The 121,896-nt window shown below is 38.9% G+C and overlaps 6 protein-coding genes across 6 annotated transcripts; 1 reads left to right on the top strand and 5 right to left on the bottom strand.

Moving 5' to 3' along the window:
* Positions 1-13,381: 13,381 nt before the first annotated feature.
* On the bottom strand, positions 13,382-21,343 carry LOC135471272 (coiled-coil domain-containing protein 24-like). Its single transcript, XM_064750436.1, has 10 exons — positions 21,212-21,343; positions 20,359-20,598; positions 19,511-19,671; positions 18,975-19,033; positions 18,601-18,694; positions 18,083-18,175; positions 17,267-17,321; positions 16,709-16,781; positions 15,606-15,714; positions 13,382-15,306 (listed from the first exon to the last, which is right to left on the bottom strand). The coding sequence occupies exons 2-10, from the start codon at positions 20,524-20,526 to the stop codon at positions 14,910-14,912; spliced, it is 1,209 nt and encodes a 402-aa protein (XP_064606506.1). The 5' UTR covers positions 20,527-20,598; positions 21,212-21,343; the 3' UTR covers positions 13,382-14,909.
* Positions 21,344-29,759: 8,416 nt separating this feature from the next.
* On the bottom strand, positions 29,760-47,158 carry LOC135470627 (origin recognition complex subunit 1-like). The gene is made up of 16 exons (XM_064749663.1): positions 47,025-47,158; positions 46,576-46,700; positions 45,254-45,438; positions 42,259-42,646; positions 39,951-40,893; positions 39,219-39,426; positions 38,694-38,789; positions 37,827-37,939; positions 36,887-36,988; positions 35,841-36,012; positions 34,955-35,062; positions 34,495-34,644; positions 33,731-33,850; positions 32,569-32,729; positions 31,786-31,910; positions 29,760-29,920 (listed from the first exon to the last, which is right to left on the bottom strand). Exons 1-16 carry the CDS (start codon positions 47,132-47,134, stop codon positions 29,760-29,762), a joined length of 3,267 nt encoding a protein of 1,088 aa, XP_064605733.1. The 5' UTR covers positions 47,135-47,158.
* A 357-nt stretch (positions 47,159-47,515) lies between these two features.
* Positions 47,516-54,936, top strand: LOC135470564 (pre-mRNA-splicing factor 38A-like). The gene is made up of 9 exons (XM_064749583.1): positions 47,516-47,651; positions 48,211-48,370; positions 48,787-48,908; positions 49,263-49,348; positions 50,230-50,334; positions 50,644-50,759; positions 51,174-51,235; positions 51,804-51,831; positions 53,965-54,936. The coding sequence occupies exons 1-9, from the start codon at positions 47,522-47,524 to the stop codon at positions 54,146-54,148; spliced, it is 993 nt and encodes a 330-aa protein (XP_064605653.1). The 5' UTR covers positions 47,516-47,521; the 3' UTR covers positions 54,149-54,936.
* Positions 54,937-58,863: 3,927 nt separating this feature from the next.
* LOC135470566 (baculoviral IAP repeat-containing protein 6-like) lies at positions 58,864-92,010 on the bottom strand. The gene is given in 29 exon segments (XM_064749585.1): positions 58,864-59,997; positions 60,833-60,948; positions 62,134-62,251; positions 62,960-63,047; positions 63,759-63,802; positions 64,293-64,386; positions 64,768-64,808; positions 67,634-67,714; positions 68,295-68,353; positions 68,627-68,696; positions 71,909-72,009; positions 72,530-72,561; positions 73,213-73,400; positions 74,780-74,868; positions 75,213-75,249; positions 75,966-76,013; positions 80,904-81,092; positions 81,683-81,732; positions 83,046-83,121; positions 83,597-83,683; positions 84,541-84,631; positions 85,216-85,334; positions 86,483-86,518; positions 86,520-86,549; positions 87,863-87,929; positions 88,260-88,339; positions 89,924-90,024; positions 90,828-90,918; positions 91,940-92,010. Coding segments are annotated over 28 exon segments (2,331 nt in total). The 5' UTR covers positions 90,880-90,918; positions 91,940-92,010; the 3' UTR covers positions 58,864-59,850.
* Positions 91,916-105,849, bottom strand: LOC135470628 (uncharacterized). The gene is made up of 7 exons (XM_064749664.1): positions 105,724-105,849; positions 101,512-101,593; positions 100,757-100,827; positions 100,063-100,112; positions 99,091-99,139; positions 92,393-92,500; positions 91,916-92,005 (listed from the first exon to the last, which is right to left on the bottom strand). The coding sequence occupies exons 1-7, from the start codon at positions 105,847-105,849 to the stop codon at positions 91,916-91,918; spliced, it is 576 nt and encodes a 191-aa protein (XP_064605734.1).
* Positions 105,850-117,612: 11,763 nt separating this feature from the next.
* Positions 117,613-121,033, bottom strand: LOC135471894 (uncharacterized). The gene is made up of 6 exons (XM_064751312.1): positions 120,912-121,033; positions 120,372-120,405; positions 119,691-119,948; positions 118,383-118,805; positions 117,852-117,972; positions 117,613-117,680 (listed from the first exon to the last, which is right to left on the bottom strand). Exons 1-5 carry the CDS (start codon positions 120,963-120,965, stop codon positions 117,857-117,859), a joined length of 885 nt encoding a protein of 294 aa, XP_064607382.1. The 5' UTR covers positions 120,966-121,033; the 3' UTR covers positions 117,613-117,680; positions 117,852-117,856.
* Positions 121,034-121,896: the final 863 nt, after the last annotated feature.

Raw genomic sequence — 121,896 nt, forward strand, 5'->3', positions numbered from 1 at the left:
ATCGGTCCATGGATGGTACGGAGGGTTGAAGGGGAGACGAGGAGAGGTACAACATTCGAACATTTTTATCTTGCCTGTCAACAGATTTATTTATTTTATTTATTTGATTGGTGTTTTACGCCATACCCAAGAATATTTCACTTGTACGACAGCCAGTAATAGTGAGAGGGAACCGGGCAGATCTGTCAGTAGAGGCACGCTGCCTATTGCTGATTCAAGTTCACGAACAATCCCCACTTACGGGTGAAGGCCTAAAACACTAGCATTTTAATGCTTTGAACCACTTCGAGCCCACGCTGCCTTTTTCAGATGCTGTTTTCCAAGACTACAAGGAAACTTTATCCTCTGGCAGGAAACCTACCTTAAGCTGAAAATAAGTGAAACTGCATTGTTCCATGCACAGGTACTAGCTCCACAGTTGGTCAGTATATCATTGCAATGTATCGAGTAAAAAAATAAGGTAAAGAGATTGGGAGCAGTGTTTTTTGACTGACATACCAAGTACTCACTTAATCGGACGGCAGTGGCTTTGGCGAATGGCTGTCTGATTCTATATATTTTCTAATTCGACAAATGTGAACTAATCATTTTGTAAAATACATTTAGACAACATTCAGCCCATGTCATTGAAAATGCGGAAAGTGAGAGTTAAGCAAATAATCTTTTGTCATGCAGGGAAACACAAGACCAATAAGGACAAATCAGGTTAATATTTGTGTTTGGTCATGTTTCGATGTTGTTTATTGTATATGTTATATGTACTGCCAGTAGTGTAGTTCTAAGCACAACAATTAACTACGTTGTATACATTCACCATGTCCAGTAAATACTAACTTTAAAGTGGCAATTAAAATCCCTTCCAAACAAACTATCCCTGGCCAAATAGTTAACAGAAAAGTATCTGCTTAAAACGTAAGTGCTCACATCGTAAGAGAAAGACTCCGCGAATCGGAACATGAAATGCATTTATGCAATCTTTGTCTTCAGCATGACGTTTCAGTGAGTCAGCATTATAAATATGCCGACATTGATACCTGCCTCCTACACTGTCGTCATCTGACTAAAGCGGAGTTAACCTTCAAACAAAAATAAATTGTTATGAACAAAATTTTGAAATAATTATGAAGTTACCCTATGCATTGTGAAGAATTTTGCTGCCTTGTTTGAGGTCCCCATATGGCTCATTAAAACTCTCTTGACATCTATGTCATGCCGTCTCGTTTCTCCACCATGCCAGCCAATTTTATCACATATCCTAAAAAGTCTTAATTTCATGCAAAATTATTTTATTGGCTGTAACAAGATTGCCTGGGGAAACCCGACGAGATTTATAATACTAGTAACCGTCATGCCGTAGTGTACATTTGACCCTGTGGGCAATAATGAATGGTCTTTCTGAACATCAAAAGAGCATGGCAGGTAGCATTGTTTCTCTTGTGTCCACTCCTTCTCTATAGTGTATCCATTTAGCCGCAAACATATACGAACCTTTAACGGTTTGATAAGTACAATCCCTTTCTAAAGTTAAATGTCTCAAACTCACTGTCACTACACAGGTCATTTTATCCTCTCAATAAAATAGACAAACATGTTTTTATCTCTCTGGTGCCAAGTTTGACCGCACGAATGGTTTCCCTGTATTACCATCGGTCTGCTCCAACAACTACATAATTGTTCCCTTGAGTGGTTTTCTTCTGGATTTTGGCAGCACTAAGTGGCATTGTATTGTCATGGCCATGTGAGCACTGGTGTTCTCCCACTACTTAACATGTACCTGTAGATGTGTCTTCAGTCAAGTAAATGCTCTTTGTATCTGTACTTCTGTTGTTCATGTAGACCTATTTGTATGTTCGTCTGCAAAGACACCGAGTGCTCTATTCTGTACAAAGTTGTTTTTAACGTTTCCGGTCAAAGATGGGCGATTGGCGGGGATCAATCTCACTAAAGTCAGATCTAGAGGTAGCTCCCTATTTACTGCACGGCTTGTCTCCAGTCAGATCTACCGGAGCCTTTACAATATTGTATTGTATTTCTGCATAAACCAGGATTCTACCGGTGAACTAAGCATTCCCGAGAATTAGTTAGCGAAAAATCGGTATATAGACAACGACTTCTATTGTAGATCCACCTTTTTTGTTCAGATTGGGTGGGAACGACGTAGGAAAGGATCAGGGCCCAGTTTCACAAAGCTCTCTTAACGTTACGAACTCGCATCTACCAGGACAACGTAATGCCTACAGTACTAGTTCCTGTGATAGTTCAGTGAACGTAACATTAAGAGTGCTTCGTGAAACCGATCCTCAAAGCAGCCGTAATTTCAATGCGTAATTACCAAGGACAGTCACCATGAACTATGCCAGGCCGTAATTCTATATCGGATCGCCTTAACCTCCCCATGGTTACCAAGAAGGAAAATCTGACTGACATAATTCGTAACACAGGCGTTGTAACCTAATGCTTACAACGCCTGTAAGTGTACTATGCTGGTTTATGCTGGTCGACTATTAAACCATCCATGGTCCATTTTATTGTTTTTTAAATATGAATTTTGAGTAATTCTAGACCAGTGAAGAGTACTAAATTGCAAGTAATATTCGCACATTTTTTACTTAATTCTCCTTCGGAGATATGTTTAAACATTGGTGACAAGAATAACATCAAAATGTAAATTTGATGTCTTTTGTTTCAGTATTTATATACATTGTTAACAAATTTGTTGTCTGTGGTGTTTTGTACTGAATATTTTGATAAGTTGTTTCCTGTCCATTGTTGAACTACATACACTGAATGCACTTATTGGTGTCTATGCTCGTTGAGTGTTCTTGAAATGCCTTCCATGGTGCAAAATGAAAAGGAGACGCATTAACTTTGTTTAGACGCAACAACAAATTTGTTTTTCTGCTGTAACATCGGAAATCATGCTCTTTTGAAATATTCGATGGTGTCCCAGGTTTGCAAATTTATCCAATAAATTCTTTCTCTAGATGGTACATGTAGAAGGTTTACATTATTAATGAGTTTTATTTTGAATCGCTGATACAATTATTGTAAACATGAGTCACAAGTGTTACCATTGTGATAAGAGATAAGATTATGATCCACCTTAAGGTACACTGATCATAATCATCTATATATTAATAAAGTATCATTATCTTTAACAGTAGGACATTGATCTTGAATCATTTGGTGAACTCAAAACGCAATCTTTTTATTCCGAAATGTTAAATTATATATGACGAAGTTATCATTATGTTTAACACCTGGTTACAGATTTTAAATTATTTCGCACTCTTTACACGTAATCTCTTTATTCCGAAATGTTGCGTAGTATATAGATAAGCTATCATTACCGTTAACACCAGAACACGGATCATTTCTGACACTAGATCTAATCCCCTTAATCTGACAGGTTATGTTGGGTATGAGGAACCTACCATTATTGCAAATAACTGGTGATATGTGATAGTCATTCTCTCTCTCTACAGATCCACGAGCCGCTCCGCCTTTCAACAAATTCCTTTGGGCATCCAAATCCTTGTGTAAAGCAATAGAAAATGTCACCCTATTCGCTCATGAAAGTCTGCACGACCATTTCCTGGGCCGAGTTCAAGTCCGACTAAAACAGATTCCTGCTGACTTAACAAACAACCCTGATGGCAAAACTACAGACAAAACCATAGCAGTCCCCAAAATCCTCAGTAAAAGTGCAAGCAATGTCGTAGGTGTGGATATAAATGAACGCGACACAAGTCTGGAAAATAGAGCTACCTCACATCGATGCCAAAGTGCAACAGTCAATGTGTCCGGCTGTGTGAATGGTGAAAAAGCACAAGAAGCCGTGGCGCAAGACAATCGTGAAACGGAAGTGACGCGGTTAAAGCGCCTAATCGCGATTGCAAGGCGTTATCGACAAGAAGCTTCAGAAGGAGGGTTTCAGTCGCAGAGCTGTGACGTGGACAATCCGTACACCAGCTACATTTCCATCAGTAGCGAAGTGTCAGACGCGACAGGTGATAGCGGTGTGTCGCTTAGCTCATTGAAAAGTCATTTAGCCGAGGTGGATGGCGTTTGGGCGTTAGAATACATAAACGGTGACTCGGAAAATTGCTACACGGTGTCAACAGGGGAAAGAGAGTCTGTGTTAGGAGAGGACCATTCTCTTAATCAGCCCATTCGGTTCTCGTACACCCAAGGAAACAATGGCCGTGGGTCTTTTTTCACACCCTGTGATAACAGGGTGACGATTGCATGTGATCACAGTTTTACGAAGGACCCGCCGTCAACCAAAGATTCCACCCCATTTATAACGGCATTGAGGAATTATAGAGCAAACAAAGGAGATGTTGACGGTATTAAACCTTTAGTGAGGTCTTTGAAATCCGGAATATCCAAAGATTGCCGCGTCAGCGGTGTAGACGAAAATGGAATCACAAAGACAACGTCACCCGCTCCGAATGAGAGCTTAGAAGACATTAAAAGTCATCCATATGCCAATATAACAAACACTGATTTGGACCATTCGGATATTAACATCGAAAAGGGCAATAACTCAAAAGGGGAGACAATTATTCGTCCCAGTTCAGGGGCTTCCTTTAAAATACAGAGATTTAAAATCATATTTCCAAACAGAGATCCCAATATTTTACAGTCTGAAGACAACATAGAGAGAAATCTGTCACCTTTCCATCCCGCCAACGTGATTCTGCAAAAACTTCGTGAGAATGGCATAAACGCCAAGGCTTCTGTGAAAGACGAGAGTTCTAAACTAGAAACTTCTTCTCGTGCTTCCAGCGCCGTGTTTCCTATCGGGCGGATACTACCTGTCGTTAACGCCAGCCAGCATAGAGCTAGTGGACCCACGGCGCTGGCAGGTCGGGATCGCAGGCTGGGGTTTTCTAACAGCATGAGCGACTCTTGTTTGTCAGACAGCGCTAACATCACAGCCAATGACCTGCTCTTGCATCGAGGAGACCCTCGGTATGAAGGAGACAAATACTATGTCGTACAGCATGGAGACAGGGTGGTAAGTCAATTACGCTTTGATTCTTGGCGCAAATACACAAAGGCTGCGACATGGCGTAAAGAGACGATGTAGTTCTTGTCCCTGAGGCCCTTTGGTTTGTAAGTAAATGGACCTCGTTAAAATAGAGTGTCAAAAATGGTACTGATCGACCAACAGGCAAAACAGAACAACTCACTCAAAGCTCGGCACAAACGAGAGCTGAAGACGTGAATCAACTCAACTCAGCTGATTGTACCAAGTTGGTCCCCAGGCGCTGACGGACAAACGTCTTTAACATGGGATTGTATTCACGTAACAACAGGGTACAGTTAACTGACATCAACTTTTTCATATAGATTCTTTAGGAACAGCAATCTTTTTGTCGCAGCCATTTTGGTCCGTGACCAAAATTAATAGTGACTTTATTTCTCAGTATGTCAAATCTGAGGCTACAAAAACATTTTCCTTTAATCCTACAATATTAACCCCTATTAACGATAATACTGTTACCATTAAAAGGGCAATTGGTGACTTCTTTGAGTGTTTTAACTTAGTTCATTGTTCTAATAATTAAGAAAAGCAACTAACAGCAAATACTGCAAAGGAAGAAGAAGTCTAGTCTTCCCTAGCAAAGGAGTCTTGTGAGTAAGAAAAGGGTGGTTTGCGAAGTTCGGATGCTGTCCGAGTACCCGTCGGTTAAATTGTGTTAATTACGACGTATGGTCTTTGGTATTTCAAGATGTTGAGGCGATATGAATTTAGAATTATTTAAAGGTCACGGAAAGCCAGTCTTTGTGGCTGCCGGCGTAGATTTGATGACAGTGCTGGCAACCAAGCCGAGTTTCATTGTTTGGGAGTTTAACGATTCGGAGCTGTTAATGTGGAAACTAAGCTGCGAACATGACCAACCGATCTCAGAGTTACGTACTACGTGCGTACCGAAACTCATCATGGTAGTTTTGTACGACGAAATTACCACGTTCTGCGTATCTTTAGATTGTCTCAGACCCTCTCTGACAGAACAGGCCTAGAGGGTGGAATCTTTTGGACGGCACGTACAGTTGATGTCCTTTGTATCCTTGACCATTGAAAAAATGAGTGTCAGTATACTTGTTACTGGATGAACTCAGTAAAGTGAGATTTATGGTTTTCGTGGAATTATTGAAAGATCAGCTGGTGACTGATGGTGCAGCGCTAGTTATATGAACTACAGATCCAGAGAATGATATGACTGACTGAATGACCCACTTCTCACCCCCTACCTCCCCCCCCCCAACCCCACATAATTTGCCATGCCCCCTGGTCGTCATGTATTAGAGGAAAAAAAAAATCATAATCGAACTCTTCACTAAAACGTTGCGTTATCACTTCTCTCTTCACAGTTAGGACCTCCTCCATTCCGGCCGATGACAAACAGGACGCCATTACATAGAGCACGTGACACAAGCAGGAAGCGGATGTACGGCCATAGCTTCGCCCAGGTAGGCATATATACGTAAGCTATATCCAGCATTGCATTTGTGATTTACACAAGAACACACTCAAGTCAATCCGTTACAAAGCATTTTTGCTCATCGTTTATTACACAAATGACTTTGACAACCTTAATTACATCTTTTTAAACACTTAATCCATTTGAACACTCAAACAATTGATTTGTTAATTTTAACAGAAAGTCTGTTGTCTGATGGATGCTAGAATGTATTCTGTTATTATTATATTCTGTTTAGTCTATAATATAATCTTTATGTCGAATTAACGGAATATGTGTGTTATATCACTCAGACGACAGACTTTCTGTTAAATATTCCAGATTACTTTTTCATTGATATTTATTCAACTCAGTACATACATCTCTAGGCTTCTAGATTCCAAGATGTATAAAGTTTTGTTCCGAACTCTTTAGTTTACGAAACCCGTTTTACAAAGTAGTTGTAAATTGCTCAAAATTCATTGTAGACGGGAAGTATATAATGGTTCAAATGACATTTGTTTCAGTTTCCTTCATCAGTAAATCCGTTTTATTTCCTTCTTTTATTTCGAAAAGCTATGTATAAGTCATAGTTTACGCTTGTGCTACGCGTTTACAGGAGACTCAAGATCTGTACCAGAAGTTGATACTCGCAAAGAATGGGGTAACTGACCACCGGCAAGACCTGGTGTCCGGCAGAAGATCGGGAACCATGAATTTGTGAGTGGGCGTTGCTCAAAGATATATCCTGTGGCCGACGTGCAGCTTAATATAGGCTTCGGTTTGCATAGCTGGCATCGGTCCGCTTCGATTGCTTATTAACATATGCTTCCTCACTGTACACTCCTGATAACAGGAACTGGGGAAAATCTGGTTCTAGGCGGTGACCAACAACCACAGTCTCCATACATGTCACAGCATCGTAACTCCGGGCAGTCACACACCTGGAACTTTGTATATTAAACTATTTTCTAGTCGGAAACATAGGAAAATGCCCGGAAATTCTGTACCTACGGGGCTACAAGTCATAAAGAAAGAGTAAGGTGCCAGCATAATGATTTTATTCGTTTAATTATATATTTATTCATTTATTTGATGGTTGCTTCACACTGTACTCAAGAACATTGAGGCATTGTGGCACGAAGAAACCAAACAGAGCCCAGAGAAAGACACGACCACCCGAAGAACTTTGCCGTGTTACTGACTCTCGCATGTGCGACAAAGATCACATTGGTAGAAGGCAAGTTGTCTTCGGCGAGCTTAATGTAAGACTGCACGAAAGATCAACTGGACCGGTTATCGGCAAGGCCCCGAGAACCATGGAAGCAGGCGAATCTAGAAAATCTCCTGCCAGAGATACTATACTGTCCAAGGTTGTCCTTCTTACATAGATATAGATACTGTACTGTCGAAGAAATCCTCTTGTCTGAGGTGTGCTAGAACGTATTCTGTTATTGCAGCTGGTTATTCCGTCATTACCACCGATAGTTCTACTGAATATAACACATACATATTGTATGTGTTATTAATGTATTGTATTAATTCAAATTTTTTAAATTTAATTCAAAATTTTTTAATTTAATTCAAAATTTTTTAATTTAATTCAAAAACAAGTTTGTGTTAGACTAACAGCATATTATGTTGAATTTGACACAGTAGTATGTTATATAATAACAGAATACATCCTGGCATCTTTTCAAACACTAGGCTCTCTGTTAAAAATGTCAGACTATTGTTTTCAGTGTATGTATAAGGGGATTTGTAAGGCACAGGCCTGTTGGTAAATGCTTTAGTCATATATTGTACTGTGTACCGCATAGACGTAATAAATATGGGATATATATTCCTGCTGTGTGCAAGTTATCATTTGTCTAGAGTGTGTATTGGCTGGCAGTGCTTGCTTATGTGGTGTGTCACAAGCTAACCTCATTCGTTGTATTTTACTGAAATGTGACAGATAATTAGGCAAACCTATGTCTTGTCAAACTATTTTCTTGTGAAAATGTCATGAACCTTCTTGGCAGTGCTTTAAAAATCATTTTACATCCATCTTCCCATTATATCCCAGAACACAGTTAATCGCTCATTCACACGCAGGTAAACAGCACTACAAGGCTTTGATGAAAGCTTATGCTTCTTAATCTAATCAGTACAACTGCGTGCACGACAGCCCACACTTTCCTTCATAAAGACAACCTTTATGCCAAACGTGTGAACAGGGAAATAATCTGAAGCGGTCACGTACATGTAAATAGAGTAAAACGACTCATAGCATTTCTGTATAAATCTTATCATGTTCCCCAGGAAGCCGTGGGGAAAACCCCCGAATAACAATACATGCACAATATAATAAAGCATCAAACGATTTCCAGTCTATATGAAATAGATTTTTATATTCATTATTTATTAGTGTTTTACGCCGCAAATAAGACTGTTTCATTTAGCATACAACAGCCCTACGATTTAGTGAGGGCGTCAGGATTGTACTATAGACTTAAATCGTCGCCAAGAATTTAACAAATCTGCGAGCGTATAATTCGAACTCACGACTCGCCTGAGTACTCAAAGGACAGTGATATCAACTATTGTATGGCAATATAGCTCTTTGCATATTCCTATATTAATCTACTTCTTGCTTAAAGCTCAATACTCATGAACTTTTTACTTGTACAACGGTGGTCGTTTTACCGAAGTGCCTGGGGTAAGCTTCCGACTTTTGGTGCGTTAGTAACGAACATTTTAACGTGTCACATAATTCTTTAGAATGATACGGTGATAAATAAACACACTGTTAATGTTAAACATGTGAACCATTTTCTAACCTTCCAAACATGACTGAGCTAACACAATAATTAAACACAAACCGCGACGTTACAATCTGTTAACAAAAAACAAAAAACAAAAAAAAAAAAGGGAGGAAAAAAGAAATGCCTCAATGATACTAACAAACTGAATACTTTAACCAGCGTAATGCTTTGACTTTGTGTGTAAGAGTGTGAATACATACTTTATAGGTACTGTATATTATATATATGATACTTGTTAGTGATCAGTATATTTGCTTAAAGCAGACTCTCGTTGAAATGATTGGCGTTAATTGACTATAGTACATACTCATGAATCCTTTTTTCTATTTGGAAGTTTAGGAATATTTGGTCTAATTCTACACACTGAACATAACTTATTTAACAATTGCAATTATATTTGTTTGTACCATTGCAAATTTGTTATATTAATTTGGTGTTTATACACAGCCATGGCCCATGCATCGGCTGGCAATAAATGTCAGTGTAGTTTTATTTAAAATAAAGTGTCAAAAAATCAGTAGTATCGAAAAGGGATTGGCAAATTGGGTTTGCAGCTCCATGAGTCGGAGTGCCGGAAGTAACCGAAGGTGGACGGGGAGACCTCTTGGTCACACTATGACAGATACGCAGTTTCACGAAGCTCGAGCAAGCCTCAGCGCACGTTTTCAGGACTTCGACCTCAGGTAACTGTACATGATACCAGGCCTAAGGCTCTACCCATTAATCAGTTATCCACCCAAAGTATAGAGTTTATAAATATAAAAACTTCAAATATGACCGTGAAACTTGCTTTAAACGTATTTATAAGCGACACTGGAAAAAATTCAATGCAGTTAAAAACAGCCCTACATGGTCTCGCTTAGCGTTCGGCACTCAGAGGTTAGGACAAGGAAACATGACTGATTCAAGATTAGAGGCCTTTCGGAGGAATAGACGTCCATGTTTTCACTCCGTACTGAGTTACACTGACCGATTTTATAAATTACAAAATTTCAGATAAAGCCTTTCAATAACGACATGATCGCTTTTGCCCATGCAGGTTAAAATACTTGACCATTAAAATCACAGTGCGTTAATCTGTTTGAACAAATGGAAAGAAATGTTTCAACATCCGATTCAAAATAGTAAGGAGAATCATTGAACACCCAATGTGGTGTATGTTTTATAGATAAAAGAATGTATATAAATCTATAAGTTTACTAATATTTTGTCTAAATGTATGACTTGGTTAAATAGTGTGGGGAGTGGGGGAGGGGGGGGCCTTTTTAACTACATTACTCCCCCCCCCACACACACACACACACAATGCATGGGAGCTAACCCAGAACACGAGATAGTTCGATGGAATGTAAATCCTTGAAAAACCATGGTAAATAATTAGAAAATGTTAAAAGTTTCGAATGGCACTAACAGGCCACCGTAGTTATCCGTGGGTAACTGGGTTAACTGACATCTGTGAACTCTGCGCTATGATAGTTCTTGCTAACAGCGGCAATACCTTATTTGAATACTGACAATTATTTTACATTTTCAATTCATTTTGCATTTTCGATTTACACCCTTCGTGTAAAGGCTGTCGCCGAAAGTCACCTTCTGACGTCACCTTAATCAACTTGTATTTAAGAACCATATCTATCTGTCATGTTGATCATCAGATTTTGTAAATTTCAGACGATCTGCGACAGATTTGTGATAATGGCATGACAGATGGCGGTATTCATCCCATCTCACAACTCGCACCTACGTGATTCCGCATTTTCATATACACTCCATATAAGAATTGTTGCCAAATTACTGATTAAAATTTTTAAGAAGCTGTACTATCTGTGATACGTTTGTTATTTTCTAATTGTGAATATATAAGAAAGAATTTTAAAACTACAATTCAATTTGTCCACAAACGTTTCAAGGGAGGCAAGCACATAGCTGCATTTACTGTAGGCCTATATTTATTTTAGCGGTGATTACGACGTACATGACATTGTTAGAATTCACTGACACCTCGGCTGTCAGATTTAATGTATGGATGGGGGAATGCATTTTCAATTCCATACAAAGCATGACATATGATATATTCTCCTTCATTTTCTTTCTCATTTCCTTCCTCGAGAAAAACAGTTATTTGGTTTTTTTAAATAATATACTTACAAAATGTACATGGATGTGGTCAACGGGCAAAGCCTAGAGAGAAATGGCTGCCAAACGCGAGGTACACGGGGAACACCCTGACATAATGTCACAGTTATACCAGCGAGAGCTGAACTGGAACGCACGACATACACAGATAATTATACAGTCAAGACCTATAGTGCTCTGAAATACATGTATATGGCATTCTCGACCCCTTTCGCATTTGAGGGTCAGGTTTACATGGGGAGGATTTGAACATGCGACCTCACTGGTGAAAGCCTGGTTATCTTCCAGGACAACCCCAGAGCCGTTCTCTTCCAGTGACTTCATGCGCGTAGACTTTGGTCCCTATGTCAGATGTTCAGACTTGACCTCACAATTTCGTGTGTAGATGGTGACATCTGTCCTGTGTGGAGGCTTCTGTTAGTGCCGGCAGCAATTCTTTTGCAATTCTTTCAGGAAACGGTCAAGTGCTATCAATATTCTAGAGGAGCCCAGGAACCCAAGAGGCAACTCTCACACTAATAAGGCAACTCTGAAACCCACCAGGCAGGCAGGTTTACTATGGTTTATTCCAGGAGAACCCTACATTTTTTAAAACAGATTCCTGCAACAGCAAGGGTCTGTCGCTCTTACTGAGCTGGACTATATATCAAAGGTGGATACATTCACAAAGCCAAGTGTTATCTCTGGAATCCCTGAGACAGTTGGAACCAGTAGCAATAACCGAGGACTTTACATAGACAATGGCTAGTAGTCTTTAAAGACAATCTTGGAACCCCTAAAGCTGGGGACACACAAGGCGGATTTTTTGATTCGCAGGGACGAATATAATCGACCGCGAAATTCATAGTTTTGAGAATCTGGGTTACTCACAATGACCCGGAGATGATAAATAACATGGAGCTGAATGGGCGAAATGCTGATTTTTGTCGATTTCTAACGTTTAAGTCAGTCTACTGATGATTGGCCCAGAGCAGCTATGACATCACTTCAAAACTAGTGAACCTAGTTCCTAGTAAACGATGTAACACAAACAAAATGTCACAGGTCAACACATGCAATTCCGTGTTGCTTAATTGGTCAGCTCAATCGTCTCGTTCGCGAAAATTCGCAAGAACGGAAACACTACGCAAACAGAGTGAAATCGCCGGCGTATTTCCTCGTTAATGCACGTATCTGAAATGTTTGATGCAAGCGAATTTCGGGGCTGACAAAATCGCATGTGAAATACGCCGTCGCCTGCGCGGACACACAAGGCGGATTTTTGGAAATTCACAAAATATGCCTGTGCGAGCGGAAAAAATTCGTCTAGTTCGTCCGCGGCTTATGACAGTTCGGTTTAGCGGGAGACCCGTCAAGTTTAATGTTGCGCGATATAGCAATAGCAAAGATCTTCACACGGTCAAATGCTAGTTTGACCTGTCATGTTTACTGTAGAAGCTATATAACAGTAGATTATAGTAGAGGGCATATTCCAAAATGGGTCCTCCGTAACCCAATGTTAGCTTGATAGCGAAGGGCAATGACCGGAGTTCAAGTCAAACTCATTCTGGCTTCTTCTCCGGTCACACATGGGAAGATCTGCCAGCAACATGCGGGTGACACTGGGTTTCCCCTGGGTTCTATCCGCCGTGATACAGCTGAAATATTTTTGAGTATGACACAAAACACAAACAATAGATATATATTACTGGACAGCTCTGGAACCTGTTCGACCAGCGAGGGCCTCGAGTTTCCTGAGGCAGCAGTTAGCAGTATGTGGGGCCCTCACCTAGACAAAAGCAAAACAATACACTGAAAACCTAGTATAAGCAATATTAACCCACATGCAAGGCAACTGAAGTTTTTGGAAAATCTTTGCAAGGCATACATCTCGACCCAATCTATTACCATAACGTAAACAAAACTGATTAACCATGCTATACTCATTGTTGGTGCAAATTAAGTAATTTAGCAAGTACTACAACATAATTTCCGATGTGATTTTATTGTTCAACACTTTTCAACCGTGGTGTGAAACACAACCGGGTGTAAATACATTAACTGAAAATATCCATATGTACACAGATTAACCAAAAAATATGTGTAATAAATTAATCCTATACAAAAACAATATTTACAAAAGCATTCAATCAAAATCTTAACAAACGATATGCACACAAGCCAATTCAAAGTCTATATACAATACTAGTATCTGGTGTGGTTTCTCCTTTGTAAATGTAAACATCCTTTTACAATTAAAGATTAAATATTGATCAATTAAATAAATAATGGAATATAACAAATCTACTATATTCAGGTATAAGAAACAAATGATGAATAAAGTTCGTTCTCACTTATTTACATGTATATACACAAACATTTTGGAGTTAATTTCATATACACAAAAAGAGCAATACTGAATGTGGACTATCTTATTACATGTACAAAAGAAGTTGCACAATGTAAGTGTTGTATGCATGGGAGTTCTGATGGTGGAGGTAACTCCTACCAGACCCTGTGTAGATACCCTTCATGGAATGTATTACCTTAACCAGGTGTAGATCAGGCATACTGACATATATAGGACATTCCTTTTGTCTTTCTAACCACTTCTGGTCGCAGACTTAATGGCCAGCACTGAGCTCTTTATAAATAAGTACTGTCTATTAATGTTGAAAGAGCTCCAGTACATTGGTCACTAGATCCTTCACTAGCCACCAGCGGTTAAATAGAGCAAACAAATTCTTGCACAAAATTGCAACATTAGATTGAGACAACAGTAACATCATACTTATTTGAGAAGAACAGAATGACACTTCTGTCATTAAGTTCATGAAAATACAGCACATTCAAATATCAGTACATAATAATGCACTGTTATAAAAACATGCATGAGTTGTCAAGTACCAATTTCACAAAGGGTTTTGAATTGACTGCTAAATTGTTTCATGTGCCAGGGGTTCAAACTAAATTAGGTTCAAATTAGATAATGTGTATTCACAGTTCTAAATTCCAAGATACATTAAGAAGAGTTAAAATCTGGTTTGAAATTTGAACTTAAAAGTATATGAAAAATAGCTTCATGGAATCAGTGGGGGTTGTGGAAAAGTTGCAGAGTATGAATGACAACGCAATATTTTGCAGACAACACAAGTGTATGACTGCAAAGGTCAGAGAGTTTACAGTTATGTTTACAAGTATTTCTGGCCAGTAAAATACGTACTTTTCATACAATATCACATGTGGCTATTGTCAGTTTCCAGTGTTCTCACATGGACTACCATGCTTAGCAGCAGACATATTTTATCATTAATCAATAAAACTGATCACTGATCAATAAAACTGGTGATGATGGCACGTACATGTATTCCATAGCGTTCAAACAAACACTATGCAGTTAGTGCCTTGATAAACTCTGTCATCATGGCATATCACTGACACAATTCCATAGGGCTGGAAAAGTTCCACAAAGTGTTTGAGCTGTACACAACGAAGAATAATCTCAGCAATCTGTTCAGACACCGTCACGGCTTTGTATAACCATCTTCCGGAATCTGTCAGCTGAGCTTGGTCGAGAAATCTTTGGTCGTGCAGGACCAGGCGGAGATGGGATTATTCCCCCTGTTTGATCAGAGTAATCTGCCCCTGATACCGCTGATATCTGGACAACCTGAGCTCTTGAAGAAGCATTAGCCACACGTATCCTGATCGCACTGTTAGTGTCTTGCGGTGACGGGTTTTGTGGGGAAGGTGCCTTTTTTGGACTTCGCTGCGCTGGAACCCTGACAGATTGACCCTCAGGTGGACTGACCTGATGAGTAGCTTTGACAGGTGACATTTTGTTGGTGTTACCCAACACAGCTGTGTGCTCACTTCTGCTGAGTCTGGTAGGAGTCAGTGGGCTGTATTTCCTAATGCCACAAACACAGAAGACACAATTGTAACTGACTCTCTGGCAACAGTCGTATTAATAAATGACTTTATTTATGATATTCTGACTTCAAATATTTCTTAATCACATTCCATTTCTATCTGTCGTACGTGTCAGTTAAGTTTCTGATTTCCAACAACGTACATGTATATACAGTGAGGAAAATGCCTGGAGAGCAGCATACTGTAGTGTAGTTACACCATTACTGTTCTTATCAAAGTGGAAAAAATTAAGTATACTTTAGTCAAATAACCCTAGTGTTGTGCTCTAGTTATGTACCTGAGTTGGGCAGACAAAGCCGGTTTGGACACAGCATCTGACGGGGAAGGTAAAGGAAGATCAGCTTTTAACATGTCCTTCTCTAATGATGCTCTCTCCTCTCGCAGCTCTGAAAACAACAAGGAAAAAAGAAAAAAATGATTTCTTCGCACAGTTTTCACAATAGCTGATATGTCATCATCTCACTGCCCACTTGTATAATAACACAATAGTGACTGTTTTTATTTTTCCATGAAAAAAAGTGTACTAAAACTCTTTATAGGGATACAGAATCGACGCTGATTGGCCTTATATGAGATTGATCTGGTATAAGGGTTGAGGCAACCAGAGGGCCTACAGTAAACCACTGCTCTTGCCCAACATGTATTAATACTGCTGCCTCAATTGGAATGTCACAATGAAGACACCTGACCTGATGCACCATCAATTCACATTATAATGACACAGGGCTGACCTGTGCATGGTTTGTCTCCTCATGTTAAGTGATGAAGTACACTACAAGTACAACAGGACTTCACATTTCTATAGGTATCCCATTTTCATCATCACTCCTAAAGTCACAAAAAGTTGTAGATGACCAAATATTGTCAAATTGCCAATTAAGCTTTAAACAAGTGAACATTAAAGTTTCATGTCATTTAAGTTATGAACATGAAATACACAAAATCTGTCAAATTTTTTGTGCATGAAAAGCTTTACTTGGAGATTGTGGTGGATACCCGCAAAGCAAATCTACAGGAATCCATTTATCTTCTGGTAATACAAAGACAAAAGACAGGCCTGACTGTACAAGATTGCAAACTTTGGGTTGGCAAACCCTTTGACCATTCAGTGTCCACAGTACGGTTACATACAACATGATGATAAGTTAGCAGGCAGGCAGGCCCTTATCTTGGATCTCATAAATGGGTGGTACATACAGACCTGCATACACACATGTACATAGCTTGAATAGATGCTGGTTTGACAGTTCCACTGTTCCCAAATGCTTGAAGAGAGCAGTCAGTTCTTCTCCATATCTGTCACGTATGTACCAGCAGACGCGTTTAACTTTGCAATCAGGGACAGGCACACTTTGTAAAATGGGCCCCTGGGACTCTTACCTGAGATACTTGGCTCTGCATTCGTTACCCCTGTAGCTTCATCTCTAAAATTAGCTTCATCATCCAAACAACCCTGTCAAAGGTAAGCACAAAATCAAAGAATAACACAATATGATAGGGATTTATGGTATATTTTCTTCCGCTTTTATTTTTTTTACTTAAGAGTAAAAAACATTTAAAATGATTTTTATGGAGCGTAGATTGGCTTATTCCCAATGGATATATTATTGATGATGGCCTCAGTAATCTAAGATGTCACTTTTGCTGCAGATGACAAGCTATTGACTAATGAGGTCATAGGTTCAAATCCAGCTTCTGCTGGTTCAGCTCTGACTTAACTAATGCCAAGAAGTTTGTAGATTAAGACCGGTGGTCACTGCCACAGTTTGCCTCTTGCCAACTATAAAGATAACTACTGCCATAGTGAAATATTCTAGAGAGGGACTCAATGTCCCAATCACGTACATCAATACACCAACCACACACAAGCAAGAAGGGCACTAACTCACTCTATCTATCCTTCAACGAAGAAGACTTGACACACCCTATTTAACTTACCTGAAGAAAAGCAATATCGGAAACTAACTGCGAGATTTCATCCTCTAAAGTAACCCTGAAAATATCACAACAAATGTAATCAATGTATTAGTCAACATCTCTTTAGCCATGTGCTTTAAAAACCACAGAAACTGAGCTTGCATTCCAGATCCCTTGACTGAGAGCAGTACATTTCTGTGCAATGATTCTTCAATAATTACATCACTGTGTTTATCCGAGATTTAATAGGAAAATATGTGTTTGTTAGAGATGTAATAGGAAAATATGTGTTTGTTAGAGATTTAACAGGAAAATACACAGAAACCAGACCAACATGAAATACATCATTAATGTGCATAGATACTGTTATGAAGCAAAAAATGACCATGGTTTGCTGAAGTCCACTTCATCGGTATTTCAGTCAGTTGTCAATCCTTAAAAAAACACTGCACCAGGGTCATCATAAGGGACTTTGAAAGGCTAGTGCCCAGTGAAATACAAGAAGGTTAAATGACCGTTAAATGACAAAGTTGCCCATTTTACCTAAATCTGAGCATTTTACTGGATTTAGAATGGTGTTTCAGAAAGGTTTCTTTGGAAGAGTCATATTCATTTGGTAAAACATAAGTTTCAGCATCAACGCCAATGTTATATGACATTTACTTACCTCTAAAAAAAGGCACTTTTGGTGTTGAAAGTTTCGGTCATTTACTACAAGTCCAATTCACTCCAAAAACATACATGTAGAGAATAGGAACAGTCCATTTTAAGCTAGCTTTTGCAATTACATGTATTTACGCTTCTGTTTATACAAGGCATATATTTCCGTCAACCAACCTTAAATGTTGAACAACTTCATCCACTTCTAAGATATTTAGTTTATCATTCATGGCTTCTACTTCATCACTGATGGTTGATGCGAGTGACATTCTGTTAAGAAATAAATACAATGAAACAAAGCAGCAGATACATACATGTGCTACAAATTATTTTCATTAAAACTACAAGTTATCCAATCGTAATTAAAATCTTAATGTGGATAAGTAACAAGTCTGAGTCAGGGTTAAAGAATCTGACCAATAAAATGTATTTATTTTATTCTGACTGGTGTTTTACACCGTTTTCAAGAATATTTCATTTATACGATGGCTGCGAACATTTTGGTGGGAGGAAACTAGGCTCAGCCTGCGGGAAATCCAACGCCATACAACCGGAGAGGAAGCCAGCATGAGCTGGACTTGAACATGCTGCGATGAGGCTCCTGGATCATTACGCTGTCCAGTAAAATGTAGTCAACCCATTAAATTTCTCAAAACTGAATATATAAAAGTTGGTTGTGAATTAACTGAACATACCTATCACTGCAGGGTGATGTCATCATGGGGGTTTCCCTGCCATGAGAAGTCATCATTGTGGAGGGTCTTGAGGGAGTGGACGGTTTATCGGCTTCTATAAAAACAACACAGGTTTGTCAGAATACAATCTTGTTTTCTTTTTAATAACTGTTTCCAGGGCCCAGTCATTCCAAAGTGCAGTAAGCTGCAATGTTAACTTTACACATAACGTTATGCTCATTTGAATATAACGTAGATGAAGTTGAAGTCTTGACAAAGATTCAAACAACTTCAAACCCATAAAATCCACATTCTTTATAAATGTTCATAGACAAACACACATGAACAGATTTGCAACTGTTTCTTTCTTTTTCATAAGAAACTCTAAAACATACTTTCCAATGCATAGCTCAGAACAGCTTTGTTATGGGATGCAAAGATTTTCTCCAGATCCCTGGAATAAAAAGAATTTTCGGTTATATTTATAGATGTCAGTCATTCATTACATGTACTACATACATTGTAATCAGAATCTGAAAATGAAAATGAATGGCTATGAAGTAGAGTACAATTACTAGTATCCTATCTTTTATTATCTTAGACTGATGATTATATACAATGTACCTGATTATAAAATATACTGAACTCAATTATACTGAATCTATGTTTCTGTTAACAGCCTTGTACTTTTGCCAGTCAAAGACTCAAACCTGCTTCTAAGTAGAAGATTAAAGCAAGACCTGTCGAACTGGATATATGCATTCTGGATTGTGCTATTTCTCCTAAATCAAACAGTTCTTGCCACAAGAATTAGACCAGTACATTTGTACCAGTATATTCATTTAGGTTGAAGAACAACAGCATAATAATGCTCTGCTCTGTAGATAATACTTAAATACAGAATAGATGCTGCAGTGTCTGGTATACTCACACTCCCTGTCTATTTGCTCGCTCTCGTATGTTCTCAACAAAAAACTGGATTTCTTGTTTAAGGCGATCTCTAACAGCCGGTGGTTCTGGAAGCCTATTCTGGTAACTCTCAGTGTACGTCTGACACCTGAAGTCTCTCCAAATATCCAGTAATGTGTCAATCTAAACCAAACACAAAGAACAGTATTCAACAAAGTACTTAAAGAAGATGACCAACAACTGTAATGCAGACTGTTAAGCAGCTCACAACAATGTCCAGACTACACATTATCTGTATAAATGTTTTTGCACAGGTTTATGAGATATGGTTTCAAACTGATTACATGGAGTGGGCAAGATAGGACACATATAGACTAACTGTAAGGAAATTTATAAAGTGTATCTCATTATAAAAGCTCAACTACTTTTGACTGCAAAAGCTACTCTGAAGATGCCACTCAAAACAGAATTTAGGAGAAGACTTATACAGAGTAACTTGAGCCCAAGAAGATAATGACGGGAGAACCTTAAAGATACCCCTCTGCCTTTGCAGCTTAACATTTTTTGTCTGTGAAAGAATATTTCTGGTTATAAATATTATTTTAATGTTAAATTATTTATTTATTTATTTTTTTTTCGATTGGTATTTTTGATACACTCAACAATATTTCACTTTTTCGATGGTAGCCAGCATTATCGTGAAAAGAAAGAGGGAAAACTGTTGTAATATGAAGATCAGCAGCAGTATACAAAAGATAAATGTTGCAATACAAGAAAAGGGTGAGTTATTATTTGGCTCTAAGTTTCAAAACTAATATCATCACATTATACAAAGACAATTTTACACAAATATATGTGTATGTATCGCACCTCTTCATGTAACTCCAGGCTTTGTTCCACTAGCGACTCGCCTAGCACCTCCTTAATCTCTTGTCTCTCATACTCAGGTGTGTACTGCTCCACTAACTTCCACAATGACACTGGTGGTTCATAGGCACAGGGATTGAAGGTTGGAGATTCCGCCATTGTTCCCACCATCTTCTACAGCATCCACCTAGGGTTGTCAAGTGACGGGACTGGATCCCACTCAGTTCAACCAAAGACCATTAACTGGAAAATAAAATTTTAGAAAAAATGTAACCAATACTTATCCTCATCGTATGCACTAATCATTTAAAACATTTCAGTCAAGTCCAGGAACAAATGCTCGAAAACAAAGAGTGCAATAAGTAAATACCTGCACAAGGTCACTTGTCATAGTGTTCCTTGTCAGTTCACTGAAGCTGATGTCCATGCCTACTACAATCCCATAAATTTTTTAGTATAAATAAAGTTAAATAACTACGCATAACTTGCCTTTCACACTCTAAACTACCTTTTCAAATAGTAACTGAACAAGTATCAGAATTTCGGTTGATATACATGGGCTAAGGGATTACACTGGGTTCATATTCCGCGACAGGCTAGAATATACTCGTCTTATGTTGTCTCGAATGGAAGAAAACACTGTAGGCTGTGTTTCACCACAAAACCTATATAAAAACACCTACAACATATATATTTATTGAACTGAGGCAGTCGACGGTATAATAATGGCCCATTTTACGCTGAAATTACGGACATACTCAGTTTGTTGTCAAGCGTTGTCAGGGCGACCACAACTTCAGATCGCAACTTGTACCTTTCAAAGACAATTAAATTGTAGAAATAATCAGAGACTTACCGCTGTGTATATTTTTATCGATTCATCAGTACCAAACTGATGTAGAAAATGGTCACAAAACAAACAAAACATAAATTTCCAGGTGCAACTCTCTTTGAGTCCTCGCACTGGTGACCTTACACGTCTTCGTATATTCTTACCTCCTTCAGCAAAGATTTCCAAAACAGAAACACGTGCTTTCCAAGTAGACGAAGATATGTACATTTTACGAACGCCATACATGTTTTTAAGCACTTTCTCGGGTCGTACATTGTAGTAGCCATACACTTTTCGTATCAGGTACTTTAAAATGTACATCTATTCCTGAATTAATAAATAATGATATTGTGTCCTTAATATAGGCTACTTAAATGTGTTTTCAGACGCCAGTGTCTTACACAATAGCTTTGTAATTTCTATTCGCATCCTTGTATGTCCATTTATACATCAGAGTAAAACAATGTGGTTGTGCCTTTAATAGAGATAGATATAGATGGATGAGTGGATCAATGGACGAATTTGGGTACTTTGATTTGAGTTTAAATATTTGGACGTACATGCAGGCTACATGTACATTGTATATATAGACCTACAATGCAAGTGTAAACAAGGCTTCGTGCACAATGCCCCATCCTCTAGGTTTTTAAATTAATATATCGGCTGTTAAATGTATGTTTCAATAAGTAAATTTTCTTTTAATATCCCATCTGGATGGAGATTAAGTAAAGGTGTGAAAGTGTGCCTACTCTTTAAACTTGCTGAGAGAGTTTTGTGTAATATCCAGTTGTGAGTTGTTTACTCTATTAACTGTTGGTCTGATGAGGTCATTTGTTAGCAGTTCGATATCCTAAATCCACAAGGAGCTTACTCCACTTAAAGACAAATAAGAACATCTAAACTCTTACATTTTCATTCCTGTATGTCGTTTTTCACGTTGCCCTGATTTATGATACTCATAAGGATTCTGATTTATACTCTCCTCTTACATTATCCTTCCAGCATCCTGACTTATAGGCCTACTCTCCACTTACATTATCCTTCCAGCATCCTGCTTTAAACTCTACTCTCACATTATCCTCCCAGCATCCTGATTTATAGTCCTACTTTCCTCTCACATTATCTTTACAGCATCCTGATTTATACTTTACTCTCACATTATCCTCCCAGCATCCTGATTTATATTATCCTGTCATTGTCCTCCCAGCATCGTGATTTATACTTTACTCTCACAAATTATCCTTCAAGCATTCTGATTTATACTCTCCTCTTACATTATCCTCCCAGCATCCTGATATATATTATCCTATCACATTATCCTCCCAGCATCGTGATTTCTATTATCCTCTCACATTATCTTTACAGCATTCTAATTTATACTTTACTCTCACAAATTATCCTTCAAGCGTTCTGATTTATACTCTCCTCTCACATTATCCTCCCAGCATCCTGATATATATTATCCTCTCACATTATCTTTACAGCATTCTGATTTATACTTTACTCTCACACTATCCTCCCAGCATCCTGATTTATATTATCCTGTCATTGTCCTCCCAGCATCGTGATTTATACTTTACTCTCACAAATTATACTTCAAGCATTATGATTTATACTCTCCTCTCATACTATCCTCTCAGCATCCTGATTTATATTATCCTATAACATTATCCTTAGAGCATTCAGTTTTACACGTTTATCCTTTCATCACCCTGATATATGTTTGATCAGCCCTTCTGATGCTGATTTATAGTCTTCTTTCACATTTATCTTTGGTATAGGGGCCTCCGTGGCTCAGTTGGTTAGCGCGCTAGCGCAGCGTAATGACCCAGGAGCCTCTCACCAATGCGGTCGCTGTGAGTTCATGTCCAGCTCATGCTGGCTTTCTCTCTGGCCGTATGTGGGAAGGTCTGTCAGCTACCTGCGGATGGTCGTGGGTTTCCCCGGGTTCTGCCCGGTTTCCACCCACCATAATGCTGGCTGCCGTCGTATAAGTGAAATATTCTTGAGTCGGCGTAAAACACCAATCAAAAAAAAAAAAAAAAAATCTTTGGCATAGCATTCATCATATTATTTAACCAGCATCCTGAGTTACGGCCTTCATTTACATTAACCGTCCTGCATCCAGGTTTTTACTCTCCTGCCTCATTAACCTTCCTGCATCCAGATTTTTACTCTCCTGCCTCATTAACCTTCCTGCATCCATATTTATAGTTTCCATGTCACTACATTTTCCCAGCACGCCGCTTCTACTCTCCTCTCTTATTCGGGAGACCAGGGATCAAACCCAGGTCAGGTCATACCAAAGGCCATTGGTACTTACTGCTGCCTTGCATGGAGCTCAGCACTGAGAGCTCAGAGCAAGCAAACAGGACTGATTAGCCCTGTGTCAGTATAATATGACGGTGTGAGGTGTCATGTATGGTGTCTTCGCGGTCATACTTCAGAGGCAGCAGCACGTTGGCGGCACGGACTTGACTGCCACAAGAAGACACAGTATATGTACACACACCTAATGACTGCTCGTCGCTATATGACTGAAAAATTGTTAAGTACGCCGTTAAACCCCCAGCATTCATTCATTCATGGGGCCTCCGTGGCTCAGTCGGTTAGCACGCTAACGCAGCGTAATAACTCAGAAGCCTCTCACTAATGCGGTCGCTGTGGGTTCAAGTCCAGCTCATGCTGGTTTCCTCTCCGGCCGTAAGTGGGAAGATCTGCCAGCAAACCTGCAGATGGTCGTGGGTTTCCCCCGGGCTGTGCCCACTTTCGACCCACCATAATGCTGGCCACTGTCGTGTAAGTGAAATATTCCTGAGTACGGCGTAAAACACCAATCAAATAAATAAATAAATAAATAATTCATTCATTCATTCCACCTTCCTGTAACATTATTATACCTGCAAGCTCGTTCAATTTATTTACTTCATTCACTCCCAAATAAAACAATGTAGATCAGGTAAGTATTAGTCAGTTGATCAGGTTCATCAATTCTAAAAGGCGTCTGAACTCATCAATGGGAAAACCCCAGATGTTCGGTGTTGATTTGCACATCTTAATTCATACCATGATTCCTCACTATGCCAGGTGTGTTATTTACACAACTAGGTTTTCAGGTTTTAGACAAGGCCAACCAAGGTGTGAAGTCTGACAGCATGCCTAAAATTCCAAGGTTTGCGTAATATGCTGGATGGACGCCAATATGCCAAAATCACACAGCTACAACGCTGTGGGCACGACACCCACTCTAATCTACTTACATCAGATATGACACCCAATGCAGACACAGAGTACTGACACCAGACATCATGGCACCCTGCCTAGTCACAGTATACTGAACCCATACTAGCATGACACCTACCCAATTATTGTACTACTACCACTACACATAACAAACTAACCTGACATCAGACATGACACCTCGTCCAGACACAGTGCACCACCATCAAACACAACACCCCACTCAGACACAGTGTACCGACCTCAGACACAACACCCCACCCAGTCACAGTGCATTGACATCAGACACAACACCCCACCGAGACACAGTGTACCGACGTCAGACACATCACCCCACCCAGTCACAGTGTACTGACATCTGACACAATACCCCACCCAGACAGTGTACCGACGTCAGACATAACACCCCACTAGTCACAGTGTATCATCAGGCACAACACCCCACCCAGTCACAGTGTATCATCAGGCACAACACCAATCCCAGTCACAGAGTATCATCAGACACAACACCCCACCCAGTCACAGAGTATCATCAGACACAACACCCCACACAGACACAGTGTAGCGACGTCAGACACAACACCCCACCTAGTCACAGTGTATCATCACACACAACACCCCACCCAGACACAGTATATCATCAGACACAACACCCTACCAGACACAGTGTATCATCACACACAACACCCCACCTAGTCACAGAGTATCATCAGACACAACACCCCACCCAGACACAGTGTATCATCACACACAACACCCCACCCAGTCACAGAGTATCATCAGACACAACACCCCACACAGACACAGTGTAGCGACGTCAGACACAACACCCCACCTAGTCACAGTGTATCATCAGACACAACACCCCACCCAGACACAGTGTATCATCACACACAACACCCCACCCAGACACAGTATATCATCAGACACAACACCCCACCCAGACACAGTGTATCATCACACACAACACCCCACCCAGTCACAGAGTATCATCAGACACAACACCCCACACAGACACAGTGTAGCGACGTCAGACACAACACCCCACCTAGTCACAGTGTATCATCAGACACAACACCCCACCTAGTCACAGTGTATCATCACACACAACACCCCACCCAGTCACAGTGTACCGACATCAAACACAACACCCCACCCAGTCACATATTTATTTGATTGGTGTTTTAGGCTGTACCCAAGAATATTTCACTTATACAATGGTGGCAAGCATTATGGTAGGAGGAATGCAGAAAGGCAGAGCCTGGAGGAACCCATGACCATCCGCAGGTTGCTGATAGGCCATCTCACTCATAAAGCGGTCAGCTTTACGGGAAAGAACTGCACAGCCCAGGGGAAATCAACTGTATGAAGTTACTACTGTAATTCTTCAAACTTTTCAAGTGCCTCATCAATATTTTCAAACATTCTGAGAGAACTATGAGGTGCAAAGAAATAAGCTGCATCTTGAGTGACAAAAACAAATAATTTTAGATTCATTTTCATAATAGTTGTTTGAATAAATTCCACTGAAAAAAGTGCGTTTAGTGCTTGAAAATGTTGAAGATTAAAGTTTATTTAACTATTTTGCGTAGAAAAATGAATAAAAGTTAAGGACAACATAAATTAATTTTGATACTTTGAGCATCGTGATCATAATGATGCATGAATAACAGCAGAAGCTAATTAAACTGAAGCAGAAAATATTTGTGATTTTTGGCACGCAAGAAAAAGCCATAACAAAGATGACAAATGGAGTTAACACTGATGTCAACTGATAACAATGTAACAATATATAATGAACTATGGGAATCTCTTAGAAAAATACGGTCTTATCGCAATCTGGTCTAACCTTACAACATGTTTGCCTTTCCTGTTCTTAAAGAACCATCCCATCACCTCTGCTTGATCGACAATTTTATCACAGCTGTCAAAATGTTTCACTTTTTACAAAAAACATTCAGATGCATGAAAGTGAAGGCAAATAAGAGGAACATTTTGCTGCTGCAAGTACCTATATCTAAATGGAAGGTAGTCCACAGCATAGATTTAGCCAGAATTTCAGATCAGGCCATCTCATTTCCAATTTTCTCCAATTTTCCTCATCTCTCCCATGTTAGTTTTGTCAGAGTACGCAGTGTCAAATACACTGAGACTACATATTCATTTACTTCAATGGTATGTTTATTGTCGTACTGAAGAATTTTACACTCAGTATACGACAGCAGTCAAGTTGATTGGAGTAATGCGTAGACCATCACTAGGTACTTCAGTAGCCACAGGCCTGTTAGCCACAGTGTTATCTCTGCCAGCAAGCACCTTCCAGATGTATCAGCAAATGCCAAATCAGCCACTACACATTCAATTAACATTCTTGGATATTTTTCAGCTTTTTGTTCATGTTTTATTAGCATGTCTTAACTGATTAACCATGTTCTTCTCTCCTGTACACTATCTGACCTAAATTTTTTCTCAGCCATTAATGTCATGAACTTTGCCAAAACATGAAGATTGTGTTAAACACAGGGGTAAAACTGAAACAATTTTTGTTACTTGTATACTGACAAATCTTGCCTATTTTTTTAGATGAGGAAGAGTTTCTTACAATGGGAGACACACAAGAATTATTTTCTTGAAAAATAAAGAAAATTTTTAAAGAAAACTCTTGGATTCTCTCATCTAAGAAAGAAATGGATCGACCTGTCAATTTACGAGTAGTTTAAGCATCTGTGTTTTCCACAATTCCCATTCTTGGGCAAAGTCCAAGACAAAATTTAAGATTTGAGACTGCAATAGAAGTCAAAACAAGTTTCCTCACTGGTAAGAAAAAAAACCTAGGAAAAGGCGTGAGATTTCAAGAATTATATTTGGACTGTATATCAGTTCTCTTGACTGAAGTTTCTGAAGAAAGCCAAATGTTTGTTGCCAGTGGATTTTTTGTAATGTAAAATATACTTTGATTCAATCATAACATTTATTCACTTGGTTCCATTACCCCACATATTAGCTAAAATACATTTAATTTACAGTGATTTAATACAATTAAATTGATTGAGAGAAAGCCTCATGTTTCTATATTACATGCATGTGTGAAACAACTGTACCAGCCCCTCATTTTTCTTCTCATTTTGCACAAAAAAAATTCTTATTTAAAAAACATCACTGTTAAAAAAATTATAAAACATTCATTAGTGTTACTTCTTGAAGGCAAATCGATCTTTTCCCAGTATGCAATTTCTCCACAAAAATGCCACTAATCTTTCAGTGCAAAAATTACTTGATTTCTACTTGATGTTAAGCCATATTCTCATAATTTAGATCACAATTAATGCATGCCTAAATATGGACATGACATTGCTAATGATGTTCTGCCTTTTATCATAAACAAAAGGCAACTCTCAACACATATACAAACATCACAGCATCACTTTCGACATTCAGCTGTATCCTCATAACAATAAGTCTCTCAAGGCAACCACGACATCATCACTGCTGACATTCAGACGGATTCCCATGTCAAGACGCATCTCTCAAGGCAAACATGACATCATCACTGCTGACATTCAGACGGATTCCCATGTCAAGACGCATCTCTCAAGGCAAACATGACATCATCACTGCTGACATTCAGACGGATTCCCATGTCAAGACACATCTCTCAAGCCAAACATGACATCATCACTGCTGACGTTCAGACGGATTCCCATGTCAAGACGCATCTCTCAAGGCAAACATGACATCATCACTGCTGACGTTCAGACGGATTCCCGTATCAAGACACATCTCTCAAGGCAACCACGACATCATCACTGCTGACATTCGGACGGATTCCCATGTCAAGATGCATCTCTCAAGGCAAACATGACATCATCACTGCTGACATTCGGACGGATTCCCATCACTGCTGACATTCGGACGGATTCCCGTATCAAGACACATCTCTCAAGGCAACCACGACATCATCACTGCTGACATTCGGACGGATTCCCATGTCAAGATGCATCTCTCAAGGCAAACATGACATCATCACTGCTGACATTCAGACAGATTCCCGTATCAAGACACATCTCTCAAGGCAACCACGACATCATCACTGCTGACATTCGGACGGATTCCCGTATCAAGACGCATCTCTCAAGGCAACCACGACATCATCACTGCTGACATTCGGACGGATTCCATGTCAAGACGCATCTCTCAAGGCAAACATGACATCATCACTGCTGACATTCGGACGGATTCCTGTATCAAGATGCATCTCTCAAGGCAAACATGACATCATCACTGCTGACATTCGGACGGATTCCTGTATCAAGATGCATCTCTCAAGGCAAACATGACATCATCACTGCTGACATTCGGACGGATTCCCATGTCAAGACACATCTCTCAAGGCAACCACGACATCATCACTGCTGACATTCGGACGGATTCCCATGTCAAGACGCATCTCTCAAGGCAAACATGACATCATCACTGCTGACATTCGGACGGATTCCTGTATCAAGATGCATCTCTCAAGGCAAACATGACATCATCACTGCTGACATTCGGACAAATTCCCGTATCAAGACGCATCTCTCAAGGCAAACATGACATCATCACTGCTGACATTCAGACAGATTCCCGTATCAAGACGCATCTCTCAAGGCAAACATGACATCATCACTGCTGACGTTCAGACGGATTCCCATGTCAAGACACATCTCTCAAGGCAACCACGACATCATCACTGCTGACATTCGGACGGATTCCCGTATCAAGACGCATCTCTCAAGGCAACCACGACATCATCACTGCTGACATTCGGACGGATTCCCATGTCAAGACGCATCTCTCAAGGCAAACATGACATCATCACTGCTGACATTCGGACGGATTCCCGTATCAAGATGCATCTCTCAAGGCAAACATGACATCATCACTGCTGACATTCGGACAGATTCCCATATCAAGATGCATCTCACAAGGCAAACATGACATCATCACTGCTGACGTTCAGACGGATTCCCATGTCAAGACGCATCTCTCAAGGCAACCACAACATCATCACTGCTGACATTCGGACGGATTCCTGTATCAAGATGCATCTCTCAAGGCAACCACGACATCATCACTGCTGATATTCAGATGGATTCCCATGTCAAGATCCATCTCTCAAGGCAAACATGACATCATCACTGCTGACATTCGGACAGATTCCAATATCAAGATGCATCTCTCAAGGCAAACATGACATCATCACTGCTGACGTTCAGACGGATTCCCATGTCAAGACGCATCTCTCAAGGCAACCACGACATCATCACTGCTGACATTCGGACGGATTCCCACATTAAGACGCATCTCTCAAGGCAAACATCACATCATCACTGCTGACGTTCAGACGGATTCTCATGTTGATGTCATTCCTGCCATGCTCTAGTAACAACAGTCGAGTGCTGCCCAGCTTGGTGCATAGCCCACACACTTCTGACACAGACGGTGATGCATAGCCTGTGGGAGGAGAAAATATTTATTTGTTCACTTATTTGATTGAAGTTTAATGCTGTACTCATTTATACAACCAGCATTATGGTGTGAGGAAACCAGGCTGGGGGAAACCCACAACCATACGCAGGGCGCTTGAAAACCTTCCCACAAACGACTGTAGTTGTGCCTTTAGAAATTTACAGTATCCAAATTTCAACTTTTTGTTCCAAAAACTAAGCCTTCTGAAGTTTCAAATTTTGACCTAAGTCAGAAATGGCTTTGTGGAACGACCATATGCAGACTGCTTGAAGACCTTCCCACAAACAACTGGAGAGGAAGCCAGCATGAGCTGGACTTGAACTCAAAGCAATTACTTTTGTCAGAGGCTCATCGGGCTTTGATTCAACAAAGCCATTTCGGGGCCTCCGTGGCTCAGTCGGTCAAAGCGCTAGCGCAGCGTAATGACCCAGGAGTCTCTCACCAATGCGGTCGCTGTGAGTTCAAGTCCAGCGCATGCTGGCTTTCTCTCCGGCCGTACGTGAGAAGGTCTGTCAGCAACCTGCGGATGGTCGTGGGTTTCCCCTGGGCTCTGCCCGGTTTCCACCCACCATAATGCTGGCCGCCGTCGTATAAGTGAAATATTCTTGAGTAGGGCGTAAAACACCAGTCTAAGCCATTTCTGACTTAAGTCAATATCTGAAATACGATCTGAAAGCTTAGTTTTCCTCTTCAGAAACTAAAAGGTTGTCAACCTCATAAATGTTATCTTAACAAGACAAATACATCCAAATTTCAACTTCCTGTTCCAAAAACTTATCTTTATTAAGAAGTTTCAAATTTTGACTTATATCAGAAAGGGCTTTGTGGAATTGGCACCTGGGTCTTTATGCTCTGCCAGCACCCTAACCTCTAGGCGAGAGAGATGGCAGTGAGATTTATTTATTTATTTATTTGATTGGTGTTTTACGCCGTACTCAAGAATATTTCACTTATACAACGGCGGCCAGTATTATGGTGGGTAGAAACCAGGCACAGCCCGGCGGGAACCCACAATCATCCGCAGGTTGCTGGTAGACCTTCCCACTTACGTCTGGAGAGGAAGCCAACATGAGCTGGACTTGAACTCACAGCGACCGCATTGGTGAGAGGCTCCTGGGTCATTATGCTGCGCTAGCACGCTAACCGACTGAGCCATGGAGGCCCCTATGGGAGTGAGAAGAGTTAATAATGCTGCAATCAATGGACATGTCAGTAAACATGGCCTTCCCTGGCTAAGTTATCTAATGAGCTCTATGAAACGATTAGTACTTAGCCTATTTGCCACTGAGAACTCTCACGCATCCTGGAATTCATATTTCGCCCCTGAATTCGGATCTAATAAAACTCCAATTAAACAAAACCAAGAGTTGCTCACTAAAAGGATTTACTATAGGGGTAAGATTAATTATTAGATCTCTGGTGTAGCCACTGCCTTTCACCAGGTAACTGACTAATCTTCAGACATAAACCCACAGTAAACCAAGAGCTGGATTTGAACTCTGTTCAGGAGACTACAGTTCCCAACCAAATAAATACTCTGAATTGCTTATCTATAGGTACAACTTTATAACTTAGCTGGTCATATTTATACAAGTATTTAACTGCAATGACTTAAATGGTATGAAAATAGGACATGTTTGGATTCAAGTTGCTCTCATCAAAAATGTCTGCAACAAAACCAACATTCATTAATATGATTTTGATGTCACTTGATTTTTACTTTGATGCTGAAATATATGATGCATCCACACGATTCTCTGAATCATTTTCAATCAATACTAGCTATCGACTGAAAATTAAAAGTAAGAAAGATGTCTGCAGTCTGAATGTTGGATGACATTGTACCATACCTTCCAGACGACACAGTGCTACATGCTGGGAGAAGACCTTAGCAAACAAGGCTTCCTCTACTCCTGTCCGCTCAAACTCAGACACTATTGCTTTTAGAAACGTCTGCTCTTGAACTGATGCATTCCTGCAAAAAATTCAAGGGTGTCTTGTTATTACAGAATTTATCAGCTCTGTTTTCCTGTTGAAATCAGATGAAAAACATGGTGATCATGCTATTGTCTAAGGATTTGGCCTGCTTTCCGTCAAGCAAGTTACAGTATATGAGAGTAAATTTTCAGGGCTAAATTTTCACGGAAAAGATGGTGGGAAAGCGATTATTAATAGGGCTGTTTGTATTTCCAGGTTTTCAGAGGGTTGGAGCTGTTGCTTGCCGTAATGGGAGCACTGTGTACACAGTCATCTAAGGATTGTTTGAAGTAGGGCTGTACTGCCCATTCCAAAGGTTCTCAATACAATGATTTTAATACCTAACCAGTTTCAATGGCCTAAGTGCCTGGGCCCAGTTGCTTGAAAGTGTATTAGCTAATACTGGTGTTAAGTCATATTGTATATTTATAATTTTGGCCAAACTCAGCAGTAAATGCAGTTCTCCAAAGTCACACGTATAGCAGCAGAAGTTTTAGTTTAGTTGGGTTGAAAGTGTGACAGAGCCTTCATTTTGGAAGGAACGCACTAAAGTTCTTGGAGCTGGCCCGTAACACCAAGTGTCCATATATAGTTAAAACTCAGTGACAAATGTAAAAACTCTGACATAGTCCACCTTTAAGTCCCAGCGTGCTTACCTCATGGCAACAATTTTAGGGGACGTGAACATTTCCTTGAGGGCAGCATCCACGTGAGCCATACCAACAAGGTTGTCTCCCTTGCCTGACATCTCTGTGATTTCTGTGGCTCTACGACAGATGTCCAGAGCTCTCCTAGCATCACCCGACACAGCTGCCACCTTAAACACAAACCAAGTTTTCCTTACACTGAACTACTGATTCTTCTTACTTAGTTGATTCCACTTCTACATGTATGTTGGTGGTCAGATTTTTGACAGGATAACTGATGCTGTATTCAACATGTATTTCTTTATTTATCTGACATGTATTGATCATCATACTCAAGAATTCTTCCACCAGAAGTCTTGATGATGGAGGAAACAAGCGTGCTTGAGAGAAACAACCTTCCTTCACCAAATACACATACATGACAAATCTCTAAACTTCAAGAACTGGAGTTTAATTTTAAGACAACTGACATTGCCACTCAGACAGAACCAGATGCCTCAAGCCACAACGGTCTTAAGCTTGACAATGTTATTTTCTAATGAAATTACGAATGCCAAATTGAGTTGGTCTGTTGAGGCCTATTGCGTACATGCATTATATTAATTTCTTTCTGTTCATGCAGATTTCAACTGATTTTAATGAGCCCATTAAATATCAAGAAGAAAAATTTAATTTGTCGCATATTTTTAGTTTTCTGTGCTCATAACGTCACAGTTTTCTGTCAATGCCAATTTCAACTGATTTTAACAACCCCCAAGCCATTTGGATGAGCTACTTTCATGCTAAATTTTTCCCTAAATCTGAAACAGTTTTCTGTGTTCATAATGCCAAGGCCAGTATTGAACCATGACGTAATGAAGATGACCTGTTTATCTGATTGCTGCTGTACACTACACCCAAAAATGTTTGGCTTCATCACATGATGGCGGTTGGTCATATGAGTGAAATAAACCACTGGGCTTTGACATGTTAATGAGAACTTTTCAAACTGTAACATGCAAATCTGCACACCACTACAAGTGGTTTTGAACGTTACACTGCAAAAACAGTCACAAAAGCGTTGTCAACCAAGCGTTATAATCAGCATGGCCAGGGTGACAGCAGGGGAATCTGTAGTGAAGATGTCTTTAGCTTGACTTTAAGCTGAAGCAGGGCTGTATTCATGCCTTACCTTCCTGGCAGCTAACTGAACAGCGTCCTCGTCAAACACTTCCAATCCTCGCATGCGTGATACAACTATCTCCTGTAGCTGCTTGAAGTTGTATGGTTGAAAGGTCATCCGAGTTAAGCCCTGAAGAATAAACATTCATGTTTTCATAAAGATTTCATCATGTTTTCGGACATTATCTGCACTGAAGCTGAAGAGTTCACAAGCTACTTCAAGAAGTGCTCGTTATTTAAACATTTTCAAAGCAAGAATAAAGTCTTGCACTTTATCAAATACTGCAAGATTTTCATATCATGATAATAAACAATTATTGTATAGAAGGCTTTCTACATCTGGAATAGTCTACATAAATGTCTAGTTTACATGCCACGTGACACTTATGAAGGAAATGTAAGCAATCTGTTGTTTAATGCCATACTCAAGACTTTTTCACTTATGCTCTATCTCACCATCAGTGCCCACGAGAACCAATCAGCTCACACCCTTTTCGGTGCATTATGTACAGACAGGCACATGGTATTGGTGGAAAACAGGTGATCTTCAATAAACATTTGCCTGCTCAAATCACCAAAAGAACAACGTCAACCAATTTTTGTCACCAAGGCCCCATGAACAATGTAAGCAGACAAATGTAAAAACTCCTTGTACAGGGCCGGGTATGAACCTACATCTCAGGTGCCATACTGACTGCAGGCCAGAACCCTGACCAGTCTGTCTCAGCCTGTTTCCAGCCGGGATGTCAAGACTTGAAGTTTTACTCAACTCACCAGTCGACTGGAGACCCTGTTCATCATGAGCCTCTCCGGTAAGTCCATGGTGTTAGCCACAGCCAGCACAACCAGCTTTGCCTGGGGTTTGGTCGGCCAATCAAAAATGTTATACATGACATCCTGCTTCCTCGTCCACAGTAGATCCAGCTGAGCACAAAACAGGTGAAGGTTAAGTCAAAATCTTAACCTGAATAATTTACACAACATTATAAGCCTAAGCTTGAGTAAAACACACACCTATAGAAAAAAATGCCATTGTAAACCTTTTCAGATCAAACTTCAGTTCTCCCTCTTCCCACACTATAGACCAAAGTTGTCTGAATCGGACATAAAAGCAAATTAACAAGTCCTATGTCCAAATTGACACACCTCAAAAGAAATCTACTTGGTATCAAAATTTCAGAAATTTTTTTTTTCTGTTTTTTTTTTTTTGATTATTACCCAGAAACTACCTTACCTCATCCACTAATAACACAACTGTCTCTCGTCTTGGAGCACTGGAGTTGAACCTCTTGTTTAGGATCTCTGAAGCATGACTGGCTGTAGCTCTCTGCTTAGTTAGTTGCTATGGAAGCAAAATAAAAAGAATTGTAATAAATAAGCCCTGCACAACTGAGGTTGTGAGTCAAAGTCCATCTCTGATTCTGCTTTCATGTCCACTTTGTCATCTGCCTTACAAAATAAATCAATAGGTATATTTACAAAGGGAAAACAGCAATATACATGTATGTATTTCTAATGGCCTCTTTGCTCGCTTCAAACATATTTCACTTCAATAATTATTTCTTTTTTGGTCACGGTGTTATTTTCAGAAAATCTCCACTTGCCAATAAATTTGTTCCAGAAAACAATTTGTTAGGCATCTAATCAATTGCTAGACCACTTGTACTATGATGTTGTTTCAATTTGTTCTTCACAACATTTATTTTAAATCGAGTAAAAAACTTATGAAAAACTGGTTCGCACAGTTTTGTCAAAATGATCCCTTACCTTACCTGATCTATCATATTTTTATAATTTTTTTTATCTAGTTGTTGTTTAATGCCATTCCAAAGAATTTTTCACTCAAACAATGGTGGTCAAGTTTATGGGCAGAGGAAAATGGAGTTCCTGGCAAAAACCACCAACCTTTGAAAAGCTAGTGGCATACTTTCCCTCATGAGATGTAGAGATATGCACATCCTATCAGTGGAAAACAAGTGAACTTCAATGAGCCTTAGACCGCACAATCAGCCACATGAACTCAAATCTTCCCAAGAACAGTGACAGTGGGGAATTATACAAATACCCGCATAAGGTAATCGTCTGATACTCTTACCTGACATCCCCCACAGCTATCTTACCTGTAAGATCTGCACATATGCCTGGTGGGGGTCAGTCAGCCTCATACCGTTCACCTCTATAAACCTGAAAGACGGGATCTCGCCATCTTCCATGGCCTCTACCAGTGATCTGACCACCTCACGCACTGTCGCAGTTTTACCTGTCCCTGGCACTCCAGATATGTACATACACCTGCCAAACAATCAGGCAAAATGATTAAATTTGTAACGGACAAAGTTTTAGGTTAAATGCAGAATTTGTCATGCATGAAATGAGTGTAATGTAACACTGGTTCTTCTGTGCATGGCCTTGGCCTTTCAAGGTCACACTAGCATTGTTATCAAGCGGTCAGCGCACATTTGATCTCAAAGAGACAAAAATAGTCCCTCAGATTATCCTATAAATAGGACCTCCACAACAGTGTTCACAGTTTTTAAAGCGCTTGCAAATGCCTGTTGGAATCCAGGGAGGGGGAATTCACTTCCAGGAACAAACACCATTTGTTCTCCATACCTGCAAAATTTCACCTGTAAAGGTGAATGACATTAGGTGGGTGTGACCCCCTCAAGGCTGAAAGGCCTTGGCATACTGACAGAATCCCTCTCATCTGGCACATCAGAGATGCTGGTACGAGAGGCAGGAATTATTACACTTTAACTATTACATGGCCAGATTACATTTTATCCCAAACCATTATTGGATTTTTCAGAGCTCACCTTTGAAAAATCATAATTGCAAAACTTCAGCTCATTACATACAGGAGACAACAGATCACGTGTCAGTGAGTGTTTCATCACTGTCACTCATCAATCACGTATGATTTTCGTATGATGAAGCCTCACCAATGCGGTCGCTGTGAGTTCAAGTCCAGCTCATGCTGGCTTCCTCCTTGGCCGTACATGAGAAGGTCTTCCAGCAACCTATGGATCTCCCTGCATGTTACTGGCTGCCGTCCCAAGAGTGAAATATTCTTTAATGTGGTGTAAAAATCAATCAATTGTAAAAGTTGATTCAATATTTCCCCTCTTGTACTTTATTTTACATCCAGCATTAATGCACAACTTACCCTCCCGTACCATCCATGACTTTTCCCTCCACGAAGTTGTAGATATCGGAGTATTCTTGCTCACGACACGGCAGACTGTCTGGTACTACAGCCACATGCAGTCTGCAGAGAGAGAGAGAGAGAGAGGTGCGTGATCCGTGTACACATTGTATGTCGCCAGAATATCTGAACTAAGTACTATGGGTTAAAATGTAACTTTCTTCTCACAAACTTAAACTGTTTATCTGTGAAATTTTACTTTGGGCCCTAAAAATGAGCCCAAAGAGATGTTTTTAAAAGTCAAATAAAGGTCATAAAGTATTACCTTTGGTGCCGAAACTTACGTTTTTTTCAACTCTGATATTATCCTAGGCAAAATCACTCACTCTGTGATGGACAAGATTTTTAGTGAAATTCAGTATTCATTTTGCATGAAATGAATATTTCAAATTGTGCAGAGTGTTTTATAACCTTGGTTATTACAAATTTGTTATCACATAACCGGACACACCAATCATTAACCAAACCAATTATTTGATTTAACTGACAGCTTGACAAAACTTTTGACTTTCACAATAGATACTGTACAGTTTCAGTGGAATTTATGCATACTATTATAATGAAAATGCTACCAAAATGATTTGTTTACCTCACGAAATATACATGTTTCATAAAACTGTGCAAATTATTTCTCCACACCCAATAATTTCTAAAAATGTTTTAAAATGTTCACTGCAGAGGGAGTATATAGTGTTCTGTCTTTATTGCTTAAGGTATCCTCTACATACATTTCACTTTGAAAAAGAAGATTCCCAAAGTTTCTCTCAAAACGGGGTTGTGCATATGGGTGAGAAGGACTCCTCCACCAACTGCCAAATTATACCAGCTTTTACCCATTTTGCTACAGGTAAGATTGACACTCCACCACTATAGGCATGGCAGGTTTAGTTATCTCCCTTACTTGACTGTATTAGCACCTGGTTTTAAGTTATATTTCATGTTTAAAATTTTAGCCAAACTCCGCAGCCAATGCAGTTTTCCAAGGCCAAAGTTTAACAGTTGATAATCAATATGCTGGAATACAAATTTTTTGAGCATAAATATAAAACTGAAAACTTCGCTTGTTTTGAACAACCGTGCCTGGAAGCCTAGTGTTCTGACAGCCAATGACAATGCGGCTACCCCCAACATACTTCTGCCAGGGTATTTTCAACCAAAATTACCCATTTGTAAATTAACAAATCTAATTTTAAAAAATTTAAAGCGAGGAGTAATTTTTGAGACTAACATGTCTACGTGTACTGTTACATAAATTTAGTCCATACATCCTCTTTCTATCACCATATTCTTTTCAACTCCTGTCAGCAATCAATGTCAGTAACTAAGGTGCCTGTGTAAAGTGGAACCTGACTGGTCTGTGAATCATTCACATTTATGAGCGAATACAACACAGGGGTTACAGGAGTTAATTTAATTTGGTGAAATTGAATCCAAGGTAGATAAAGTTGGACATCATGAACTGGATTAAACGAAGACGCTTTCAGGTTGTGTTTCCATGGATATGTGACTGCGCTTACGTTACTTCATGCGATTACTTGAAGAGTTCATTAGTGTTGGCAACTATGACCCTACTACACTTGTCAACCCACCTAAGCAGTCAATCCTCGTCCGATACATTAAACATGGGACGTTCCATTCAGTCTGTGATTATGGGCGAGTTAAAAAATCTGTGGAGACACTCCAGCGTATTTATGGTAATCCCCATTAGGGAAGAATTACTTTACAAGTAATACAAACACAACTGCATGTCTGTGGAACATAGCATTACCTGGGCTCTGGCTTCCTCTAGTGCACTGGTCGGTGAGGTCAGAGGTTGAGAGCGCTTGGACACACTAGGCGTCCCTTGCTTGGCAGAAGGTCTCCTCTGCAATACAGCAGAAAACATCATACTGATTTAACCATCCAAAAAGGAAACCAAAGATAATGGTATTTTATCTAACACAACTGAGCGTGTAGTAATATTCATACACATGAAAGGAAGTTTTATGATAATTTGCATAATATTACATTCAATCGTGTTCAGATGAGCGGGGTCATAAGGAAATGACTGTTACAAGCCAGGAAATAAGTGGCTGGGGGCAAAGAGAATGTGCTGCACCAAAGGGTATTTTGACAGGAACCATGTATTAGTTACAGGCCAAGACTGTCATACAAATACATGTAAAATTATTAATAAAAGCAGTAGCTCAAGGTTTTACCATAATATCCTGCACCAACTTGGAAATTATTTCCATGCCCGCACTTTACCCATCTGAGCCAGAGAGGCCCTAACTACACCGGCATGACTGGATACCTTTGGAGTTTTAACACTCTGTTGCCTTTTTCTTGCAGATGATTTTGGCTTGGAAAAAGCATCATCATCGTAGCCAGGGTCAGACAACTCATCCTCTGACACAGCAGATTCATCCAACTCTTCGTCACTAGAGGACTGTACAGCTGAGGCCAAGGCTTTTTCAAATTCCATCCCACCACTCTCACGGTAGTTCACCCGAGGTGTCCCTCTACAAGGATAACTACATTTACAAATTGGATCTTTTATACATTTAGTTCTGCAGTCAACACCACCTTCAGGGCCATTTCCATAGTCTAATGTTTGCCATGTGTATAACAACACTGAATATAGTGTGCATATCTGTATGTCCCACATGGAAAAGTTTATCAGTAACTTGCCAAAGGTTTGTGGTTTACAACAGGCACCCTGGCTTCCTCAAATTCCCATAAAAATAATGGCCGTTGTGAGGAAGAAAGCATTTAAGAACAGTCAAACAAGCATATAAATGAATACAAATATTAACACAATCAGAAGGTGTTCAAAGTGCAGTGGCATCCAAACAAGCGGTTAAAATATGACATGTCTGCAACAGTGCTGGATGTAAATTACTTCAGTAATGTCAGTGTTTGTATTAATTATTAGAATACTTCACCTGTCACCTCATTGGTCAATGGCTAGTGATCTTCCAATAGAGCTCATCAGAAGACCTGGACAAGAAGCTTCCAACAAAACCCTCCATGAACTCAAACTCACCTAACGCTTCTTCGTAGCCCTGGTTTACTCTTCACAGCATACATGGTATTGTCTTCATCTTTCAGAATTTTTAGAGGTGTTACTTTCTTGGTGGTCTGAAGAGATTTGTTCCTTTTCTTAATATCACTTTTATATGTTTCCACACCATCCTTAGAAAACGTCATAACAATAGGACTGTTGACATCTCTACGTGTTTGAGCACCTGGGCCCACAGGACTGTTTCTTGTAGTTCGACTAGAGGACACAACCTCTGCCACTTTTCCCTTCCTATCGATCACAGCTGTTTTGGGAACTTTCACTTTCTTAACAGAAACACGCACATCTAACAATTCCTCATTTTGATTCAGTTCTGCTCTACTCCCAGTTCGTGACGGTGTCTTAGAACCCTGACCTTCCCTGAATTCAGAAATCTTTCTGTTCTTCACCGGCGAACAACTTTCACTCTTGACCTCTGAATTTGTTTGCCGAGATTGTCTTTTAACACTGTGCACCCTGTCACTTGACCCAATCAGTTTAGAACTGGAAGACTTTTGTTTCGGAGTCTTTGTGACACTTTCTTTCTGTTTTTTCCGTGTTGTCCTTGTTGCTGACCTAGAAGATATTTCATTTTCTTTGTTACCTTTCTGTGTTTCTCTTGTTGCTGACCTAGAAGATAGTTCATTTTCTTTGATACTTTTCTGTGTTTCTCTTGTTGCTGACTTAGATAATGGTTCATTTTTATTTGATTCAAATTTACGTCGCATGCTTCTTCTGTTACGACCCGATCTTGTGGAGCTGTCTGAGCTTGTAGCCGCACTTTGGACGCTGAATTCTGACATAGTAGACACGGAGTCATCATCAGATACAAGATCAACTGCACCATTAGACATGAAGAGTGATGCAACAACATCGCCTTTCAATCGAGCGCTGTGAGGACTGAATTTGGCTAGCGTGATGTCCCGCACTGAAAAACATCAAAATACATGTGTACGTGGTACTGATGACAAAAGGACCACAAAAATATTTCTACACGCACAAGTATTTGATGAACTACTGCGCTTAGAGTGAGTGAGTGAGTGCTTGGGGTTTAATGTCGTGCTCAACAATTTTTCAGTCATGTGACAACGAGCGCTTAGCTTAAGGCCATGTTGTTAACACACAGGTGTAGATTACATGTACATGAATGGATTAAAAAAATCAAACTCTGTAAATTAACACACACGCACAAAACTTCTTCTGCAAAATCAAGGCATACATGTAGTGCACATGCATGCTGAAAGTCTCTAGTAAAATAGAGGAAAAATACCTGTTGGTTTCACAATTTTTTATTTGTAACTATAGATATAGGTAAAACATTAACCTGTACATAATCAGTAAACACCTAAAATTTAGCTCATGACTTAAGTTGACACATTAGTCTACAAGCTCCACTGATATTAGCAAGGTGTTTTCATGTCTCTTGGGAGCAATGGAAATGACTGGAAATATCTAAGTCTCAGCACAAAAAGCACCCAAATTTTTCAACCACTTCTGCAACCAATGTTTTGAGACATTCTGAGAGAACTATGGGGCTTGGAGAAATAATTTGCATAGTTTTATGAAACTTACACCTTTATTGATACAAACACATCATTTGACGGTGAACATAGGGCCAACCTGAATTACCTCCCTGGAGGTCACTCTCCTGCTTTAAAGGTGAGTTTATAGCAATAAGCTGTGGTGAGGTGGGACCTCCGGTAAAATTGCTTATGGCAAGTTTCCGAGTTAAAGCGACATAAGCCAGTTAAAGGCCTAACTTTAAGACAAATTTTAATTTTGTAAACTTATTTGGACAGCCATGAATAAAGGTTATGTATTTTTTAAAATTTGGAAGTACTTTTAAAGTTCTGGTCAAAACACAATATAGACAGCTTTGGTGATTCAGCCACATACATCTACTTAAGTTGAAAATCACAGGCTGCATTTAGTATCTCCTGACATTTCGAAGACTCTCAAAGTCTCATATCATGTGTTTTTATGTTCTGTTGCCCAGAAAATATTTAACACTCTCATGATATACCCTACGAGCTGCATGCTGTAATAGGAGGTCCCACTTTCGTAGTTTCATGCCTTAAAAACTAATCTAACATTATGTCATAGTCGATGTCATATAACAAGGGAGGTAAATCAGAGCAGGCCAATTGTATGCACAAATTCCATTGTAAAACGTGCTTTAGTACACTGACATGTCAAGATTTCCAGTAATATCTTATTTATTTGCGTCAACAAATCTGCAATTTTCGGGGGCAACATTTGAAGGTATTTACCGTATAATATGGGTTTTACTTACTCAGGTCATCCTTAGGTGTCCCCTTATTGATGCTTCCCTGTAATGGAATGACCGGTGACCTGGACAGGCCATCCACTTCATCTCCTGACTCCTCCTCCTGACCGTTTGTCTCTGCTAAGGAGGTCGTCCTGCTTCTCATTCTGCGACCGGGAGTTCTTGTGACAAGACGGTCAGTTTTAGGCACATTTTTTTGCTCTCCATTTTCAGGCCCGAGGCTTCCGGCGACACTTCTCCGGCGCATCCTCTTCTCGGTAGGACATTTTTCTGTTTCCCCCATCAGTCTGAACTTTTTTCCGTCGAAATCATACCTGGAGTAGAATACAGGTTTTTTTTTCTTCACAGAGAGGATTTCTGAACAAACATCTGGCAGCTCTGATGTGACCATTATCTGAAACAAGGATTGATTTGTGTTAGTTCAATAATCTACTAAAAATATTTCACCTCAAGATGATTTGATTGTTCTTTTAATGCCATACGAACGCATTTCTGACATGGGTGATCGTGGTCAGTATTACACACAGATATAAGAAAGTAGAATGCCTGAGGTAAACCACTGACCTTTGGCAAGTCACTGAGAAACATTTCAACATGTACGTACAGCTCAGGTTAAATGTCAATCGTTTACCGCTTGTACTGCGCTACAAGGCACTGGTTAACGTTCTACTACCCCATGAAAAACCCTCTGCTGAGGTGAGTAGGATTATCGTTGCAAGGTGTGAATATAATTCCTTCTAACGAAGGTGCGGTCATAGTGTATTCAGTCATGTGAAAATATACTAGCCGTGAAGGTGGACAATTTATCTTGCAATAAGTTACCAGCCTGAGCACAACAAAATCAGTTCGTCAACTTAATTAAGGGAGTAAACATGTTATCAAAGTCCTCTTTTGGTGTCGATGGTCGGCGTAGGCCTTCTCATTTTGATATACATATATATTATGAAATACAGAATCTTGCCGCAGAGATTTTAGAGTAAACTCGCCAAATCTCTGCATTAACTTCACAAACCAATGAGACTTTCTTGTGAATCCAGCACATGCAATACCGCACACTTCCCGTCTGGGGTATCACCCCGACACAGGCGCAATACTGCACACTTCCCGTCTGGGGTATCACCCCAACACAGGCCCAATACCGCACACTTCCTGCCTGGGGTATCACCCCAACACAAGCGCAATATCGCACACTTCCTGCCTGGGGTATCACCCCAACACAAGCGCAATATCGCACACTTCCTGCCTGGGGTATCACCCCAACACAGGCCCAATACCGCACACTTCCTGCCTGGGGTATCACCCCAACACAGGCGCAATACTGCACACTTCCCGTCTGGGGTATCACCCCAACACAGGCGCAATACCGCACACTTCCCGTCTCGGGTATCACCCCAACACAGGCACAATATCGCACACTTCCTGCCTGGGGTATCACCCCAACACAAGCGCAATATCGCACACTTCCTGCCTGGGGTATCACCCCAACACAAGCGCAATATCGCACACTTCCTGCCTGGGGAATCACCCCAACACAGGCGCAATACCGCACACTTCCTGCCTGGGGTATCAACCCAACACAGGCGCAATACTGCACACTTCCCGTCTGGGGTATCACCCCAACACAGGCGCAATACCGCACACTTCCCGTCTCGGGTATCACCCCAACACAGGCGCAATACCGCACACTTCCCGCCTGGGGTATCACCCCAACACAGGCGCAATACCGCACACTTCCCGTCTGGGGTATCACCCCAACACAAGCGCAATACCGCACACTTCCCGTCTGGGGTATCACCCCAACACAGGCGCAATACCGCACACTTCCCGCCTGGGGTATCACCCCAACACAGGCGCAATACTGCACACTTCCCGTCTGGGGTATCACCCCAACACAGGCGCAATACCGCACACTTCCCGTCTGGGGTATCACCCCAACACAGGCGCAATACCGTGCACTTCCTGCCTGGGGTATCATCCCAACACAGGTGCAATACCGCACACTTCCCGTCTGGGGTATCACCCCAACACAGGCGCAATACCGCACACTTCCCGTCTGGGGTATCACCCCAACACAGGCGCAATACCGCACACTTCCCGTCTGGGGTATCACAGGCAGACAGCAGTCTTGTGTGGCTGTGCCTTTCCATGATCCTTCACAATCATGTCTTCTCATCTGACACATTTGTATGAAGGTCACATCTAATAAACATCATGTATTTATATTACTGCAAGGACCGAGTAAGCCTCATATCAAAATAACAAAAAGAAAACATCTAAAAACAAGTATGTTCAGGGCATTGCCAAGCTGCAAACCTTTCACTGTAGGCTACTTGCTATAGCCGCAGCTATCGGTGTTTTCAATAAGTAAGCCGAAATGGCGGGTGCTCTGTTTTACTTTGACTGCTGCATTTTGTTTGACACTTGTGAGTAGTATTTACACCAAATGTAATACCACATGCCTACTGTTCTTCAATCTTCTCACTGGGGGGCCTCCGTGGCTCAGTTGGTTAGCGCGCTAGCGCAGCATAATGATCCAGGAGCCTCTCACCAATGCAATCGCTGTGAGTTCAAGTCCAGCTCATGATGCCACTGACATTCACGTATATCATGCTGGAGACACCAGACACAACAACTCATCCAGTCACACTATACTGACACCGAGCCAAATAGTCCGGTGTCCTTGATCAAACTTGTCAGCTATGACAGCCAATCAATTGCAGCAAAAAGCACCATTTTTAAAATCTTGTATAACCCACATCTGCAGAGGTGGACGGTCTAACCACTATGCCACTGACCTGGTTCCTTCGAACATGCGATGCACACCATATTGGTGGAAGAAAAGTGGATTTTAACGAATGTTTGACTGCACAAACAAACCCATGAGCACAACTCATCTTTCAATGAAAAATCAAGGAATCCAATTTTCAAATTTCTATTAAGTCACAAATTGGAATCAAATTAATTCCTTAAAGCTTTCATTTGAAACACTAAAAACATGTACCTCACAATGTCCCATAATGGTTTCCACATCAATCTCTGGATCAATCTTGCTGACGTTCATAAAGACTTCTCGTGGGTCAGGCTTCCCATTCTTCTTAACATGAGCAGACAAGTAACGTGAGGGGATTTCAATGGGACGCCAAAACCACTGCACACATGCGACTTTTACTGAAGATGAGTTTTTTTCTGCAAGAACAGAATAACAATAAATGATATTACAATAGCATTATATTTCCCTTGGACATATTTGAGTGAGTGAGTGTGAGTGTTTGGGGTTTAATGTCATACTTAACAATTTTTCAGTCATGTGACAGGATGCATGTACAAATAATGTGCCCCCTTGTTGCAGGACAGATTTCCACCGTTCTTTTATCTAGTGCTGCTTCACTGAGGCAGCTTACCAAAGGCAAGTAAACCGACCCGCCAAAACCATTATACTGGTACAGGTCATCCAGTCGTTGCACCATCCCCTTAATGCTGAACGCCAAGCGAGAAAGCTACAACTTCCTCTTTCAAGGTATTAGGTGTGACCCGACTCAGGATTGACTAACCTTGTTTAGTGGTGGGAGTCAGTAAAGTGAGTGTGGAAACTAGTGTATGCACTGTGAGGAGTGTGAGGAGTGCCAGGAGTCCATTCTTCTTGGGATGTAAAAATGGATTTAAACTACAATTTTCCTAAGGCCCCAGTGATCAGTCTGGAAATTAAGTAGCCTGCTATGGTGATGTGAATGGTGATAGCCATCACAACTGCTATGCTGGAGAGTGTGTCCAAGCTGTGCGGTGCTAAGCTGGTTCTGCGTTCTAAGATTTTAATGGATGACATCATTTCCGTACATTTCTGACCACTGATGAAAAAATATGCATTAAATAGAGAACTCAATAGGAAATATAGAATATGAAATTTTTTTTCAATTTTTTGGGGCATGAAAATGATAGCTTTTTTGACCTTCATTAAAATTATACTCTTCATATTTACAGTACCATTTCATGTATCCTTTGAATGAATTAGAAGTCATGATAAAGCAAGAGGTGGAGTCAAATAACTGAATATTTTGATTCGCACATGTTCCTAACAAGCTTCTTTAGAAAAGACGTTGCAGAATATGCAATGGTCAGACTTCTTGCAAAAACTTCATGGCACAGTATGTCCTGATGTCTAGCCTAGCAAAATTAGATTGACTCCTTTTTTATTTTCCTGGTCGGGATATATTCATGAACGAAGTGTAGGCAAACTGATCTTGTTCTATACAGAGAAAATATTAGGGACATTTCCTTAAAGGGTCTCACACTCCCAACATGACATATTGGTGCACAGCAACTTACTTCTTTCATACAGATCTACAATCTTGCCTAGGTAGGCTGTGTGTACTGAGTCTTCTCCGGAGTCTGAGTTAGAAATAAACACACCATCCCCAATATTATACACTGATTCGTCCACACTCACAGAACTGGAAAAAAGAACAAGACAACACATTAATGTCTGCATATATTTGCTTAGGGTTTGTTTATCAGCCGCATCACAACACTGCACAGATTTATTCAGAATATGAAATCATGCCGTTTCATTTCCAACTTTCTCCTATTTTCACTATCCATGGGAATTTTGTCACAATACAGCCTCTGAAAGAGATTAAGACCAAAATTAAGACCAGATTAAATGAGTAGTAAAGTATCGAAAATCGGCCTCCAGCTGATGCTTTTCTCAACAATCTCGGCTCGTAATCTGACACTGTGAATTGTACGAAAACACATGCTACATGTCAGATATTTACTTGTAATGCGTTTGTATCGACCGCCGATTGTTTCCCGGTCTTCCTTCGCCGACCCAATAAAAGAAAGTTTCATGTTCACTTGGAAAATGTTTTTCCTTGGCTGTCGGCATCCTGCTCTTGTGATGGGCCACGCTTCTCCCGCCAAATGTTTATATCTCGCCTTCTTCTCGAGAAATCGTGAGATTGACCTAATTTGTTTCAAGGAAAAGAACTAGCACTCGTCGAGCACAAAGACAATGACTTTTTCTTGTCTGTGCATAAAACAAACTTTCCGAAAAAGTGATATTTAACCCAAACCCAAAAACTGAATGCATTAAGCAACTCACAGAGGAATTGCTAAAGTTGAATGTAAACATATAATTTAGACATTGTACATAAAACACTCACGACCTAATTATGACCCAGTTATTCTCTCAAAATCTAGTTACAAGGTCAAGGTCATTTGTGTGTTTCAAACTCAAGATCATCCCTTTTGCTGTTGTGTAGACCGGGGGAAAATGGCGAACCGCACCGTGAAGGATGCGCACTCGGTGAAGGGGACAAATCCCCAATACCTGATAGAAAAGATCACCAGAACACGTATATATGAATGCAGATATTGGAAAGAAGAATGTTTTGCTTTAACAGGTTTGTTAATTTTTTTTATATGCCCTTGTCACAAGAATTTAATGTCGTCTTGAGCATGGAGTGAAACCTTTGGATGGTATTACTAATGGCCCAATTTTCGAAAGCATTGCTATATCTTATGTATTTGTTCATTTTATTTGCAAAGATACTGATCTGGAATGAATCACTTATTTTATCGGAAATAATGATATCAAAATAATGCAGAGTCAGTTCTTGTACAAGACTTATTAATGGGACAACAACTGATTGCATTCACATGAATGGCAAGTTCAAATTACAATTTTAAACAACATTCAAATAAACCTATCCCTTGTCACATGTGTGAAAATTTCTTGATTAAGGAGTTAATTACAACAAGTAAATATATCGTTTACATGTAGAACAGTAGATAAAATAGCACAACGTATCTATCTACATGTAAGGTGGACTTCAACAACTAACAAGGTTATTTAATCAACTGTACATAAATAAATTACTCATTGACACTGTTATAAATCACTTTAGTATGTGATTGGATTAAGCTGAAGTAAGGCTCATTTAATTTTTTTGTTTTATTTAGCCGAACTGATGGTGGACAAAGCAATGGAGCTTAAATACGTTGGAGGAATTTATGGAGGAAATATCAAACCAACACCGTTCTTGTGTCTCGTGCTCAAAATGTTACAGATCCAACCAGAGAAAGACATTGTCGTGGAGTTCATAAGAAATGAAGATTTCAAGTAAGAATCACAAATCATATACAACCCATGACCACTGAGATCCCGTGCTTGATTCCAGCTCTCGCTTAGTTTGGCTGAAGCTTTATACCAGGAGCCTGGAGGAGTGTGACAGCTATCTGACAAATGCTGGGGGTTTTCTCCAGAATATATCTATATCTAGCTTTGCTCATAAACTTGACTACCGTCTTACAACTCCTACAACCCTCAAAATGTGAAAAACCTGCTTAACCAGAAAACAGGTTATATGAAATTTACCTTGCCGAACCTTTAGTTTGGTAAAGCAAATTATATTTGCATAACCATGGGTTATACAAACGGGCTATGTCAAAACAGGTTTCACAGGAATCAGTTATGAAATTCAAGTACACTTTATTACCTGTATACATGTATGTAATTGATTTTAACTTCGTCGTCAGGTATGTGAGAGCTCTGGGAGCTGTGTACATGAGGTTGACAGGCACAGCTATTGACTGTTACAAATATCTAGAACCTTTATACAACGACTACAGGAAAGTGCGCCGCATGAACAGACAAGGGGGTGAGATGGACAGATCAGTTTTCCTTATATCTGCACTCTTGCAAAAGAAAAATTAGTGCAAATATTAAAATACATAAACCAACTCTTGAAGTGTTGTGCACGGAAAACTTAGTGTATTAGTGCTGTTCTTTTCTTTATATTTATAATGCTTTATATTGTCATGATTCTGATGAAGTATGCATTTGCAGATAATGTAACAAAGTCAAATTAAGTCAGTGGAAAATTAGTACACATTTATGTATTGTTTTGTTGATTTCAGGAAAATCAAGTCTTGTCTTGAGCAAGTCTTGACAATGAATTCCATAAATGCCAAGGGGAGTATCAATATTTTTGTTTCTTTTCATCCTTTGGCAGAATTTGAAGTGGTTCACATGGATGAATTTATTGACGAACTTTTAAGGGAGGAGCGTGCTCTGGATATCATATTACCCAGAATTCAGGTGGGACTGTTTTGATGTCAGATTCACATCTTCTGATTTTACAGCAGCACAGTTGTTTTGATTCTTCGACCTTTTCTGATGTTCCTAAAAGATTATTCAAGCATCAGTATTCTGTGTAGTCTGATAAACTTACACCATTTCTGAAGCCCATTCTGAAATTGAACAACCCAACTATGTAGTTTTGTCAAATCAAAAAGTGCATTAAATGCACAGAAATTTTGCTCTTTTATATTCAAAAATGTTAGGCAATTAAAGGATATCCCTGTCTATAGTAACATCCCTGATTTAATGACATGCTCAAGTGACTCGCTCCTTCATTATTTCAGATTTTCAGATCAGGAAAAACTCTTGACAGAATTTCTGTATATGTGAACTCTACACCCCACTGCCCAGTCAGTGCTCATATTTCATGGTTGTTATGTTTATTTTCAGTGCAGACTGCCACATGAATGCCGTTAAAAATCTGGAAACATTTTAATCATACTGTCATGTCTGTTTTGAGACTATTTTTTTTACTAGATTAAACTAAAGAATGAAGATTGATTGGGTTTTGTGTGTGGCAGGCTGCTTTGACGATAGTTGGAAATACAGTTGAAGCAATGGGACATCTCTACCAGCTGATCAGCCACACTGTGAAGTATCACTATGCTGATGTCAGCCTCTGGGTATTCTAGGCCTACTTTCACAAGATTACATATATCCATTTCTTTTCATGAGAATTTTTTTTAGAAAATACTGACGTGTGGGCAAGAATCTACATGTATGTGATAACATGCAAATTTTGCTATCAAGGTTTTGAGTGTGGGGTTCTTAATATAAAATATATGTTTGATTAACACAAGTTATAGAGAAAAGCAACTTTAATATTCCATGTGTTGCAGAAGCGAAATGTGTTGGAAGACACAAACTTGTTAGACCCCCGTGTGAGTGCTTTGGACGAGGATATAGAGGATATGGAAACTTCCGATGAAGAAGACGCAATGAAGGTTTGTGTTATGTCACAGTTACAGCACAGTTTTATGTTCGTTGAAGGCCACTTGCCTTCCACTAATATGACTTATATCTGCGATATCAGTATGTTACATGTGGGAAAGTTTGTCAATAATTTGCCAGGATCTGCGGTTTATTCCAGGCACTCTGGCCTTTTTCACGCATAAAACTGACAGCAGTAAATGAAAAAAGTCTTAAGTATGGCGTTAAGTAACACACAAACCAAATATGTGTTTTGATTTTCGGTGTGAATAATTGCTATATACTCACATGTACATTATGTTTTTGTAAATGTGTATTTCCAGGATGGCAACCGAAGTCCGGTGGGTGATAAGAAGCGAAGTGGTTACAGAGATACAGACAGACCTGCCCGCAGTCCGTCCCCGCGATATAGAAGAAGCCGCAGTCGTTCACCCAGAAAGTAAGCTGCCTTTGTGACATTTATAGTCCCAAGCAAAAAACGTGTTTCATTTCCGTAAATCTTCAGAATCTACAGAGAATTAAACTATGTTATTTATTGTTGTCCTTAATGAACAAATATCAGTGTTAAGTAGTTTTGAAAAAATGTTGCAATATTATGACTTTAGAAAAGGATATTATAAAAGATGTATGTGTGTGTTGTTTTCCAAAATTTATTACCTTCTTACCACACTTCTGTTAATCTAAGACTTGGTTAAGTCAAAGAAAGCTTGTTATCCTGCGGCTAGCGAATGTCTTTTATTGCTTGCTGTTCCCGATTAAACTGGTTAATTCACTTGAACTTCTCGAGGCTTGATATAATTCAGCTGAAGTGAAGCTTGGTCTCAGTTTTATTTCTGTGTCTCTGTTCTCCCAGGGAGCGTCATTCCAAACGAAGAAGTCGGTCGAAGGACAGAGACAGAGGTCATAGGTCATCAGGTATGTTTGTTCATGATAAACTCAAGGATGCTTGGTAAAATTCCATAAGACAGCATGAACTTCTTTAAAGGATAAGGCAGTGAATGGTTATGTTTCATTGCCAATGCAAGACCTTTTGGGAGGTTTGCATTATGTTTATTTCCATGCATTAACATTGTCAAAGTGCAGATACGTCGGTATGATGTCACAATTACTCTCACCAGCCATTTTCGTGATATTGCCATTATATTTTACTTCTTATTCAGCAAAATGATATTGAAAGTGTGATACTTTATAGTTCTTGAACATTCTGCTTTCAACAAAGTGCTACCTCATCCTTTAAAGCGATGTGTAAATTTTCTGTTGACGTGACTTTGTGATCATGATTACATCAGGACTGAGTGTTTGTAGTATGGTCAGCGGAAAAGAGACCACAATTGCTCTAGGATTTTTTTATGAGCAAGATATGCAAAAAATCCCAGACTCAAATACTTTAAACAGGATACAGGCGACTTGTCATCTGAGCTGTTGTACTTTTGCCGGTTAAAATGGTATTGGTTATTCATTATTGTTGTTGATGCTGTTGTAGGTCACAGACATAAAGATGATGATGACAGGTAAGGCTGTCTTGTTGCTATGGAAGTTATTCTTTGCAGTGGAAGTGCTTTATGTCCACAGGATCATTTTTCAAGTTTTCAAAGTAAACAAGTCTTAGAAACTTGTGCATTATTGAAGGTGACAACATTCTACCTTTAACCTCTTGTTGCAGGTAAATTACTCAGACATGATTTTTTTCCGCTTTTTAGCGGAATTCCGCTTTTTCTTTGTTCAGTTTCGATTAATTTACCTGTTTTCCGCAGGTTTTTCTAGCTTCCGGGGCCTAGGCGGCCCCTGGACCCCGGCCTTTTTGGGCTATGATAGTAAATTTCAGCTATTTTCTTGGTTCACCACAATCATGTCTGATTATTTGACTCTGACATACTTGTCTGAAGACATAGAACTATGTGAATCATCTGCATGTACTGAGTCCATTTGTACAAAATGTTTCTGATACTTTGTTAAACTTATGTCACCTCAAATGGTATTTTAATATTGACAGTAGCTGTCATTTTCAAAACAGATCCCAGAGAATGGATTTTATAGACATGTGGTTTTGTGAAAATGTTCAGTAATATTTAAATAGTCGCAAAATATTATAATTCCTTGGGGCCTCCATGGCTGAGGTGGTGAGCTCAGGTCCAGCTCATGCTGGCTTTCTTTCAGCTGTTTCCTGGGAGGGTCTGCCAGCAACCTTTGCATGGCCATGGTTTTAACCCTATACTAGTATTCTAGATTAGCTTTCACGATGCAGTAGTGTTTTATTTTTATTTTTTTGGCGAAAGATACGGTTTTTACATCTCATCGAACGACATACCTCTTAGTGGATCACTTGGCTAAAGCTTTGTTTTCGTGGCCACTGTAAGGCTGCTTGACCCATGAGCTGTGGCTATATGTCAGCAGGGTTGTCGGGTACCCCATTGACTGTGGTGGAACACGTGGAACCGAGAAAAGTTTAGTGAAACTTCGTCTTGACACATCTTCAGGGCATCTCAATTATCAACAGCAAGGTGACATCACAATTACTCTAGCTCTCTAACATCCAAGATGTTTTCTGTATAATAGTCAGCAGTCGCCTGTGGCGGATAAACTTGTGGACTTCGGCAATGAAGGTCCAAGTGATAAATAGCTTTCTTGGAAATTGGGCCTACTAGAAGGATATTTCTTCCACTGCTTGGACTGTTGATACAGTAGGCCTGCTATATCATTAACAGTTTAAGTAGCCTGTAGATGCATGGCCGGGGTATTCCTGGTTCCAGTCATAGCCTCTGGAGGGGTTGTGCTGGGGATTTTGGTCCCTGTTAAAAATAACTGACCTAGTTATCACAGACGTCAGAGAAAGCACCTTGGTTTGAACACGGCATTTCAATAATTTTACTGTATTTTATAAAAGAAAACAGGGGAAAAAAAAACTTCCTTTGTATGCGAGAAAGACAAAGGAGCAAAATTTAAATTCTTCAATTCTATTGAATTTAGAGAAAAAAGATTATATCATAAAACCAGTGAGATGCCATCTTCTCCGGCAGGCGTAGGGTCTACTGGGGAATATCCAAAATGAATGTGGTTTGGGCTAAGACGGTATGCTACTGTCTGACATAATTTGTGATACCGTTGTTGAATGTTACACAGCTTGTAAATTAACTAATTTTACGTCAGTGGTGGTCTGTAAATGATACACACCTGTCCCACAACACTGTGTGAATTGGCCCTGCTGCTACACATAAATAAATCGCTGTAAACGATCTCAAAATGATGTCTTATGCAGTAGTGCTGTGTTATCATACGTCACTTCATGTATCGAATGGGTAAAGGCTACGTCACAGCTTAGGCCGCGCAATCTGATAGCAACGTGTTTGATTCGATAAAATTCTCAATATGTCTGCCTTAATTTACACCAGTCGTTTGTGTAGTATTGTGATTTTGCTCTGGATGTTAGTCGGTGAAATCTCATTAAAATAATAAAATATGATTCTTTTTAGAAAGCTTGAGAATCCTGCTTTCGATTGAAATATGATTTAACCAGGTGCTGTCTTGCCCCTTAATTTTTCTGGCTTGCGTGACTTTCTGTTTTTTATGTATTGATTAGAATTCGTGAACCAAACCATTGTTAATCTCTTGTTATGATCAGAATGCACTGATAAATTTTCTTGCAGGAGGCACAGAAGTAAGAAGAGCAAACATGACCACCGACATCGTGATCGAGAAGATCGACATCGTGATCGTCACAGAGACAGAGATCGAGGCAGAGACGATCACAGAATGTCCAAGGAAGAGCTGGAAATCAAGGAGGCCAATGAACTGAGAGCAAAGCTTGGCATGGCCCCATTAAGACCATAAATGAGAAATCTCCTCGTCCAACTCCTTGATTTAAAGCAGAAAGAATCTACAGCATGACTTTCGAATTGTTGTAATACAAAAGTAATGGGACTTTCACTTTACCAGACTTTAATTACTTTCAGTACCCGATTTCATTGACCTTTTCATATGCTTAAGCATATTTTCAGGGTAATTTTCTGCCTGGACTGAAGAAAGTTATTATCCGCAAAGCAGTGACATTAAGAATCACAAAGATAATAACTTATTGCTGTAATTGAAGATAAAGGTGGATTAATTGTGTTTAAATTTGCCCTGAAACATGTGAAAAGGTTAAGAAAAAGGGTACACTTCAAGAACTGGACCTTGCTGCACCAATGCCTATGCTTGTACATGTACATATTTGTGGAAGCCAGAGTTCTGAAAGATAGAATCAAGTACAGTGTATTCTTCAAGTATATTACATCCTTGCTTTTTGTTCAGCATGTTATCGGACACTGGTCAGTCTTTTACAAACCTTGAATTATATTTTTTTGCAAAGTCAACTTTTTGCTTAATAATCAAGGGCCCCAATTCAAACTGTTAAGCGAGGCATTAACTTTAGTCCAGAATGAAGTCTGATTGGTTTTGTACAAGACCCAGTCTAGTTTTAAGACTAAGCTCGTTAAACACGTAATACCCTTGTGAACTATCAGCAAATGGATTTCCAAAATTTTATTCAAAAAAGAATGCTGTCATTTTTGGACTGGATTAAAATTTGATTAATACGTTGTTCAGTGTGAGGTAACAGAACCTTCAGAGCAGTTTGTCAAAGAAGTTGACATTTTATACTCATCAATAAAAAGGGTTTGCTCACTCTGCAAGCTTGTTCAAACTGTTATTTTTTTGTGGTTAGGTCAGCGTATCATAACAACCCCTTTGAGAAATAGCTCCAAGCTGTTTGTGTATGAATGGAAGGCCAGTAATGTCTGGGCGCAGTTTCAGATGACTTTTCTTCTAAATCACGTTGCCCACCACAGCACAATGTTATTTTAGAGAAAAATCATGAGAAATTTGACTTCAGAAGTTTTGTTAAAGTGGCTTCTGGTGTCTTCAGAATGCCATTTCAATAGGTTTCAAAAGTGACTTTCGATACATGTACCAAGCATAGTCACCATTCATTCATTCATTCATTCAACCCCAAGCAATAGACACAAAAAGCACACAAGCCAAGATGAAAACCGATATTATTTTATTTCTTTCAACAGCCAGGGATGGATACATAATTACAGCTGTGATTTGGTGAAGGCGAAGCATATAAATTGTCAGCCAAATACAAGAAAAATTTCTACAAAAAAGAAACAGCTGGGAAAAGTTCTGCAAAGTTGATAGACGTAGTAGATGAGGTATGAATGACAAAAGTGGTGTGTACAGATTCTGTGGAGTAAAACAACTTAAGAAGGAAATCTTAAAAACCTTTGACAGCACATAGGACAACAAACTAAGAATTTCCAGGTACATGTAATTTCGTCTCACTGGAAAACCATACGAGTTGTATATAACATAATGAAAATATACATGTAGGAAATTCACGCCAGCTTCAGAAACCATCTCAAAATGTATCGTGAGGTAATGAACTATGAACAGCTACTGATTTCTTAGGTTGAGGATTTGTCCACTCTGTACAGGATGTTCGTCACTCCTGCACACGCACACCTGTAATAACAGGTGTGCGTACATTTCTGAAAACACTTCTATAAGTAGCTATAGTAACCAGGCAGGGTAAAAAACTAACTTTTCCCCTTCATCTTCAATTAAATCTTATTGCTTTTGATGTGATGTTTCAGAAAATCTGGAACATGCTTATTTGCATGTTTGACTTGCAAATATCGCTAAGATCTTGCAAATCACTAAATGTAGGCCTATATAGTTCTATCAACAAAAATCTTCAGCATAAATCAACGCGCCTTCTACGAGCAAGTGCAAGCTCTATACAACTGTACGTGTAAATATGTACTTACATGTATACCCAGTAATTCAGAGTTTCTTTCACAAAGCTTTGTAAATCACATTTCTCGTTACTTTTTTTTTCTAAAGCTGGGATTGAGATAAATGTCTATCTCAGTTTCAGGTTATAGTGCCATAAGGCCAGGTTTTCAACATTATTGATAATGTTAAAAAAATGAGTTACAAAGTTTTGTGAAAGTGGGCCCACTATGATAAATATATTTACACCAGACGTTTTAATGAAAAGCAATCTAAACTGTGCCATCTCTTTCAATATTATCAAAACTATAGTGAATGTGTCAAACACGTCAGCTACAGCCCAATGACCAGTACTCTCAATAATGAGTTCTTATCCCATGATCGTTGCCATCTTTACATGGGCTTTTATTGTAACAACATACAACAAATATGCTACAATGGCTTACAAACATAGACGAACACTGACATGCAAAAAACAAAACTAAAAGAAACAAAATTAGTAAAGACCCATAAATAATTGAAAAGCTGAGGGTAGAAGAGAGAGAAAAACAAGCACTACAACATGTTCTACATGTCTGTATCAAAAATGTTTGTCCATTAATTAAATACTTGTAAGCAAAATTCTATAGTTGTCTTTTTCATTTGAACCACCAGTAGCCTAATGATCAGAAATGAATGGAAGAAAGGGGGAGATAACTGAAGATTAAGGTATAAAACTTGAAAATGAAGAACACTACTAATGCCAAGTACCAAAATTGCAAAATAGATCTACTAATCAAAAGATATGTTCACAAACAAAAGAGAAATGTGACAAAAGAAAAACAAAGATTCAACTCGGAAACAGATAATTATAAGTTCCTGTACCTCTGAACACGAGACGATTTAAGCAATTCTACTTGTACATTTTGAGAAAGAAATGCGGTGGACATGCATATATGTGGACATCGATTTGTAACCTTGGCAGGCTGATAACATCTTTATAATGTGAATGTCAAGCTCTCTCCAAGCTCACTATTATGTCTAAGCCAACATTCTGTGGATGATCCACTTACCACAACATATTTTTAAAAAAACTAACAATAAAACATACTAAATAATCAAGTATCAAAACCAAAAATCAAAACGGGTCAAGAATACATATGTTCTGCAATGCAAACAACATAAATTGCCTGGACACAAAACACAAAATTTCACTGACAAACATTTATTATGGCTGTTGGTTTTTAATACCAAGGAAAGAAACCGTAGAGCCTGGAATAAACCACCGACCTTTGGCAAATTATGATAAACTTTTTCACATGTTTAAGAGGTACATATGCCAACAGACTTGCATACCAGATTAGACGATCAGGTCCCATGAGAGACTTCAACACCAGTAGAGTCATCATTAAAAACCCCCAACAAAAAGAGTGAGCGAGAAAGTCTAAAAATTCCCTATCCCAGACTGGGATTGAACCTACACTTTGTCTGCTCGCAGTTAGGAGTCATCACTAGTATATAGAGGCGTATTACACCTTCCCATCACATTAATTCATTTGTATCAATGAATTAATATGAAGCTTACAGCCACTATAAAGTTATGTTACATGAGTGCATGTATAATTAACATGAGAAGAGGGGAAAACATGTATTCTCTGAGTTCCTTTATTTTTTTGTAAAAAGAATCGCACAATTTTAGCAAAGTGTGTAATTATTAATACCTTGACAGCTTTGCGATTCTGTCAGGTACATAATTACCTGCTATTATGCGCAGAGCCATTGATATATCTGAAACTTTGTGTCTCAAAGTGGACAATATTATTAACAAACATTAATTATAATTAACAAAGAAAACAAATCTCACATCAAACAGATGTACAACAATAACCACAGACAAATAGCATATGGAATAAGAAATCATATAACAGGTTCTAAGGTAAAACGTGTAGTACAATATTTTGATATGCAAACATAACAATTGGTTAAAAAACAACAGTAAAATATGTCAACTTTGCTTTTGTATGTTAATCATAAACAAGATAATCTGACTCTGAAGGTCTAACAGTACAGTGTATGGAACTGAGGAGCATTAGATACATGTGCATCCACAAGCATTCTGGCAAATCTCTCATAGCCAAATTTCTCGATCTCCACACAAGTAGATCCTAAACAATGGCAGGAAAATAGTTCAACCTTAACATAACACATGTTGTATAGTGTTCTCACAAACAAACAAAAAATTAAATGGAGTAAGTGCTACTGAATATCATGAAAGCTTGACATTTATCTTTAGTTTCCTATATAACTATGACGATAAGCTACCCAAGAACAACTTAAGCTGCCTGGCGTAACTGTACGCATACACGACTTCATTTGTACTACTTTTGCACTGGTACACATTACAGTTAAGCTGTTAAGGAATAAATCAAGCTGCTTGCACTATCAAAAACGGGCATCTTCCTACAACTGTAAAACAAATTTATTTTTCAAATGAAGCGCACGAGAAGCTCTTTATAAGCACAGGCACCGACAAACTTTCTTATGATGTCTGACTTACAGACTTGTATGTCGTACTGTTGACAAGTGGTCATCAAAAGGACACAAGACTCCAAGTTCTGATGATTGCATACTGACTACAGAAAAAAAGACTACTGTATTAATGGCAACCCTGCACCTTAGTAACAGCTTGTACATTTGTACCTCGAAAACGGTTCAGTCAAAATCCCTTCTGACTTCTACACCACTTTTAGAAACAAATGCACACAGATTTGTTCTTTTCATTTTCATTTAATTTCTTTAAAACTTTATATATACTTGTGCTATGTGTTCAGACATCAAGTTCTTTCTCAGACTATGTTGGAAAATAACATCTATTTGTGGATACCATGACTTTTAATTATTTTTCAGTCGCACCTTAATAACAAACCTGTAGATAGGTGTATTATGTGTATACAGAAACATATATTATATACACATAAACACCTGGATGAGAACATTCCAACATTAACAAAAACACGTCATCATCACATATATTCACCAGGGCCCGGTTTCACAATGCACTCTTAAAATTACTTTCACTTAACTACCATGGCAACCAGTACTGTAAGCATTATGTCGTCACGGTAGTTGTGAGCTCGTAATGTTAAGAGATCTTCATGAAACTGGGCCCATGGCCTTTAACAACATGTTCATAAACAGTTAACAATGAGCACTTTGTCGCTAGGGAAATACACCTGTTATACACCTGTACACAATTACAATGTTGGGCTATCAACAATATGATATAAAATACGGCATCACATCTGAACAAAGCAAATAACACAACACAGGTTTGGAAACATTATGCTACAGCATTTTGGAAAACAAAAATGTAGTTTTTCCGAATCCTCGACATGTATCCACAATGAAATATTTACACCTGAGAAGTTCAGCTTGGCATCAACCTCCACAGTAAGCAAGAAAAACTTATGTATGCTCTGCATTTTATACAGCATCATTATATGTTAGAGAACTGCTACAAGCATGCTTCTTCCAGTACCATTCACCTAGCCTAAGTTCCACAAGCATTCCACTGACACACCACAGACAAATCAAGGGCAAGCTAATGGCTTTCTATTAGTTTGCTTCTAAACCACCTTTGACCCCAGCATTGAGCAAGCACATATACATGTACACTACCAGGCATTTTATAACAAACAGCCGAGCAAAGCCTGTATGAGGATGCGTTATTGTGTCACATACAATGTAGATGGTCTGTGAGGAGAGCAATGCCTGAGGATGCATTACATCATGGAATCCTCAGAATTTGAGGACAGGTTGGTCACATTGGGCGGAGCTTCCAGTTTACTGAGCTCCTGTTTCAGCGTCTCAATGGCTCTCTCCAATTTACTGTAGTGCTTTTTGCAATTCTTCAGCCAGCCTTCAGCTTCCTACACAAAAATCAGATACAATGGTTATGCAGAGATATACTGAGCAATCTCACACAACTTGGACATGTGGACACCCTTAATGCAAAAAGATGAGTTCAAAGACATAACTGTACTTGATTATCTGCAGACAATTACGGTAGCTTGATGTGTAGAAGAAATCAGATTGCCTAGAGTAAACCACGAGCCTGCAGCAAACAACTGACCCTTCTTCACCCAGTGAACCTAAGAACCCGCCTGGGTCATTACGATGCGCTAGTGCACTAATCAACTGACCCACAGAGGCCCCCTAAAATAGAATCATGTGGCATGATAATATTCTGTGAGTGACACTGAATCAGACGCAGATGCTGCAAGTCTTAATCAAATGAAGCAAAAATGAATGTGGCCAGTCCTCGAGCTTACTGGATGCTTTCATACAACGGCATGGTTTTGTCAAGCTTTTCGACATAAGCTTTAGGTCAACTTTATTGCGCTGGATCCAGATGCTTTCAATCAACAGCTGACTGTATGCTCAGCTTAGGACCGTGGACATAAATTTATACAACATCATAAAAGTAACAATCTGTACACTATATAACCCATTTGCTTCTGAAGCTCTTACCCTGATTTATATATGTATTTGATTGGTGTTTTACGCAGTACTCAAGAATAATTCACACATACAACGAAGACCAGCATTATAGCGGAGCAAAGTTGAAACACATGACCATCTGCAGGTTGCTTGCAGACCTTCTCACATACGGCTGGAGAGAGCATGAGCTGGACTTGAACTCACAGCGATCGCATTGGTGGGAGGCTCACATGCTAACCCACTTGGCCAAGGAGGCCATCTTACCTTGATGATGCGTTCTCTCTTCAGGTAGAAGTGAGTCTTAATGACCTCCTCAAACCCAGGGGTAGGGTTGTGCAGCTGACCAATCATAGCATAGCGAATGTTGTTAATTCTCACATCTGCCAATACAAAACATTTGCTGCATTTATTTAATTTATAGGTATTTTATGTAGTACTTGAGAATATTTCACAACAGTTGCCAACATCATAGTAGGAGGAAACCAAGCAAAGTACAGCGGAAACCCAAGACCATCTAGACGTTGTTGAAGACCTTCAAACATACATGTACCAACAGAGTGGAAGCCAGCATGACCTGTACTTGAACTCACTGCGACCACATCAGGGAGAGGCTCCCAAGTCATTTTTCTGCGCTAGCATGCTAACCACCTAGCTATGCAGGCTCCACACTTGCTGCAAACACCTGAGTAAGTCACAATATTAGCCTGCTTTGAGGGTAACTCTCAGAAGCATTCAGATGATACCACAAATAAAGCTGTTTGGACATTAATGATGTGGTTTACATACTTCCTAATCCAGCTAATTGCAGGAAAAAATTTACTATCGAGAAGTGTGAAATAATGAATGCCATTTCTATACCAGTTACCTGTCAAGTTATGAGACAGATTTACCAAATTCCTCAACCCTTTGGCAACTTTTAGTGTGATTTATGCACCTTTTCGCTTTGATTTTTGAGGCAAATCTACAATTTCAATTTCAGGACAATTTTTATCAGTCTCCACAGAATAATGCCCTCAGAATATGCTTGATTAAATACCATGCAAACATGTGAAATGGTTGAAGAATTACAGTTAATGTACATAACAGTTCAGGGCATCTCAATCCGCTAAAGCATTGTTCTTCCAACAACTGATTGGGTAAGAAGGTCTGTCTGGTACCTTGCGAAGGTAAGTGATTTTCTCCTTCACCCAAATCACATCAGTTAAATAATCTTGAGTATGGCGTAAAACAAAAATCAAATATTTTACTGTTATTTTCACACAGGTTAGGTTTTCTTTTCAGCCATTAAAGAGTACTCCCAGCAGATAATTCAGGTGACAAGATGACATATCTTCAATATGCAGCCTGCAATTTTTATGCTCTAACTCCCGCTGCACCAGATTTACAGAAACAACAGCATTGCAAGGTGTAGAACGTTCCACAGAACAGAGTATGAAATAACTTGAAAGATTAGCTAAAAGTTCTACACTGTCTAACATAAATCAGTGGCATGACATTACAAAGGGAGGTCAATCGAATGTTTCCTTAGGTATCACTTCTCACACATTATCAAAAGTGGATTTTACCTGCATTGTAGTCCTCACTGTGCAGTTTTCCGGCAGCCGTTCCTATCTCCTGCTCAAATCCGGGCTCGTTAAAGTACGGGTCAGGTACAAGTATAAGAGACTGGATGGACACAAGGACCTGTACAATACCCCAAACAGAGGGGGAGGGTATTACAAGTAGACAAACAGCTACTTCAGTCCCAAGAAAAACTAGGTGAAAATTTGGGAATTATGTGAAGAAAGGCTTATGGAACACAGCCATGTTTCAAAATTCCAGGCTAATTCTCTGGTAAAAATGATTTTAAATAATCCTATTTAAAGCCACTAACTAAGGATGTTCTATTCATTAATTTCCAGAAAACTACAATATTCCTTGCCAGTGTGTGATGCTGAATGACGCACATATGATGTCAAACAATTTCACTGCCATGAAGTCAAAAGCATTTGATACTACAGTGTCATTTGTGTAGTGGCCATACATCAACGAATATGACATCATGCAGAAATGATGAAAACATTTTGTTCACGTATGATCCTTCAAGACATATAATAGTAGAATTACGCTACAATTTTTTTGCTGATAAGTTGGGAATGCATCCCAGGCTATCTACATCTGTGCATTTTAACCCGTTCACAAACCATCAAAGCTAAAAAGTGTCTAATAGCACACCTGTAGCTAGCTATCAGCCAGCCATTAGCCTGCTTGTGGTGCATCTGTGGACCAAGTATGCATTAATAATGGAAAAGTGAGTGTAACTGATGTTATATATGTATACAAGACTAAAAATAGAAAGAAAAGAAGAGTTAATTTGCTTACACCAACTCCTTAACACGACATTAAACTCACCTGTAGTATGGTGGACGCCTTGGCATTCCACTGCTCTCCTTTCTGTCCTTCCCAGGTACCCAGCAACGAAAGACAAACCTTGCCACAACTACAACAAAAAAACACAGTGATAAAATGATTTCACTCACTTTAATATAGTATGACCAAATCAAATTTATTTGTTCACTTATTAATTCGATGAGGTGTTCACGCTGTACTCAATATTACCCTGCATCAGACAAAATACTCCATTTTCACTGGACGGCAAACAAATAAATTTCCGTATCCTACAGCAGATACCATATGGATCTGTGGACTAGGTTATCTCCCTTTGTTCAGCTGTGAAAACCATGACAACTGTGAAGTGATTTGTGTGTACATCAGTCTTCTGCATAAAGTTAATGGGTCTTTAGCAGCATAAATTTGTTGTGTTAAATGAGGGTTACTAACAACACATATCGCCATATCCTGTACATGTAACTTTGTAACTAACAATATTGCTCTATCTGACAATAGCCAGGAAATTTATCATCAAAACAATCAATCAGATATGACAGATTTTCTGTTTGAGGCGGAAATTAAAACCAGTGTTTCCTAAGACCAAAAAAAAAAAACAAATTTCTGGGAAAGAAAATCTGAAACATGTTGAAACAAACAGCAGATGCACCAGTACATGTATACTGATTTACAACTGCACTCGTAAACAGCTGAAGTGAATGTAAAGATGAGCACACATACCTTCCCTATAATGACTGTCTCACTGTTATAATTATCACCTCCTCTGTTTTCATAAAACACCCCAAAACACTGGATAACTCACCCATATAAATTAGGATTAAATCTCACAGTTCCTCCTCCAGTTGTCTGAAATCATTAAACAGGAATCCATTATTGGTATATCTACATGTAGTATTATGCACATTTTGTGTATTTGATTGACGTTAAAGACCCTACTCAAGAATATTCAGCTTTATGGGTGGAAAAAAAAAAAACAGGGAGCCCATGAAAGTACTGGAGTCATGTTCCCACACGTGAAGCACAAATTCCCATATGTGAAGCACAGATTCCCACACGTGAAGCACAGATTCCCATATGTGAAGCACAGATTCCCATATGCGAAGTACAAATTTCCATATGTGAAGCACAGACTTACACTAGTGAAACATGGATTTATATTCACTACATGTAAATGTGTAAATATCAACAACCACTGACGAGGGCATCGAATTCAGCATTAGCTTATTCTCAATTAGATGTTAAAAACATTAAAGCTTTACAATTATACCCTTGTGCTAATTCACTACGCTAAATGCCACTATTCTACTCACATCTTGACTGGTCAGCTAAGACCTACCTGCAAGTTGACCTGTGGTGGGGAGTTCGGGTAGTTGTTAGGGAAGAAGATGTCAAAGTGAAAGCATCCACCTGAATAAGGAGTACCTTCTGGTCTGCGAACACAAACAGAAATGGTTTGAAATTTTCTTCTCAACATCACAGAAGAAAACTAAGCCTTGTACTGTGATTTGGACTTATCTGCCATGAGACTTTTTCAAGAGGCATTTAAAGGTGATAAGATATTACTTTATGTTCTGTAACTTACACAACAGGATATTAACCTAGGTTTAAAACCTCAAAACACCTATTCAAGTTCAAAGGAACTCTCAGAATACGGAAAAACTCAGCCATGGACAAATTTTAGATAAAATATAGTCATTCTTGTCAAACCATTTAAAAAGAAAAGATCAGAAATTACAGGAAGAGTGTAAAATGTGGTCATGGAATGATCAATTGAACAATCACAAACAGATTCTAATCAACACTTCACTCACCCTGTGATAAGTGCTCTCATTAGTGGCAGTTTTTCGTCATCCTGCAGTGAGAAATGTATTTCAGTTTCACTACTTGTATATTAAATAACGACTTAAAATCCCAGACAATTCATTTGGAAGCTAAATTTACCGTACTGAATAACACGGAATTCAAACTTATTTTACCTAGACACAAACCCAGACCTTCAGGATTTAAAATATGCGTATTTGGAACCAGTTATTTACAGATTAGTGTGCAAAGAGTTCCGTAAGTTTGATAAGACGGTATTATCTTTGCCCATAACGATGTTCAAATTGCACAGAAATTATATATAAAAGGAAACTGAATTAGGATTTGAAAACCTGGCCTAACTTTTGAACAACAGGCCCCAAGGCCTCTGAAGACTTATGTCATACATTCAAACACAGCTACAATTAAATTGTTTTGCTCTAAGAAGATGAAAATATGCACGCTGATTCTTTTCTGCAGAACAATGTACCTACAGTAGAGTCCCATCCTAACAGGCTGCTGATAGTCAGTGTATCGTGGCGCCATGGTCAGCGTATCATTTTACCACATTCAGTCATTTGCTGGAGTTTGATGTAACATCATCAGACGTACACTGTAGGCCTTGTATCATTCACAAGACTTTCTCTATACATTTTTAGAACTTTATTACTGATTTTAAATGTAACACGCGTACAGACGAGGCTGATATTTCGTGAAAGGTTATTATTTAGACTATTCTAAAGTATCAGCAAAAATTGGATTGGAACTGCGCTAACAGATTTCTTTTTAGTACACAAAATTCCTGATTTTTTTTTTTTTTTTTACTTTCTTTGGTGTATTTTCATAATTTATACACAGAGGAATTTTATAGCCTGATTTTAAGCTAAATTAAGGATATATATATATACATATATATATATATATATATATTTGATTGCAGTCTTCTAATAATAAATACATTTTTGTGCTTATAAAAATAAACAAACGATAGGATCGACAATTGTGTATATAAGCAAGCAGGCTGACACACATCACTCAATAAAGTCAAATATTCCTGCATAATTTTGTATCCAACATGAAATGGTGATAAATTTATTGATAATCCACAGAGGTCGAGAAAGCAGTTTGTTGCGTATACATATATTTGTCGGCACATAACTCTGCCATAAATGCGCCTAAGTAGGCTTGTTACTTATTGAAGTAAGATTGGCGTAGGATTGGTGGTTAGGATCTGTACATGGTTGGCATATTGTACGCTGACCATGGGCCGACCATCAGCATATCCTCCAGCCACAATGGGCATAGGATTGGTGGTTAGGACCCAGCTGTACTGTACATGGTTGGCGTATTGTACGCTGACCATGGGCCCACCATCAGCATATCCTCCGGCCACAATGGGCGTAGGATTGGTGGTTAGCATCTGGCTGTACTGTACATGGTTGGCGTATTATACGCTGACCATGGGCCGACCATCAGCATATCCTCCGGCCACAATAGGCGTAGGATTGGTGGTTAACATCTGGCTGTACTGTACATAGTTGGCGTATTATATGCTGACCATGGGCCCACCATTAGCATATCCTCCGGCCACAATGGGCGTAGGATTGGTGGTTAGCATCTGGCTGTACTGTACATGGTTGGCGTATTGTACGCTGACCATGGGCCCACCATCAGCATATCCTCCGGCCACAATGGGCGTAGGATTGGTGGTTAGGATCTGGCTGTACTGTACATGGTTGACATATTGTACACTGACCATGGGCCGACCATCAGAGTGTCCTCCGGCCCCAATGGGCGTAGGATTGGTGGTTAGCATCTGGCTGTAAAGTAAATGGTTGGTGCATTGTACTCTGACCATGGGCCAACCATCAGCATATCTTCCAGCCACAATGGGTGTAGGATTGGTGGTTAGGATCTGGCTGTACTGTACATGGTAGGCGTATTGTATGCTGACCATGGGCCGACCATCAGCATATCCTCCGGCCACAATGGGCGTAGGATTGGTGGTTAGGATCTGGCTGTACTGTACATGGTAGGCGTATTGTACGCTGACCATGGGCCGGCCATCAGCATATCCTCCGGCCACAATAGGCGTAGGATTGGTGGTTAGGATCTGGCTGTACTGTACATGGTAGGCGTATTGTATGCTGACCATGGGCCGGCCATCAGCGTATCCTCCGGCCACAATAGGCGTAGGATTGGTGGTTAGGATCTGGCTGTACTGTACATGGTAAGCGTATTGTATGTTGACCATGGGCCGACCATCAGCATATCCTCCGGCCACAATGGGCGTAGGATTGGTGGTTAGGATCTGGCTGTACTGTACATGGTAGGCGTATTGTACGCTGACCATGGGCCGGCCATCAGCATATCCTCCGGCCACAATAGGCGTAGGATTGGTGGTTAGGATCTGGCTGTACTGTACATGGTAGGCGTATTGTATGCTGACCATGGGCCGGCCATCAGCGTATCCTCCGGCCACAATAGGCGTAGGATTGGTGGTTAGGATCTGGCTGTACTGTACTACAATTTGAGTTCCTTTCTATTCTGAGTTTGACTTTTTAAGTTAACTTTTGCAGTTTATAGCTTAAGTCTAAGTTGCTTGATAAACAGAAACTCTGGATCACAAAGGTTTCTGACTTTAGTCAAACTTAGTATTAATTTCAAATGAGTGATTATTCCACTGAAACTGTGACTCACTTTAAGAATTTTTAATTTAAAACTAAGTTGTCTTTAGACCATGACAAAATTAAAAATTAAAATTTGAGGTTAAAATATAGGTTAAGGAATAATACTACAAGTTAAGAATAAGTCTGACTTAAGACAAAGACATGTTTGTGACCCCAGGGGAATTGGTCCCTGGTCGGCAATACTTACTGTTCTGACAAATATTGATGATGACAGGGTGAGTGGCAGTGAAGTGGACAATGAAGTGATCTCCTGGGCTATTCTGAACACCTGTCAAGAGATCCAAGTTGTTTCATTAGTTCATAGGTACATCTACTAATATGCAGATGGGGGATACTGTAAGATGGTAAACAATAACATTTTATTTACACAGTGGGCAGGTCAAGTTTGTACCACAATGCCGTATGTACATATATATACTGTAGATTGTAGAATATGCAGAAAGAAGAACAAAACCTCTCCAAGAGTTCTGCTGAAGGCAGGAATCACCATGCCAGTGGCTTGCCCGTGGTGAGCCTGTGGAATAGTACAGTCCCGTGGATTGGATGTTATAAATGATTTTTTGACATATGCTTGCCACAGCTTCAGGTCACACACCCACATGGGGGTATACAAATCACAACGGGGGAGGGGGGTAAATACTTTATATCCTGGACAAGAATAAGCAAGACAGGAGAGGTTGACCACATTTTCTTTGTGATGCTACATTCCACGGTGTGTTGCTGTCACATCACCATCTCAGCGTTATCGTCAGCAGTGTATATAGCATGCGTGATCTTTAGGTCACACTTATATATGTGATATACATGTAGTGTTGATACATACTCCACACGCAAAACTGTTATCTTACCTGACTTTGTAATGGCTGCTTGTTCTTCTGGAATAATTTAACGTAATGGTGAGCTTCAACTGAAAATGGAACAGACACAACAATTAAACTGACCGACACAAACAGTGATGCTAAGAAAATGTTCAGACTTTCTTTCAATGGAATACCACTATATATACATACATGTATTTACTTATTTGACTGTTGTCTTATGCAACAAGAAAACACTATGCTACAATAAACATGGAAAAGTTGGATTCAAGTAATGCACATATACATAAAAAAAAAAACATCAGTTCGCTTAGATGAAGCATAAATGCAATGGCATAAATCTACTTTTTACCAATACTTACGATCTATTTCGTGAGAATCTAAGACCAAATCTTTCAGCAATCGCTTATATTTGGCTTCCAGCAATGCCTCCTGAAAGCATAAAAAAAATCATTATGCTATTTCAGACAGCGCTAAATGAAACATTTCACCTTTTTTTGAATTTATTTATTAAAGTCTGACAGATGCTGTAATGTAATACATGAGGCCACTGGTTTTTCACAATGGGAAAGTGTTATCATAAATGCTCACCACGTCACTGTGAGTCATCAAACATACATCAACTCTCATGACTGGAGAGAGTTATCATAACGCTCAACACATCACTCTGGATATCTTCACGTTACATCATTTTACAGGGTTGAATAGCGTTATCATTATCAATGCTCACCACATCATTATGAGTCATCAAACATACATCAACTTTCATGACTGGAGAGAGTTATCATAACGCTCAACACATCACTCTGGATATCACCACATTACATCATTTCACATGGTTGAACAGCGTTATCATTATCAATGCTCACCACATCATTGTGAGTCATCAAACATACATCAACTTTCATGACTGGAGAGAGTTATCAAAACGCTCAACACATCACTGGATATCTTCACGTTACATCATTTCACATGGTTGAACAGCGTTATCATTATCAATGCTCACCACATCATTGTGAGTCATCAAACATACATCAACTTTCATGACTGGAGAGAGTTATCATAACGCTCACCACATCACTCTGGATATCATCACATTACATCATTTCACATGGTTGAACAGCGTTATCATTATCAATGCTCACCACATCATTGTGAGTCATCAAACATACATCAACTTTCATGACTGGAGAGAGTTATCATAATGCTCAACACATCACTCTGGATATCATCACCTTACATCATTTTACCTGGTTGAACAGCGTTATCATTATAAATGCTCACCACGTCACTGTGAGTCATCAAACATACATCAACTTTCATGACTGGAGAGAGTTATCATAACGCTCAACACATCACTCTGGATATCATCACGTTACATCATTTTACAGGGTTGAACAGCGTTATCATTACAAATGCTCACCTCGTCATTGTGAGTCGTCAAACATACATCAACTTTCATGACTGGAGAGAGTTATCATAACGCTCAACACATCACTCTGGATATCTTCACGTTACATCACTTTACACGGTTGAACAGCGTTATCATTATCAATGCTCACCACATCATTGAGTCATCAAACATACATCAACTTTCATGACTGGAGAGAGTTATCATAATGCTCAACACATCACTCTGGATATCATCACGTTACATCATTTTACAGGGTTGAACAGCGTTATCATTATAAATGCTCACCACATCATTGTGAGTCATCAAACATACATCAACTCTCATGACTGGAGAGAGTTATCATAACGCTCAACACATCACTCTGGATATCATAACGTTACATCATTTTACACGGTTGAACAGCGTTATCATTATAAATGCTCACCACATCATTGTGAGTCATCAAACATACATCAACTTTCATGACTGGAGAGAGTTATCATAACGCTCAACACATCACTGGATATCTTCATGTTACATCATTTTACACGAATGAACAGCGTTATCATTATCAATGCTCACCACGTCACTGTGAGTCATCAAACATACGTCAACTTTAATGACTGGAGAGAGTTATCATAACGCTCAACACATCACTCTGGATATCATCACGTTACATCATTTTACACGGTTGAACAGCGTTATCATTATAAATGCTCACCACGTCACTGTGAGTCATCAAACATACATCAACTTTCATGACTGGAGAGAGTTATCATAACGCTCAACACATCACTCTGGATATCATCACCTTACATCATTTTACAAGGTTGAACAGAGTTATCATTATAAATGCTCACCACATCATTGTGAGTCATCAAACATACATCAACTTTCATGACTGGAGAGAGTTATCAAAACGCTCAACACATCACTCTGGATATCATCACCTTACATCATTTTACACGGTTGAACAGCGTTATCATTATCAATGCTCACCACGTCATTGTGAGTCATCAAACATACATCAACTTTCATGACTGGAGAGAGTTATCATAATGCTCAACACATCACTCTGGATATCATCACGTTACATCATTTTACAGGGTTGAACAGCGTTATCATTATAAATGCTCACCACATCATTGTGAGTCATCAAACATACATCAACTTTCATGACTGGAGAGAGTTATCAAAACGCTCAACACATCACTCTGGATATCATCACCTTACATCATTTTACATGGTTGAACAGCGTTATCATTATAAATGCTCACCACATCATTGTGAGTCATCAAACATACATCAACTCTCATGACTGGAGAGAGTTATCATAACGCTCAACACATCACTCTGGATATCATCACGTTACATCATTTTACAAGGTTGAACAGTGTTATCATTACAAATGCTCACCACGTCACTGTGAGTCATCAAACATACGTCAACTTTCGTGACTGGAGAGAGTTATCAAAACGCTCAACACATCACTCTGGATATCATCACGTTACATCATTTTACAAGGTTGAACAGCGTTATCATTATAAATGCTCACCACATCATTGTGAGTCATCAAACATACATCAACTTTCATGACTGGAGAGAGTTATCATAACGCTCAACACATCACTCTGGATATCATCACGTTACATCATTTTACAAGGTTGAACAGCGTTATCATTACAAATGCTCACCACGTCACTGTGAGTCATCAAACATACATCAACTTTCATGACTGGAGAGAGTTATCATTAACGCTCAACACATCACTCTGGATATCATCATGTTACATCATTTTACAGGGTTGAACAGCGTTATCATTATAAATGCTCACCATGTCACTGTGAGTCATCAAACATACATCAACTTTCATGACTGGAGAGAGTTATCATAACGCTCAACACATCACTCTGGATATCATCACGTTACATCATTTTACAAGGTTGAACAACGTTATCATTACAAATGCTCACCCCGTCACTGTGAGTTATCAAACATACATCAACTTTCATGACTGGAGAGAGTTATCATAACGCTCAACACATCACTCTGGATATCATCACGTTACATCATTTTACAGGGTTGAACAGAGTTATCATTATCAATGCTCACCACGTCACTGTGAGTCATCAAACATACATCAACTCTCATGACTGGAGAGAGTTATCATAATGCTCAACACATCACTCTGGATATCATCACGTTACATCATTTTACATGGTTGAACAGTGTTATCATTATAAATGCTCACCTCGTCATTGTGGATCATCACATCTACAGTTAAAGACGAGTCTGGCGACGATTCTACAGGTTCCTTTGCTTTCTCTGATATACCATTCCTTTTCAAGGAGTCTAAAAAAGAAACCATTAAATTATCAACCTTGATTACGCTTAATATGCACATTCAATACAAATCAATTAATGAATGAAAACATGTCCTTCATAGCATACATATGTAGTTACATGTGCAATCAAATATAAAGCTGACATCATGAAATACCTTGTTAGCACAAGCATAGGGCCTGCTTGAGTCTGAAGTAAAATACATGTACGTGTTCCACAGAATATTTTTGTCAAAGATCTAATAAATTCAATTACAGTATCTTTCCCTTAAGTCAGAAACTACAACAGCCCTATAAAAATTCTGACAAAAACAGTAACACCATCAGAAAAACTTTATTATAGTTTCTTATAATAAATGCTATATGGAATGTAAGCAATCTGAAGAGATGCAGTTTGTTTAATCAAAATAACTTCAAACAGCAATCAAGCGAACATGTCAGAGGTGCAAAAGAAATTTATCATATTCCTTGTTTTTATTTTTTAAATGATTATTATTAACATGTTTTTTGTGCTCTTTTTTCTGGCCTACCTTTGACATCTTTAAATAACGTGGCAAAATCCCTGGAAGAGAAAGAGAAATTCGGCAAAATAAGAAAATTATCTTTGTACACTGCTTTCTGCATATAAATCTTGCCAAAATACATTTGACATAATTAAGGACAATACAAAGACAAGTGGCATGATTTGATGAGACTGGAGCTCCCCCCCACCCCAAAATAATGGAAACTTCCTCAAGCTTTTCCCACATAAAGAGCAACTTTCAGTGCAATTTATGTATATTTTTAATTTGATTTTTGAGAAAAAAACTACATCGTTTGGATTGGCCAATTTCAGAGTTTCACGAATAAAATTTTATCAGTTAACACAAATTAATGCCTTCAAAACATGCTTGAATAAACACCTTTTAAAACATACTGTGGGTATAGATGTACTGGTGTTCGTATCTGTGTGTGTGTGTGTGTGTGTAACTCCTGTATAAGTTACAGGTGAGCTATTACCTGGCTAGTCTCTCCTCTGTCAGCTGAGAACTGTGGAGTGTGACTACATAGGTGTTCATATCAGTGTGTGTGTGTAACTGCTGTATAAGTTACAGGTGAGCTATTACCTGGCTAGTCTCTCTTCTGTCAGCTGAGAACTGTGGAGTGTGACTACATAGGTGTTCATATCAGTGTGTGTGTGTAACTGCTGTATAAGCTACAGGTGAGCTATTACCTGGCTAGTCTCTCCTCTGTCAGCTGAGAACTGTGGGGTGGGGCTGTAGAGGTGTTCATATCACTGACTTTATGCACACTCTGGAGACCTGGGTGTACACAATCTGGCTCATCCTCCAGTGGACTCAGCTGAGGTTTAGGAACGCTACCATTTCCAACTTTGCCAATATGCTGCAGGATAATGCTGGCCTGTACAAAAAAGCATCAAATCAATCCTTTTCACCTCTGACACAAATATTCAGTTGTTCTTTTGGACTAACACATACTGTCGACATAGCCTTTCTATCTAAAAGAGAGATTAAAAATGGCTTGTTGACATGAATGGTACCAATCTTGTTAGCCCGAGTATCAGCATGTTTCTACAAGGCAATTCCTCACTGAGACTAGAGCTGAAATATCTGAACACATAAAGAAGACAAGTTCCACAGAACATGCGCAGGATTTCTGGATTCCAAAGCAGTTGATTGGCCTATGCAAATGACACGCATTGCCTTGGTAGCAATCTTGTCACCCCACGCCACCTTGTTTTGCCATCATTTCAAACTGTCACAGCCAGAAATTTGATTGGCTGATAACTGGTGTCATTGACACGCCTTTTCTCACATGATAATTAGATTCCATCAATATATGTGATCCATACTTGCTTGGCCCTAGTTTGAAGCATTAAAATTGAAACAACAGACTGATCCTTAGGCTATGTGTACCATATTGTCAGCAACATTCAACTGACCATTACACCTTTGTATGAAAATTTCACATCTAAACTGGACGAAGTAGTTTCAGGTGGAACAAAAATTACCATACATAACAGCATTCTAGCATGCCATTTAAATAAAGGGCATTAAAAAAAATCTGAAACGAAGCATGCTTCATATGAAAGCGTATAGCACAGAGTAGAGTGCTGTGGCATCTCCAACAAGTGACACCAGACAATACATTACCGAATATTTTTGTTGTGGTCAAACCATTTTAAAGCAATGTTTTCATCAAGCTTACTCATATCTAATCAGAATGGCACATAAAATTTGCAGCTTCGGGACCGGTAGATCCAGGATCAATCCCTGATCGAGTCACACCTAAGACCTTAAAAGAGGAAGTTGTAACTTTCTCGCTTGGCGTTCAGCATGAAGGGGATAGTGCAATGACTGGTTGACCCGTATCAGTATAATGGCTCGGGCGGGCCTTCGGTAAGTCGTCTCAGTGAAGCAGCACTAAATAAAAGAGCGGTGGAAATCCGTCCTGCAACAAGGAGGCACATTACACGTACATGCATCCTAAGGATTCCTTTGTCGTCATATGACTGAAAAATTGTTGAGTACAACGTTAAACCCCAAGCACTCACTCACTCACATAAAATCTGCACGTAACACAAAAAGAGACAAACTGAATCTTTTTTCAAAATGCATTTTTGGCCATGCATTTATAAAAATGTTTACTATTAGGCAAAGCAATTGTGCGTGATCTTTCCACTGTTCTTCATCTGAATGTTCAAGTTCACTTTCATGAATATATATAAGTTGAAATGATGAAGGAAAATTCCTTTGTTGCAGTATGAGTTTTCCACTGACCTTTTCCTCTATCCTCTCCAAGAGCTGGTATATGGACTGATGCTGGGAAGGCAAGGCACACACTAACCTCACCAGTTGTGACTGCATGGCTGACAAAACAACAAAAACATACAGATATCAGCACTCATGGAATTTCAAAACAGAAAGGAAACTCGAAAATAATTTATTTTGTACAGCAAAATGTACACGTATACGTTTAGATTTGATTTTCCTAAATGTAATGCCATATCATCCATCAGAAATTTTAAACATTTTGTAATTTTCTTTGTTATTCATTTCTATAAGGCAAATGTACATACACAGGACATGAGAATGGACTGGCATTAACTATTCATTTTATATGTTAACTGACCTCTCTTGATAATATACATATTATAAACATAAAGGCAGAAAAACTACAGTACATGTACACAAACTTAAAAATTAAACTCACCTATTTCTTTTAAAATATCAATAATTGCTTTATATACCTGAAAAAAAAAGAGTCAGTGAAAAACTTTCCTTAAACAACCCTCTTACAGAATACTAGTGTGAAGTAAATAATTGTAAACAATTTTAGTAAACTCTTCACTATCAATGATACAAAAGTTAACAAATTCAATCATTTCTACCTGAAAGCATTTAAAATATTACTATGTGGCATCCAAATGTACATGTAAATAGAAAAATTGCAATGTGGAGCCAAATGCAAGCCAATGGCAAATGTGATGACGTGTCTGTAGTACTTCTAAATCTATGTACCGGCCCCGATAGCACAGTTGGTAGAGCGTTTGCTTCGAGAGGCGGTAAATCCAGGGTCAGGTCAGACCTAAAACCTTGAAAGAGGAAGCTGTAACTTCCTTGCTTAGCATTCAGCAGGGATAGTGCAACAATTGGTTGACCCCTATCGGTATAATTGCTCGGGCGGGGCGGCTTACTTGCCTTCGGTAAGGCATCTCAGTGAAGCAGCACTAGATAAAAGAGCGGTGGAATTTAGTCCTGCAGCAAGGAGGCACACAGCATGCACTCTAAGGACTCCTTCATTGTCACATGACTGAAAAATCCTTAAGTACAAAGGTAAAGCCCAGGCCCTCATTCACTCACCCTAAATCTATGATGATCTAATACATCTGTACAGAAAAAAAAACAGCAAATTCCTTATTTCTTACGGTTTCCTTGAAATACTGAAATTGAAAGATATACTCACAACCTTATGTCTGGCTATTTCTAAGAAGGAATCCGCTTGTAGATATTGCTGTAAATAGAAGTTCAAATGTCGGATAATTAGTTGTGATTATTCCAACGTCTGCATATAGCAGCGTGCCATTCTTAAGAATTCTTAAGTACGGCCAAAAACACCAATCACTCAAAAATCTAGTGACCAAGGGCTGTGAAATGGGTTTATTCCTCTGTTTCTAACTTCTCACAGTAAGAAAAAAAATCGTGCCAGCAAGAACAAAAAAAAAACAAAAAAACACATAGGCTGATCATTCCCTTTAAAATTTGTACACAAGGATCATCATTCCGACAAAAATGTGAACTGATGTCAGTATGGTCAGCTCCGTCGATGATATTAATGTACAGATGTGATTACGAAGGCATCGTTTGTGGTTGTTCTGAAAAAGTATTGCATTTTAACCATCTGGAGAGCAGATAACAACCAGTGAACATGACTCGTCAATGTGTAAAACAACAACAACAACAGGCATAGAAACATATCTCTCTGAAAACAAAGAGGCTTTAGATGGCGAACTGCGACTGACATGAGTTAGTATGGCTGAGAGTGGCTCGCCTACAGCCGTTGAGACCCCGACTGAGTCCAATCCCTGTGACCTAAAGAAAAGTGATACCTCCGTTACCTGCAAGAATTCTGGACCAATAATCTGTGAACTTCTCTGCTACATGGTAGATAAAATTGGCACTTTGCCAGTGAACACTGTGGTAAAATTATGTGGTTCAAGAAGCTAAAGACATTCTACTGAAATGTTGTGGCAATCTTATAACTGAAAAATACCGAAAACGAACTGGCCCTAACAAAAAGGAATTGACCCTGCAGGACATTGCCAAAATTATTCAGGAGCTTGAACCTGAAGATGTCCCCTGTTTTGTTGCTCAAAAACTGAGTCAGCTGCCACCTGTAACTACCATCCATATCGATGTAGCCACAGTAATTCGTGAGCTCAGTAGCCGAGAGTTTCTGAAAAACGACGTCAGTAGCAAAATCGACCCCTTGAACCTGTCACAAGTAACAGTGAACAAAAAGACAAAATCTCGCAATAGTGCCAAACGAAATTAACGACTCAAACACGAAATGTGGCTATTCAACAACACCTACAAATGCATCACAGTCACCTAATCTGTCAATTGATCTAACTGCTGATGCCATTTTATGGCGAAAATGTTACCAATATGAGCAATGCAGATCAGGCATAAGGAGGCGGTATAACCTAAGACCCCGTTAAGTCACCCAGTTGTCGACCTCAGACAACACCCAGGCGCTCTACGACGACAGATAACACAGGATCGAGCAGCTCCTCGAGGGACTGCTCATTCATCTGAAGAACAAAACACAGCTCTGTATTCCACAGTTGTAACATTGAAAACCTCGAAGACTCAAGATGATGCTGGATTTACTGTTGTTGCTAGACAATCCATACTGCATGAGGCGGTACCTGCCCACGGAGTTATTTGTTACCCGACTGGATCCCAACGCCCAGTGATATTAAGATGTATGTGTGCCAACAGTCTAATGCTGACAGAGACTGTGAACAACTACAAAGTTTGCTTCATATGCCTCATTCTGGATACTTGAGAGTGGCAAAAGCGGCAAAATCACTGCTCAGTTCATAATACTGACCTGAGGAAGTACTTGTGAGAAAGTATTTTAAATGATGTTCCAGAGATTCTTACGTGGCCCATGAGTCTCGTGATTCACAAGGTAATGACATCGATCATAGGAATAGACACAACGTACCGGACTGGTGCCTTGATGACACCTATGGTCGTAATTAGACAGATAGATAACTCTGACACATTATCACAATTCAATAACTTACGCATTTCATCATACAACTGTTGATCGTTAAAGAGTTGTTTCTCTGAAATTAAGCATATCTTTACGATATAAGTGATCTATGTCTTTTACAAGAGACATGGTTATTTAATTGTGAACAGCATATCCTGAATTCTATACATAATGATTTTCTCGATTGCGGCATATCAGCAGCTGATGAAACCTCACTTGCCAAAAGCAGGCCATTTGGTGTCCTTGCTATACTCTGGGATAAATAATTAGCTAAGAATGTACATTTTGCTGACTATGGTGATAGTAGGCTAATACGAATTAACATTGTAACTGATACATCTACTCTGCTTGTCCTTTGTGTATATCTTCCAACTGATTGTCCAGGAATACGTGAACTGTTTTGTGACTACCTTGGCAAGATACACACCATCACAGAGGAAAGTGTTACTCCTAATTGTATGATTACTGATGACTTTAATTCTGATCCACGGAAAAAAATTAGTAATATTTCCTTCTGTAGTGAAACAAACTTGATAATTTCTGACAATGTCAATCTACCACAAGAAACCTTTACTTACGTCAGTGACGCTCACCTGTCAACGTCTTGACTGGGCCACTGCATTACGTCATTCAATGTTAATATATCCACTGAGTGTATCAAAGTCTTGTACGGTGTAATATCATCTGATCATGGGCCTATGTGCGTCTCTCTACATTGGGACGCATTACCTAGTTTGACAGATCCTCCTAAGTGTCACGCCTCACACAGTCATGTTTACACTGACTGGGGTTTACTAAATGATCCTGACTGGCCTCTTTATTATGAGTCAGCTAGCAAGAAACTATGTCAATTATCACCCCCAGTACATATTCTTTTATGCAATGGTAGTGACTGTCTCAATAACATATGTATTATAGATAAATTTTATGACGGTATTGTGAATGCTCTGGTATCTGCTGCTTCTGAAACCTATAAATCTGTTTATGTACTATAGAAAGAGCATGGCAGACCCCGCAACGGTTCCACTGCAGATAACATGCGACATGCTAAGGGACGCTTTAATTATGCTTTGCGTTTCTGTCGTCAATCAGAACAAACTATTCGCGCTGATAAAATGGCCAAGGCATTCTACCACAAGTCTCCAGAGGAGTTTTGGAGTGAAGTAGAACAACTACAAGTGTACTGCTCTCCCTAATCACACTGATGATGCTGAGGGAGAAACTTACATTGTGAATTTTTAGAAAAATAAATTGCAAACACAGTCCTGAATAGCATTTCATTGCAAAACCACAAAAGTAGCATTTTTAACACATTTTCTTCTTTTTGAAATGAAAACCGTACTTCCTGCTCATTTTGTTTGTACATCTCTCTCTCTGTGTATAAATGCTATGTTGTTACAGGAGTGACCCAAGTACTTCTAATTAAGAATAAGTCTGGCAACATAAACAGTTCTGACAATTATACACCTATTGCTGTTGCCACAGTCTCCAAAACTGCTGAAAGTGTTATTTTGAAACAATGTGAATTGTTGTTATACAGTTCAGATTTGCAAATTGGATTTGAAAAGAGACATTCAACAGATCTGTGTATCTATGTTTTAAAGGAAGTAATTAATCTGTACAGAAATGGCGGTAGTCCAGTTTTTGTTTGTTTTTTGTTTGCCAGCAAGGCAATTTTTGGACTTAAGAAACTGATTGATACAGGTATCCCTCTATGTATCGTGTACCTGCTGTGTGTTTGGTTTCATATTCAGTCCTTTGCGGTCTAATGGGGATCATCTATGTCCAGTCCCCTAACTGTTTCTAATGGTGTGCGGCAAGGGGGGATTATATCACCTATATTGTTTTCTGTTTATTTACATGATCTTGATGTATCTTGATGAGTGAGGCCGGTGTGGGATGTAACGTAGCCGGTCTATTTATTAACCACCTACTTTATGCTGATGACTTACGTCTGCTGTGTCCATCTGCTAAATCTCTTCAACAATTACTTGATACTTGTTCTGATTATTCAGTCTCACATAATATAATTTATAATTGTAAGAAAACCGTATGTATGGTGGTTACTCGAGTTAGAGAGCTATCCACCAACTTAAACAAGCCTGTTACACATTCAAACTGAGAGTTCATCAAGACTATGGCCACACACACATAAGTCAAAAACTATTAGTTTGCGATAATTACTGTTCATGTGGTAAACTTTAACAATCAAATCTTTCCAACACTTACATTGTATGTACTTCTCAGCAACTGCTGGCCCTGGTAGAATTTTAATTGCAAAATGACTTGATGCCATCACGCAGACAAAAGACATCACCTACTGGACAGATTACCCGTGAGATCCAATACTCACGTGAATGTTTCGCAGTGATTGGCCAAATGAGTTTTAAAACACAAACACACTCGCAACTAGCTCATCTGTCCAACTTTTTCGATCTTTTTCAGAATTATATCCGAATGTTAATCACATAGCAAATGTAATTAAGAGCCCATTCCACAAAATTCTTCGAAAAAATTTGAATGATAAATTTGTTGGCATTCACACTGATGAGGGAGATCAACTATTCAGCAAGGACCCAAGGGGTCAAGGTCAAATGGCATATCTGCCATCTGATAACTTACACATTACCGGTAGTGGTATTCTGCGGCTATTTTCAGGACTACTTAAGCGCTCCATAGCCGCAAGGTAAGTCTAAATACATTAAGGAGCTTTTAAATAGACGCGTTCAGGTCACTTCACAAAATCAAGTAAATCTTTTCCCTACATATGCTACCACAGGCAAAGGAAGCCAACATTTCACCATAACAAACGGCCTATATCATTAAGCAAACTGACACGGCGTACTTGGTTGAAACTACTTGCAGCAATTTTTTCACACTTTTTCACACCTCTATAATGGGTCTCTGTTAATTCCCACCAATAGACCCATAAAAAAATAAATAAATCATGTAAGGAGTAAGCAAGATGATAATCATGCACAAAATCACAGGCTGTCTACACTCAAAAATTGTACAGGTTGATCAGAGAAGTTTATCAACACCTGCTAGTGATAATAAGTGCTATGCCTGTTTCAAACAAAACCTGCTACACCTCAATAATCATGTGGAAAGAGAAAGTACCTCTATAAATGGGATGAGGGCCGAGCTTTCCAAAATGTTGAACATGTCTTCCACGGGGTCCACACTCGTGCTCACTTCCATAGCTGCATCCCCTTGCCCTGCCCTGACTGGGCGGGGCTTAAGTTGAGGGGCGTGGTGTGCATATAGGATGCGCAAGTTCTGCAATATCTGATGCAAGACAGCCTCAATCTGAAACACAGAAAGTACAGACAGAGCTCTCCTTGTCAAAATTTAGGAGGGTTGTATTATTTATGTATTTACTTGATAGTTGCTGAATGCCATACTACAGAATTTTGCACTTATACGATTGCAGTCAGTTTTATAAACGGGGGAAATTAGAGTGGCCACAGTATGCTACTACTGTAATTCTTTAATTATACTTTTCATGAATCCCTAAAATTGGCCAATCCAACCAGTGCAGTTTTGTCTCAAAAATCTAATTATACATGCCCATAAATTGTGCTGAAAATGGCTATTTAATATGCAAAAAAGTTGAGGAATTAGAGTAATTCCATATACTTTCATATATTTATTCCATATAATTCCATTCCAACATAATGTTGGCGGAAGACAAGTGGTTTTTTTGGAACATTATATACTTCATTTTAGGGTTTTCTTTGCATTTAATGAACAGAACGGCCAGTATTAGGATGGTACTTCCTTGTAACTTCAACATGTGATTGTAACACTGAAGTAAAAACATTCAACAAGTAAGCTTTTCATTTTACACCTTACAGGTGTATTCACAGACTTCTACAATACATGAACATATGATTTACCTGTTTATCCTTCTCTATCTGAGCTGCTAGGTAGGCGTTGATATCCCATTCTGAAATGTGACACATACTGACAGGTCAATCATCTTAATTCATTACATTCTATTCTTTTACACTTGCATATATGTGATGTAAATGGCAAAAATTTTGTCCATGACTGAGTTGCACAGTTTTCCTCATTCTGACAGTTCTATTTATCTTGAAAAAGGTGTTTTGAGGTCTGTTTGGACAGCTGGAACAAGGCATTCAGACAATATCATTAGTTCGCCTGATTGAGCAATTTGTAACACTGCATAATGTACAATTCAGTTGATATGTTCAAATTTAGCGATGAACAAAACAACAAAAAACGCTTTGTACATAATGACTTTTCAGAAGAGACTTCTCCCATCATCAGATGTAATGTCAAACTGCGAAGTGGTAATAATGTGACAAATGACCAAAAACACATAAAAGTCTGCAACTGAGTTATAGTCACATGAGTGAAACAATAACACATGTTCAAATCTTGGAGGAATATTTCTCCCAGGTTCAAATCTGGGAGGAATATAGCAGGGAGTGGCAATAGCAGAGTCAGTCGGCTTATCCTTTCTTCCCATGTGTGCCTCGGCTATTGATATGGTAATAACCTTAGTGTAAATACGGAGGGTGACCCAGAAATAGCTGACCTGCGCACCTACATAAAATCGCTGTTTGTACTTCCGCTACCCACAGCAACATTTGACCAAACTAAAACGATTTCAACTTGCACTTCATTCAACGGATTCTCTCTCATGCAGATTATATTCCTCCCAGGTTCAAATATTGACCTTCAAACCCAAATAAAGTCGTAAGAATGACTGACACTGTCATAAGGTATTATTCTTTAATTAGAGGTCTTTGATATGCAAATCATGAACTGGACTTGGCAATTCATGTACTTCAACTGCAACCATGTGAATAGCTGAGCTATAGTATGCGGTAAACAACTTCCTTGGTGTTTGATAGGCAAAGCGTATCGGCAATGGGTGGCCACTGCAACCCTACGACTGGCCAAGAACTTAACCAAACTGGACACAGCCACTGCCCCCCAACATTACATGTATCTGATTCCCATCTCACAATACTTCTATATATTATGGGCCACATAGTACTAAAAATAACCCACGGTCTACATACCATGTATGAAGATACTTCTGACAATTCATGACTGAGACATCCATTTGTGACAATCCAAGTAACTTCTCTCATTACCATGGCAACCATGGCAACCTTGGCATATACATGGGAAAGTCAGTGTAAGGTATGGAGAGACAGTGTGGACTGAGCTAGCCTTAAAAAAAAGATTTAGATTATGAGAAAAGTATGAAAGACATGAGAAACAAACCTGGTCTTTGATTGTGCCCAAAACCAACACCAGCTGCCCAATATTCAACCTTAGATTCCTTTAGATTCCTCTTGATCTGAAAGCAGCAAAACAATTACAAAAATGTAACTCACAAAAAAAAAGTTACTTTCAGCTTTGCTATTTATTGTTGTTGATTAATACCTAGTATTTTATGGTAACTGACCTAAAATTTTTGTCCCAAGAGTGTATTTGTAAAGGCTAATAATGTCTTTTAAAGGCAAATAATTGCTACAAAATATTGGTATTTTGGTGCTTAAGTTTACATTTTTCCAGTAGGTATCATCCTACCTTCCAAACAAACCTAAAAACACCTTTCCAAAATTATTAAAATGTGCAACAGTCATGGGCAAAACTTTAAAAACTTTGGGTCATTTACATAAGGAATTTTTAGCTCACATTTAATAGGCTATTCCAAAACTGAATAAATATAGTTGTATATGTAGTTCCCAAAAGCACACAAATCAGGAGGCAGATGTTTGAATTAAGCTGCGAGTCGAGACTTCAGCCCAACAGTCTGTCCTACAACGTACCTTGGGTGGTGACATGGGCTTTAAGTCTGACAGTGCATCTGCATCCATCTGATATCTGAGATTGGCTCGTGGGTTCACCTCACTCACCTGGGAACAGAAAGTGAAAGTGAAAGTTAGTCCAAGATAAAGGGGAGTGAAGCAATACATTACAGAAATAGTCAAGGTGTAATCTGCAGTTGCAACAGAAATATCCCTAAATGACCATTAACTTGCCCATTTTCCCTGATTTTGAGAGTTCTGCTGATTTTAGAAAGGTGTTTTGAGGTTTGCTTGGAACATGCTTGGATAATATTTTACTGGAAAATTGTAAGTTTAAGCACCAAAAATAACATTTTGTAACATTTATTTGCCTCTAAAAATGCACTTTTGTGGACGAAATTTTAGGTCAACTATGGTATGTTTCAAAAACCCAGTTAAACAGATTATGCTATTAAGAGTGTTTGTGAAATTTTCAACATGGATGGATGTACTTTAGGGTTGGAGCTACATATACACGCCTTACCTCTCAGCCACGACTGACTCCATGTCATGTAACCACTTGAAACCTCATCAAAAATAGATCTTCACATTTTTCTATCTTCTATTTATTTATTTATCTATTTGGTTGGTGCTTAAAAATATTTCACTTATGTGATGTCGGCCAGCATTATGGTGGGGTGAAACCAGACAGAGCCGGGGGCAAACCCATGACCATCTAATTTATACATATGTACACAAACAATTAATCCATGTAGTGAAATGGTACATGCAGAACATCTTAATTTAGCTCAAATGTTGAAGATTTGGGAAAGGTGGGATTTGAACTTATTGTACTGTACCTGTAAACTGGCCTGGGCCATTGACAATATCTACTTGACGAACCCACCAATCATTAACACGTAATAGCAATCCCCTTAAGTAAGAACTGTTATGAAAAAACTGATTTATTAATCTGATGTCCTTACCAGGGCTAATCTCAGTAGATGATGCTCCATCCCAACGTAGGACCCCTGGGGATACTTCTTTGGGTCATTTCTTTCACTGTTCATTTCCAACCTGAAACAGCATTTGTTATACATGTACATCAGTGGCGTATGGAACGACAAAGCTGTCTCCAAGAATGACTTTCCAAGAGGGCACATGTCAATGTACATGCGCACGGTACTCAACAGTTCCAAAAAGACTTCAGTACCTAATGAATTTTTTTCTTGGAATATATTGGTATATATCAGCGTCAAAATAAATAATGATGAGGAGGAATAACATGCAAACCCAGTATAATGTGCCACGCATTCCCACAATACCCTAAACTTTCGTGCCTCTTGTAAGATATCAGCATAAAAAAAATAGAGCTAATTAAAATTATCCATAATTGTATTTCTATATACACAAATGATCAAAATTTCATTTTGGCGTGGATGTCACCACGATCCCTAAGGCATAATTCACCCTGAAATATACAACAGTATAACCCCATGTCTATCACATTCAGAGTTATTTTTATACTGGTTTGTATCAAACTGGTCTGTGATAAATCTAAGTTATAAGACACATGTAGGAGATGTAACAGCACAAAGGGACATCACTCTGTTGTCGACATGTCATGGCTCACAAACCTATACTATTACTTCCATACACACCTTGCCCACTGCTGCAGGAAATGTTTGACATCATGAATAACAGATCTCATGTCCTTGGTGGGGCTCCAGTAAGACAGTTTCAGCATCTCCATGTTTGTTACTCGCTGCATGAGGGCGCCCTAAGGTGGGGGTGAAGGGATAAAGAATATATATTTACTTATTCAATGAATTAGCGTTGTAAACAGTACAGGTACTCAAGAACGTTGCACTCCTACAAAGGGCAGCATTGTTGAGAGGCTGTTTTATGATTGTTCTGCCCTACAACATCTACCCATTCCGCCACGGACCCCTACCCCCCCCCCCCCCCAAACCCCCAATATATAACTTACCACAAACAGGTAACAGTTTACACGACAGTCATATTTCCTAAGATGGATCACAAATAATGATAATTAAATGGCAACTTGAATAAAACGGCATTTTTAAACACTTCATCATTCACATCAATGCAGAATAGATACAGTAGCTCTGCATTTACTAACTTAATTGCCGTTCGACAGGCTATACTCAACAATTTTTGACTTATCCCATGTTAGCCAGTTTATAAGTGAAGAAACAGGGAGTCCAACATAAACTACCAATGATTGGTGAGTTGCTGACAAACTCCATCACAGCTGACCAATGTCATATTGGTGGAAGGCAAGTCGTGTTCTGCAAACTCCATCACACCTGACCAATGTCATATTGGTGGAAGGCATGTGGTGTTCAGCAAACTCCATCACACCTGACAAATGTCATTTTGGTGGAAGGCAAGTGGTGTTCAGCAAACTTCATGTAAAACTGTACAAGTGAGCATGGTCAACTGTTAAAGATTGCCACCAAGGTCTCGCTGTTTTCAACATCCTAATGCAAAATGAGGTCGCTTTACGGTATAGTAGCCGTAACCTATCTTTACGCTACTAACCTATCTTATAACATTACAGTATTCGTGTCAAACCACTGACAGAAAAATAGAGTTAATTTTGCAACCATGGGAACCCAAATGTTAAAATTGCAGAGTTTTTTTTTTCACCCTTCCATGCCATAAAGTGATGACATCAAATCTCAAAGATATGTCACTTAGTTGTTGAAACGCCATATCTTGAAAACTGCGTATTAGGGGAATCTAGAAACTTCCCTGCATGAAAATTAATACAACTGCAACTTTCTATGGAAGTCGAGTGAAATTTTCTGCATTTATTTATTACATCATAATTACCTAAGTATTAGCACTACATGTAGCTAGACATTTCTATTCCATCAATTTTGCCTGGTGCTTTGTACCCACCTGTAATCTGGGCCGGATGACCTTGACCAATGGTGGGGAAAAATGGGTACAGATCAATGTCAAATGTCTGAAAAATCAACAAAATCATCTCAGTGTATGACAAGCAATCTTCTGCTGCATAAGTATCAATGACACAGTGCTGAGTTGTACAAATATGTTTTAAAGTTAACACAATCTTCAGTTGTATAACATATCAATTGCACAGTCTGTACTAACTTGTAGAAATATATCAACACCATCTTCAGTTGTAAAAATATTAATAACACAGTTTTCTGTTGAAGATATATCAATAACATAGTCTTCTGTTGGAAAAGTATTAACACAGTTTTCTATTTTAAAAGCACATGTACAGTATCAGAACCAAAATCTTAATCATATGTAAAGTATCAGAAACCACACTATGTTCGGTTGAAGAAATACCTACTTCACACAAAGAACAATATTTATCCTACATCAACATAAGTAGTCTCAAAAGCTTCTATAAATCTTCAACCTTTTTAAACTAAAACATGTTTTCAGCGAAATTTATGCATATGATTATCATGAAAATAACGCTAAACATGTCAGTAAAGAGGCAAGCTACATAAAACTATGCAAGTCCTTTTGGTATGCCCCACAGTTCTCTCAGAAAATATCAGTTGTAAAGGCGGTTAAAAAGGTTGAAGAAGTAGTCAAAAGATATAATTACTTTCGTGATGAGTCAGAGAGTATAAAATGTAACCCTCTGGATAGATAATGATATCAACAAAATGTAACCAACTGGATAGACAATGATATCAACATAAAATGTAACCCTCTGCATAGATAATGATATCAGCATAAAATGTACCCCTCTGGATAGAGAATGATATCAACATAAAATGTAACCTTCTGAACAGATAATGTTATCAACATAAAATGTATCCTCTGGATAGATAATGATATCAACATAAAATGTAACCCCTGGACAGATAATGATATTAGCATAAAATGTACCCTCTGGATAGATAATGACATCAGCATAAACGTAACCCTCTGGACAGATCATGATATCAACATAAAATGTAACCCTCTGGATTGATAATGATATCAGCATAAAATGTAACCCTCTGGACAGATAATGTTATCAACATGAAATGTAACCCTCTGGACAGATAATGTTATCAACATAAAATGTAACCCTCTGGACAGATAATGTTATCAACATAAAATGCAACCCTCTGGATAGATAATGATATGAACATGAAATGTAACCCTCAGGATAGATAATAATATCACCATAAAGTGTTCGGACCTATGGATATCTGTTTGCTAATGAAAAACTCTTATAACCACAATTGTCATTTCCACATAAATTTCAGAAATTCTGTAAAACATTTGAAACTTAAAAAGCATACTCACCAACTCCAGTTCAATATAATTGTAACCATATTTTGTCTCTATTTCCTTCAAGTCATTATCAACATCACTGAAAATGGAACATTATATATACATGTACACTTTATTTCATACAAGTACTTGCACGTATATATGTTCGTACACAACTGTACAAATATGATTTGATATCTGAACTATTATTAGGTGATTCATTTACATATTTGTGATATAACACCATATTCAGGGGTTAATTTTTCACTCAAATAAACTTGGAATCAGTCTGACAGGTGGAAGAATGGAGTGCACAAGGCAAACCACCGATCCTTGGCAAGTTATAAGCTTTGCTGAGATTGAGCCAACTAATGCGACACCCTCGACTCCTAGACACAAACGGCCAGAAAACTGGCGACATTTATTTTACCTGTTTGGCTCAAAATTAAACAGCTTCACTTTCCACATGTAGATGTTGTCATCTACGGGTTCTGCTGAGAAGCCTTTGTCCTGCAGGTATTAAAGAATCAAGACAATCAAAACATTGCAACAGCAATTGACTTTTCAGTCACTGCGCTGAAAATTAATAAATGATTATAAAATACCTCACTGGTTCACATGGTTCATACACTTTTCACACATTAAACATTCAAGGTCTTTTCAAAGTCAATACTTTGTTTAACTAGCTGTATGAGCGCAAATATACTACAGTGTTATTTTATACTGATGTCTCTTTATGTTTGTTTTTTAATGTCTATTATGTCTATTATGTATGGCATCCACTTGTTTTCTGTTTCACTGGCTAGTTTAACACTTATACGCATCAAGTGCACAATTTGGATGCAATCCTTCACTTTTGAATATTAAAAACATGTATTATATATGTTCAGAACTACTATTTTCACAAAGGGATTTTGTAACATGCCAGGTGACCACATACAATGGTCTATTATTTATTTTAAATAAATCCAAGAGAATTCTTTTCATTGTAAATCATAAGTAAAGAGAATAAAAGAATAAATACAAGAAGAATGGCATTAAAATCACTTGAATATAAAAATACATGTACTTTGAAGTTTACCCTAGTGTATGTTAGTTTGTCTGTCAAAAAACAAAGTTAATCTTTAGGCCATTTTTCTGTCACCCAGCCCAAGCCAGCAGGGATCCAGTATCATCATTCCATTTTGGAAAGAGGTTTATTCAAATTGTGAACTTGATTTGCATATGGCACTGATTTTATAACATATTTATTATCGTTTCAAGAGACACCTTAAAGTGTCTGTCAAAATATAGCATACCCAAGACAGCAGCCTATTTATACCTCCTGTGCTTCTCAGGCAAAGCTTAATTTATGAACTTCAGGATCATTGACTTATCTTTCCTCTATATTTTATGAAAGGTATGTATTCTTGCTATTATTTATTCATTCAGTTTCAAACAAAAATAAGACAGTTGAAAAATTGACCTCTGTGTTACATATTGCAACACTTCAGCATATTTTCAGTCACATACACAATGTAACAGGACTGGTAAAAACAACATCCGTGTGCATATTTGGTTTTACAATCACAACCCAATGATAGCCGAAACTTCGCACAACAATCTATGCAATCACATTGTAACAGGACTGGTAAAAACAACATCCGTGTGCATATTTGGTTTTACAATCACAACCCAATGACAGCCGAAACTTTGCACAACAATCTATGCAATCTATATCATAATGATTTTTACATTCTGGGTCGGATTTCAAGAAACTCTCTTAATCAATTTTTCATACATTTTTCCATAAATGACATTACCTTATGGGGCTATAACCTAGATGAAGTCTTTTACGGAAGAAGTTACCAGAAATATAACTATGCGGTTTTGAGGGAGTGGCCTCAGCTCATTTCTCAAGGATTCTGAGGGAGTTATTATTTCTTTCAAGGATTCACAGTTATACTTTTTAATATTAATATTCAGTAGCCAATAGCTTGTAAATACAACAGGCTATACAAAAGGAAAAAAAAGAGCTGAAATATGGCCCTTGTACAAGTGTGATGTCATGGTGATAGTAGGTTGGGATTACAATATAAACTACATCCATTATACCTGTTCTTCCTCCATTATCCTCACAAGATCATTTGTCAAGATTCCTGAGGCAGCAGAGCTGGTAAAAATCTGCTGAGCTTGTTTCTTCTCCTGAGAGGTGGCTATTTGTAAAAAAACAAAACAAAACATAACAAAACAAAAGTGACAAAAATGCTCATGCTTTCACATCTTAACAGCCAAGTTCACTCTTCACTCAGTTCAAAATTCCGATATACAATCAGTATCACAGCGAAAAGTATTTCTTTATTTATTTATTTGATTGGTGTTTTACGCCATACTCAAGAATATTTCACTTATAAGACGGCTGTCAGCATTATGGTGGGTGGAAACCGGATAGAGCCGGGGGAAACCCACGATCATCCACAGTTGCTGAGAGATCACGTACGGCCGGAGAGGAAGCCAGCATGAGCTGGACTTGAACTCACAGCAACAGCATTGGTGAGAGACTCCTGGGTCATTACGCTACGCTAGCGCGCTAACCAACTGAGCCACGGAGGCCCCCCAAAAGAAGGCATTTTAACACTGAACCTTTTTTTCTGGTTCATGTTTGTATGCATTTTCTTCTCTTAAAAATGCAAATTGTGCTTAATCTGGGCTCAAGATAGACAGATCTTAATACCAGGTTTAATGAACATTAAAAAAAAATTAATAGCACTGGCCTGGTGAAAAATTATGAACAAAACTACAAGAGACAATCTATACAGTATTCATCAGCAATGACAGACTAAAGGGTTTTTGACTGATTGATTAGTGACTGATGCTGTTTGTGAGGTGTATATCTCCATAATATTTCCCCCGTATTCAAACTATAAATGTGCTTAAATTGCACTGAAAGTTGCTTTTTCATCTGTGAGAAGGTTGAGGGTATATGACAGCAATCAGGTTTGTGGGTGGAATAACTTACATCTGTAGGCCCCATAGTCAGCCAGACCTGGTGACAATTTTGCCTTTTTCATTTCTTCTCGCACTAGAGCCTCTTTCTGTGCCCAACGTTTCTGCAAAGACACACAATAAAAATTGCACTTCAAAAAGCTGAAAACAATCTCTAAAACTAAAGCACACATACATGATTTGCATGGATAAATAGAGCAATAAACGAATAAATATATGAAGTTGCCCAATAAAATCTTCTTTGTTTGATGTCTACATTTGACGTTTGAGATAGCGTTAATATAAGAGACATTCAGGCTCTGCCTGTTTTCCTCCTACCATAATGCTGGCCACTGCCAATCAAATACATAAAATGTTGACTACACTTATTTTTATGCTAGCATATATTTATTCAATACTCACAATTTCAGAAGATTAAAGACAAAGAAGTACATGTACATAAAAGCTGCTTTCTTAATCTTAACTAAATCATTCCCAAAATCTCACCTGTGCGCAATTCTGGCCTGGCTTCCATTTATGCAGAAATTTTTTTTGTTAAAAATGGATTTTGGACTAAAACGACTTTCACCCAGAATACAGGAAAAGTAGTGAAACAAATGCTACTTGGCCATACCCTTCCCAAACTCCTATTTATTCAGCATTAGTCTTTCATTTCCTGACTCCTCTTAACCTTTCAACGCTCAAAAGGCATCATCTATTTCAAATTACAAAGACAAGCCAATAACTATCACGTACACAAAGAAAAACACACATGCAGCGATAGTATATAAACAAATTTTGAATGCCCTGATACTTTTCTTACCTTTTTCCTGTTATTACATACAGTTCATCACATTTTATCCCTATATATGTGTGTGTGTGGCTTATTGCATGTATTTCTGGATAAGCAACACTTTATACTTTGCTGTTTCTGTTAACAAATATTTAATTTATGTCGTATATATATATATATATATATATACATATATATATATATATATAATTTGTGTCTATATACATGTAGATATATATATATAATAGAAGGCCATGCCATATTTTTCTATTAATTAGGAACTGCTTATATATATGGAAAAAGCTATTCATTTATCTTTGTGAAAATTGTCATGACTGGAGTTTTGACCTCACCTTTTTCTGAGCGACCTTCAGGTCCCATTCTGTTGTGAAAGCTGTATCATCATCAAGAATGTCATCCTGTAACATAAACCAGTGGGGAGGCTAAGGTAAGCCTAAACAAGCCAATGTGCATCACACACGTTCCAAAGGTGTGTACAAGGAGTATGGCCGAACAGTACCAATATCTCATGGTGTAGCTTTGGTAGCTAGATGCATGGTCACAACCATGTTCTACAAAGTTCATCACAACGCTGTCACCAAGTTGCCATCTGGTAACAAATGAGTTAACCAACTCCATGGCAAAGGTTGGTGTCATTCATGTGAAACTGTTCAGTAACCATGACTAGGTGCATTGTCAACCAGTCCCGTACCAAGCTGTAACAAACTGAACAGTAACAAGAAGTAACAAAGTGAGCAGTAACAAGATGTAACAAAGTGAGCAGAAACAAGAACAATAGTACCAACCGGACCCTGACAGTTTGTCTGTATACTGGGATGCCTACAGAGAACCCTTAAAACATACCTCACATAAATGTCATCTTCCAAATCTGATTCTTCATCATCAACGTCAGGCTGTAACAAACAAAAAAAAAAAAAAATACATACATGTATGTGCATATATGTCTCACCAGGAGAATTTTCAGGTAAGCATACAGTACATGTACAACATGGAGTACTGCCATTACCACCATACCATTGTGATGTCGTCTAAAGCAATCATATGTGTATACAGGTCATATATGTATAAACATGAAAATACTCTGGATCACATTATATAACTCCAAGAATGGAATAATAAAAAAAACAAATAAATACATATTGTAATTCTTCAACCTTTTCGAATGTTTGCAAAGTGTTCACTCAAGCACATTCTGAAGGCATTATTCTGTGTTGACTGATGAAATTATACTTTTTGTGAAGCTGCCAAATTCAAACAATGTAGTTTTGCATAAATCGCATTTTGAAAGTTGCTCTTTGATATATGAAAAGGTTGAGGAATTAGCGTCCATGTAATTACAACCACCACCCTCTCCCCCTACCATGTGCTTACAAGTGTACCCCAGGAGATTTTGTTGAGTATTCATGAAAAAAAAAAATTTGATTTCTCTCTCTAGATCCATAAAGGATTTGCAGAGAATCTTTGGCTGATTCTGGCACCTGTTCATGAAATTCTCCTGCTAGAGTACCTACCTTAGGTTCTCTCCATGCCAACATGTTGTCTGCAGACTTTTTCGTGTACATATACGCTATATATATATATATATATATACCCATGCACAACCATAAGTCTTCACTGGTAATACACACCTTTGTCATAATGTGCTAATTGGTGTCTGGCAGGTGGCTAAAATGAACACAAATATTCTCCTGACTGTTCACTTATATGGCTTTATAACTGGCGCTTTACGGCCAATTTTCACAGCTAACTAGGGAACAGCTGGTAACACATTTATGTGTCTAGCCAGGTATACCTCCAGGTGGGTCACTGTCGCTAATTAGCTACTCATGATCCTGTCCCCCAATACCATATTGTACACTACAGGTATTTTAAATATCCGCATGAAAACAAGTACTGAATTTTGCTGTTGACGTGTTTTTTAACGTATGTGACAACAAAGTAGCTTTTCAGAGGTCTTTTATTGGATACAGATGTCTTAAAACTAAGACTTTATCAGTATACAGCAGCCAGTCCGACAGTTGATGAGCTAGGCCACAGACATACGATAATTGTGAATGCTATCAAAACACAACAATTAGCGGGGATACTAACCCTACAATGCAACTATATAAGAACTGCCCCTGGTTTGTTGCTATAGTGACATCGATTTGCCTCTCATGTCACTTTAGAAAAATCATGAATGCTGACAGAAAATACATACATGTACACGCAATTAAACGAGTTTAATTTACAAAGCAGCACAGCAAATAAAAACAGCTGTGTTAAACTTCCGTTTCCACATCTGTTTTATTACTTTAAAAACTAAACATTCCCAATCACCTAAAAGTTAAAAGTTACTTGTTTTAGCTTGCAGAGAACAACACTTAATTTCCATGATTCACAGGAGTCAAAGACATACATTGTACACTGCCATGAATTAAGGTACATGCAGTAACAATCAATTTAGCCTGTGATCATTGTGATTGCATTGTACAGGAACATGGCCCTGTGCTGGCTGTTACTGTAATTTTTCAACCTTTTTGCATGCACGGTGTTTATTCAAGCATATTCTGAAGGCATTGTTCTGTGTTGACAGATTTTAATTTTTGCATAGCCCTGAAGCCGGCCAATCCAATCAATGTAGTTTTGTCTCTAAAATCAAATTACAAATGTGCATAAATTGCACTGAAAGCTGCTCTTTCATATGCAAAAAGGTTGAGGAATTATGATAGTTAATTTCCTCAAGCATTAACTTCTGAAACTGTTCCAAAGGCCTCAAAGCTTACATGTAATTACGCCGCAAAAATCAAAACAATTCTGACAGATCACCTTGTTGTTCGTAAATTACAAATTACAATTACAAATTAGGGTAGTTAATTTCCTTCAGCATTAACTTCCAAAACTGTTCCAATAGGCCTCAAAACTTACGTGTAATTACGCCGCAAAAATCAAAAAAATTCTGACAGATCACCTTGTTGATCATAAATAATAAAACAGTAAGTTACCAATTAACACAAATGTTAACAACACAGCAATCCAAAGACTAGTGTGGGGCCTCCGTGCTTTGATTGGTTAGCACGCTAGTGCAGCATAATGATCCAGGACCCTCTTACCAATGCAGTTGCTGCGAGTTCAAGTCAAGCTCATGCTGGCTTTCTCTCCAGCCATACATGGGAAGGTCTGCCAGGAACCTGTGGATAGTCGTGGGTTTCCCCCAGGCTGTGCCCACTTTCGTCCGAACATAATGCTGGCCGCCATCGCACAACTGAAATATTCTTGAGTATGGCGTAAAACACCAATCAAATAAATAAATAGATCAGGGTGGTGGGCGTTAAGCACAAATTTAAGCGAGAGTGTGAACCATATTCACATAGTAAGATGTAGTGAAAATTATAAGTCTAGCTGACCCAAACATAAAACCTTACTATGGGATTACAAACATATAGAAACTATATCTACCTATGAGGTTCACAAGCATGTCATTTCAAAAAAAAAATTCAGCAAAATATCAAAATTTAATAATAATATTCCTACAATATACTACACTGAAATGAGAGTATTTCCTTAGCATAATCTATGGTAAACGACCCAAAGTTCAATCTTGGTGTTTTTAGGATGATAACGGATACACTGAAATAAGAGTACTTCCTTAGCATAATCTATGGTAAACGACCCAAAGTTCAATCTTGATGTTTTTAGGATGATAACGGATACACTGAAATAAGAGTACTTCCTTGGCATAATCTATGGTAAACAACCCAAAGTTCAATCTTGGTGTTTTTAGGATGGTAAGGGCTACACTGAAATGAGAGTACTTCCTTGGCATAATCTATGGTGAACAACCCAAAGTTCAATCTTGATGTTTTTAGGATGGTAAGGGCTACACTGAAATGAGAGTACTTCCTTAGCATAATCTATGGTAAACGACCCAAAGTTCAATCTTGGTGTTTTTAGGATGGTAAGGGCTACACTGAAATAAGAGTACTTTCTTGGCATAATCTATGGTAAACAACCCAAAGTTCAATCTTGGTGTTTTTAGGATGGTAAGGGCTATGCTGCAATGAGAGTATTTCCTTGGCATAATCTATGGTAAATGACCCAAAGTTCAATCTTGGTGTTTTTAGGATGATAACGGATACACTGAAATAAGAGTACTTTCTTGGCATAATCTATGGTAAACAACCCAAAGTTCAATCTTGGTGTTTTTAGGATGGTAAGGGCTATGCTGCAATGAGAGTATTTCCTTGGCATAATCTATGGTAAATGACCCAAAGTTCAATCTTGGTGTTTTTAGGATGGTAAGGGCTACACTGAAATAAGAGTACTTCCTTGGCATAATCTATGGTGAACAACCCAAAGTTCAATCTTGGTGTTTTTAGGATGGTAAGGGCTACGCTGCAATGAGAGTATTTCCTTGGCATAATCTATGGTAAATGACCCAAAGTTCAATCTTGGTGTTTTCAGGATGGTAAGGGCTACACTGAAATAAGAGTACTTCCTTGGCATAATCTATGGTGAACAACCCAAAGTTCAATCTTGATGTTTTTAGGATGGTAAGGGCTACACTGAAATGAGAGTACTTCCTTAGCATAATCTATGGTAAACGACCCAAAGTTGAATCTTGGTGTTTTTAGGATGATAACGGATACACTGAAATAAGAGTACTTCCTTGACATAATCTATGGTAAACAACCCAAAGTTCAATCTTGGTGTTTTTAGGATGGTAAGGGCTACACTGAAATGAGAGTACTTCCTTGGCATAATCTATGGTAAATGACCCAAAGTTCAATCTTGGTGTTTTTAGGATGGTAAGGGCTACACTGAAATGAGAGTACTTCCTTGGCATAATCTATGGTGAACAACCCAAAGTTCAATCTTGGTGTTTTTAGGATGGTAAGGGCTACGCTGCAATGAGAGTATTTCCTTGGCATAATCTATGGTAAATGACCCAAAGTTCAATCTTGGTGTTTTTAGGATGGTAAGGGCTACACTGAAATAAGAGTACTTCCTTGGCATAATCTATGGTGAACAACCCAAAGTTCAATCTTGATGTTTTTAGGATGGTAAGGGCTACACTGAAATGAGAGTACTTCCTTAGCATAATCTATGGTAAACGACCCAAAGTTCAATCTTGGTGTTTTTAGGATGATAACGGATACACTGAAATAAGAGTACTTCCTTGACATAATCTATGGTAAACAACCCAAAGTTCAATCTTGGTGTTTTTAGGATGGTAAGGGCTACACTGAAATGAGAGTACTTCCTTGGCATAATCTATGGTAAATGACCCAAAGTTCAATCTTGGTGTTTTTAGGATGGTAAGGGCTACACTGAAATGAGAGTACTTCCTTGGCATAATCTATGGTGAACAACCCAAAGTTCAATCTTGATGTTTTTAGGATGGTAAGGGATACACTGAAATGAGAGTACTTCCTTGGCATAATCTATGGTAAACAACACAAAGTTCAATCTTGGTGTTTTTAGGATGGTAAGGGCTACACTGAAATGAGAGTACTTCCTTGGCATAATCTATGGTGAACAACACAAAGTTCAATCTTGGTGTTTTTAGGATGGTAAGGGATACACTGAAATAAGAGTTCTTCCTTGGCATAATCTATGGTAAACAACTCAAAGTTCAATCTTGGTGTTTTCAGGATGATAAGGGCTACACTGAAATAAGAGTACTTCCTTGGCATAGTCTATGGTAAACAACCCAAAGTTCAATCTTGGTGTTTTTAGGATGGTACGGGATACACTGATATAAGAGTACTTCCTTGGTATAATCTATGGTAAACAACCCAAAGTTCAATCTTGGTGTTTTTGGGATGGTAAGGGATACACTGAAATAAGAGTACCTCCTTGGCATAATCTATGGTAAACAACCCAAAGTTCAATCTTGGTGTTTTTAGGATGGTAAGGGATACACTGAAATAAGAGTACCTCCTTGGCATAATCTATGGTAAACAATCCAAAGTTCAATCTTGGTGTTTTTAGGATGATAAGGGCTACACTGAAATAAGAGTACTTCCTTGGCATAATCTATGGTAAACGACTCGAAGTTTCATCCTCACATTTGCAAAGATATCCCATGATTCACTGCGTTCATTGTGGCTCTTACTGACTGGCATTTTCCGACAAATGGGAATTCGGGAGACAAGTCTCAGGAGATTAAGCGTGACTACCCTGACTGAGTAACCTCTGATGAAATTATAGTCATACAGATTGGATTTGTTTACATGTAGGTCCAAACCATTTACAATCACAGGGCTCAAAATTTCCACCTGTCTGCCCATCAATCAGGTGAATTTTACTGGCAAAAGGCAAAAAAATAATCTTACCTGTCGCAGGCAACACTTAACTCACATCTGGGCAAATTTGCATTCCGTTAATCATAAAACGAGCACTTTATTTTGACCTACTGCATGGCCAGTGACCCCATGTAAGTGTTGTGTGAACTCTGTTGTACTGCCGGCTTATGGCTGACCAATACAAGTGGATCATTTCACTTGGTGAAGTATGCGAACTTAAGCTCAGACAAATCCAGTGTCTCACAATATGCTGGACTAGCTCACAGTTCTACCAAAAAGGGGTAAAAGTAAATCATGGTGGTTTTTGGAAACCTTGCATGAAGTATGTGTTTCTGTGTATAATGGGAGGTTCCCAATATAAAACTGCAAGGAAGAGAACTCTTTTGCAATTGAAGGACAGTTTGGACTCAAAACAAAATATGTTAAATAGACTTGACATTTTACTGGAATTATACGAGAAGTTGATGACAGATATTTCTCATCTGAATTCATTTGTAGCTGAAATACATTTACACAGATATTAATTGCATAACAAGGGCTCTACACAGCTTCGGTGGCCCAACGGCTAAAGCGTCCGCCTCGAAGTCAGGTGAAAACAGGATCAAACCCAGGTCGGGTCGTACCAAAGACTTGCTGCTACCTCGATGGCAATCAAAACGCATTTGTGGTGAGATCTGAACTTTTGACCAACGTCAGAAATAGCTTGATGGAATCATCCTCTGAACACTACCAGAGTCTATATATTGTACTTCTCTTTTGTAACTCTCAATGAATAAAATACTACAATACCTGGATGTCTTTCTTACATACACTGTGTATTATAGCTATTAAAAGAGTGGCATATGTTGCACCTTGGGTTTTCTGTCTGCCCCAAAATACAAGTACTCTTTCACTTATTCTTCAACATTTTCTGCAACCAGCATTTCAAAGAAATAATTTGTGCCTTTAAAGGCACAAACAACTCAATTTTGGCATTTTTTCACAGTAATTGTAGGCATCAATTCTGCTGACAAAAAAGTGCCTTAGTGGTTGAAAAGGTTGAAGATTTATATATGATTTATACAATTTATAATGAATTACTGTTACCACAGTATTTACATACATGAGCTCATGGTTTTGCACTTGAAACGTAAGTAAAGCCATGTGCTGCTGCTAGACTGTTCAATAAGCTATGTGGCAAATAAATGTGGACTTACCTCCGAGCTAGGCTGTTTTTTATTTGTAGAGGAACACAGGCTTACAGCTCTGAGCAAAAAAAAATACACAAATAGGGTTTATCTCACATATTTTATGACCTGTTTTAATAGAAGATAGTAGATCCACTCAACAGCTTAGCATCAATAAATGAACTCTGAAAAAATTAATTTTAATGATTTGAATATTTTGACTTAAATTATCAGAATATGAAGTGTGTTAGTTGTCAGAATTGAGGCACCTCACTGATTACATGCACATGAAGTAAGATCCATTTATTATAAGGGAGGCCTCCATGGCTCAGTTGGTTAGCGCACTAGCACAGAGTAATGACCCAGGAGCCTCTCACCAATGCGGTTACTATGAGTTCAAACCCAGCTCATGCTGGTTTCCTCTCCAGTCGTAAGTGGGAAGGTCTTCCAGCAACCTGTGGATGGTCGTGGGTTTCCCCCGGGCTCTGCACGGTTTCCTCCCACCATAATGCTGGCCGCAGTCGTATAAGCGAAACATTTTTGAATAGGGCATACAACACCAATCAAATAAATAAATAAATAAACTTATTATTATTATTACACTGTCAAATGTGTTAACAAAAGCAACACTACATGTACAAAATTTTTATTACCACCATAACATGTTTATTTGAGCAGAAATGTTCTTAGAACCAGACATTGGGAGCTCTAATATCTGGTTCAACAAAGTACCTCGGTTCAAAACCATGACCAACAGTCATCGACACGTATGCATATGGTAAGAGTAGCTAAACTGAGGCTCATTTATATTCCATGAGCAGTTCAATATTCTGAAATTTGTATACGTACATTATTCACAGGTTATCATACAAAAACAATAAACAGTTATTGCCACAAACTTTAGACAGTCAGGTAACAGGCCTGAAATATACATATATCAGATTCATGTGGAAACAGAATAAGAATTGCTGAATAGTGAAGTGAACTTTTAAAAACACTTACTTATTCAAAACATCAGAAAGATTCAACTTGTTGAGGGATCCAACCAAGTACTGTGAAAAGAGGGGAGATAGGATTAGTGAAACTTGGTTACTCTCAGATTTGACATAACAATCTTTATCTGAAATTACTTGAAAGTCTCTAATTTTAAGAATAGTTTTTGAAGTAAGATTTGTCAAATATATTTGCAAGAAGTAACTTGTGTGACTTTCACATCTGTGTTTCGCAGAACTCCCATTCTGCGGAAAAGTCCATTTTCGCTAAAGAAAATAAAGAAATGGGATTAAAGAAGGAACAAGGTTGCTTTTTGGTGTTTTTTCTTTTTTTCACTGTGAAAATATTTTACATCAAGTACATTGTTATGTATACTCCTGTAATCCATTTCATCAGCATTGGAAACTACAGTTCTCTGTGAAAGCAATGACCTTTGGCAAATAACTAACAGACTTTTCCACATCAAGAAAGGAATCTTAACCACTCAGGTTAATACAATCAACCCATCTCCTGTACATGTACATAGAGACAGAAATAGATAGATAGAGATGGCAGAAGGGACCTAATGATAAATGTATTCAACAATTTACATGAAGAAAAACATAAACTATTGGTCTAAAAGCAAAAAAAAAACGGATTTATTTATCTGATTGGGGATGAACACCCTACTCATAAAAATGACACCATAAAAAGGACATCGTACCTCATTTAACGTAGAGGCCCACGCTGTCATACAAGGTTCAGCATCCACTTTGAAATATCCATCTCGTTCATCTGTAAAGCAAACATCAGCAGTGTAACACCTGATCCATCAAAAACAGAAAAGGCTGACAATTCTTGCCATGCTTCATGTTATTTGGCCTGTTACAAGTACTTCAACATGAATACAGTCAGTCTAATGACACAGAACACGAAAAGGTAATCACCCATCAAGAAACACAAGTTTCAAGTTCAAACCCGGCTTTGAACAGAGAATTTGATAGCTTGGTGATGATACTAGACATTCATGAGGCCATTCATGCCATCTTAAAAGGTTGGTTGAAGACTGCTTTGTCTTCCCCCAATATGGTGTGCATATCTGTATGCCAAAGTGGGACCCTTTGTCAGTAACTTGCCAAAGTTCAGAGGTTAAATATGCCAGGCACTTTGACCAACACTCTATGAGATAAACATTCTTTAGTAAGACATTAAACAACAATTCAAATAATTTGACAACAATGTTACTTGATAAAATCATTCAGTCTTAAATAATAAAAAACTTTCAAGTTGCTAAAAATGAAGTTAGGTAAGTGGACTGCTAGGTACACTTACAGTAGGTCAAGGGAGATAACTTAGCCAAACAGTTATGTTTCATTGAACTTGGCTGTATTAAAGACAAATTTGCAAAACATTAAATCCATACAAACAAAACATTTGTAGCCTTTCAACGCACATGTACAAACAGAGAAGGCCACTCACCCATGGGACAATGCAGTTTAAATTCATGTTCACTAGAAAGCAACATGCTCAGAGTCACTGCACCATTTCTCTCGCCTAGTGACTGAAACAAAAAAATACATGTGAAAAAAAATACATGCAGATACATATGAGAGAATTATGAAAATCAGAAATGATGTGTTCTTATGCTCAAATGTGTCAACCTTTCAAATTTCTAATGTGATATACATTTATTAGTGCGATATGAGTTTCACATAATGTACAATTATGCCTGTTCAAAGATATACGTTACAATACATGCATGTACATGTATGTATGGCATCTGGGGACACCAAAAGGTGTTTTCTAGATTAATAGTGTAACCCTGCAAAGCCTACCAAATCACTAAGTGGTCCCCAGCATAGGTTTAGCCAGGAGGTAACAGTCTTTGAGATGCCCTACTGTGACAAAATTAACATGAGAGAGATAAGGAAAAATAGGAGAAAATTGGAAATGAGACACCCTGATTACAAATTTTTCCTAAATCTAGTCCCCAGTGATGATTTGCAGGTGAACAGCTGTTTGAGCTTCACACCAGACAGTCTAACTACAGTGGATTATAGACATTTACATGTACATATACATATCTGAGATTTGAAAGCAAGGCTATTGCTGCATGACATAATCATAAGGAGAGGTCAGACATATGCATCGTGAACAAAACCAATGTGAACTGAACAACCGGCTGTGATTTAACATAAACAAAATTTGCAAGTTTTGTGTCATACCCATCACAGCGCATGTGGCACTCCCTATATTTGCTTTACATCACTGCCACCACTAACAAATTTAACAGAGAAATCTAAAACAAGATCACATGCAGGGGCATGAGTAGTGAGGCTAAACCTGAATGAGCCCACCTTGCCTAGTGGTGGCACTGATACAAAGCAAGTGTACAGAGTGACGCATGTGCCAAACCAAATATCAACTATATATAGTTATGCTTATGTTATAGTGACATCTAGTGAAGGGGCACAGCCTTTCAGTTTTCTCCTATACACCGAAGCTAGTGATGCTGAAAAAATATCGCAGCAGCACACGAGTAAAAAAGTTTGAAAATAACAATTTGAAATGAAATGCTCTATGTGCTAACACATCTCCAGACCCACACACAATAGACAGACCTTGAGTAAATGATTGAGTGAATGCTTCAATGGGATGGGTTACCAGTCATTGCACTGTCACTTTTATGCTGAATGCCAAACAAGGAAGTAACAACTTCCTCTTTTAAGGTCTTAGGTGTGACCTGACCCAGGATTGACCCTGGATCTACCGACTGTGCATAGACCTTGAAGTACAGGTGCTTGCACCTGATTTATGGCTCTTGTGTTAATGAATCAATGTTTTCATTTTGGTCAAAAATTAACACAGGTTATGTATGTGAGGGTGAGAAGAGAGAGGTTTTTTGTCTCAAGAACACTAAGACAGTATATTTATTTATTTATTTGATTGATGTTCTATGCCCATAGTCAAGAGTATTTAACTCATATGATGGCAGCCAGCATTATGGTGTGAGAAAACCGAGCAAAGCCCAGGGGAAAAACACGACCATCCGCAGGTTGCTAGCACATCTTCCCAAAAACGACCAGAGAGGAAGCCAGCATGACCTAGTCTTGAATTCATATCAACTGCATTGGTGAGAGGCTCCTGGGTCTTGGCACTACCCTAGCATGCTAACCACCTCAGCCACAGAGGCTCACTCACTTAAGACAGTATAACCATCTGATGGGGGCCAAGGTACACGTATGAAACAATCGAATATACACGTATCAGTCTTGTTAATGAAAAGAAATGCAATCTGAAGGCCAGTAGCTGCTTTCTGATTTAGTTTTCAATATGGCGGCAACTGTAGGCCTAGCCATGAGGTCATCCAATATAGCCTGTTGTGACAGAGCTATACATGTAGATGTTGCTATTTCATGTGAACTGCTTTGGAATAAATTTTGCTGTAAGGACTACTGCCTTTTAACAAAATATATAGATGTATCAGCATTTGAACTCTCAATATTTTATTGAAACCTAACAAAATAAATAGGCCAATCTCAAATCCTCCAAAAATCTACTCCTCTATTAAAAAAATACTTTATAATGTGACCTGTCAAAAATGTTAGGCAACTGGTTTTTATTGAATTCATTCATAACATAGGAAAGTGATAAAAGTTATACTGTAAACGATGGAGAAAAATGAGGAGCTGAACATTTGTGAAGGAAAGGTGTGTTATTGATATCTCTGGCACAGGGCAAGACAGGTGATCGGTAAATTAATGTCAGCAAAAGTTGCCCAACATGTTTGACAAGTGACTAGATACAACAGGACCCTTTTTTAACTTTTAGCAACAATAGAGTTCAAACTCAAAACACCCTTACTGAGATAAAGACTGGTACATGTAGCTGTCATTGCCACCGTCCTCACTAGTGTTATTGTCATCGTTTGTCATATGAAATAGCGTCCTTTCAAATTTTCTGAGTAGCATCTCTCTTTACTGGGTAGAATAGGCAAAGGGTGCAGAGAAAATATGTAGATTTTCCAATGGATCGGATTCATAATAAGACAAGTCACACACATGATGATTTAGTGCATGTAGTCAACATACAGAGACAATGACAGCCACTGCTGTGGCTGCAATGCTTGGTTGTGCTATGCCTGTATGGCAGTCCCTGTTGTGATATCATTACAGTCATGTGACCCCTAGGTCATTAACACTAAGCACAAGACTTCCTGCTAGCAGCAAGGGCAGGAATTCACTGTATAATGTGTAGGAGTGGAATGGGGAAGGGAGAAGGGGTAAGAAGGAGAGGGGGTAAAAGCGAGAAGGGGTTAGAAGGAGAAGGGGTAAGAAGGAGACGGGGTAAGAGGGAGAGGGGGTAAGAAGCAAAGGGGGTACAGAGTAGAGAGAAAGAATGTGGATGCTCATGAGAGAATCACCTTTGTACTTTTGTTAGAACTATCTGAAAGGAGACAAACCACCCTGACATGCACAATGTTCCTGCAAAATGTGTTGTACAGTACAAGCTTTCTAGGTGCCCCAATATCCTCAAAAAATTCGACTTCTAAAAGTATGACTTTAGCATCTTGAAAACAAAACTCATTAGATCTTGCAAAATAAAATATGTATTTTAGGTACAGGCACATATGAACTTGCCAGGAATTACAAAATAGCCTGTTCACATCTAGGAATATTCCTCTATTATGACACAGCACACACTGTGATGAATTTGTCAATGATTTAGTGTATATCCAATGATACGAGATGAAATTTGCATGAACATATTTACGGTCTTACTATTTCAATCTATTTAATCTGAAGTTTTCAACACCAGTCACAACATGGACATGTGTACAAATGGCCTACCTACCATCCTCATATTGCATCATACAAACTGGATGTTTTGTTATCTAACAAATTATACTGTCTTGTATGGTCCCAGCAACCTGTGTAAATGTGCTAATTATGGTTATATATGGCATTAAAGGATTAATTCGTATGTACATGTGCAAAATGAATGGGTATGCTATGACTTAATACCAAGTGGCTTGGGTACAAATGAGCCAATACTTTTAACCTTGTGAAAATTTCACTTCCCTCTGTCATTATAACTTAATCCAACCTAAAAAAAACATAATAAAGAAAATTTCTTTTTTGAGTGTATATTAGTTTGGGTGCCATGATGGCAGAATTTTAAAATAACACATGGACACATCAAAATAATTCAATTCCTTTTGGTGTAAGATCTCCAGAATGATGTTTGTTGATTTTGACAAGAATATAATGTTGACATAACCTGGGATATAATTTGCACTGCTTTCTGTTCTTTAAAGCTTCAGTGAATGCCAAGGTCTCTGACTAGAGGTTCAGCAACCCTTATTCTGGCGTATTCAAATATTTCTCAACCTACTAGTCAGTGAACTTGGATAAATATAGTAGTAGGGCCCTAGTTTGACAGAGGCCAACTATTTAGTACAGGAAAAATTGCAATGTAGATAAAACTGTGGCTTTCTTAATAATGTGAACAGCTTGAAGATCGTCATTACGTCTTGCACCCGTTTAAAAATTATTCCAAGGCTTGTAATAGCAGACAGTCGGTGTATACAGGTAGTACTTGGTGTTGTTGTTGTCATGTGAAACTGTCACTCAGTTGTCATTTGCTCCAGAAACTGTACTGTACATTTCATCACTGTCTTGTAGTACTTACCTCAAGAAGAAACACTTCGTCGCTTCCCGTCGTTTCTTGCCATGTTTCAAACTCTCTCAGTAGACTGTCTGCATGTTCTTTCGCTCTGTCGTTAGTTTCATTCCCATCTGCACACCTTTCCGCCATGGTCAAGTGTAGCGGATGTAAACACTGAACTCGTAGCTTTCTGTTGGTCCATATTAATAACTAAGCAATGTACGCGTCATATCGGGACACATGAAACCAACATGATACCAACATGAGCATGGTGAAACGTTGGGCGGGGCCAATACAGCTTGTGACCAGTAGGCCTGCTACTCCAATCCGTTGTAGGTTTATATCAACCCGATTGAAGGAACCTAAGCAAGTGCTCGGACTCGATTTCTGTGTCAGTGTGGAGAGTCGTTATGACTTAAAGAATAAACTAATAACAATAGGCCCTAATGGTTCGAGATTGCTCTGTCGTTAGGTTTGGAAAAATTTTTGTCCGGTCATAGTGCCCATAAACTAACGTCAGGGCGCGGTCCATTTAAAAACGTGATGCTGTTATCCTTGTCAAGCATTGTCGAGGCTGTCTGTACAGCCGTTCGCTTTGAGGATGAGGCCTACCAAGAAATCTTGGGTCCACACAGCCTAAGAAATAACCGATCGTTATTAACGTTGCGCTTGTAATAAATCGACAGACGAAAAAATCAGGACATATAGGCCTATATATCTGCATTTTAGTCCATGGAGACGTATTCAATATTTATTTTTTTTTCTTCTCAAACGCCTCGACAACCTGCCACGGGTAATTGTATCAGTTTTTTAAGTGGAGTGCGCTCTGACGTTGGTTTGGGACCATTCTTGGCCGAACAAAATTTTGGCCAAAAATAACCCCAGAGCAATCTCGGACGACATTAATAAGTGCACGACGCACCGATTAGAACAATCCAAGCCCGTAGGTGCAGGTAGGCTGCATATAGTAGCCTACATAGTAGAGGTTCTCAGGCCCTGCGTGGGTAGTGTGGTCGGCAACCTACAATCTATTCCGCAGATGGTTGTCTTTCAAACATCGTTTTGGGAATTGGCCTTTCGATTATTGCGATTATTACGATTAAGTGGAACGTGGTTGACGGCTGGTATAGGCTATGAATGTCTGTTTCGACGCATAGATTCCTCGCATTTTATTGGTGTCCGCTATCGTATACGGTAAGTCAAACATTTTTACTAAGGTGTAAAACTCTTATTAGGCCTAATTAAATAAATCAATAAATAAAATATAATTCTAGAGCACCACGTAAGTCATTCTCAGAATATCCTTCAGCAATAAACATCAGTGGATTTCCACAGGGAACGAATAAGTATGTGTGTAGTGCGTATATATGCTTAGGTTTTATGTCGTGCAGAAGAACAATTTTTCAGTTATAAGCCTAAGACGACGAGGATTGTGTAGCCTACATACTGTATATTGTATCTTTTTATAGCAGGGCAATTCCATGCCGCCAAAGTGCTGCTGCCACTGATATACACATTATGCCGAAGACACTAGACATGACACCTCACCCAGTCACACTATTCTGACACCGGGTCAACCATATCTGTTTCCTTGCTCTAACCTCTCAGTGCTGATCGAGTGCCAAGGGAGGCAGCAATAAATAACACTCTTAAAGTCTTTGGTATGACACACCGGGGTTTGATTCCATGCCTCCTGACTTTGAGGCAGACGCTCTGTCACCGAAGCGCTCCCAGAGGGAAGAAATCTTAAAGGCTTGTGCAACTCAAAAGCATAGGAATCTTACAATTATGGGTTTATACATATTTTCTTGGCAAGACATTTGAGTGAGTGAGTGATTGGGGTTTAACGTCGTATTTAACAATTTTTCAGTCATATGACGAAGAAGGAATCCTTATATTGCATGTAATGTGCCTCCTTTTTGCAGGACGGATTTCCACCGCTCTTTTATCTAGTGCTGTTTCACTGAGGCGCCTTACCGAAGGCTAGTAAGCTGCCTCACCCGAGCCATTATACAGATACGGCTCAACCAGTTGCACTATCCCCTTCATGCTGAACGCCTAGCGAGGAAGTTACGCAAGAAATATGTTATTTTGTATTAACGGCTGATTCAAAGACTTTCTATTCCCACATGTTTTAACAATAAGTAACACTAACAAATTAACAAAACACAGCATATCATGCACTTGTGAGTTTTATTGTTAGCAATATTAGATGCTTTAATCAGCTGCACTATGTAGGGCGTCATCTTGAAATAACATAATAGCTTTTGAATTAGAATCGGTCTGTGAATAAAATTGGTTGGGAGATACGAAGTATGATGCAAAGCTGGATCTGTAAAAAAGATTAAGTTTAACATTTCTTAAGGCAGTCGACTTATAGAGCGAAGGAAATCATAATTTGAGCTTTTCTTTGATTAGGTTAACGTTAAAAATTCAAATAGATTTCTGATTAAAAATTAACAGTTTCTGATTTTTGACTGAAATGCATGTTGTAGCTATGTGATTGAAAGCTGAAACTGTCACCAAAGTCACCAAACACGATATGATTTACCTGTATACCATGTCTTAGCCCGTTGATGACGCAACTAATTCATCAGTCTGTTGATGACGTCACTGACGGCAAGCCTGTACTGGTCATAGGCGTTTTCTAAAGCGTACTGCTTGCTGAACATAATGTCCAACAGATCATAGATAGAAAAGTCTGGAAAACACAGTCATCGAGTTCATATCTACGTGATAAGGACTAATATATATAATCTTATTACTCATCACTTTAATATAAATCCCGTCCACACGATGCGATTTTTCCAGCCCAACCGAATCACATTATTTAACGACAAGCTCTATATTTAATACGGGCCTAGTGGTTATAGCGTGCTAGCGCAACACACTGACCCAGAATCCTCTCACTAATGCTATCGTTGTGAGTTGAGTTTCCAGCTCATGTTAACTTCCTCTCTGTTCGTACATGAGAAGGTTTAGCGGCAACCTGCGGATGGTCGTGATGGGTTTCTCGCTAGCTCTGCCCGGTTTCCTTCCACCGTAGTGTCATAATTAGTATAGCATAAAACAACAAAATAAATAAATAGAAAATTGAATACGATTTGCACCTTATCGATTGCCAGACTAAATGTGCAAGCTCTGGTGTGAGAGTGGCTATAATAGTCTGTTAAATCGCTTACAAGCTTATATCGCAAAAACTGATAGTCAGTGATAATACAGATGACCCATGATATACTAGTATAGTAAAGACAAATTAAACAAATTAGCATATTGGGCCTAAGTGGCTCAGTTGGTTAACGGACTAACGGAGCGTAATGACCCAGGAGCCTCTCACAAATGCGGTCGGTGTAAGTTCAATTCCAGCTCATGCTGGCTTCCTCTCCAGCCGCACGTGCGAAGGTCTTTCAGCAACCAGTGGATGGCCGTGGGTTTCCCCCGGGCTGTGTCTGCTTCCACCCATGATAATGCTGGCCGCCATCGTATAAGTGAAATATTCTTGAGTACGGCGTAAAACACCAATCAAATAAATAAATAAATTAGCATTTTCTTTTCATAGATGTAGAAAGGGACTTACTTGAAGGAGCAGCTGTAGTGATACAAGGGGGATAAGTCGAGGTGTAGTTCCAAGAAGGAGTCGTGTAGCTCCAAGAAGGTGATGTGTAGTTCCACGAAGGCGTCGTGTAATTCGAGGGTTGGGGTGTAGAGATATTAGGACAGGTCGGGGGAGCACCATCGACGCTGTAACCAATGTTACAACCTCTAGCAGTTTCGAAGTGATCGGAGTGAAAAGAAACTTCTACTTTACCGCTAAACGATGGGGCTGAAACAAGCACAGAATTACAAGTCTTAATGTTTTGATTTCATAAAAAGAAAAATGGAAAGTTGGTAATCAACAGCTTTTAGATATTGTTAAACGAAACAAAGCCTGGCTCCTTCCGTGTATGAAGTAACATACCAAGCAAATATCAAATAAATAAAAACAAATTAATCAGCGATCATAGCGAGGCTGTGCCCGGTTTCCTCCCATTATAATGCTGGTCGCCGTTGTATAAGTGAAATATTATTCAGTACGGCGTAAAACGCCAATCAAATAAATATCTAAATATATCTTAGTGGAAAAGAGGTGCCTAGAATGGAGTTATGTTTTGGACGTGTTCTTTCTGCAGACCGGTTCACGACCTAAGTCTTCAACTTTGCACATCCCATATGACAGAAGTCAGAGAATATCTTTCCCTGGTATAAATACATACATACCTGCGAAGCTGCGACCACTAAGGAATCCACAAAACTTGGTGCCACTGTGAAGGGTGCCATTGTTATTGGTGGCATTAAAACTTATCCAGTCCCAATCGCAGAAAGCACTGCTCTCCAATACACAGTCACAGGCATGGAAGTTCACCCAGAACGAGGACAGGTTCGCGGGCTGGATGGTGTACTCGCAGTCCATGTTAAGCCCGTAGTTGTTAGGGTAATTGGGAGTGGATATAAACCCGGAGGTGCCCCGGAAGTCCAAATTTCCACAGGTACCATTAGCTGGAGAAACATTAAAGATGTGAATTAAATCCATGACTTGCTCTTTCAATATGCGAAAAGGTTGAGGAATTAGGGTAGTTAATCTCCTCAAGCCTTAACTTCCAAAACTGTTCCAATAGGCCTCAAAGCTTACATGTAATTACGCCGCAAAAATCAAAAAATCTAACGGATCACCTTGTTGTCCGTAAATAATAAAACAGTAAGTTACCAATTAACACATTTGTTAACAACACAGCAATCCAAAGACTAGTGACTGGTTCGGTTGGTTAGCGCGCTAGCGCAGCGTAATGACCCAGGAGCCTCTCATTAATGCGGTCACTGTGAGTTCAAGTCCATCTCATGCTGGCTTCCTCTCCAGCCGTACGTGGGAAGGTCTGGTAGCAACCTGCTAATAATCGTGGGTTTTACATGAGCTGTGCCCGGTTTCCTTCCACCAAAATTCTGGCCGCTGTCGTATAAGCGAAATATTATTGAGTACAGCGTAAAACACCAATCTAATAACTCAAATAAATGGAGATGGATTCTTCGGAAATGCTTACGCTTTTTGATTTCAGACCTGGCACACCTGGATAACGTTAAACATGTAATCCCATGCACCTCACCCGCCCCAGCCAACAACCTCACCCACTTGCAGATATAATTCAAGAAGATCTCTTGTACCAAGGCAGTTGCATATTTCGCATCAGGGCCAGGTTAGCTTTAAGCCATGTTTTCAGTTTTGAACTTTGCCCTAAAATATTTGCGTAACAGTATATTAAATATGAACAAAGCCTTTTGCTGTTTGGCTTTGGCAGCGGCTGCTATAAGCTACTCTAAAATTTTAAATATATAATATGACTTAAAACCAGTATTTGGTGTTTTATGCCATGCTCAAAAATATTTCACTTAACGACGGCAGCCAGTATTATGACAGGAGAAAACCGTACAGAGCCCGGGGGTAACTCACGACTATCTGCAGGTTGCTCAAGCGGGTTTCCTCTCTGACCGTATGTCGTAAGGTCTTCCAGTATCGTCGTGGGTTTCTACGCCCTCTGCTTGGCTTCCTCCCACCATAATGCTGGCCGCCGTCTTATAAGTGAAATACTCTAGAGTACAGCGTAAAACACCAGTCGAACAAATACATAAATAATGGTCGTTGAAGACCACTTCTTTTCATGTCTCAGCCACACTTACCTTGACGCTTGGAAATCTCATTTGTGTCACGGGGCTGTGGCAAAAACAGTAAGAGAAAGAGGACATTAAACAACGAAACGAAATTCACTACCAAACATAAAATACATTGATAAATCTGATATGAATAAACGCAATCATCGTTTCATTTTTTAAGCTGCCCTTAGGATGGGGTGAGACACAGTAATAATGTTTTCAAAGCTCTATTTCGCCAGTTTTGATCTTGTTTTATTGAAGTCTCTTTTGTTTTCTTTTTTCTGTTTTTTTTTCTGTAATATTCTTGCATTTATTGTGGGACACAGCATTCACTTGAATGAAAACGACAATAGCTTCAAACGGCAAGTAGCCAGTCAATTTTCTTTCACCTTCCTGTCGCAAGGGACACACCAAACATGTTAACAATATTTATGATTTGATTGGTGTTTACGCCGTATTCAAGATTATTTCACTTATACGACGGCCGCCGGCATTATGGTGTGGGAAAACCGGGTAGCGCCAGAGGGAGACATACGACCATCCACACGATGCTGGAAGACTTTCACACGTACCGACGGATAGGAAGTCAGCATGAACAAGACTTGAACTCGCACTGACCGCAATGTTGACCATAATAAAACACTGAGGCTATACTATTAACCACTAATATCACTTCGGTATCACTGATTACCCCGGAGGAATGGTTAGATTTGTCCAAGATTCAACAAGAATTCTACTGGTGGACTAAACATCTCCGGGGGCTGGTACTTGTGCAATGTTTTAATGTGATTGAACGTTAAATGGTGCTATGAGGCGTGTAAATTGCTACTATTTATACATTTACATGAACAGTTTGAATAAAACCCTGACTGAGGTAAATTGATAAAAGGCTGTATTTCACCAGACACTTGTGACCGTTTGCCATGCATACTGTTATCGCTGCTCTGGTTTTACTCTCTATGCCGTACATCTTTCATTGTATTGCATGGTTCTGATAAGCGATCGACGTAGCCTTGTGTTCGTCAGTAAGTCGCCAAAGACAGCTGAAGTGTGCTCCGTGCATGTGATTTCATCTTCCAACAAACCGGACCACTATCGTATTTGTCAAAAATTCTTTAGTATGAATACATGGCGTTAAACAACAGTCAGTTGAATATTAATGAAATCAATACTTACCCTGGCAGTAACCACCACTACTGCGACCCAGAGAACACTCAGCCAGGAGTACATAGCTTGGACACTTTTTTCTTTGATGAACTGGCCGCCGAAGAGCCGTATGCAACCAACCATTCACGACTGTCACTTTTATACCATCTATAACTGTCACCGTGTGAGAAGATGTTTACTTCAATCGCAGGTGTGCTAATCTCTGTTTCTCGCACAAGTGAACGACTGGTTGATTTTGTTGCAGGTGTTGGAACGATTGCCATGGCTCTTTCAAGGTGTTTCATTTGAACAAATGAGAAAAGGCCCTTTTTGAAACAAGACTCGACAACGACAACTACCTGATCAAACAAGAGTATTGACGACATGAAGGTCATGTCGGTATTCTTACCAAATTCTGTTGGTTATACACAAAATATTACTATTTTCCAATAATCACACGAGCCTGTATAACTTCAGATGTTCCCTATATTGCAATTTGATAATGGAACAGTCGATAATGCTATATAAGTAAACTATACATTGTTTGACTTTACTTCACGTTCTTGATAACGATGTTTGCGAGTATACAAGCGGTAGTGAGCTGGGTGGAATTGCTTGGAATGTAGGTGATCTTGAAAAACAGCATTTTTAGAAAAATCCATAACAGCTAGAAAATGCATGTAATGCATTTTTCCATAAAAATACGTATAATAATCCCTTTTCCAAAGAAACAAATCTGGCGTAATGCATACAGAAGTTAGATTTGGACTATTTTGTTGCTCTTATTCTGCAAGTTAGTTATGAACTTTTGAGCTCAGGATCACGAAGCGATCTTAGACTTCTAAATTCCAATCATTAATCTTTGAAATTTGTTTTACAATAACTCACTCAGAATTTACGTTATCAAGTAATATTTTGACCTTGTTACACATGAGGCAATGGGAAGCGAAGTGGAAGACACTGGACTGTCTTCACACACAGGCTAGGACTATGTTTTCAAAAACTCTACACGTTTCAAACGGCTCAGGACAAGATGTCTGTTTTCCAATTGCTCTTATATAGAACATGATGGTTTAGGACGGAAATCATCAGAGATAGTCAGTCTTCCATTGCATGTTATCGGGGGCTTGTTAGCAACAAACGGTCCAAATGGCCAAAGTGGACTACTTCGAACACTATGATTTACTCCACCTTTGAGATAAACCACCATTGTATTAATAAATCATTTTAAAATACGATATCCAAAACTTATATATTAAAAAACATGTCAATCAATATGGGATTATATTGTGCTGGCCGGCCTAACAACAGGAGTGTCATAGTTCTAGGATTATCGTATTTTATAAGTTTTTTTGTAGATGTATATCACTTCTACATACATATACGAATGCTGTTTTATTATTTAAATAATTTTTTTTTTCATTGGTGTTTTACACTGTACTCAAAAATATTTCACTTATACGACAACGGAAAGGATTATGGTGGGAGGAAACCCACGAAAATCCCCAGGTTGCTGCCAGACCTTCCCACTTACCAGCATGAGCTGGACTTGAACTCACAGCGACCGCATTGGTGAGTGACTCCTGGGTCATATTTAAATAAAGGTGAATTATCAGGATTTCTTTCAGTGATAAATAGAGGATATCTCACTGGGTGGAGTTAAATATCACTTTTGTTATTACACACCCCGACGCCACGATCTCAAAAAGACGCATTTTGTTTTATGAGATTCCAATTTGAGTTCAGCAGAATGACATGTTCAGACAACATCAAAATTTCTTACGTCAGGCAACAAGACACAACGTCATACAAGACGTCTTGTGCGACGTCACGCTATGTATTCAAGTCTGTGAAGGCCTACAGCTATAATCCTTGCTTAACTTTGTTAAAATACACAAAATCACGATATTGTCAATATATAAATAATAAACAGAATATTGCACAGTGAAGGTTGAATGTCATCAATATTTTTGGAGTGAAAGGTGGAAATGATAACCCCCTCTACGCTATGCGTCTCGTTCACTGTGCAAAATCCTCTATGAATTCTTCTGCAGCTTGGATATACCATTTACAAAACTTAGGGGGTATTTCATATAAACGAGGCACAGGTGTTGATATACAATATGATAAAACATTTACCCTATTCTGTAATATTTAGGCGCCTAGTGAAGAATGCAGTGTTCCTTGATTTGATGTAACGAGGGGGAAAATAACCCTGGTATCAAACACGACATTTACCATGCACGGATCAAGCGTCCAGTACTAGCTTTGTTTATTCACGACATGCTGCAGCGAAGCACCACACTGTAATCAGAACATTTTCTGTGTCTTTTTCATTCAATGGGCAAAATACTTGGACATTCCATGGCGGTATTCCTTAGGTACTGGCTAGTGACACTTCGATCCGTGGGCAACACGTAGAGGAACCTTGCCCACCAAAGTGATCCCGCCATAACCATCACTGACCCACACCTAGAACTATCATTCTGCCGAATGTTAACGTTGTGGTAACCCTCATTGCGTCCTTTCTCTGTTGCGCTTGTCGTTGATGTTCTACAGTATGTTCGTTAATTGGAACTAACTAATGGTTTGCATTATTTCAAATATTTTAGAACTTTTCAGTGGAAGCTACATGTTGTAAATCGCTGATTTAGACGTTCCCACAATAATGACTTATGACCTAGATTGAAATATTGTATTTGCCTACAGTACAATCTTTACCGCATGTATGCAGCGAAGATGGGTATACAGAACCTTAATACGAGTCATGCAAGGGGTGTGCTGATTTAGGATGTTTTCATAGTAATTAAAACAAAACCAGCCCGTGTAGTGTAGTGGCACTACATCGGCAGGTGATCAGCCTAATGAAAATACTGTTCGCGCCGGTATCAGTATAATGTGATTAGATGGGGTATGTAAGAAATACAGTTGCGTGGACACGCAGAAAAAATATCCACGTAAAGTGTGTTATCATGCATGTTTCAGTAGAAATTTTCGAAGTATCCGTTCTTGGTCGCTTATGTGTAATGGATTACATTACCTAAGAATTTATGTCTCTGTCTCATGGCAGTCGATCAAAACCCTTGTGTATATGTATGTATGTATGTCTGCTTCAGGTTTTACTTCGTACTTACAGACAAAGAAGTATATGTCAGGTGAAAGTCCATTGAAAACTGTCCACAAAAGTGGTTGGTCTGACTTGTTTAGAATTTGTTCAACTGAGAAAAAAAGAACTTTGGATTCTATGGATACCTTTTTCCTGGCTATATTGGGACCAGTGACGTCACACCAGGTTTTTAACACTTGGCACACGTATATCGCTTGGTTTCACAATTGCATATTCATGTAGAGCTATGAATGCACTGGCCAAATGAACCTTGAAAAGAACTATTTCAAGGACAAAATATTGATGTAACGTCACTGACACCATCTGGGTCACTACAGACCACCGCAGGTTATGATGTTTTAAAATAATTCTACTCGGCTGGTAAATTTCTGAAAAAATAAATCGAACTATTTATATGGACACTGTTTTATGGTCTTTCACCTGATATACACTTCATTTTAGTATTTCCTTTGCCTTTAACAATTTTTTTGTCAAATGAGGTATTCTTGTGGCTGAGCGAATCTATGCTGTTAAATAATCATACCTAGACACCACACATGACACCACACTTTAACAATTGTTCAGTCATTTGACGACGAGAGGTCATTAGGTGTGTGTATGTACAGTGTGTCTTCTTGTGGCTGAGCGAGTCTATGCTGCTAAATTATCATACGGAGACACCAGACATGACACCACACCCAGTCACATTATACTGAAATGTTTGTCAACAGGCCCTATTTCCTTGCTCTATCCTCTCAGTGCTGAGCGCCAAGCGAGGCAGCAACAAGTAGGTTACTATTATTAAAGTCTTAAGTATGATCCGACCCGGGTTTTATTCCAGGTGTCCCGACTCTAAGGCGAACGCACTAACCAGTAGGCCACCAAAGTGGCCCAGTGTAACGTAGTACTCATGTGTTACAAGAGAACAATGTTGAATACGGCAGGAGTTGCCACTGCGCGGGGAAACTATTTAACACCCAAGGGCTAATACTCTTATTAAACTGACTACAAAAATTTCCTTTTTCCTTTGTTTCGTGTGGGAAAATTTAAAAACAAGTACTGGGAACAGGTAATGATCCGTTGCTGAGAATTTAGCTTAACCTCTACCCCCTCCTTAAACTACAATTTGTCTGCCTTATCTGTACTTTATTATATTTCTGTGTAATATTAATAGCCCTGTAATAGATTACAACCAGTGGCAGGCGGTCGCGTGCTTTTTCAGTCAGTTAGATTTATGCGAGATTTGGGTTAAATCCCATTTAAAGACAGACCGTTTTCAAGATTCCCATATAGCCACTCTTCTCAAGGCATTGGTGAGAAGAAGAGGCGGACTGCGCTCTGTTGTGTGGTCGTACTTGAAGTTGAATAGACATAAAGCTGGTCGCCCTTATATAATTGAAAAATTGTTGAGTATGGTTTTAAACTACAGTCAAATAAAACATTGCTGTCAGGAGAGGACAGCGATGCCTGGGTTCAAGGCAACATTTCTGAAAGTTCTCAGAGGCTTTCCGTTATTCAAGACGGTTTTTATGAGTTGCATATAGCCTTCTGACTGCAAACATATTTCACACGTGGAAAAAGCCACAAAAGTATGGAAATAAAACACAAGTGAGGTTCGAAATCTTGTGAACTATAAATTCTACATCATCGTCGACCTTTGTGGATGTATGTTGCTACACGTAACAATACAAGAATGCTTTCTACCGTGTTTGTTAACCTGGAGGTGGCCACTGGACTTTCAAGTCTTTTTAACGTACGGTTAAATTCATGACTTCAGTTTACATACAGAGCAAAATTGTGTACAAAAGTTCCATCATTTGACCATTTTCAGCTGTTAAAGAATATTTTTTACTGATCAAGAAGCAATGTTCGCAATTTCATCAACCATTTTCAGGAATCGGGAAGCCAAGCAGATATTTGCGGAAACCATGCACGGGAAGTTGCGCAGAGCTTGATGGACTTAAAACACAACACAAAAGTGATATAATTATTATATGATTTATTTTATGTTACAGTCAAACGTCTAAGTGGCCTATCCTGCTGCGACCTGAAAAAAAGATTACATGAAATTATATGAGAGTGATTTTATATTGGCGGTTAATTGAATGGACGCGTTAATCCATGTTTTTTTCTTTTCAATATGCAAATTAAAAAAACTAATTGGGACGTTAAATACCAGTTCATACCACTATACAGATAATGACAGTGTAATATCTACCTGATTTATGGCATTAACCTGTTGATAACATTACTGACAGCATGTCTGTACTCCTCGAAGGCATTTTCTACAGCATACGCTTTACTGTACATAATGTTCAGCAGATCATGGATAGAACCGTCTGAAAAACACATATATGGAACATTTTAGCCAAAAAGGCTTTTCACGATTTTAATAGGATTTCGTTTTCAAAATCTATAGAAAATGTGTAACAACATTTTCAGATGGGCTCCTCAGAACTAGGCTCGTGAAGTCTATGCATGCTTCAATAATTCCGGTATGCACATTATGCATATATGTCAGATGTCAAATGCATTCTATCTTGCTCACAACCACCTAGTTTGATATAGATTTAATTTATAGTATAAGGCATGGTTTTATTGCACTAGAGTTACATAAACGGTGCAGCATTCTTGACGTACTATGACTGATTAAGTGCTTAAAGGCTAAAGCTGCAAATAGGTAAAATTAAGAAACTGTTTAAAGAAAAAGAATAAATTGTCATGGACTGACGATGTAGAATGGACTTACTTGAGGGAGCAGCTGTCGTGGAGATCCACCCTGTTGTCGAGTAATTGAAAGAGGGTGTCGTGTTGTTCCACCAAGGTGTCGAGTAATTGAAAGAGGGTGTCGTGTTGTTCCACCAAGGTGTCGAGTAATTGAAAGAGGGTGTCGTGTTGTTCCACCAAGGTGTCGAGTAATTGAAAGAGGGTGTCGTGTTGTTCCACCAAGGTGTCGAGTAATTGAAAGAGGGTGTCGTGTTGTTCCACCATGGTGTCGAGTAATTGAAGGAGGTTGTCGAGTAGTTCACAGCGGGTGTCAAACCGATGCTAATGTTGCTGTTCGGGCAGTTGGGAAGGTTACCTTGAGTGCTGTAGGCAATTTTACAGCCCCTGTCGTTGACACTACCATCAGTGTCAAAAATCACTTCTACTTTGCCGTTGGTCGACATCACTAAAACAAAGTCCCGGTGAAGCATCCGTACTATGTGAGTGTATTGATCTAATAGCTTGCATATATTGCATATCTGTGCAAGACAAGGTAAGACAATAAGTCTTCCAACATTGCTGCGAAGTAGTTGCTAATAAAGTTTACCAATCAAGTTGATTGCCAAGATATCATAATTGTTTCTTTCCGCTTTTTTTCTTCAAAAGGAATTCTTATTTATCTTGTTCTTGGATTAAATTTCATGAATTCATGGAATTTACGCCATTAAAGATTCAATGCTTTGTAATGAAATATTAATGAATGCCATGCGTGATGCTTCGATTTGGCCCCCATGGCAGTTTAGCCAATTAGGTCGTTTGTTCTCATCCAGATTACCCAGTCTCGGCTATGTATTTAAAATACATCAGTACCTAGCAGCATATAGCGGTACGCTGCAGAAATTATTCGACGGCACATTGCCTTAAGTAAAAAACACTCAAATGACTCAGCTACTTATGTCTTGCAAATTCGAAATTTTCGTAGCTAAAACGGCAATGCATACCAGATCGATATCAGTGTGTAGCGTTTACTAGGGGTTAACTCCAGGGATATTTTAGAAATTACTGCAATTTGAGAAATTTTACCAGGATATTTGCAATTAAGGTTTTAAAGGTCGCATTTCCAGTGTCCTCAGTAAGACAGTGCCTTGTTTACACATATGGATTTATGTATAACTTACAGGAAATCAACGACATTAACATTTGTTAATGCTCTTCCATGATGCCATAAGTGCATAGGTATATATCCACAGTGACAAGTACAGCATAAAAAATACTATACGTTAACACTTAACTCTCCTGAGAAAATGTCCCCCATCACCACCTCCAATTAGCACCCCTCACACTTTCATACCTGAAAACCTGCGGAAACTAACGTTGCCACAGTTCTTTGTTCCATTGTTACCAAAGCGAATGGAGTCGAAGGAGCAAATGCTGTGATCCTCCAAGAAGCAGTCACAGGTGTAGAAATCCACATAAAACTGCGAGGAGAGGTTACTGGGTTGGATGGTGTACACACACGTTGTGTCATCACCGTAGTTGCTGGGATAGTTGGGGGTGGATATAAACCCAGAGTTGGCCCAGAAGTCGAGGTTTCCACAGTTGCGATTTACTGTAAATAAGAACAATATTTCCAAGCGTTACGAAAAAACTGACATCGGTTCCACACAAGCAAAGAGACGAAGAGGTTGGCTTGAGTTTGCATAAATAAGAAAACCTATATTTATTTAGTTATTTATATATCTGGTTATCAAAAACATTTCACATATACCACAGCGGACAGCATTATGGATGAGAGGAATCCGGGCAGACCATCTATGGGTTGCTGCAGACCTTTCCACGTACGACAGGAGAGGAAGTCAGCACGAGCTGGACCCCAACAGCACTGAATACAACTAATACAAGTTTAGCAAAGAAGAATTCATTGTTGGTTGACAGGATTTAATTTACCCGGATTTGAGATGTTAGCAATGTTTAAAGCTGCATCCTCGAGCAATGGAATAAAGAATTTTTAATTTTTTTTTTAATTTCTTACCTCCTCGCTTTGATACCTCGTTGGAATTTCGTGGCTTCATGGAAGGAAAAGACAAAAAGAAAGTAAATATTTCATTAACTTTCACGAACTTTGCATGAAAAAAATATATGCTGGAGAAAATGGAAAGGAATATAAAAAGTTTCAGCTGGAAATTCACGAAATTTACACGTTGTACAATTGTAATATTACGTGAGTGTTCCATTTAAAAAAATTTAAACCACAGTTTCGTGAAAATACATGCACTCTACAACATTCGCGTGGTTGAATAGTAGATGACACCAACATCCAACCTCAAATAATTTACAGATTTGCAGGGGAAAAGAGGGACGGTTTCGTTAGATTTGATAAATGGGCCATTATTGGTATGAAGGGGAACGATAACACGAAAGAACTTAGTGTGGTGCAAGCCAGATAATGATTACATGAGTACAATGTCACCACTAGGCCCTAAATCTTCATGCGAAAGGCAGGAATGAAGATCAGACTGCACAGCTTTGACCAGAATGACTATGGGCTCTATTTTAAAGCATCTAAACTCACCCTTGCGCTAACCACCACGACTGCCACCAATATAACTACCATCCAGAAATTCATGGTATAAAATCGTCGTCTTCGTCACAAATCAAGTGTTTGGGATAAGTGATGTCCACCTCTTGTCGTGGTTTCTTTTATACTATGTTACATCGCTGCCTTGACAGTTACATGTCTCTGGTGTTTGTTTCTATTACAGGTGTTGTTGCAGAGGTTTGTGTCCGATAAAATTTTAGTTGTATGACTCACAGGTGTGTGGAAATATGTCAATAGTTTTCAAAAGGATTATGTTTGAACAAAGGACAAAATGACGTATGTACGTCACATCACTTAGAGACATATTGGCAGAAAACCCAAATGATTAAAGAATAAAATGGATAACTGGAAAAAAAATGACAGCTGAATAACATATCATGTTGGATTGTGTACTCAAGTGTGCCTTTTTGAAGACTTCGGACAAATACGGATCAGTTCATTCATAACGCCAGTGGGACGTGAATGAAAACACCGTCAAAAGGATCACGTACATAAGTAAACTATTTAGTATTTGTTTAAACTGAAAACAATTTTAGGCGTATAAAACTTGTTTGTATAATGATCCTGAGTGCTCGGATGATAGGGACAGATAATCTTATAACTGACATAAAAGATTAGAGGATGTTTTTAATTTGTTTATTGCCGAAACTAACGAACGGAATGTTTGTATTAAATGTAAGCTTGGACAACTTTAAGTATTTTCTATAAGGTTCCTAGACACCAACCTTCAAAGGTTTCATACACTGGTAGCCTATATTTTCGAGACTTATATTATTCTCTGTATGTTATATACACAGGGCTACCAAAGGGGTTGCACCATTCACTGGAGTACATGTACATATATTAACCAGCGCCCAGCACTGAGAGGTTAGAGAAAGTAAACAGGTCTGGTTATCCCGGTGTCAGTATAATGTGACTGGGTCGGATGTCATGTCTTTTTTTCATCGGCTTTATACTT

Source organism: Liolophura sinensis, chromosome 7 (assembly GCF_032854445.1).
Source record: "Liolophura sinensis isolate JHLJ2023 chromosome 7, CUHK_Ljap_v2, whole genome shotgun sequence".
NCBI lineage: Eukaryota > Metazoa > Mollusca > Polyplacophora > Chitonida > Chitonidae > Liolophura > Liolophura sinensis.

Coding starts and splice junctions, on each gene's coding strand:
- LOC135471272 (XM_064750436.1), bottom strand. CDS start 20,526: ATGGTGGGAACAATGGCGGAATCTCCAACCTTCAATCCCTGTGCCTAT. Junction 19,672..20,358: donor GCCTGGAGTTACATGAAGAG/GTGCGATACATA, acceptor TGTTTGGTTTAG/ATTGACACATTACTGGATAT. Junction 15,715..16,708: donor TGCAGAGCCAAGTATCTCAG/GTAAGAGTCCCA, acceptor TGTTGTTTTCAG/AGCTGCGAGAGGAGAGAGCA.
- LOC135470627 (XM_064749663.1), bottom strand. CDS start 47,134: ATGCCGACAGCCAAGGAAAAACATTTTCCAAGTGAACATGAAACTTTC. Junction 45,439..46,575: donor TGTAGATCTGTATGAAAGAA/GTAAGTTGCTGT, acceptor CTGTTCTTGCAG/AAAAAAACTCATCTTCAGTA. Junction 31,911..32,568: donor CCTAAAATTGTTGCCATGAG/GTAAGCACGCTG, acceptor AATTTTTTGCAG/GAATGCATCAGTTCAAGAGC.
- LOC135470564 (XM_064749583.1), top strand. CDS start 47,522: ATGGCGAACCGCACCGTGAAGGATGCGCACTCGGTGAAGGGGACAAAT. Junction 49,349..50,229: donor TCATATTACCCAGAATTCAG/GTGGGACTGTTT, acceptor CATGTGTTGCAG/AAGCGAAATGTGTTGGAAGA. Junction 51,236..51,803: donor CAGAGGTCATAGGTCATCAG/GTATGTTTGTTC, acceptor ATGCTGTTGTAG/GTCACAGACATAAAGATGAT.
- LOC135470628 (XM_064749664.1), bottom strand. CDS start 105,849: ATGGCGGAAAGGTGTGCAGATGGGAATGAAACTAACGACAGAGCGAAA. Junction 100,828..101,511: donor TAAACTGCATTGTCCCATGG/GTGAGTGGCCTT, acceptor TTTGCTTTACAG/ATGAACGAGATGGATATTTC. Junction 99,140..100,062: donor CTTTCTGATGTTTTGAATAA/GTAAGTGTTTTT, acceptor TTTTTTGCTCAG/AGCTGTAAGCCTGTGTTCCT.
- LOC135471894 (XM_064751312.1), bottom strand. CDS start 120,965: ATGAATTTCTGGATGGTAGTTATATTGGTGGCAGTCGTGGTGGTTAGC. Junction 120,406..120,911: donor TCGTGGTGGTTAGCGCAAGG/GTGAGTTTAGAT, acceptor CCTTCCATGAAG/CCACGAAATTCCAACGAGGT. Junction 117,973..118,382: donor CACGACAGCTGCTCCCTCAA/GTAAGTCCATTC, acceptor TGTGTTTTTCAG/ACGGTTCTATCCATGATCTG.